The following is a 144,179-nucleotide window of genomic DNA, read 5'->3' as shown; positions in this document are numbered from 1 at the left end:
GAAAAAAAAAGTGCTTGCAGCCCCAGTCTTGCTGATGCTCTGCCTTACACCAGCCTTGTCCAGGTAAGCTGTTGTAATGCCGGGATTGGAAGGGTTGTTCCGCAGCTCTATCCTGCCACTAAGGATGAAAGAGAAATATCATTGAGCTCACATTTTAAAGGCAAACCTACTTAATTTGCACTTTCTTGGGGGGGGGGAGAAGATACAGCCAAGACACAGCCATCTTTCAGAAGCTACACTAATCTGAATTTTGCGATGCAGTCATCCAGGCAAGAACTGGGTACAAAAAATGCATATGCTTGGGATAAAGAGTGCATAAAAATGCACATGTTTCTGAAAATACCATGCAAAATGTGTGGGGGTTTTTTTGGGGTGTGTGTGTGTGTGCATATTCCTGTCCAGTAGAGAAAACCCAATCAAGAGTGTGTTAGACCAATGACATTTAGCAATAAACTAATTTGACCATCCTCTGTGACACCAGGCATGGGGCCAGTAGAGATGCAGGTGTTATTGCACAACCAGGAGCCTTAAAATGTCCTGCTGTTTGTTTGCTTATGTCACAGGAGGCAGATAAAATTGCTTTGCCTGCGAGTTGCCAATTGGTTAACCTTCTGATATTATCCTCCCTATTATCCATGGCAAAACCCTTCCAGGATCAGTCGAGTCTCCCCTCTGCCTCTATTAGAGTTGTGGGGTCAAGCTGAGGCCCACCCTCCTTTGCTCCATGAAAGGCTTTGCCTTATTTGCTCCTGGGCTCGAAGGCTTTGCTTCTCCCCTTCTTCAGAAAACAGCATAGCCCTTTAAATATTTAAAATGTCACTGCTCTTTATTTTCCAAACTTATAAGAAGGATCTATAATTAATGCTCTTTGTGTATGAACATTGAAAGGTTATTGTTTGAGGGACGTTATTAAGACTGCTGGGCCTAAAATTCATCCTCTACAGTTCTAATGCGTCCCCTTGAAACATTAAATTGTAATTGCATTATTCCTCAAGTAGGAAGATTCGGGGCTGTAAAAACCCTTGTCAAACCACGTCGCAAGCTAAAGTACTAGGTAGTGAAGAAGACATTAAGAGCTTATTTGGAGGCAGCATGCTTGTGTTGTATTATCTACTTCTGTTTACTGTATTTTTATCCCAATTTCCAGGCAATTGTTTCTCAAAGCAGCTCACATCAACCAAAAAAGGGAGGAGGGAGGCTGCATTCAGAAGTGGGGAATATTGCATTAGTCTTTCTGATCATAATGTGAGTGCTTCTGAACCATTTTCTGATATTTCTTTCACACTCCAGTACCTGATGAGTTATAGAACTGTGGCTTTTTAAAAAACCAATATACCAGCAAGTTGTGCTAAATTTCATTCACACCAGTGGGCGTCTCAGGGCAACTTGTATCATTCTAAACCGAGCTATGTAATCAAGATGCTTGATTTTGATGGGCCCTAAGCACCAGTTAAACAAGTGGAAAAATCTGTTCACAACTACGGGGCAAGATTAAAAAGAGCACAGAATTCTTCTGATAATCTTTTCCCCAATTCTAACTGGAAAACACGCAGGTGACTATATGGAACTAGTGTTCTTTTGGGGGCTTTGAGGTTATCTTTGCTGAGCTGTTGGCTGTCATTGTTTACAGCCGTCCAGAACACAGTGAAAACTGCTTTAAGTAACCCATGAGGGACCAACAAGATGTGTTGCTGAGCAGAGATGGCCTTTAGATAAAGGTCAAGGGAGCCCTTGGGGAGCTTTGCATGTGCAGTTGCTTAAGACAGCAAGTAGATGAGGGGCTCCGGGGTCCTTGGTGCAACTTCCACACTGTTCCATGCAAGTGAGAGTATGCTAGATCTTTTTTTTGCTGAGAAGTGGAGGGACATTGAGCTCTTCAGATTTATTCTGACAAGCACACAGAGAGACAGACTGCACTGTTGCTAGTTGAAAGTTTCAAAATAAAGAAGCCCTTGCTCACCAAGTCAGTGAACGGAGATACTTCTGGACTAACCTCTCCCCTGGCACATAGCTCTTTTCCAAATCCATCCTTGAAACTTTCCCTAGCTTCCTAGCTTATAGCCTCACATTCTGTATGCTGAGACCTATAATAATAATACTAATGCTAATGCTAATAATAATAATAATCATTTATTTATACCCAGCCCATCCAGCTGGGTTTCCCCAGCCACTCTGGGCATCTCCCAATAGAATATTAAAAACACAATAAAACATCAAACATTTAAAACTTCCCTAAACAGGGCTTCCTTCAGATGTCTTCTAAAATTCAGATAGTTGTTCATTTCCTTGACATATGATGACAGGGTGGGTGCCACTACTGAGAAGGCCTCTGCCTGGTTCCCTGTAACCTCACTTCTCGCAGTGAGGGAACCGCCAGAAGGCCCTCAGAGCTGAATGATGGGGGTGGAGATGCTCCTCTCTATCTGCCTTAGTCCTGCCCACCTTAAAGGCTTTTGGGGCACTGTCACTATTTTGGGATGACAGGTATACACATTCAGGTTGCACAATTGGGACATTTTGCAATAAGAGATGGGGAGACAGGAAACGTGGGGTAATTCATTTGATGCAATGTTTATCTAACTCAGGTGGCGCTGTGGTTAAACCACTGAGCCTAGGGCTTGCTGATCAGAAGGTCGGCGGTTCGAATCCCTGTGACGGGGTGAGCTCCCGTTGCTTGGTCCCAGCTCCTGCCAACCTAGCAGTTCGAAAGCACGTCAAAATGCAAGTAGATAAATAGGTACCGCTACAGCGGGAAGGTAAACGGCGTTTCCATGTGCTGCTCTGGTTTGCCAGAAGCGGCTTTGTCATGCTGGCCACATGACCTGGAAGCTATACGCCGGCTCCCTCAGCCAATAATGTGAGATGAGCGCGCAGCCCCAGAGTCGGTCACGACTGGACCTAATGGTCAGGGGTCCCTTTACCTTACCTTATCTAACTCAGGCTTCCTCAACCTCAGCCCTCCAGATGTTTTTGGCCTACAACTCCCATGATCCCTAGCTAGCAGGACCAGTGGTCGGGGATGATGGGAATTGTAGTCTCAAAACATCTGGAGGGTCGAGGTTGAGGAAGCCTGATCTAACTCAATGTATGCTCAATAAATAGCTGGCATACAGCCCCTTCAGAAAGGCTTTGTTGTTGTTCTAGTTGCATGGGTCCTTACAACCATCACTGATAAACAATAGCTTGAAACTAGAGCTATAAACATAGGAATTATCTGCAAATCATCCGACCTCTAAGTGCAGCAGACATATCTGCAGTTGCACATGACTTTGAAAATATTAATAAATATGAATGGAACAAGAGAACTGTTGAAGCCCCTTGCCCTCTCTTCCCAGAAAGAAGATGTGCGATGGAAGGCAAAAGTCCCCCTCCCACATCATTTTCATAATTACGTACATTTCCCCTGTTGCCATAAGAGTCAATGGAGTCAAATTTGCTGGAGCAATTTGTGCAAAGAAAGGTAAGAGTCTGCGAATGAAGAGTACCACCAAGAAAGGCTGCTTTGCATGCTCTATGGACACTGCTCACGGTCAGTCTGCAAATGGCCTTAGAGATGCTTGTCATGTTTACAGTTTAAAGATACAAGTTGGTACTCTTCCAAGTCACAAACGTACCTCTATAGCCATGACAACATTTTCCTGAATAATGCATGGGATCTTTTCCCACTCTGACTAGTGAATTGTAAACAAGATTCCAGAGCAGTAGAGTTCACAGGCCTGCGGGGAGGTTGGGCAAAAGCATCACTTGTTCATATATGATGCATGCTTTATGCAAGCATTGCTTCAATCTGCAGGGGCCATTTGGGGACTGGGGGGCGGGAATAGAGTGAAATGCATATTGTGGCATCGTCACAGAACCAAATATGGACACTGGCTTGGTGTGTGTGATGCTCTTCCGGATCTTTGATGCTATCAACTTTGGGGGGAGTTCTGTTTTACCCTCTAATTCAAAAATCTATACAGTACTTTTAATCTGCAGTTAAAGAAGTAATTGCTCTAATCAATTCCTGTTGTCAGTATGAATGCCAAAAGACAGATGTGCTGTGTTACCCCATATGCCTCCCAGTCCCCACTGATGTATATGCATAGTTTTAAGAAATCCAGTTAGAGGCGAGGCAGGAATGGGGAACATGTAGCCCTCCAAGTGTTTCAGGACTCCAGATCCCATCAGCCCCAACCAGCATGGCCAACGGCAAGTGATGATGGGAGATGTAGTCCAATATCTGGTGGCCTAAAGGTTTTCCCATATCTGCTGTAAGAGTTAGACATCTCCCATCAGATGTCAAAGAGAAAAACAGCTACCAGGTTTTTAGAAGACATCTGAAGTCAGCAGCCCTGTTTAGGGAGGCTTTTAATCTTTAATCGATTATTTTATTCTTCTGTTGGAAGCTGCCCAGAGTCCCAGCCAGGTGGGCGGGGTATAAATAAATAAATAAATAATAATAATAATAATAATAATAATAATAATAATAATAATAATATTACTACTACTGCAATCCTTGTTAGCTGGGAGCAAGCTTCATTAAATGCAGGATGCTTCAACTGTATCACAGAGGCACACTTGATATTACCAATTGTGTGGGGTTATTTCCTCAAAGTCTATATCCAGGGACTGGTTAAGGAGAAATTTAAGGGGTGGGATTCATTCCCCTTGGTAGAGTGTTTACTCCCATTTGCTCATTGGGATGAGTTTCCAAGACCAAGAAATCTTCAATTTTAAGTTGCCTTGCCATCTTGCAGTCTCTAGCCCAACTTTCACCAACCTGATGCCGTATGGATGTTTTGGACTACAAGTCCCATCAGTCCCAGCCAGTACTGATTGGATTTGTAGTCCCAAACTTTCAAAGGGCACCAAGTTGCTTAAGGCTGTGCTAGTCTCTCCTTTCCATCAAAACATTCTCAATCATATTTTTAAATCGGCCACCTGGGCCCGGCAGAGCAATTAGTTGAAGCAGCCTTATTTTACAGAATGATTTCCTGCCTCTTCAGCCCAACACTCCTTTTCCCTCCCTTCTGAAAACTGATACTTGACAGGGGGGAAAAATCCAAAACTGGAATAAAGGAAGGTTTTGTAGGGAGAAATATAGAGGGGGGGAGGGGAAGATAGTTTAGGAATTGGCAAATTTGGATCAAGGCACACATAGTATATTCTCGAATATACAGGAAGCGGCAGGCTCCTGCAGCCTCATCAAACTACCATGTAAAGTGATTTATATCAAAGATAGGGTTGCATTCAGTAATGTTCACACAGGGACTGCTTATTTTGGTAAAAGGGGGAAATTAAAATCTACAACTCATACTCGTTCTCCCATTGAAATAAAATAAAATAAAATGTATGAAAAGCCGGCTGGTTTCTTGAGTTGATATATGAGGCTGAACACAGCGCTCTTATTTGCTGCCCAGTGAAAAAAGGGCATTCATCCCTGTCCCAGAAGCCCCTCTGTCTCTGAGCTGGTACAGAGCAATGGGAACAGGCATTCCTTGCTTCCCTTTCCTGGAATCCTCCCTTCCCACCACAAACTTCAGTACTTCCCACACAAACAGCCCACTTTATGATCCATAGAATTGTCTCAAGTGCAATTGGCACGAAATGAAGCCTTGGCAGGAGTGGGCCAGGAATGTTGCTTTGATAGGCACGGTCGTGTTTGTGGACCACAAGCATTCAGCTCTCCTTCTGTATGTTCAGAGGGCACGGGAAGGAATCAGTAATGTTTCAGCTTCACTTGATTCTTCAGAAATGCAGGCCAGGCTCCCCTCTCCCAAAATAATGCCTCACTCTGAAGTCTTACATTTCAGAATAAAGGCTTCTACCACGCAATCCTACATGTGTCTTCTTCGCTGAATTTACTTTTAAATTAAGCTGAATTTAATGGGACTTACTTTCAGCAGGAAAGGTGTCTGTAGGATTGCAGTCCATGTGAAATTGGAAAATCTAGTAGCTCATACTTTCTAGGCGCACATAAAATCATGCAACTATATTCTTTAGAGGCAAACTCTGTTCCTTTGCATTGCAGGTAAATACTCTATGGATTTCGCTCTAGTTTTACAGTTTGCCTGACAGTTTCATTTGCCTGATAAATATTGTCTGTCCTACTCAATAACCTGGTCTCCTAAATTTATATTTTGAAATTCTGAAGGAGTGGAAGTATGGTACAGTGGTTAGAATGTAAGAGGAGAACTGGGGAGACTCAGGGACAAATTCCCCATTCAGTCATGAAACTCATAGCGGGATCTTGAGCCATTCACTGTCCTTCGGTCTTCTTTTATCTGCCCCTTTATTTGATGCTTCTTCTTGTGCAATTGGCACAGAACATTACAGTATTCTTAAACAAACTCCACAGATGGTAATGTTATTTATTTATAAACATATTTATATACTGCTATTCCTTTAAAAAAAATCAAAGTGGTTTGCAACCATTATACAGAATGCCATACAATGAAAACCATATAAGAATGTTGTAACCGGAAATTAGCTAGCTGTTATGGAAATATGTACTTTAATAATTGCCTGCATAAGCCTGATGAAATAGAAGTTTTCAGCAGGTGTTTGAAACAGAAGGAACATTATGTCGATTTCTTACAGTTCAAGCACATCAGAATTCAGAAATTGTTTTCTTCTCTTTCTTATGTATAAATTTACAGGCCATAAAGACAATGTGCAAATCGCATAGAAAGGGGATGAAAAAACATAACTCCCCCTGTTGCAGATCAGAGACTTTATACTAAAGGGGATGGAATGTAGTGAGACAGCAATGAATGGGGATTTTATCACAATCAGATACTTCTCCCTCCCTTTATTTTATTTTACTCCCATTTATAAAATCCAGTGAAATAGAACTTGGTAATTGCAAAGTTGATTGCTGGATTGTTTTGGTTGGGGGGGTGGGAAGAGGATACAATTATTCCTTCACTATCTCTCCACCACCCCAACCTCCTGCCAACACTCATTCATTGAATCCACTGAAAGATTTTAGGGAAAGCTCTTTCCTGGCTCCAGAGATAGTATATATAGATATATTGCTTTAATTTTTTAAAACAATTTTTGACATTTCCAGGGCCTGGGGGCAAAGTCCAATTATCTCCTTAAAAGAGATACCATCTCCAGATGACAAAAACCGGAGCTGAACATTTGGCCCAAACTGAGCACCCTTTGCCACAGCCCTGGTATCAGGAAAAGAAATCTCTGACTGCCGCACAGCAATGAAGCTGTATCGCTGGAGGGGCTGGTAATAGAAAACAGCATGTCTTACCTCCAGGTCACAAGTTCAAGGCCAGCCGCCAGTGATAGTAATTCAAAGTCATTTCTTGAGATGGACTTTAAGATATAGGCTGGTGGTCTCAGTTGGCTTAGGGTTGCCAGATGTCCCTAATTGGATGGGACATCCCTTCTTTTAAAGCAGGGGTAGCCAACATGGTACCTGGCAAATATGTTGGACAGCTCCTATCAGCCCCAGTCAGCCTCAGCTGTACAGGTGAAACTCGGAAAATTAGAATATCGTCGAAAAAGTGCATTTATTTCAGTAACACAACTTAAAAGGTGAAACCAATATATGAGACAGATGCAAAGCAAGATATGTCAAGTCTTTATTTGTTGTGGTTGTAATTATTTGTTGTTAGGTGGGTCAATTATAAATGGAATGTAATTAATGAAATGTAATAGCAATGTAATAGCAATGATATTCCAGCTGAACTATTTAAAATTTTAAAAGATGATGCTGTTAAGGTGCTACACCCAATATGCCAGCAAGTTTGGAAAACTCAGCAATGGCCAGAGGATTGGAGAAGATCAGTCTACATCCCAATTCTAAAGAAGGGCAGTGCCAAAGAATGCTCCAACTACCGCACAATTGCGCTCATTTCACACGCTAGCAAGGTTATGCTTAAAATTCTACAAGGCAGGCTTAGGCAGTATGTGGACCGAGAACTCCCAGAAGTGCAAGCTGGATTTCGAAAGGGCAGAGGAACCAGAGACCAAATAGCAAACATGCGCTGGATTATGGAGAAAGCTAGAGAGTTCCAGAAAAACGTCTACTTCTGCTTCATTGACTATGCAAAAGCCTTTGACTGTGTCGACCACAGCAAACTATGGCAAGTTCTTAAAGAAATGGGAGTGCCTGATCACCTCATCTGTCTCCTGAGAAATCTCTATGTGGGACAAGAAGCTACAGTCAGAACTGGATATGGAACAACTGATTGGTTCAAAATTGGGAAAGGAGTACGACAAGGTTGTATATTGTCTCCCTGCTTATTTAACTTATATGCAGAATTCATCATGCGAAAGGCTGGACTAGATGAATCCCAAGCCGGAATTAAGATTGCCGGAAGAAATATCAACAACCTCAGATATGCAGATGACACAACCTTGATGGCAGAAAGCGAGGAGGAATTAAAGAACCTTTTAATGAGGGTGAAAGAGGAGAGCGCAAAATATGGTCTGAGGCTCAACATCAAAAAAACCAAGATCATGGCCACTGGTCCCATCACCTCCTGGCAAATAGAAGGGGAAGAAATGGAGGCAGTGAGAGATTTTACTTTCTTGGGCTCCTTGATCACTGCAGATGGTGACAGCAGTCACGAAATTAAAAGACGCCTGCTTCTTGGGAGAAAAGCAATGACAAACCTAGACAGCATCTTAAAAAGCAGAGACATCACCTTGCCGACAAAGGTCCGTATAGTTAAAGCTATGGTTTTCCCAGTAGTGATGTATGGAAGTGAGAGCTGGACCATAAAGAAGGCTGATCGCCGAAGAATTGATGCTTTTGAATTATGGTGCTGGAGGAGACTCTTGAGAGTCCCATGGACTGCAAGAAGATCAAACCTATCCATTCTGAAGGAAATCAGCCCTGAGTGCTCCCTGGAAGGACAGATCATGAAGCTAAGGCTCCAATACTTTGGCCACCTCATGAGAAGAGAAGACTCCCTGGAAAAGACCCTGATGTTGGGAAAGATGGAGGGCACTAGGAGAAGGGGACGGCAGAGGACGAGATGGTTGGACAGTGTTCTCGAAGCTACGAACATGAGTTTGACCAAACTGCGGGAGGCAGTGCAAGACAGGAGTGCCTGGCGTGCTATGGTCCACGGGGTCACGAAGAGTCGGACACGACTAAACGACTAAACAACAACAACAACAATAGCAATGTTTATTTTTGTATTATTGTAACTATTTGTTTTATTACTGTGGAATTTCCAAAAGAAAGAAGTTTTAAAAATTAAAATAAAAAATAATAATAATAAGTTGCATTACTGAAATAAATGCGCTTTTCGACAATATTCTAATTTCCCAAGTTTCACCTGTAGTTCCCAGACGCTCATTCAAGGGCAGTTCCATTTACAATTCATTGTATAGTCTGGATGTTATGAGGGCATGGAGACTATGGCCTAGTCATTTGTTCTCTGTCCATGACCCAAGACAACTGATGGAGGAGCTCTTTAGCCAGGGAAAGCAAACTTGAGGTCCTCCAGATGTTGTTGGACTCCCATCAGCCTCACCAGCATCGTCAATGGGCAGGGGTAATAGGACCTGGAGTCCAACAACATCTGAAGAACACTGCATTGGCTACTCTTAAACTTAAGATAATTTCCAGTGTTAAATCTATGTTTGTCCATTGTATGGAAGAGAATCACACTTCTTTGACAATGATTACTTTGGATAAGATTGTTTCTCTTGTCTGAGGGTTTGAATTGACGGCTTGTGATGTTCTGGTTCTCCATGTTTCTATAGAACACATCCAGACATCTCCATCCTCCTCCACTATGTTGGAGGATGTTCCTCCTCCACTAACTAGATATCCCCAAAGGTGGAAGGGAGGGAAGATTATTTTTGGTGGTGCCCCTTCATTTTGCATTGCACCCCCAGGCCACCTTTTCACCTACTGGGGTGAGGGTGGTTAGGGGTTGAGGAGAAATTATTCCTCCCCTTCTATTCATGAGAGGATCCAGTTAGTGGAGCTGTGCTGAATACAGGTCTGGTTCCAATCCTATGTTATTATGTCTCACATAGCTTTCAGATATTCCCTTATTTGCCATGCCTAAGGGGTTGCTAATTTATTTAAAGTGCCTGCAGCCCAACCTTATTGGGTCAACCTTTCCCTTTGATGCAGAATATCTGCATTCAGGTGCTAATCAGCCTCCCTATTATATTGGGTGAATCACATATTAACTGTAGGGTGCAATGTAAGGCACATAATATTTGCATGATTTTTTTGCAATATTAATATAATCCATTTAGCTCATAAACAGTCAGGGGAGAGCTGAGGAGAATTTCCAGAGAAGTTAGATAAGTCTAGCTCATTTGCTCAGTTTGTTCCAAGTATTTGTATTAGTTGTAATTGTTGAGCATAATGCTCACACTCAGTGCCATAACTGCACCATCAGTGTGCAGAACTCCCCTTTTCGCAACTTACTGCTACTACAATTACATTTATGTGCATTTTTCTCCGCCACTCAGTAGCCCTCAAAGCGGCTTGCAAGCAATAAAGCCCAACCCTTCCCCACCACCACCAATCACATTATCTGTTAATAAAATTACATAACATGATTAATATCCATAATAAAATAGCAACCGGAGACAATAAAAATCAAATGGGGAATAATTAAAGAATAGAGTTTGCTACACAAGCATTAATGTCTCCAGGCAGAACAAAAATATAATACTAAGGGGTAAAATTGACAAAGCATGCATCTGTACAACCACATTTTGGCTGTAGATATACAGGCAGAACATTGAATCAGCCTTTGCGTCCCCCAGATTCTACTAAGATGGCAGGTGGGCACCATTGGCCCTCAATGGTGTTAGCAGAGCAATCCAAGCTATAGGAACACAGTACAATTTACGAGGGGGTAAATGATGCCATTGTAAAGGTAAAGGGGCCCCTGACCATCAGGTCCAGTCGTGTCCAACTCTGGGGTTGCGGCACTCATCTCGCTCTATAGGCCGAGGGAGCTGGCGTTTGTCCGCAGACAGCTTCCGGGTCATGTGGCCAGCAGGACAAAGCTGCTTCTGGCGAACCAGAGCAGCGCACAGAAACACCGTTTACCTTCCCGCCGGAGCGGTCCCTATTTATCGACTTGCACTTTGATGTGCTTTCGAACTGCTAGGTGGGCAGGAGCTGGGACCGAGCAACATTGTAACTTACTCCTATTCCAAACTCAGTTCAGTTCAGGAGTGAGGCTACTGCCATCTGAGGGAAAACAAGAGTATAAATCGAATTTGACTAACACCCCTATTTTTGTGAGTGTAACTTCCACTGGGTTGCTAGGTCACATGACTGAGATGAACAGAGTATGGAATAGGGGCAAATCCCCCCAACCATTCAGCTGTATTGCCCCCTTTAAGGGACTTAGTCTGGCCTTGGCTCAGCCAGCTTAGCCCTGACTGAGTTGGTTGAGCTAAGTTGGTTATGGCTAAATTGGGATGATTTACGCCAGCATATATGCAGCTGAGCTGGAAGGAAGGATTTCAGCCAGCTGAGTCCTTGCTGCTCTGCTCATTCTGACAAATCTCAGATTTTGGTTTCTTCTCTAGTTGTTGCCAGCATAGACTATTCCAGAATTCTCCGTCCTGTTGTTATCCAGATATTTTGGACTACAGCTCCCATCAGCCATAGCATGGTTGGCCAATGAGCAAGGTTGGTGGGAGTTGGAGGGCACTGAGTAGGGGAAGGCTGGTATATTGCTGATGTCATAAGAACATAAGACGAGCCTGCAGGATCAGACCAATGGCCCTTCTAGTCCAGCATCCTGTTCTCAAAGAGACCACCCAGATTTCTGGAGGAAGCTTGCAAGTTAGACATGAGAACAATAGCACTCTGTTCACCTGTGGTTTCCAGCAGTCGGCATTCAAAGGTATAATGAATGTGATGGTAGAACAAAGGCATTGTGGGAAGTAGCCATTGTTAGGCTTTGCCTCCATGAATTTGTCTCCATGTCAGCGCTGAAAACGACTTAACAAAATCTACCAATAGTAATAAAGATTCTTGTTGTTTAGTCGTTTAGTCATGGACCAGAGCACGCCAGGCACTCCTGTCTTCCCCTGCCTCCCGCAGTTTGGTCAGACTCATGTTGGTAGCTTCGAGAACACTATCCAACCATCTCGTCCCCTTGTGCCCTCCATCTTATCCAACATCGGGGTCTTTTCCAGGGAGTCTTATCTTCTCATGAGGTGGCCAAAGTATTGGAGCCTCAGCTTCAGGATCTGTCCTTCCAATTAGCACTCAGGGCTGATTTCCTTAAGAATGGATAGGTTTGATCTTCATGCAGTCCATGGGACTCTCAAGAGTCTCCTCCAGCTCCTCCAAAAAACAATCATCTTCCAAGCTCACTCTGAATTCTGGTTTGGGAAGAATTCAGTTGAAACTCTGAACCTGATACCAGATTGGCTGTGTTGAGGTATGCTGCTTTATAGCCAAGTAAAATATAATGTGTTCTGTCTAGTTTATTATGTGGTGTCAGATAGGTTGTATAGTCTCCTAGAAAGATGATATTATTAGTAGCTCATTTGGCAACAGGGTGAACATAGAGAAGCAGTAGTGGCTTCAGTAGTCTGACAAGGTGTTGTAGACTTTTTAAAAAAGATTTGTTGAGATGTAAATTGACTACTGATCTGATGAAAATTCTTCCCCATCAAAACTGTGAAGTTCAGTACAAAAATTAATGCCACAAATACACAGCGTAGCCTGACTTCAAATGCATTTTAGCTATTTGCATGATTTATTCATGATGATTTAGCTTTCCTTCTTGCTTTCTCATGGCAGTTGAAGTGCAATAAACCGGCCATTTGACTGTAAGTGCATTCTGTGCTAAAAACTATAGTGAGATCTTCTCTGGGGCATTCAATTAGGAAAAGGCTTAAAGTCATGAGGGCAGGACTGTGTGTTCCCTTAGCAAATGTGTAGTTCCCAAATATGTGTCCGTCAGGGGAAAAAAAGACAATGCAGAGAAGGCGGTGTTTTCAGAGAGGAATTAGTAAACAGCAGGTTTTAGACCTCTATACCACCAGCTGATCCCTCATGCAATAACTTTTAAAGGCCTGCTTAATTCTATAGTAGGTTTTGGAGGAGCCCAGAGCTAGCTGAGGAAAGACAGAAGACCCCTGGAAAACAGCCAGGGTGGGAGGAGAGTTTTTTGGGGAAGTTAGTTTAGTGGGGAAAGGGTTAAACAACCTTCCTGCTAATGCCCTCTGCCCTTACATTAGGATTATGTGGGAGACATGGGTTATCACCCAACATCTGCCTTGCAAGAGGCAAATAAGAACATAAGATATCTAGCTACTACTAGCCAAAGGCCAATCTAGTCCATCATCCTGTTCTCACTTTGGCCAACTGGATGCCTCAACACAAACCACCCTGCCCACTTGGGATTGCCAGGAACTAATATTCAGAGGCATACCACCTCTGACCATCTCCTTCATGGATAGCCACCACTAACATATTCATCCACCATGAAGTTGTCTAAACCCATTTTAAGGTCATTCCATTTGGTGACCATCACTATAGTTTGAACTGTAACATTCTAGCGTCCAGGGAAGGAAAGCTGACAGGACTAGGTCTGGCATAACAGAAAGCAAACACTGTGTCTCCGAGCCAATAGCTTAGATTTCTGGCAAGTTCTGTATGAGTGGCGATTGAAATAATGCTGTAGAAATGTATAGCATATATATATATATATATATATATATATATATATATATATATAGAGAGAGAGAGAGAGAGAGATCTGTTTCTCACTCAGTTAAGACATTATCTGTAATAAAACCATCATGTATTTTGGTTACATAATTTTTTTAACATATGTTCAGCACTAAAGACACTTTGCAAGTGATATTTGAGCCATAAGGTATGGAGGGATAATAGGCCTGATGTGTAGACAATGTGTGGGATCCTGAATTCAATGGCTTCTTTCTGCTTTGCTCCAGTTTCATTAAAGTTTCTGTTCTGTTTGCTTGGGGATGATTCCAGAAGCGAATCTCAAAGCCGCCTCTTTAGAATTCTCATTTTTTCTTCCTCCCCCCCCCCCCATTTTTGGCCCTCGTTATTAACAACGTTTTAACCCAGACAGCTGCTAAAAAGGTTCCCATAATAAAGTCTTAATGAGGACAAATCTAATATAGGTCTGGCCAATTACTGCGATAATTTTACAATGCGGAATGTTTGCAGCTGCTTTAAACAGAATTGGTGATATTAATGAACTATCATGGGGTGGGGTGGGGTGGGGGTGATGCCTTTTGAAATGCTTTAAATAAGAAAGTATCTCCAAATCTGTTGTGTTTCCAATGAAACTTTTGGGGGGAAAGGAACAAATCGGTGTTTGATTGCTTTTATAAAGAGTTACGTAAAACGACTCCCCTGGCATAAATGTAGGTGCAGCAAGAAAGTGATGCAATTCCCAGCATCTCACAGATAAAATAAGGACGCAGTAATGTAGGGGGTGGGGTGACATTTTCAGCCTGAGTGACACATAGCTTCATGGGCAACCTTACAGTGATGGATGTGGCCAGAGTGGGTGGAGCAACAGAACCAGCCCTTGCCTTTGAACACAAGACTATATTCAGAGGTTTCTACACATACCTCTCTTTTCATCCAGGAAGGTAAGATCAAATATGACAGTTCAAGGACATAGGTCGCGGGTTTGATCCCTGTTCGAGCCAGCTGCATATTCCTGTATTGCAGGGGGTTACGATCACAGAATCATAAAATTATAGAGTTGGAAGTCCAAGAGTCATCGAGTCCAACCCCTTGCAATGCAGGAATCTCAGCTAAAGCATCCATGGGGGATGGTCATCCAACCTCTGCTTTAAAAACCTCTAGAGAAGGAAATTCCACCACCTCCCGAGGGAGACCATTCCACTGTCGAACAGCTCTTAATGTCAGAAAGTTCTTCCTGGTGTTTAGTGGGAATCTCCCTTCGTGCAACTTAAAGTCATTGGTTCGAGTACTACCCTCCAGCGCAGCAGAAAACAAGCTTGTTCCCCCTTCCATGTGACAGCCCTTGAGATATTTGAAGATGGCTATCAAGATGCTCCTTGGGTTCCCTTCCAGCTCCTGCCAACCTAGCAGTTCGAAAGCATGTCAAAATGCAAGTAGATAAATAGGTACCTCTCTGGCGGGAAGGTAAACGGCGTTTCCGTGCACTGCTCTGGTTTCGCCAGAAGCGGCTTAGTCCTGCTGGCCACACGACCCGGAAAAATTGTCTGTGGACAAACGTCAGCTCCCTTGGCCAGTAAAGCGAGATGAGCACCGCAACCCCAGAGTCGTTCGCGACTGGACTTAACTGTCAGGGGTCCTTTACCTGTTTATAATGGTTCTAGCCAGGAGAGGACACTCAGAGAGGGGTTGGAGCAGGGCAAGGGAAGTGTGGCCTTGAGATGAATCCCAAGGGCTGGATAGAGAGGCCAGTGGTTTGGCCCCTGGGTCTGAGGTTCCCCATCCTTGCTGCAGTGCCATCAGGACAATACTTTGGCACTGAAGTCCAGGACCTTTTTCACAAGATCTCCCAAATGCAGGCCATTTAGCTTACCACAGGTTCAAGTAATAACATTGCCATTTAGCAGGTATCTTTTCTACTAACTTCAAAAGGTTTTGGTTTTTCTGAGAACTTCGGTGGCCCTTCAGCCCTGGTTCATTTCAGAAAATGCTTCTGCAAAACTCAGCATGGCCCAGATGAGTTGACTGGGATGGAATTGAGCGGCATCTTTAATGATAGTAGAAGTTATGATGGGACCTGTGTGGTGTAGTGTTCAGAATGCTAGACTAGGACTTGAGAAGCCAGGGTTCGAATCCCTGTTCAACTACGGTATGAAGCCCACTGGGTGACTTTGGGCCAGTCTCTCATTCTCAGCCTTGCCTGCCTCGCTGGGTGGTTGTGTGGATAAAATGGAGAGGGGGAGAAGCATATGCACCACCTTGACCTCCTTGGAGGAAAGGTGGAATACAAATGCAACAAATAAATAGTATGGGCAATCAATATGGAAATTGGGGGCTACAGTAACAGCCTTTACTGTCCTCAAGGTGTCAGTTTCTACATGCGCTTTGTTAGGTTGTTCCCATTATACCAAAAAAATAATTGTTAAAAAATGGTGTGACAAAGCTGGAGAAAGTTCTAGGCAGACTCCCTTTCAAAGGGATCTCACGGTCTTTTGGAGCTGTCAGATTAAAGAGACTGGAAACTGACTACACAATAATGCATACGGTTCAAAGACATTAAAGATTCTGTTTAATTAATTATCCAAGGGAGGCATCCTACTATTGTCTGCTACCCCTTTAATGTACAGCTGAGGATGTAGTGGAGCACAGCCTTTAACAATAACACATGATCCCATTACAGATGTCTCTCTTATTATGTTTGGCAAAGCAGTTGGCTTCCGGGCTTCTGTTCAGTAGGACTGGTCATATAAAATGCAATGGAAGGAAGAAACATTTCTATTAGAAAGCACTAATTGGGAGTGTGTGGTTTTTTTACAGTGTCTGATGGCAGAACAGCATGTGATGATAAACATGGGGCTTCTGCCAAAAACAGTAGCCGTGCATCAAGTTTTCCCTACTTAAGCAGCAAAAACTTGTACTTATCTGTCTGGCCGCTCCAACTATATAGTGTTGGAGAAGGGAAACAAATGGGTTCACATGGAGGAATGGGGAATAAATGTGGTCCGGTTTGGATTTTAATGGGAACATAGCTAAAATATGTGAACTGGAATACAGCTCTCCTTCCAAATGCACACTTCTTCAAATTTAGCAATCCACCACTCCAACCAAATAACACATAGAAATATGTGCACATTGTATTATGAAATGCATTGTATTATGGAAATTCACTTGCAAGCATTTGTATGGTGGGCAAGATAGCATACTAAAATGTGTCTACAAAAAAAAATGCACAAAAATGCTTGAGACAGTGATGGCTGACAACTTGGATAGCTTTTAAAGAGGATTTGACAAACTCAAGGAGGATAAAGCTACCAGTGGCTACTAGCCACAATGGCTATGCTCTACCTCCAGGCCCCCCAAGTGTGCCTATTTTCCAGGGACAGCCCCAGATTTACAAAAGCCATCCGGGTTTCTGATTTGATCCTGGAATGTCCCTCTTTTCCTTATGGAGAAAAATGTTGGAGAAATATTGGAGGGTATGGTGGAACATCCCTATTTTCACTGGAGAAATGTTGGAGGGTATGGAGTTATGCTACCCCCCGAGCCAATGAGATAAGTAACTTTTAGAACAACGTTTAGAAGGCACCTGAAAGTAGCCATGTATAGGAAATGTTTTTAAAAGTTTAATGTTTTATTATGTTTTTAGATATGTTGGAAGCCACCCAAAGTGGCTGGGGCAATAATAAAGTTGTTGTTGTTGTTGTTGTTGTTGTTGTTGTTGTTGTTGTGATGAAATAGGATGTCCTATTTTCATCAGAGAATTTTTGGAGGGTATGTACCTCTATTGTCAGAGGCATTGTGCCTCTATAGTAGCTGTGGATTGCAGGTGGCAAGAGGGTTGTTGGTTTAGGATACAGTATGAACAACGCAATCTTATGTGTTTTCCTAAGAAGTCAGTTCCACTTTGGTCATGTGGAAGTGTGCAGAGCAGGGGGCAGCAAGGTTTACCTCACCTGGGTCAGTTCACTCCAGTGGATATCCCTTCATGGGCCAGATCGCGGGCGCACATGAGCACACACACCCATGATTTCTGGCATCTGCGTCTGCGCAGATGTGATTTCTGGCGCCGCGAAAGCAAGGCACCATGATGCGCCGGTTTAGCGCAGCACACGGGGACTCGCCGAGCAGGTGGCTTGGTTCGGGGGCGGCTTGCCAACCCCTGGTGCAGAGGATTACAATTTAGGAAGGTTCTGCACACTATTGAGGATGCCCAGAAACAAAGAGCAAGGAACCATGAGAACCGCAGGGAAGAGTAAGTTTGTAAAACAAATTTGTCTACATTTTGTCTCTTGCTTTAACTCATTCCTTAGTGTGTGGTCATGATAATGCTCATGGTTTCCAAAGTGACAATCTTTTCCTATTTTCAAACTTACCAGACACAGAATATGTGGAGAATGTCTGAAGAATATGTAAATAGCTCACGAGGAGAACAAAGCACTTGACTGCAATTCAGATGTGTGCACTGAATGCAGGCTACTTAGGATTGCATCCATAGGAATAGCTTAACTGGGTACAATGTCAACACCTAGAAAAATAAGTCTAGTGTTATGCATATAGAGTGATCTGCACATTTGAATAAAGACACAGTAATATCATGAAAGTGGAATGATGGTGCAGTGTAAATATTTCGAAAAGAAGATTTTCTTCAGAGTTAATAGCTCATCATATGTGCACTGGAGTGCTCACTGGAAGGACAGATCCTGAAGCTGAGGCTCCAATACTTTGGCAACCTCATGAGAAGAGAAGACTCCCTGGAAAAGACCCTGATGCTGGGAAAGATTGAGGGCACTAGGAGAAGGGGACGACAGAGGACGAGATGGTTGGACAGTGTTCTTGAAGCTACCAACATGAGTGTGACCAAGCTGCGGGAGGCAGTGGAAGACAGGAAGACAGGCGTGCTATGGTCCATGGGGTCACGAAGAGTCGGACACAACTAAATGACTAAACAACAACAACATGTGCAAAAAAACACAGAAGATTTAAATAATCTGACCAGATAAACATAAAAGCATGAGAGTCCTGCTGGATTGAACCAAGGGTGCATCGAGTCTAGTGTTTCTCAACCTTGTGTGTTGTTGGACTACATCCTTCACCATTTAATGACTTCATCTAGTACACCATTGTGATCTCCCAGTAGCCAACCAGACGTGTGTGGGAAGTCAGATTTGAGAACACCAGCTCTCTCCCCTCGTGTGAGGCCTTTGGAGGTAGCATTCAGAGGCATACTACAACAGTGGAGGTGGAAAGTAGTCAGGGTCTAGTGGCTTAGCCCCAGAATCAGTTTCAAGCACCATTCAGCCAATTCATAATAAAGACCACAGAGTCTCTGAGCATGTGCGGACTGCATTTCACTTTCTTTCTTCTTTTTTTTTTTTAAAAAAAGAGCTATCTCCTGCCACATATCATGGACTGAAGAAATGGCTACAACTCAGGGTTCATGGTATTCATACTAAACCCTATAGATCCCTAATGGTAACCTGCCCATCCATGTATTGTAACCACAGATAAACATACTCCCAGGCCACACACCCCACTGGCAGCCCATTGGCCCGCCATGCGGGGGTAGGCCCATCCCCGCAGTTACCTGGTGGGTGGCACCCGGCCAGGTAGCTCTGCTCAGTGTCGCAAACTCCGCCCACCTCTTGGGAAAGGGTGAACGGGAATTGCAAAATGCATCAAGCACTGCAGAAAGTGTAAAAAGAGGTATACATGTTAATCTGTTTTGCTGGTCACTGTTTATTAAACTCCCCTATCCAACAAGCACTGAAAGCCTAACTACAAGCACAGAATTATATCTGTTGAAGTATTTAAGCCCTCAAACCTGGGAAACCTCTAACTGGCATCTCTAATCTGGATTTCTGGTCTGACTCTCCTGTTTAGCTTACTACTCTTTATTTTTGGTGACATGCAGAATACCACCAGTGAGAAACTAAGCATACTTTTGTTGATTCAGAGGCCACTTTTCTTTTTCTAATGTTCTCTGAAGTTCTGTTCAGATTTCCACTGATTATGCTACATTTGCCTGACATAATGGGAGAGGAAGTGGGTGAAGTGATTTGGTGGGGTGTAATATCCATTTTGGGCAAGAAAAGAAAGGTAATAAATGTGCACTTGAAACATACCTTTCATTTTGCTTGGTTGCACTTGGCCATAATAAATTAATAAACCCCTATTGTACTAAGATCTTAGGGGGGTTAAAAGTAACTTTGGTGGGGAAAGGTGACATTTACACATGCATAAGTTATGCATGCTTCCTTTCTCCGTGATTTGACTTGTACAGAGCTTATAGAGAATGGAAGTACTATGCCGTGCAGGAGGCTTTCAGAAATGACCTTTTTATTGACATAAAAAAATGTCATAGCTGTAAAGTCTGACATCTCCAAGCCTGCCTGTGCTGGGAATAGGGGCATGTTATATCACTGGGGGTGTGCAAATCTTTCACTTTCAATGTTCTAACACACTGGCTAAACTAAAAATTAAGTGCACAGAAGAAACTACCTGAGCAGTTTTGCATATTCCAAGTGTATGAGGCAAATGATCCAGATCCCCCCCCAAAAGCATTTCACTGGCAAGGAAGTTCACTCTGTGACTGCAATCAGATGATCGTAAAGTACCCCTGACAGTTAAGTCCAGTCACATATGACTCTGGGGTTGCAGCGCTCATCTCGCTTTACAGGCCAAGGGGTTGTTCGCAGACAGTTTTTCCAGGTCATGTGGCCAGCATGACTAAGCCGCTTCTCACAACGGAACACCGAAACCAGAGCAGCACACGGAAACACTGTTTACCTTCCTGCCAGAGCGGTACCTATTTATCTACTTGCACTTTGACGTGCTTTTGAACTGCTAGGTTGGCAGGAGCTGGGACCAAGCAACAGCAGGTCACCCCATCACGGGGATTCAAACCGCCAACCTTCTGATTGGCAAGCCCAAGAGGCTCAGTGGTTCAGACCACAGCGCCACCCACATCCCCAGATGATCATAGTTTGGCTAAATAACCCACCTACTCTCAGCAGCCAGAAGCATCATAGCCAGGCACTGGAGAAACTTGTCAGGAGTAAGCATGGACCAATGATACCAAATAGTATGGGAAATAGCCTTACTAGAAAAATTAACCAATAAACTAAAACTGACACGGGGACAAATAGAAGAAGACACCTTCACCCCGGTATGGCTCCCCTTCATCACATACACAGGCCAACAAGACAATGACAAAAATCCACCAACAGCATGCAAATCAATATGGCTAACCTGACCCAAAACACCCGCCCACCCCACTCACACATGAAAACAAAGATCACCACAGCCAATCACAAATGAACAACCACACCCTAGGCCAACCCCAACCTCTCTCACCACCAAAGGAACACAAGTGAATAGCAATGTACCTGTACAAGCAACGCTGACACAAAACCCCACATATATTAAGTAAAATAGAAACATCACCACCCCACCCCACCCCACCCCCTCACCTCTCCCCCCTCCACCTCTCTCCCCCTTTTCTTCCTAATGTCTCAACAAACAAAGCTGTTCTGTAAAAAAAAATGTTACTTGAAAGAGAGAGAGAGAGAGATTACACATACTTTTGTAAACCAAGAAAAACTATATATATATATATATATATATATATATATATATATATATATATATATAAAACAATACATTATATATATATATATATATATATATATATATATATATTATGTCAGGATAAGGCATTCAGGCATGCTTCAAATTCAAATCATGCCTGAAGACCCCTCTAGAGAGAGCTTAGCAGGTGGGGTCTCTATCAGCACCAATCTGCTGATTGGTGCTGACAGTGAGTCCCTTTGAAGTTGCTACTTGACATCATAAGGGCATCAGGTGACTGGCAGTTGGGCAACCCTTCCCACCTGTAAAAAGGGGCCAGAAGGGCATGGTAGAAGTCAGGATCTGGCCTGCCACCAAGATTCCATTCCCTATCCCTGAGATAGTGGTAAATTTTGAAGTGGATGAGGTCATTGCAACAAACCTCATTGGGATGTCTCCTAGGAGAGTCCTCAGACACACTCCGAAGGAAAGTCTGGCATATGGTGTTGCTGAAATGGATGCTTACCACTTTCCCCAGGTAGGCAGCTGTTACGGATCCTCGAGTGCGCACAGCACCCAAAGGCTCAGTTGCACCTCACCTTATTAACCTGACAAATGATCCTCAGAACACAGTGTGGTGTAGTGGTTAAGAGTCTTGTAATCTGGGGAACTGGGTTCGTGTCTCTGCTCCTCCACATGCAGCTGCTGGGTGACCTTGGGCTAGTCACACTTCTCAGAAGTCTCTCAGCTCCACTCACCTCACAGAGTGTTTGTTGTGGGGGAGGAAGGGAAAGGAGATTGTTAGCCACTTTGAGACTCCTTCGGGTAGTGATAAAGCGGGATATCAAATCCAAACTACTACTCTTCTTCTTCTTCTTCTTCTTCTTCTTCTTCTTCTTCTTCTTCTTCTTCTTCTTCTTCTTCTTCTTCTTCTTCTTCTTCTTCTTCTTCTTCTTCTTCCACTACCTGAAAGCTAACATTTGGTTTAACACTGTTACTGTTTACTTGATTGATCTCTTTTCTCTGGATTTATGAAAGAAGAGCTGACTGGTTTAATTATTATGATTATTTTATAGTTGCCTTACTAATGGCAACCCCTTTACATATGTAGTTTCTGTTTTGTTTTGCTTTGTTTATCACAATTGTGCACTGGATTGTGGAAAGGCAATTCTATATGTTTTAGAAATAAATAAGTAAAACTAGTACTGTATTGATTTCAGCATTCGGCGCGACTCGACTGCAATGGATTACGGCAGAAGCAACTTTGTTGCTTTATGCTCAGCCACTTGAAATTCTCTCATTAGGAATGCTAAAGTGAATTTTGGAGAATTAGATTGCAGGGCAAAAGGCATGTGATGGATTAAAACAAAAAAAACTACAAGTAAGCACATTGATTTGTGCAGCTTATCCCATGAGAATTATAGCCACCTATATAAGTGGCACCTGCTCGTTCAGTGGAAGCGCAGCTGCTGGGTTTATGAAAATGAAGATTACATTTGCATTTGGCATTCTAACATTCTCTTTAGGTATGCACAACTTTTAAAGAACACATAAGGTACGATCAGGCTAAAGTTCAGCAACATATGTTTCATAGGGCTTAAATATAAGCCATTGAGCTTTGCACAGCCCCCTGACTGCAACATGGCCTTAACCTAGGGGCCTGGAATCTGGTCCAACCTGAGTACCGCCTGCCCTGCCTTGGATGCGGTCCTAGACTAGTTTATAGGGGATTACGTTTAATTAGGGGTTTAAAATAAATAATCTCTAATGAAACATACAGCTATGATGATGTTCTCCTTTCCCTGCCCTGCTCCTGACTGAGAGCAGGGGGTCAATTCTGTGGGGTGCTGTTTTGTTTTCCTGAAGGCCAAATACATTTACACATAATGAAAGATGCCATGTTTTGTTAAACGGGCGTATATTCAAAATGCTGGGACCTTTCTGCATTTACCTTTCATAATGGCATAGCTGACATTTGACCCAATGTTTTTAAGAGTGACTTTGGAGTTGACTGTCTGCACCTTTGGTCACATGTTGTTGCTATTAGGAAGTGGGGTATGGTTTCCCCCCTCCACACCAACCATAGGTTGTGCCAGAATTGAGAGAATTTCCAGGGCTGTAGTCACATCCTTATAGCTGACTATGTCAGAAGGTACCCAGAACAGCAATCACAGCCAGCATCCCCAGCACCAGCCCTGCCATTAGACAGAGGGAACCACAGGCAAAAGGTACTGGAGTGGTAGTGAGGTGTTGGAGAGCAGAGTTGTGGGTGCCCCACCATCCCAGCCTACCCAGGGCGCCCTTAGAAAGCCTATTTTCCTCAGATGTGGTGGAAGGCACTGTCCCATTGCCAGTGTTGAAGTAACATCCAACTTCCAGTGCAATGAGCTACATGGAATTGGGGGTGGGGATGCCATATTTGCCTCAGGCAGCAAAATTTCTTGGTCCAGCTCTGAGCATCCCTGAGAGACAGCTTGACCATGCACAGTCAGTGTTGTTTGCACTTTAGTTTACCCAGGGTGATCTTAGAAATCTAGCCAATGAGGCTCATAAACTAAGTGTGAGCTCTAGAGAACATCTCAGAATAATAGGCAAGGCACATGACTCCATGACAAAGGATATGATTCTTCAGCAGGGGAGTCAGTGGAAAGGGTTTCCTGATGGCTGAAAGACTGAAATCCACCATTTTAAGGTATGAACAATCCCAAATCAATATTTGCCTCACAACCAGACCAATAGATCAACTTATCAAAGGCTATACAGCCAGCATGCCAGCAATGTTTTCCACACCAAACTATGGCAAACACATTGTGTAGTGTATCATGAATCTCTGAATGGAGGTTCATGGGTTTGTCTTGCAGTCCATGGTATGCTGAGGAACCACCTTCTCCTCTATAGACTGCCCAGATCACTAAAGCCTTCAGGTGGGTCCTTCCTCAGCTTGCAGGTGTCCATTGGGTGGGGATCCAGAGAAGGGCCTTTTCTATTGTGGTGCCCACAATATTGTAGAATACTCTCCCTTTGAAATCCTGTGGATAACATTGGTGGGTTATGTCCTCTATGAATTAAAAACTTGTCTGTTCACCAAAGCTTTACTGCTGGTGCCATTTCCTGTTCACTTTGGTTTCTGTGATGCCAAGACTCACATTATTGTTTTTATTGAACTTTGTGTGTTTTATAATGTGAACCACTTTGGTATTTTCTGTATAAGAAAAGTGGTATTAAAAATACTTAAACAAACAAACAAACAAACAAACATTCTCTATTGTTAACTTGGCAAGAAAAATGGGGTGGAAACAGATGACAAGCCTTCTGTAGCACATATAGAACTTAAGGAGGATATATTTGTCCCAAGGGACTTCTTTAATTTCTTCTCTGTGTTTTCATGCAGTCTGATTGGAAGTAGTGATAACAGAACTCCCAATCCTGCAAATTTAGACCCTGCATCAATTTAAACCCTGCATCAATCTTGATTTATCCTTGATGGAAGCCTTCAATGGAAGCTGTCCCACAATGCACCTACAGAATCGCATATTGGAAATCATTTGGCTAGGGAAGTCAGTCCTCAGAGTTTTTTGAGGATAACATTCGATGGCTTGCACTTTCCCCTTGCTCCCAAGAGAGCTCTGGAAGCTCATGTTTCCCTTAGGGTTATGTCTGAGACTTCAGATCCTATGGGGATTGTGGCATTTATGCTCTTATTATGCACCTTGGACAATTCTTGGTCCCACAGGGGGAGAACTAAAAAAAAAAAATCTGAAAGCTGCAATTGGAGTAATAGTATAGACCAGGCTTTTATCAAATTTGGAGCCTCAGACTAGGGAATGATGTTGTTGTCCTACAACATCTGGGGACTCAAGGCTGGCCTAGGCCCTCCCTATCCCAATGCAGGAAGGCTTGAACTTGTTCTCCAATTGAAATAGTTTATAGTACCTGACCTTAGAGATGCAACCAGAACATGTATTTCCAGTGCCTGGATATGAGTTTCAAGGGATTGTCATGCACAAGGCATGTATTCAGAGTCCAAATTATTTGATGGCTTGAATTTTAATCCAAGATGGTAAGAGTGCTATTACCCTCAGGTTCTGCTGGAGGGCTCCCCATAGACATCTGATTGGCCACCATGAAAAAGCAGTGATGGGCTTTGGCCTGATCTATCAGGAATTCGCTTATGCTTTTAAAATATTCTATGCAAGCTCCACTCCAGCTTCAATCTCTCTGAGGATGCTTGCCACCACTGGAGCACTACTGCTAGCCACCTAAGACAGATATGTGAGTTTAAAAACAAAAGAGGATGAGGACCCAAGATGAGTAGTGAGGAAGGTGGGTGGGAAGGCTGGTTGAATTTGGCTTGGCTTGGAAAGGGCATCTTCAGAAGATGGGATGAAGCCTGCATCTCACCTCTGTATCCACCAGCTCCACATATACCTTGGCCTTTATGCATTTGGCAACGGTCTGAAGAGAGTGCCTATGGGCCCAGGCACACCGAGTATTGACATGCACAGTGTATACATATGCCATGCTCGCTTCAGACATTACTCTGAGCACATGAAGGTCAGTGCACAGAGTCAGTGGGACACATTGATGTTGTGGACAGGGTCTTTAGGTGTCCCCACATTTACTAAATGCTTCAGGCTTTTTCCTGAAGAGAGCTTATATTATGAGGCATGCCAGCCACTATGGACAGGGGGCTGATCTGGAATTAAAACAGCTCTGAAACATCACATTCATGTGACTCCTGACTTGTGACAGCATTATGTCTTCAGTTCAGAAGATTTCACCCACGTTCTCTCCCCTCCTCCCACAACAATCAATTATTGAGAAAAGAAATTGCATTAAAAATTATCAAAGGGGGGGGGAATCAGTGAAATTATCATGGGTGGGGTGCAGCGGTTTTCCATGGTCAACTTGCTATTTTGGTGGCTGGGGATGTTTGTGAGACCTTTTCAGTCTTGAAATAACCAGATAGTTTCACTGTCTTCAGAAGCTCAGGGTGGTGATGGCACATGGAAGGGCATTCTCTGTGGAAGTCGTGGAATTCCCTCCTCACAGAGTTGCACCTGGCACCTTCACTATCCAGTTTTTGGTGAACTGGGCCATTGACACCAGGGCCATTGACACCTGAGATATATGGATCCACCCTACTTTTGTGATTGTAATGTGATTTTAATGTTTATTGTAAATTGTCATAACCTACCTTAGGGTGAAGAATGGGTAATAAATGAATGGAGTTATAGTAATAAGTCTCTGCAGCTTCCCTGAACATCTACACTTTTATTAAGGGGGGAATGTTGTGTCATAACGTTCCCATTTGGGCTTCTTTGATATTAGGATGCTGAATCAGCCAGGGAAGCTGCAAAGTGCTGGATAAATGTTTACTGGGAAGAAAGACACCTCACAGAAATAAGTTAAACTGAGAACTCCATACCTACTGAACTCCCAGAGACATTCTAAAGAAAGTCTATAGTGCCCTAATAATGTGGGTGGAAAAGGGAAGCCTCTTTCCCAGGAGAATAAAACTTTTGAGTAATTGGATTTCAGCACAGCACTAGTTTAGATTATGGATCCCTTTCTGCATGGCCTCCGAGATTATGTGGGCCTTGAAACAGCCTTCCTGTCTAGACACTTCACCTTAATACCAAAGGCTGAGCTTATCCATCACCATGACCACATTATTGATCTGTGAGAAGGAACAGCACATCCGCGGTTGAATTTTGTGTGTGCCTGCATTACTGAGCAACGAGGACTAACATGCAGCTGATATTTTCTACACTTAACTTTTCGTCTTTCAGCCATACATTTGAACATCAGCCACGTTTACCCTTTGTAGCCTTAAAAAAGAAAAAGAAAACTGGTTCCTAGACTATTCAGCCAGTAGCGCTGTGACACCTTTAGTGCCAACCAGTTCTCATTCATCTCTCTGCTGAAATGAAATCTATATATTAAATCGGGGTAGATTAAATGTAACCCCTGTTGAGCATGTTTGCAACAAGCACCAGTTGACTAAGCATCAGGAGGAACTTCCTGACAGTAAAAGCTTTGGAAGGTACTGGACTCTTCTTCCTTGGAGGTTTTAAAACAGAGGTTGGGTGGCCATCTATCATGGATGCCTTAGCTGAGATTCCTGCATTGCAGGGGGTTGGACTAGATGACCCTTGGGGTACCTTCAAACTCTAGAGTTCTATGATTCCTTATGCACACACACACATAAGTTACTTTTTCACTTTGGAGAGTCATACCGCTATTTATGTTTAAAAAGAATTTCCTTTTGTCAACAGCCAAACAGCTTATATAGCCAAAAGAAAAAGAAAACGCTTTGCATAAAGGTTTCTAGCTAAAATTACACCATTTCAAACCATACGGCAGCCTTTTATTTAGCAAAGGTTCAGTGACTTCACTATTACAGTAGCCACACAGGTTGCCTAAAATACCTGTTATAGCTGGAGAAAATAGCAAATATACAGAATATAGAATGGAAATCCAAAATGTGGTTATAAAAGGTGTTGGGTGGGAAAGGACAAAATTCCTCAGGAAGTGATTGTACTCTGCCTTCGTACGCCAAAGTGCTGATCAATCTCCTTGGAGTGGCGGGTGAAGATTGTCAAGGAACTGAAGAAGCTGTGTGCAGAATTCAGTTTTGTGATGAACAAGAGACTGAGTAGAGCAAGTACTAACTCCCCCCCTCAGCTCAACCCCTTAAGTAATTCCAGTTTCTCAAAAGTAATTGTGGTTAACTTTTCAATTAAAATGTATTTTAATTGAGAGGACAACTTGTGTCTGGTCTTTCTGATGTCAGGAGAAGGTTTTGATAAAAGCTCTACCTCCCCAATCAATATAAGTCAAGGAAAGCAAGTAATAGAATCATAGCTGCCAAGTTATCCCTTTTTTAAAGGGATTTTCCCTTATGCTGAATAGGCTTCCTCGCGAGAAAAGGGAAAACTTGGCAGCTATGAATAGAATTTGTTTTTATGATTTTTTTTGTGCTCTGATCTCACGTATTTTGGGATTATGTGGGTGTGTTCAAGCTTTAAAGGGAGGAGTGATTGGGTCACTTTCTTTTTCATTTTAATAGGGACTGTACAGCATACATTCCCAGGATGTCATTTGCAGAGGTACAACATTCTCAAAATAATATTGGTGGAAATCAGACAAAACTGGGAGTACTGCTGTAGCCTCAAGGACCAAACACGTTCTACCAAAGTGGGATTGTCAAAGGATGTGGAATGCATCTAAGGTGACATGCGCCTCACAAATCCTTTAAAACATATTTAACTGAATCTTTTTCTTGACACATTATCTTCTGCCCGGCTAAAACTGAACTTAGGCCTGATGATTTTATCTCTCTGGAGAACTTTGGAACACTCCACACTGAAGTGTTTATATGCTTTAAATGCCTCACAGGATTCACTTTCCTCCTCACGGAGCAGGCTAACTTCAGTGAGTGAAGTAAAAAAAAAAAAAGTTTGGTCTTTTAGAGCACAATCCGAACCATGTCTGCCCAGAATTAAGCCCCGTTGAGGTCAATGGGCCTTACTCCCAGGTACTGTACATGTATATCAGATTTCAGTCTGAGTTAGCCAGGGATAGATGTGAAGCTGAAAAATATCAACATGAATTCCTCTATTTTGTTAAGAGCGTTTTGGATTATACTTCTAGTGACAAGAATCGGCATTGCTTGCTGCTCTGGCCAATTAACCACATCTGTTTGGATTGCTGGAATGAATACTCTTCAATAAATTCAAGGCCAACTTTAGTTCTGGTCTTGGCCAGAACTAAATAAATGTGCTTTTTTGGGGTGGTGGTGGTGGAATAAGAATATAAAAATCTGAATGTAGACTAAAAGTTCTGACAAGACTGGTCAGGATTTTCTTTTTTTTAAAAAAAAATGTCCTGGTTTTTATGAGAACTCAAAAACAAAGATTTTGCCTTGAATATTTTCACATCAGCTTTTGTGAGGAGGGACAGATGCATTAAGAACATCCTGTGGGGGAAGAAAAGCTATCAACATAAACAATAGTGGAGATTCATAGTGTTTGATACCAAAAAGGCCCTAATTTCTTTTCTGGCTTTTTTTTGGGGGGGGGGTTAAAGTACAGAGGCAGGTAGTAGTGATGAACTAAGTTTAACATGAGTTACTCTGATTTTATGAACCAAAAGAGGAGGTTAATTTGTATTTCTCCTGTCATTTGCTCTACCTTAGACATTCCACATGATTCCTCATTTAATACAAACTTATCTCCTAAAACTACTGGAAAATGTACGAGCTGCTATCCCCCAAACAGCTCCAAGAAAGCAAAGTGGTTAATGTTTGAAGAATGAGGTGTTCTTTCCTTTGCCATGGCATTGGGTTCTTATTGTACAACCCTGTACAGTACTTCAGCAATATATTTTTCTTTTAAGATTTTAAAAAGCAAAGAGTTACAAAACTGTTTGCAATTAACTTGAAATAGAAAAGATAGCACTTTTTTTAAATCCCATTATATAGTACACCATATAAATTACAGATTATTCAAATGCACAAATGCATCTGTGTAACATTTATCAAATGTAATTTTTGTTTTGTTTTGTTTGTTTTGTGTGAGTCGGTTTGTTTTGTTTTCCTCCCTCTGAGTTTCTGCTCTCAGCATCAGGTGTCTCGCCACACAACCCCCTCAACTATCACGTGTGGCAGTGCTCCAGGTCTGAGACACTGCTGTTGCAATAGCGCATGTTGTTGGGGATGTGGCAGTCTGTGTAGTTAATGCCCCCATTTGGGGTATAAATGGGCTGCAGTCTGAAATCTCCTTTAAGGAGCTGATCATTATTTAAGGAGACAATCTGAAAGCTGGTTTCCGTCATCTCCAGGATGGAGTTGTCCTTCTTGGTCCCTGCTTCGCAGTAGTCGTCTTTCCGCCGGCCCCGGTTATATTTCCATTTCTGAGAGGTGTAGCGTCCCTTTTTGTGCATGTGCCAGCAGAAGATGCTGAGCAGGACCACCAGTACAAACACCACGGCCCCCCCGATCAAGCCTGCCAAGAGAAACGGGGACCCAATGTTATGAGAAGTGGTCTGTTCGTGGCTGGAAGCCGTGTTGCTTCCATTGCTCAGCAGGGAAGCCTTGGTAGTGCCTTCAGAGCAGACGGTGTCCTCGCCAACTCGGTAATTATTAAAATCATCCAAGGGGACCAAGCAAATCCGATACGTGGATTTGGGCTCTAGGCTCGCCAAGCTAATGTTCAGCCTCTTGTCACTAACTATCCGTTCCTGAATGATGCCGCCTTCCAGACTGTGGCCCATTTTAACCCAGGTCAGTTTGTAGGCCATCACGTTGAAAAGGGAATGCCAGCTGACTTGGATGCAAGTGTCATTCACAATGTGGATGAAAAGTTGGAACTGTTCAGTAATGGGAGGGGTCACTTTTTCTTCTTCGTCCCTCTCAGGCACAGTGGGGAGTGTGGCTACAGTGTGGGGAAGAGGAGTGTGTTTGTTACTTGGTGTAAAGACCGGTGATGAAGGGGTTACTGTGGTTGGCAGGGATGTAGAGGGAGCTTGGGTAACCTGCGTCAGATCAGGGGTGGTTGTGGGGCATGACAACATATTCATGTTGAGTTCCCTGACCGCCATGCCTCGGACGTGCTCCGGTCCCTGACACATGAACCCTCGCACGTTGATAGAGGAAGGGATTAACTTGAGCCATTCGGTGACCCACTTAATACTACAATCACATAGCCAGGGATTATTCCTTGCTGTGAGTTGTTTCAAGTTGCGAAGGTTGTCAAAGACACCTCTGGACAGCATCCGGAGCTGATTGTTGGAAATATCGAGTCTCTCTAGCTGGTGGAGGTTTGAAAAGGCTGAAAGTGGTATGTGTGAAATCTGGTTGTCCTGTAGAGAAAGCCTAAGCAGGTTTGTACCTGGGAGTTCAGGGGGAGGGTATGTTAGTGAATTCCGTACTATAGAGAATTCCTTGAGTTTGGATAGGTGGCTGAAGGTGCCATCTGCAATGCCTTTATTGTTAAGGAGGTTGCCATCTACTATGAGACGTTCCAAGCTTGTGAGATTCTGGAAGGCCATGTCTGATATGATGGCAATGCGGTTTTCGTCGACTCGTAGTTCTTGTAAGTCCACCGGAAGGCCAACAGGCACACTGCTTAAGTGGTTCTTGGACAAGAATAGAAGCTTGAGGCTAACAGCTTCCCGGAATGCCCCATCCTCAACCCCTACGGTAGAGATGGAATTGTCATCCAGGTGCAGCTCTTCCAGTTTCAAGAGCTGTGCTAGAGCAGCCCGAGAAATGGTCTGGATGTTGTTTTCCTGCAGGTGGAGAACCCTGACATTCTTGGGCAAATTCATGGGGAATTCATCCAGCTGGTTGCCATACAGGTAGACTGTGTGCACAGACTGGACATTGTGCAACTCTGCAGGAAATCCAGCATTGTTAATTTGGTTATTGTGGAGGTAGAGTACAGTTACACCCTCCGGTATCCCAAGAGGCACTGAGGTCAAACTTCGCTCATTACAATAGACAAAGTTCCGGTCACAGCGGCACACACTTGGACAGGCCAGAGCTTTGGAGAACTGCATGGAGAGGCCCAGAGAAAAGACAAGCCATGATTTAAAGAAAACAACCCTGTCCACGGGCCACATTCTAGTCCACGGGCCCATTTCTAAATGAAGAAACAAAATACTGGAAAAAGGGGGGGGAAATGCTAGCAAAAAGAAGTAAAAAAAAATGGAAAGAGATGCTGCGTTTCTATGCAGGTAAGAGGTAACGTCCCAGAGGCCAAATGCAAAATAATCCGTTTAGAATTGGATGGCCTTTCACTTGGAAAGTCGCTGTCCTGCTAGCCAGGCTTACACATGTTGTTGCCTCTCTCCATGTATGCTGAATGCCAAGGTAACTGCGTCCCGTACAGGTAACCCAGAGCAAGGTGCCAAACGTCAACCAGAGACGGACAGGACGGCTGGATTAGTACTTCTGTTCACTGCGGTGACAGGGTCCTCAGCTTCCTTCAGTCGGCAAGGCGTTCATTTTAGCTTGAGGCTGGATTTGAGAAATCTGTTAAGAAAGGGAGAGAAGGGAAAATAAATAATGTGGCATTGTTAACTGACAAACATCCTGTGCACAGAAATTCATTAACTTTGTGAAATGGTAACATAAATAATCAAGGCGGCTTCTCTCCCTCTCCTCCGGCTTCTAAAGCCAAGTGGAAAAATCATCTGGGGAAGCAAGAAGGATAATTGGTTCCCAGGCTAATAACCTAGCAGGGGGCAACAAGCTCAGGTTAGAGTTTTAGGCTGCACAGAGTTCCTGGTAGGATTTTGGGGGCAGCAGTGACTGTGGCACATCTCAGAGTTAGGTACTGCTTGCTACCCCTATACAACCAAGGTGCATAATAAAGCCATGCATTGTGTGGAGAAAATGGAGTGGTGTTTTTCTTCTCCTCTCAAAACGCCAGAAAGTGGAGTCATCTAATGAGGTTGAATGTTTGGGAGATTCAGGACAAACATCCCCCAACCGCCCCATCCAATACATAGCAAACAGTTCTATAGCAGGTCAGAATAATGGTCCATCTAGCGCAGTATTGTTAACACTGACTGGCACTGGTTCTCCAGGGTTTCTGACAGGGTTTCTGACTGAGAGTCTTCTCTCAGTCCTGCCTGAAAAGGATGGAGCGGAGGATGGAACCTTCTGTGTACAAAGCTTTTCCAGTGAGCAAAGTAATTCTTCACATCACACATGCAAGGCTGGCTCAAGACTATTTGCCACCTGAAGCAGAGGACAAGATGGCACCTCCCCATTCTGCATGCAAGAAGCCGATTGGATCTTACTTTAATACTAGCAATAGGATAGCATCCTCCACTGACCTGGAGAGCAGCAGGCTAATTTAGAGGGTGCATGAATGTTTTAAAGTATGGTTGTGAATTTTTCTTTATTTTAATGTAAACTGCTTTAAAGTTTTGTACAATCAAGCATTGTATAAATGTTATGCAATACGTACAGTGCACCTACCTACCTACCTACCTACCTACCTACCTACCTACCTACCTACCGTGACAGGCTCTGTAGCACACACAGCTCTGATATCACGCAAAGAGAAATGGTCGGGGCTGCCCCTGCTGATCCCTGGCAACTGCTCCCTGAGGCAGCTTCCTTACTTTGCCTAATGGTAGCACCAGCTCTGAGAATATTGTTCCCATAGAACAATGTAACTGTGGAACTTCTTTCCACATTATGTAGGGATGTAGGGATGGCCGCCAACTTGACTGGCTTTACAAGTGGTTCAGACCAATTCATGGAGGACAAAACTATCAACAGCTAGTAGTTACAATGACAATACTACCTCTAGTATCTTTGATGACCTGATGCTGGGGATGATAAGTGAGAGAGTGTTCTGTTCCTTTTGGAAAGGTTTTGCCATGTAGTTCAGACACTAATGTTCAAAGCAGTCCTAATTTTGCTTTCTCCCTCTGGCATTATTCATTATTTAAATTTAAAGCTGAAATATTTAGTTCCTTAAAGCATGCTGGGATAATGCTGGTTATGAAAGATCTCACGCTTGATGATTAATTTGTATTTTCTAATAAGGGGGCAAGGCTTCCATTACTTACATTTCAATACATTTGTTTGAACTGATGGCATTAGTTGATCTTACAGTAACTTATTTAATAGAGTTAAAATACAGAGAGAAGTATGGCACACATTAAGCTCCCACTGTTAATTGAATTGTAGGTAATTAACAGCTGCCAGGATTTTACCCAAACTGTATCAAATGTGTGTGTGCGCGCGCACGCGCATGGAGGGGGGAGATGCCGACATTAGCTAGCTAAATAAACTGATCCTTTAAAATATCTACTCTATTTTGTTTTTCACAGCACAATCCAAAGCATAGCCTCACACCTGGTTAAGGCAGAACATTCAGTTTTTGCCTCACTGGTGTGCCCTGTGCTCCTGTGGAAATGGACAGATTGCCTAATGCACTGTTCGAGGCTTTGATCTCTTACAAGCCGCCTCTGTCATAGAGGACCAGTTCCTTTTCAATTATGTAAGATGCTGTGATACTGCAGAGGCATTTTTAACAGGATTACATTCTAACGCACATCTTCTGTGACAGTTTATCATTCTTTAAAGTGCCTGGGCTCCCTTCTAAATCATACCAACCAGACTGGTCATCATGACCCCCCCTCTCTAAAAACACACACAAATAAATAAACTAAAGGAAGGTTTTCAGAGTCTTCAGATTACAGCCTCGTAAACCCCACTTTTGCAGCAATGCTCCTGCTGGATCACCACAACCTTACATTTGTGCGTGCAACAACACATCTCCCAATTGCCTTCTCCCTTAAAAAAGCAAACCCAATTAAACTATGTTCATTTTCACCCCACCCTCCCTCCAAGGATCACGGAGCGGCATACATAGTTACCTCACAGCCTCATTTTACTCCCTCAAAAGCCATGTGAGGTTGGTTATGTTAAGAGATAGCGATGGGCCCAAGGTCACCTTGTGAGCTTCCTTTCAGAATGGGGCCATGAGCTCAGGTTTCCCAGACTGATAATCTACCCACATCACACTGGTCTATCCATTTTCCTTCCGTTCAATCATTCCAAATAAAATGAGAATCCCCTCAGAGAGGCACATGCTACTTTAAGAAAGCTAGGAGTCAAGTCCAGCTAATAATACAAACAGGCACCGAGTAAATCAGGGTAAAACCTCGCTGTCTAAACATGTTTTATCATGTTTTTAATATTCTATTGGGAGCCACCCAGATGGGCGGGGTATAAATTATTATTATTATTATTATTATTATTATTATTATTATTATTATTACCACCCTTTCAATTCATGCACACCTGTTTTCTGAAGCCCGTGAACTTCATGGTCAAAGAATAAGAAGTTTTGGATCTTTCTGATATTATTTTCTCTATGCAAAATCAAATCAAATCAGTAGTCTGTTAAGGAATGGGCATGAAAAGAAACTAAGAGGGTGGTGGAAAGCAGCAGATGAAATACGAGGAAAGCTCTATTAGGAATTTAGCCCAGGTTAAAAGTGGACTGGGTCCCATTTAAAATCCCCCACCCCATTCAACTAGTTTCTCTTGCACAACTTTAACCCTCTCACTTGAAATGCTTCCACCATCTATAGTGTTTTAAATACTTTATAATACTTTTCACCATATTTTTCAACGCTTGTGATTCTCCCTCTTCGTTTCCCCCCCCCTTTTCTACACTATATATGCTACTCTGCTCTGAACTGTTTTCAAATACCTGGTGACCTAGCTTGAAACGAATACTGTTCTTTTTCTTATTGATGTCTTTCCTCTATTGTTACTCCTTTTTCAGGGTGAAATGTCAAAACACTTTAATGCTTTTTAAATGCCTCTGGTTTTCTTCCAGTTACTTATACAATTCCTCCTCTCACTGAGTTTATTCTATTAACTTTGTAACTTTGCTTGGTGCTCATTTCATGGAGCATATGGATGGCTGTCATTCATTTTCATATATTCCCCTTTCCAAACTGTTATAATGCCTCCATTTCTCCCATTTTCTACACTTCTTCCATTATTTATTTTAGCATTTTCTATTTACTTTCTAATTTATTGTTTCTCCTGTGTACTCCTATCCCTCCCCCGTCACAGGGTTTCTATACTTTTATTGTTACTGAAGCTCATACAATGTACTTTGAAGCACTTATTGCTTGCTGCTCTTCTAACATACACTCCTTATCCAAGTCTTTCTGTCTACCAGGACCTTATTTCTCTTGATTTTCCATTTTCTCTAGATGGAAAAATGCTCCAACTTCCTCATTATTAACAATTGTGCATTATACCCCCCCCCCCCATGAACATGATTCCCCTTCCCCATTCTTATGGTTATGGTTATTCCTTATGGATTGTTGCCTGTCCTATGAATGTCACTTTTCTCCTTTCAGTCTCTGATATTTGTTTTTGCTTCATTCTATGGCTATCCTTTCTCTCACAAATTTGACACTTCTATTTTTCCTGACAGGCAGAGACTAATATATATCTATTTTGGATCTCTATGGTTCAAAGGCATTTATACTTTTAAATGGATCCAAATATACCCCCCCCAAAAATGCAGTTTTATGTGCTATGTCATACACAGTACATTCCACATTCTTAAAGTAGCAAAGTAAGTCTGAGTAGAAATCCAGTATTTCACATATTTCATTCTCCCCCCCAAAAAAGGTTTCTCCCGAACAACAAAGCTTTTCAAGAAATATTATGTCTCTAGCTAAAGTCTGGGTTAGCTTCACCCACATTTTAGTACATTAATAGGAAACTACCCTATAAAGCCTGTTCAGCAGAATATTGCATTCTCCTTGTTCATATCCCTCTTGACACAAGTTTAATTACACCTGCCTTTCTGCCTCATTACTAATGGAATTTAGAATTAGAAAGGGAACAGGCCAAAGCCACAGGCATGAGGCAGAGAAGACAAACGTGATGAATGAGGACGGGAAGAGGAGGGGTGAATGCAGGACGAAGTGTGTGGAGTGGAAATGGAACCAATAACCAGCGCATATGGCTTCAATGTGCATGTGTCCACTGTCAGCCTGATCGATGCTGCTTTGTTTCCCTCTGCAATTACCTTTGTGAACTGTACATTCCTCAGGGCAGAAGCTGTATCGCCCACTATGTTTATAAAGCAAGCCGCTAGCAGCAGAGAGATGCAGTTATTCAACACGGGTTGTGTGTGTGGGGGGGGGGAGAGAGTGCTGGGAGAAAAGTAGCTTGAAAGTAATGATACCTGAGGGCTTTTTTTTTACCATGACTTAACCCGCAGTCATGGGACGCGGGTGGTGCTGTGGGTTAAACCACTGGGCTTGCTGATCAGAAGATCGGCGGTTCGAATCCCCACGACGGGATGAGCTCCCATTGCTCGGTCCCAGCTCCTGCCAATCTAGCAGTTTGAAAGCACATCAAAGTGCAAGTAGATCAATAGGTACCGCTACAGCTCTGGTTCGCCAGAAGTGGCTTTGTCATGCTGGCCACATGCAAGATGAGCACCGCAACCCCAGAGTCGGTCACTACTGGACCTAATGGTCAGGGGTCCCTTTAACCTTTACCTTTAACCCGCAGTAGCAATCCTTTGCACATCAGCTCAGAAATAAGCTACGCCGGATCCAAAGGGATTTACTCCCAGTGCTACAAGCCAGGAAAATAACTGGCAGTGCAGTCAGGCCAGGATCGGTGTTATATGCTCAAATTGTCTTGTCCCAGTGAGCAACCTGGCTGCCAAATTCTGTACCCGCTGAAGTTTCTGAACCGTCATCAGAGGCAGCCCCACGTATAACACATTGCAGTAATCTATGCTAGAGCATAGACAACAGAAGTATCCCCAAGCTACGTTCCGAGGAAGTGTAGAGCCGGCTACCTCCCATACATCCAGTCTACAATGGACTTACATCCACTTACAATGTGTCAGGCTTTTCTGGATTGAGCTTCAGTTAATTGGCTCTAATCCAGTCTATGCAACAGTCCAACACATCCACTGCCACACCTGCAGATGTAAAGGAGAAGTAGAGCTGTGTGTCATCAGCATATTGCTGCCAGTGTACTCCAAAACTCTGGATGACCCCACTCAGTGGTTTCATGTAGATGTTGAACAGCGTGGGAGATAAAGACGAATCCTGAGGAATCCCACAATGAAGGCTCCACAAAGCTGATTAGCACTTCCCAAGCATCACCCTCTGGAAATGACCATCCAAGTAGGATTGGAAGCCGTGCCACCACCACCCCCCCCCAACTTGGACAGCTGCTTCAGAAATATGCCATAGTCAAAAGCCGCTGAAAGGTCAAGTAGAATTAACAGGGACGCATTTCCTTGTCTCTCTCCAGACAGAGGTCACCATACAGAGTGACTAGAGCAGTTTCTGTGCCCAAACTGTGCCTAAATCTCAATTGAAATGGATCTATAAAACCTGGTCTGCAACCATCCGTTCAAGAACCTTGCCCAAGAAGGGGCGATTGGAAGCTATACAATCCAAGGAAAGCTTCTTAAGGAGTGGTCTTACCACTTCCTCCTTCAAGCAGACAGGGACAACCCCCTCTCACAAGGAGTCATTAACCACCTCCCTGGCCCAGCCAGTTGTCCCCTGCCTGCTAGTTTTTATCAACCAAGAAGCGCAAAGGTCCAGAGAGCAAGCAGTCACCCTGACTGATCCAAGCACCTTTTCCACGATCTCCAGCTTTACTAATTGAAACTCAACCAACTCAACAGGACTAGACAGTGCTCTAGACACCCCTTGAGATTCATATGCTGTAACAGCAGGATGAAGGTTGTGCCGGATGCAAGCAATGTTATCTTCAAAATGCTTTGCAAACAAGTCACAGTGAGCTATTGTTTCTGCTACCTCCTTTGGGCCAGGCTGTGAAAGGCCTCATACTACCAGGAAAAGCTCTGCCAAATAGTATAATGAGGATGCAATGGAGGCAGCAAACTTTGCCTTCTTGTTTAGGGCTGCAACTCAAGTTATGTAGCAAAACAACCCATCAAATCCTACAGGATCGATCAAAAGCCGATCTGTACTTCTGACTCTGTGTGAAACCTTAAGACGCAAATCTATTCCAGTGTGCCAAAACATTGTACAGATGTATATTTTAAATAAATTTGTTCCATTTAATAGTGGAGACAGGATCATCATTCAACTGTATCCTTTTTCCAGTCTTTCAAAGCCTTGATTGCTTTTCTGTGTCACAATGTATTGTAAACTATGTACAAGGCACTGCTTAAGGAAGCTGCTTCCATGTACTGATTTAATTGATTCATTCAGTCATTTGAATCAAAACTAAAAACTGACTTATTTACATCACACATAATCTTCACCAGGGTTCTCTTCTTGAAGCTTACATTAAAACCATTAATCAAAAATAGGGGGGGGGGGTGTTGGAGCTTCCCCTGATATATGTGAGTAATGGTTTTGCAGGAAAGCTGATGGGCCAAAGGGCTGGAGTCACTATTTACCGGTAGATGTTTAAAGAACATGTTGAGGGGGAGCAAAGTGCTGCCTCTAACATGCTGCCAAGCCCCTGCCGGCTTCATTTCTGATCTTCCGGGGGGATTCTGAGCATGATGTTCACTGAATGCACTTAGAACACTTCTTGGGATTGGGAGCCCTGGTGGTACAAAGCCCCTGATGCCATAACCGGCATAGTGGTAGAAACGTAAAAGGTGCTGTATACAAAGTCAGACCATCCGTCCTTCTAATTCAGTACTGTCTACACTGACAGGCTGTAGCTCTTCAGAGTTTCCCTCCTAGCCCTACCTGGGGATGTTGGGGAGAGAACCTGGGACCTTTTGCATGCAAACCATGTGCTCTGCTGAATCCTTTCCCTTCTTCACACCGAAGCATCAGCATGAGGGCCCTGGCTGCAGAGCAGGAAGAGTTTTCTGTCTAGTTTTTTATGTTGAAATGTGCCTTGCCTGATGCCTAGGAACTAAGCTCTGTTTGCATTGCTTTGATTCATTTAGTGTCTTATAACAGACTGTGAATCCCACTGTCCTGGGTGCAGCCAATGCATAGGTACCAACTCCCAGAATGAAAAATCCGGGATCGGCTGTGGCGCGGCAGCCACGCTGCGGCCATTTTGGAACTGGGCAGAGCAGCACTGGAAGTTGCTTCTACGCATGCTCTGCCCATTTCCAAAATGGCCGCAGTGCCAGAAATCGCTTCTGCACATGTCCAGAGACTCCAGACATGCACAGAAAGAGCCTCCCCAGTCCAGTAAGAATCTGGGGGATTTACGGTTTTTTTTTAAAAAAAATCTGGGCTGCCAGCGGGAAACGGCTGGAAAAACGGGGGTTTCCCAGGGAATACGGGAGACTTGGCAGCTATGAGCCAATGAGAGTTGGAGTTGAGCAACATCCAGAGCGCCACAGATTCCCTATCTACTGACCTATCACTCTCCTATTGACTCAAGGTGCAGAAGAGGGAAGGAAAGCGAGGCTTCCTTTAATTTCTCACAGGCTTAGCATATAACTGTTTAATTGTAGAGAAGGATTAGCTTTGAAAATAGTCATCCCCCTGAGACTGTTTAAAATGTGTTTTGGCTTTTCGAAGTGATTAGCACAATCTTTATGTAATCAAGAGCAGGGAGGTGGGGGGGGGGAGTATTGTATAAAAGTGTTCTTGGCTGCTAGCACGTCTTTGCAGATGTGAGAAGAAAGTTAGATTTACCCTGTAAAATTGAGCCGCAAACTGCTTAGCTCCATTTTAAATGACCGACAGTAAACACATACAAGGGGATGTCTTGCTTTGTGTTAGAAGAACCAACCAACCTGGGCTTCCACAGTACAGAATGCAGTGCAAACACATGTAAAAGTAAAAGGAGCAGGGCTGGGGAAATGAGGCCTTGTGCACTGTTGCTTTTACTCTTGTGGGCTTTGCATGCCAAAATTTGGTTTGGATATTATTTTCTCTGGGAACGTCCCATTTTGCAGGTGGGATTCAGGCTGCCTACATAGCATACATTTAAAGCACCCCCCCCAAAAAAGAGAGAATTCTGTTAAGGGTCCTGGGAAATGTTGCTCAGTGGGGGTGGGGGTGGGGATGTGAACTATTGTTCCAGGATTCTTTTGGGTGGAAAATGTGCTTTCAATATACACATGTATGCACACATCCTCACTCTCATATTGGCAAATTCAGGTTTCACTATTAAAATGGATTTGGTGCTCTTGTGGAACAATTCTGCCCTTTCCCCACCCAAAAGAAAATGGAAATCAGACTTTCTGGTAAGAAAAGTGACAATAAAGTGCACAAGGAAATTGTGGGATAACAATTGCTTGACATAATGTCATAGAACCTCCCCACAAACAAATCAGATGAATGTTCAGTAAATAGCTGATACTGCGTGTACATTCACACAATGAAAGCACTGTGAAAGCACTTGAAAATAATAGTCCCCCCCCCACAAATTCTGGGAGCTGGGAGCTGCCTGTTCCCTCCCAGAATTGCCATTTCTAGTGTTCCCTGTGGAGAGGGCCTGATTGTTAAACCACTTGGGAACTGTAGCTCTGGGAGGGGGGGGGGAATAGGGGCCTCCTGATAACTCTAAACATCCATAATAAACTACAGTTTCCATAATTCTTTGTGAGAAGCTGTGACCATTTGTAGTGGCATCATAGTGCTTTAAATATACACTGTGATTGTGGCCAGTATAACATCCCCAACAAACGGACGAATGCTCAATAAACAGGTCATCTGGAAGCAACCTCAGATTTCAGACTAAATACCTCCTCATTCTCACAAGCTGATAATAGATTACGGTAATTACATTAATAAGGCTGAGAAGTCTCTCCCTCCCATCATTAAGTTTAATAATAAATATCCAGGGTGCCTGTGAGCAAACAAAGAAGAATTATATCGTATCTTTGCTTACTTTTCTGCCCACTGTGGCAACAATGTTTTTGCCATGCTGCTCTTTTGCTGCAAATTGCTTAAATCTCTCATACATAGAAGTTTAGAGCTAGGTAATTATAGTCATGAAAAGGTGCAATCATTTTCTCTTCCTTTACCGGTCAAAAGCTGTTTCCCCTGCACTGGGGTTCCTTTTCTAAAGGCAGTTGTTATTATGTCAGATTCTTTGAGTCCAAGTTAAATCCACTCCTGCTCCTTTTATTGCACGATTTCAAACTGTTTTGCTATCATATAATCTTATTTTACTAAAAGTATGCTGCAAGAATGAACAAACTTTCCTGTCTTATTCTTTTTAAAATGTATTTAAAGGGTTTGTTTTATGCCATGTATAGCTAACTTTGCAGGATAGGTTCTCCTGCAGATACATTAAAATGTGGACCGAGCCGTTAGTATGGTTGGTTTTCTCCTCTGGAACTCCTTATTACATATCAGACAGGTCCTCTGTTGTCTTTTTGGCACCTACTGAAGAATTTCCTTTTTCAATAATCCTTTAAAGTGGAGATATTTACACACAGAGAGATGTTTTAATTGTTTGCAAATATGGACATTTTAATATGGAATTGTTTTGCATTGTTTTTATTGTTGATATCAAACCACATCAAGATATTTTATGGGAAGTGGTTAAAAAATGGAAGTAATTTTTTTTTATAAAAAAAATGTTAAGGGAGGGGAGCTTTCACTTTCATAAGCTTCCTTTAATATTATCTCCTGTTGGTAACTGAGAAACCTTTTAATTGTATTTCCCCCTTATGATTCAGAATAGCCATGGAATCATAAAACTGGAACAAACTTATGAACCAACACTAAAACTTTAAAGCTTAAAACAATCTCAGTCTTTTTGCACATTTCTACCTCTTGTTTGGTTGGATGGGCAAGTAGATGGAGGTAATTTTAAAGCAAGCATTTTTCATATCACTTTTCAGATCTTCTGTAAATATGTGGGGATCACATCTGCTTAACCCCACTTAGAACTCATTGCATGTTTATCTGATTTTCCAAAGATGATCTACATGTGCTGGATGTTTGAGTGCACATGAGATCTCTCCTTATGTTCTGTATCCGACAAGTGAAAATGTAGGAGAGTATGACATCACAGTAAGATTAATTTGCTTTTAACCAGGCTTTCTAATTAAAGCTTCGGAGAGTGAAAATAGGCTACACACTGCATGAGGAAACTATGTACGGAACTGCATAACAAAAGGACAAAAAAAGAGGTTCCTATAATTAATTTCACTTAAATTCTTCCATCTTAATCATGACAGCCACTTGTACACAAGGGCTCCCAAGCTCAGCTGTCTGTCTGTCCGATAATGAGGGATAATTCTGGAACAAAATAAGGCATTTTTGAATACCTGCTTTAGAGCATTACGCTACATTGCTGGCATAGCTTATTTGTCTCAAACCTGACTAGCTCAGGGACTCTGAATTCAGCTCTCAAGTACCAGAGTGGATAGATTTTGGGGAAACCAAGATTCAAATCCTGGACATCCCAATGTCTTTTCACAAGCAACCATTGCAGTAGGGAGCATCTAGATTTATATGCCTATCCCGTACATCATATTTAATAGCGGTGCATTAATCTGGTGGGTTTTTTTTTCATTTCTCAATCCCATACGTTCCCATTATTAAAGATCTCAGATGCATTGTTAATCAAATCATTCATTAAAATCATATTAGACTGATTATTCATTCATTATACTCACATTGGTTTCTCAACCACAGTGAGTTGTATTCAACTAACTTTTCCTTGGAGAAGGCAAACTGAAACGAATGGGTCTGAGTTAGCCATGGGCTCCATCTACACTATACATTTGAAGCAGAATCCGTTCCCAGAGTGGTTTAACCATTGACCACTCTTTCCAGGGAATTCTGGGAATTGTAGCATGCTGTCTGAGACATGCTAGAAAGGAGGACTGCCGGAAGAGCATTGAAGCCAACCGTTATTTCTCCTGTTAGAGCACAGGTGCTGTCCCTTTGCTTGCTCTGCAGTCTCATTCTTCTCATTTTCAGCTCAGCTTCAACCATGCAAAACTGAGAAACATTTGCTGGAATGATGCAAACTACCGAAAACTTGTGCATAACACAACACCCGCTAACTGAAACCTATTTACAGCACCTTCAGATTTTGAAAGAAAAGCCACCTTGATGCCTTGAATTCACCATCCAAGAGGAGCCCACAAGAGTTTGTTTCTGACCAGCAGTAGGGGGAGCTCTCATACAGCTGCAAATGTCTCCTTTCCCCCCTTTTGTTACTCCTTCAAAACCCATGTTTCCAGCATTGCTACAGTATTTGGTGAGATAAACAACAAAGTCATCTATTGCTCCTATTTCCCCAGATCTGCAATAGTGGCCCACGAATATTGATAGCCCAATGCTGGAAAGAGGAAAAAAATGCCCTCAAAAAAGATTGGCAAATTAAGTTAATGGAATATGCAGAGATGGCCAAACTAACTGGTAGACTTAGAAATCAGGATGATAACAAATTTAAAAATGAATGGGAAGCTTTTATTGCATATATGACAAAGCATTGTATACAAGTAAAAACATCAGCTGGGTTCTTAAAAAACACTTGCAATAAAAATAGATATGAATGGATGGAAATATGATTTGGACACGAACGATTTAACAATGAAATATTGGAACCATGGAGGGGGTAGAGGGAAGTCGGGGGATTGGAGAAATTCCATATTTCGGTACTGTATTGAATGTACAAACATTATGCAAAAGGATACAGTTGTTCAAATTTTTATTTTTTTATTTCTTAATGTTATGTTTGTTATAATGAAAACCAATAAAATATTATAAAAAAACAAAAACAAAATGTTTGCCTCTGCTATTTATCAAATGCTATTGAATAAGTGACAATTGTCAGCTGAGTCATTTGAATAACGTTGATGGAGTCCAGGGAGAAAATGAGTGGATAATATTTTGCAAGATAAACTCTACAAAAACATAATATAATATGTAGAGAAATAAACAGAGAGCTTCTGCCTTTCTTAACTTAGGCCTCATCTATAGTAGGAATAAAAAGGTAAAGGGACCCCTGACCATTAGGTCCAGTCATAACCGACTCTGGGGTCGGCATGACTAAGCCGCTTCTGGTGAACCAGAGCAGCGCACAGAAATGCCGTTTACCTTCCCGCTATTTATCTATTCATCTACTTGCACTTTGATGTGCTTTCAAACTGCTAGGTTGGCAGGAATAGTAGGAATAGTTAACCACTAAACATATAGGGGAAAACTCCCTCAGAACAGAACAGCAAATCAGGGCATGAATTATTACCTCAGCAAGTAATTGCTCACACCATTTTGACTGGTTGCTAAGGGCGCATCTCTACCATGTAAAGGATTTGAGACACCAATTCACAGAAATGTACAGATTGCCTCTGGCAGATTAAGACATTAGATCCACTTTGCAGTGGACCCAGTTGCCTTGTAAGCAATCTAAAAAATAAAATAAAAGAGGGCAATAAGGTGCAAGATATAGTGTAGCCCAAAAGACATAGGAGCACAGAACTAGGACTCATGTTCCTGGGCTCCACCTCCTAACAATGCTCCCCCACTTAAAACTTCTTTAAAAAAATATTCAGTTTTTAGTGGACCAGATTCCACTTCAGGCTCTGCCTTTTCTTTTTACTGCATTTCTTTGTACCATTTAATATGGTACAAAGTCAGTGAAAAATATTGTGCATTGCTAATAAGTACAGCTCCTTTTATAAATAGAAAGACAAAAAAAAGTACTGATAGATGTTCCATAAGAACATAAGAATAATCTGCTGGATTGGGCCAGTGGCCCATCTTGTGGCTTATTCTATTCTTATAGAAGCCCACAAGCAGATCTATCTCCCACAGAGGAGTTAGAATATACTTCTTGTGGCTAAAAGCCAGTGATAGACAAAATTCATGGAGGATAAAGCTAATACTCCATTAAAGCCACCCAACTTGGTGGCCATCGCTGCCTCTTGTGAGACCAATTCCATAGTTTAACTAAGAAGTTCTTTCTTTTGACCTGAATCTTCCAGCATTCATCTTCAGTGGATAGCCCTAGGCTCTAGCTTTATGAGAGAGAGATAAAAAGTTTCTCTATCGAATTTCTCCACACCATGAATAATTTTATACACCTCAATCACCTTTATTTGGTATTTCATTAACCCCCCCCCCCACAAATTTATTTCTTTTATTAAATTGATATCCCATCCTTCATTGCAAATGACACCTAATTCAACACATTGTGTCATAAACTTGTACTGTGCAAACTAAAGAAGTCAAGCATCAAGACTGGGTCAAACAAGATGTTCCTAAAGGTATAGTCATTTTTGCCAGTGGGTCACTTTATTTCACAACACTTGCACACACCACACAGAACACACTATTATTTCACAACACTTGCACAAACCAACAAGTTAAGGCTCAGGCCACTTCTCAACTTGGCCTATGCAGTGACCTTGAATGTGGACTGAATTAGCTCATGCAATCTCATTTTCAAAACTGCAAGTGATACGGCATTGAGCACAGACTGCAACGGGCTCCTCATTTTCGAAATAAAGCAAATACTTCTGACTACATTCAGAAGCAGATGGCAGAGCAGGGCAGCATGCGAAACACAGGTGTAATTTGCTCAGTGCCGCTAAGCAAATGTGTTCCAGCGTCCTGCTTGAGCTTGACGCTTTAGAGAGTTCTCTGGTGTCAACCCTGAGTCCGTAATGATGAAGTGTTCACCTGTGAATGAGTGGACCTCGGCTTCCTCTAATATAGAAAACTGTGAGCGCTGCTATTCCAGATAAACTCCCTCCAGATGGTCACCACTATGCCATTTTCACTCCACTGGGCTGAAAGGAACAGATGATCAGCTCCAGGACTGATATTAAACTGTGCTCCCTCTCGAAGAGGAGACTGCTACGGAACAGAGCAGTTGGTGTCTTGATTCACCTTCCCTCAAGGCCACATTTCTCAAGGTGGTTTCAGTTTAAACCTTGTAAAATTGAAACTTTTTTTAATGGTGTGGGCTAAGGAGACAAGTATGACAACTCATTTCTCAAGAAAGTGTGCTGCATGTAGTACCTGTTACAAACAGAACTGGTATTATTTCCCAGCTCAAGAGATACGGATCCGTCAGGTGTGCCTTGCCACCAACCAGTGCTAATAGGCAAAAAGAAATACGTGGAGAATTTCTATTTACAAGAAGCCCAGAAATCAGGCTACAGAACAGAAGGAGAGAAAGGAAACCAAGTGATTCCATTGTCTCTGCTGAGAGAACTACTGTCTGTGCATCTTCCTTAACTGTCACCTAGCAGTGGCTACCTAAATCAGGGGTCAGCAACCTTTTTCAGCCGTGGGCCAATCCACCATCCCTCAGACCATGTGGTGGGCCGGACTATATGGGGGGAGGGGTGAACGAATTCCTATGCCCCACAAACAACCCAGAGATGCACTTTAAATAAAAGAACACATTCTATTCTTGTTAAAATACCAGGCAGGCCCTACAAATAACCCAGAGACACATTTTAAATAAAAGGACACATTCTACTCATGTAAAAACACGCCGATTCCTGGACTGTCCGTGGGCCACATTAAGAAGGCGATTGGGCCGTATCCGGCCCACGGGTCTTAGGTTGCCTACCCCTGACCTAAATGGTTTTTATTGCAGGGTAAAATGGAGGGGGGAGAACTAAATAAACAAATAAATAAATAATAATCAGTTGGAACTAGTACCTGAGTTTGCTTTTGTTTTCCCCTTCTCCCTCCCCAATCTTTTTTTCTTTTGTGCCATGTCTTTTAGGCTGTATGTCTGAAGTCAGGAGCTATCTTGTTTGCAATGATCTGTGTAAGCTGCTCTGGGGTGAAAAATATGTACCGTATGTATTTACTGTATGTAAAACAAATTCATAAGAAATAAACATACAAGAGCACATTTTTGCAGAAGCATCAGCTGTAGCTCTATACAGAGATCAGTTAACACTTCACACAGAAAAAAAGGTGTAAAGGACTCCTCGACAAGACTTAGGCTACATCCCTATACCCATGTGCCTGGGAGTAAGGTAAAGGTAAATGTAAAGAGACCCCTGACCATTAGGTCCAGTTGCGGAAGACTCTGGGGTTGCAGCGCTCAACTTGCTTTACTGGCTGAGGGAGCCGCATACAGTGTCATGTGGCCAGCACGACTAAGCCGCTTCTGGTGAACCAGAGCAGCACACAGAAATGCCATTTACCTTCCCACTGGAGCGGTACCTTATCTACTTGCACTTCGTGCTTTCAAACTGCTAGGTTGGCAGGAGCTGGGACTGAGCAACGGGAGCTCACCCCATCCCCGTCGCGGGGATTCGAACCACCAAACTTCTGATCAGCAAGCCCTAGGCTCAGTGGTTTAGACCACAGTGCCACCAGCGTCCCTGGGAGTAAGGTAAAAAAGGTAAAAGACCCCTGGACGGTTAAGTCCAGTCAAAGGTGACTATGGGGTGCAGTGTTCATCTCGCTTCAGGCCAAGGGAGCTGGCATTTGTCCAGAGGCAGCTTTCCGGGTCATGTGGCCAGCATGACTAAACTACTTCTGGCGCAACAGAACACCATGAATGGGATCCAGAGCACACAGGGAAAGCATGCTTTGAAAGAGTCACACTCTCTATCCAACTTGAACACAGGTAAAACATTGGTGAAAATTTGGGAAGGAATAAGACCAGTATGGTATTTACCCCTTTATGATTATTATTAGAAACATCTTTTAGAATTATTTTATTGGATTTCTTAGCCACCCTTCAAAATAAGCTCACGGGATGGGTTGCAAAAATATAAAAAATGCAATATTGAAATCAGTTAAGACATACATCTGTGGGATGGGATTTTCACAATTTAGGGGCTGAAAGAGAGAAAACCCTCTCCCAAGCCATCATTCCCCACACTTCTGAGGGTGGCAGAACTCCCAAGAGGTCTCATCTGTCAGTCTTCACACAAACTGGGAAGGAGGTGGTATTCTGGTTATTTTCAGCCTAAGCTATTAAGGGCATTAAACACCAATGTGAGCACCTTGAATTGAGCCCAGTAATGAACTGGAAAGGAGTCCAGTTCTTTCAAATTTGGGGATATATGAGCTCTCCTGAATGGAATCCTGGCCAGCAGGCCAGCTGCTGGGTTTTGGACCAGTGAAAGTGTAAGAGTCCTTTTCAAGGGCAGCCCCATGTACAGTACACCTCATTGCAATAAACCATTCTGGGAGTTGCCAGAGCATAGAATAAAGCCGCCAAGTCATTTCTGTCCAAAAGGGGCTACAGATTGTGACACAGCTGGAACTGGAAACAGGCAATGCTAGCCAGGGAGGCCACCTGCGCCTCCATTGACAATGTTGGAACCACAAGTACCTTTAGTACCATGAACTCATGGCTACATACCTCTGCACTGTGTCAACAGAAGTCAATGTTGCAGAAGGAAATAATTCTACAAGATCTGACAATAAAAAGGAGAGATTCCGTTTCTGTTTATTCCTTTATGAGTTTTTTCTATGTGATTAAAAAAAAATGTGGTCCTGTCTATGTGGTAATAGGGCCAAAGTAAATTGCAAGGGATGCCTCTTTTTTTAACCTAAATTATCCATTTCACATGTGGCACAAATGCATCTTGTTTTGAAAAAAGGGGAGGGGGGAGAGAGGGAGCAGCCCTTTGAGTCTTTGCAAGCAAATTGGCCTCTACCTATAAATTATTCTACCCTGTTTGCTTTTTATCTAGAGTGAGGCAGGCAGCCTAGCAAAAATGTCTGGAGATAATTTGAAAAAGCTGCTTTCACTGGCCTAAGCAACTCAACTTTGCATCTGCCGAGACATAATCTTGACACTTGTGTATCATGTCGCGTGGCGCTGCATTCCTAATGGGGGTGCAGTGGCAAGACACAGGCTGCTCAGCTGGGGAGCAAAGGCTTTGCGCCCCCCAGCTGAAGGAGTCTAATGGAGCCACCAGCTCGTGTTTTCAGAAGATTTCACAGCGATCTTCCTTTCACCCTCCAACACTCTAGCTTGGAACATGAGTGAGCTCTGCTGGTGGGGATGTTTTCTTTAATCATAACTTTGGGAGGAAGGAGAGGATTGAGCTTTTTCTCTTTTTCTCTTTTGAGCTTTGGATGGCTTCCTTTGGCACTTCTCGAGCTTCCGTCTGAGATGCTTAGCTTACTAAAAATGACAAGTGTTACACACTGCATGCCGAAAGCTTTTCCACCTCAGCCGTATAAAGACCATGACTTTTCCAGTGTTCCTTCACAAGGATCTAATTTCAGGTAGGTAGCCGTGTGGGTCTGCCGTAGTCAGTACAAGAAAAAAAGCCTTCCAGTAGCACCTTAGAGACCAACTAAGTTTGTCATTGGTATGAGCTTTCGTGTTCATGCACACTTCTTCAGAGCTAATTTGTGGGTTTTGAGCATCACTTGATTAAATGCTCCTCCTGTGCAGTGTTTATTCTTAAAATTATTCTTGATAGAGTACTCTTGTGAGATTATATTTGCATTCCCACTGACACTACTTGAGGCTACTGAAAAGAGACCACTACTGGTTCCTTAGGTTTTCCTCAGAGAAACTCTTAATCAGCAGCAGGCAAACTTTTTTTCCCCTTTTCTGTCAAGGGATAATCTGTCAGGGATCACATACAATTTTTTTTTTCTGGTGGGCAATAGGGGAGGTGCCATATACAAAATTGTTCTGTGTTAACTAATTCAATATGAAGGCTACTCTAATTCAATGTTCAACATGGCTGCCTCAGATATGAATCCCCAACCCTATGCAAGTCTATTCAGAAGTAAGTCCCACTAGGTTTGATGCAGTTACTCTAAAATTAGTACACCAAGGATTTATGTTTTTTAAAAGTATAAGAGACCAATCTAGCGACTCTTCTGGAAGTTATTCCTTTCTGAGGGTGTGTGTGTGTGTGTGTGTGTGTGTGTGAGAGAGAGAGAGAGAGAGAGAGAGAGAGAGAGAGAGAGAGAGAGAGAGAGAGAGAGAGAGAGAGGTGGCAATTTGTGCACAGGCAGTTGGAGATAATGTCTTTTCCCAAAGTGATACAACCATTTTGGTAAACTTTTTCACTGAGTAAAGTACTGCCCTTTTCCAGTTGTTTGACAACACCACAGGAAAAAAGGGAAGGAATGAACAAGAGGAAGGAAGGATATGTGACAGAATGGAAGAATAGCACAGTTTCAGGAGCCAGTGAGGGCTGCAGAATAGGCAGCCTTTGGGTCATATATGCTCTATATATTAGCTTTTGTGATATGACTCAACTGACCCAGGGACTGAAGTAACAATGCATGTTTGACACTACAGGGAAAAAAGGAAAAAGAAACTGACTTTAAGAATAAGAATAATATCTTGATTTGATAATCAGCAGGGATGTTTTGGAACAAAAAGGAGACTATTGAAATACATACGTATGTATGGTATTTTAACCTTCTTAATAACTGAGATATCACCTGCACTCATAGTAGCTCTTGATGGGATTGAGAGGAGGGGGCCAATCACCTTCACAGCAGGGCTGCAATAATTCTGGCTGGAAACATTGTCCAGAGCAAGCCTAATTTGTGGCATGATTTACTGCTGACTATCTGCAGCTTTTCCCTATAGGCCACATTTCTTCTTGTGGACACACCTGTTGGAACTCCTGTGGACTATCTGTGGGAGGCAGAATCACAAAATGAGGAAAATTAAATGCCTGCGGGCCCAAACAGAAAGGCTGCCACTTTCCAATGACTGCTGCATGTCCTTAACGCCCACACATATCCAGCTTCAAGGCTGATGTTCCTGGCACTAATAACTACTGCTCTTCTGCTGTACACTACAAACAGAATTGCATACAGCTTCCCACACAATCGAGGATATTTTTGCATATTCCTCCTATTAAGTTCTCTCCAATCATCTAAGTGGTACCACTTAGAGAAAAATCAAAGTGACCTTTAAATAAATGATTTGTTTAGTTCTAACTGCTTATTCCGTTAAGTGGGATTGCCTGTTGCGACCCAGGAAATGTCCACAAACCCACAGTGTCTAACATTTATTGTGGAATGAAAGTATTTAATTGGTGGGGGAAGAAACTTGTTAAAATGCTGGTGGTGAGAAAGGATTCCCCTCCCTTGAAAACAACAATTCACAGTAACAGTGTTTGGCTCATTTATACATATAGAAAATGGTTTTTAACAGTTGGAAAAGTTTAAATAAATAAAAATGGGGTGACAGAACGTTGCCCTCCACAAAGGTTATAGTGAATGTATGCTAGAGCACAGAGATAGCCCAGCCATTAGTCAGGATGAGGCCACTTCCTCAGGTGGCAGAAGCCTCCGAGGCGGCACACCTATGGGTGCACCGCTGCCATCAGCACTGATTTGGGGCAAGATGGCGTCCATTTTGGGTGAGATTTTACCCGAAATCATGTGAGATCTTGTGGCACATGCAAACTCTCACACAATTTTGGATGAGATCTTGCACCCAAATTGGCGTGATCTTGCATGATATTGGCGCCATGGGCAGCGCTGCTTCTCTGCTGCCATGCAGATGTGGCAAGGTGTGCAGCAGTGGCAGAACAGGCCATGGTGGCGGGTAGGGGTGGCAGCAGCAGCATCAGGGCAAAGCGGCAGTTCCCGTATTACCTCAAGTGGTGAAAGGGGACACGCGACACCTGCTGAGGTGCAATAGGTTTTACCTGCCTGATCAATCACTACCCACATCAAAAACCATACCACTTAAAATAAAGATGTGTCAGAGATTAGCATATTCCAGCATCTTATTTGTAAATTTGTTTTGCAGAACAACTGAGTTAGAGATATGGAACTAAGATATATACCTACCGAGTGTAACTCTTCAGGACATGCCAAACACTTTCACCCATATGGTATGCTATGACTGCAACCCCTTTCCCGCATCTTACCCCCTATTTTGCAATATCTGAACCGCATTAGTCATTCATTTTCATTTCCTTACGAGCCATCCTCTTATCATCATGGGGCGGTTATTAATTATCTCTTGGCTTTTCCTAACATCACGAAGAGTTAGAGAAATTGCAGCAGGAGAGAATGTTATTAGTCACCACACAAAAAACAAAATATTGCCAGGTAAGGAGATGAATATAATATAATCCATTATGATAAAATAATACACACTCTTATTCCTGTTGCTGCCATTTCTCAGTTACAATGCTTTTTCAACTGCCATTCCAAACTAAAAAATGAAATAAAATGTACTTTCTGGTATTTGGGGTTTTAAGTCTTATATAGTTCAGCACATGTTTTATTGCTCTTAATCAGTGAGCCCTTGTGACCACACTGAGATTTACTACCTCATTCTCTTCTTTACAGATATGTGTGGTACATTGTGGTATGAATGCCCTTGTGGCATTCAACAGTTAAAGTACTAGTAGTTTTTCACTGTCTTGAAAAGCTGGCTGTTAAAATTTTGAATTTTATGAAGCCCAGCATCATCATCATCATCATCATCATCATCATTCTGACCCACATCAACACTGTGTATTTTATCACTTTGTTCATTCTCTCCCTCTCTCTATCTCCATTGGTCCCTCCAGATGTCTGTTTTTACTGTTGATTTGTGTTGATTTACACGATGATTTGTGCTCATGATGGTATCAAGCTGATTATACACAATCCTGCTTTCACTCCTGTTCATACCTGAAAAGGTTTTGGGGCAGATAATTTGCTTCACTTCCTGTCTCATAACAACTTCCTGTCCCATAACAACTCCCAACGTCGTTGTAATGAAATAACCCTCGGATGATATATTTGGTCACAGCCTGGATGTATAAGGGTTAATGCATCTCTTACCCTGAATTACATCACATGCTTGTGGGGGCGGGGTTATGAACATTCTATGAGGAGAAAAGAGCGGTTATGACAGTTGGGAGAGAGAGGGAGATGAAGCAGGGGAGTGTGAGCTTGGGTGATGATAAAATAGGTTTATAGAGTAGTGTTAGGTGAGGAATTGGTGAGGTTTGAAGTTATATGTTTAACAAGAACAATTCCATTGAAACCGCATGCTTGTACACATGAACCTTGAATGCAACCGTTAAGTTCATAAGACATTAAACAGGGCCGGCTCTAGGTAGACCCCTGGTGGTGCGGTGCGCCGGGCCGGTAGGCAGGGCGTCGGGCGGCAAAGCCGCACGGAAACCATGCTGCGCCCTGCGAGGGCAGGGGCGCCGGAGCGATCTCCGCCCCTCAGCGCCAGGGCGGCCAACCTGCTCGAGACTGCCCTGACATTAAATGTTAAATTTAAAGTTCCATCCGTACCATTGTCTGTGTGATCTTTCCAGCAGAGGTATCTATTGCTCATCTGGTGGGGATACTCATTAAAAGGACAAAAACCCTTATCTAAGGCAGGAAGGATAGGTTGTTGTCCCTTGAGTGCACCGAGAGGAGGAGGAAGAGGGAGACTGGCATAGTTGCCAAGTTATCCCTTTTTTAAAGGGATTTTCCCTTATGCTGAATAGGCTTCCTCGCGAGAAAAGGGAAAACTTGGCAGCTATGGAGACTGGTTCGAGGGTGACAGGTGGGAGGAAAGCTTCAAGTGGGGGAAAGCTCGAGTGAGGAGAACCCCTTACTGTTGTGTACATTATGAATAGTCTCATATTCCCCTCAGAGCTTAAAAAGATACCGGGCCATGTTTTGGGCTAGAAGAGTACTCTCATTTTATCTTTAAACCCCAAGCGTTATAAGGGGATTTATAAGGAGAATAACTGGGATAGTGGGAGGTGAACTTTACCTCAGGACATCCCTATTAACTCCTTTCATAATCTGAGAAGTAGGTTGTGCAATAAAGACAGAAAGTAGAGGACTTTCGTCACAGTCATCAACAAACTATGGAGTAGCATGTGAGTAGGCTGGTCACTGCATTCTGGACTAGTTGCAGCTTCTGGACCAGATAAAAAGTCAGAGGCCTACACAAAGCATGGCTCTATATTGCTTTAAATGCCCCCTTCTTTGATTGAGGTTGATTTTGTGTGTTGTTACCAAGGTGAAGTACCTAGTACAGAGATTGCATCTAAATAATAAATCAAATCAAAAAGAAGTCGTCACCAAACTGGGTGTGTATGACTGCCCAGTGTACAATTTTTCCTCTACCTGGAATTACTGAATCAATGCAAGTTTGTTTTTAGACTTCAGTAGAGCCAAAGTGTCATGTTCACTTTATAGCATATTTGGCAGGACATAGACAGAGCCCAGCCAGGAACTGAATCGGCGATAAGACAGCAAATGCCTAACCTCTCCCGTAAGAATTCTGGTTTATATACACTGGCAAAATTAAGTCCCTTATTCATGCATGTTCACCAGCAAAGCCAACTTCTACAGATATAGGCTATTAAATTGCCATTCTGTTCATTTAGTTCAAGTTCTGCAATTCTCTTGCACTCAAATCCAAGGTCTTTGTACTGAACCAAACTGTCAGGCTCACAAAGAAACAGGGGGGGGGGAGGAAAGAACTTGACAACCCTCCCCCTTAAATTTCCCTCTCTCTTTCCAGGTCTCCGATGCTGTAATAATGTGATTTGCTGCCTGGCCTACCACCAAGACCTGCGTTCTATTGGGAAGGCCAGAGTTATCCATATACAATCACGCCACGAAGAATGGGGTAACAGGAGTTTTGACATATGTGCTGTGTTTCCTTAACCCCAAGAGGCCACCCACTATGAACAAGCACAATGGTTTCTCCTAAATATGCCTTAGGTGTCCACATAATAAAGGCATAAAACCTTTCTATTGCTACCATTATATCCCATGGTTGATTCAACCCACCTCCTTCAAGAATAGAGAAAACAGCAAAAAAAAAATGCCCTACCTATTCTATGCATGCGGCTAAAAAGACAGAAATTTTAGACCTTATACAAACTGAAGGACATGAAAGAATCGAGTTTGCTTCATTCCTCCAGCTCAAAAACTTATTGCACACCATTTACCCACAATGTCTCTGTGCTGCCACAATTTAAGTTTACTTTGTTGACCTTCATCTGGCCCATTACTGCCTCTAGTCACCAGTTCAGCATCTTCACAGGCTCACCTGACACAGGTGGAAGTAGAACACTAGTTAAGCAGAGAGGCAAAGGGTACTTGAGACTGAATCTGGTATTTCCTACCCCACCCCAAATAATTAACATGCTCTTTTTCCACGCTTTTGTTTAAATAGTGAACTTAAGTAAGAAAAAGGTAGATTATCAGCACTCTGATAGTGTTGATGTGTTTAGCTGGGCGGAGCCCTCTTCCCACCAGAGTTATCAGCTATCATGCAACTCTGCCAGGTTAAACTGAAGCCTAGGAAACAAACTGTTACAACTTTAGATATTTCAAGTCCAGCAGGGTCAGAGCACAGAGCCTTTTCTCTTTTACCACCCATAGGACATTGCCACTTCAGCCCAGTTGCACTAGTGTAGAAAGCTCATTGATGAGGGCCTAAAGAGCCATGGAGCCAAGTTAGCATTTCCACCCCAACTTCTGAAGCTTGTTGTGGTCAATCCAGCACCAGGCAAGTGTGTGGAATCACCCAGCTACTTCCACAGTATAACACTTGCACGTTTTTTGTTTTTGTTTTAAACACAAGTGGCTTAAATACAACAAATGAATTTTAAAAAGACAATGCTCAAACTTCCTGCCTCAAGCCATCCTCAGTCAGTCCTGTCTAGTGCATGATGGGGGGAGGTAGGGGGTCTGCATGCATACATACACTTTTCTTTTGCAAGCTGGAATAAAAACAAATCTTATTTCCTTGTTCTGTGCTTCCTCAGAGAGACTAGCACATGGTCTGTTCCACATGGAAGCAAATGCCAGTACATGCCCCCATCCCATGGTGACCTTTTGGACACCTGGAGAAGTGCTGCAAAAACAAAACAAAACAAAAACAAAACAAAACCACACCAACCCTCTTGTATACAAGAGGGGGAGAAAGAAATTCCCAGTCAATGCTATGGATATATCCAACCTATGGATATTGCTTGAATCCACTACTGGAGAGATCCCACAGGTTAAATCAATGTTTAAATCAATGTTGACTTAACAGTCTGGGGGTGTTATTATACATAATCAAGTAGTTTCTGTTAGAAACAGATGAATGCTGGAAAATAGTTTTCCTAATAATGATAATACAGTGGTACCTCAGTTTACAAACACAATTGGTTCCGGAAGTCTGTACTTAACCTGAAGCATACTTAACCTGAAGCGAACTTTCCCATTGAAAGTAATGGAAAGTGGATTAATCTGTTCCAGACGGGTCTGCAGAGTACTTAAACTGAAAATACTCAAACCGAGGCGTACTTAAACCAAGGTATGACTGTAGTTATTATAGTAGGTGCAAATGATTGCTGGAAAATAATAATAATAATAATAATAATAATAATAATAATAATAATAATAATAATAATCTCCTCCCCACCGCCTGCCCAGAAATTAATCCTGACAATGCACTGCTTGGCATTCCCTTTCCATTTCTGTTATATCTCATGTCAATTGCTCTGTCAGCTTGAGCTGTCCCATTTTCCTGATGACATTAATCTTTTGAGAAAGTGAATTTCAAAGTTGCACATTCACATACCGTGAAAAGCAAATATTACACTTGCAAACAAAATATTCCCATCAAAGATACTTGTGCAGCCTTTGTTTGGCAGCAGACAGATCACAATGTGCCTTACCAGACAAAGCACCTTTCACGGATAGGCTGTGCATGATTCTCTGCTATACCAGAGGACTGCTGAGTGTCCATCCAGGGTTAAACAATCTATTTTTGTGGGACAGAATAATGCTGAGTGGTCAAACATTTAGGGCTTGATAATTTACCTGCAGGGACCCAGGTGGTGCTGTGTGTTAAACCACAGAGTCTAGGGCTTGATCAGAAGGTTGGCGGTTCGAATCCCTGCAATGGGGTGAGTTCCTGTTGCTCGGTCCCAGCTCCTGCCCACCTAGCAGTTCGAAAGCACATCAAAGTGCAAGTAGATAAATAGGGACCACTCCGGCGGGAAGGTAAACAGTGTTTCCGTGCACTGCTCTGGTTCACCAGAAGCAGCTTTGTCATGCTGGCCACATGACCCAGAAGCTGTCTGTGGACAAACGCTGGTTTCCTCGGCCTATAGAGCGAGATGAGCGCCGCAACCCCAGAGTCGGACACAACTGGACCTGATGGTCAAGGGCCCCTTTACATTTACCTTTAATTTACCTGCTAATCTTACCCAACTTCAACATTATATTCTAACTGGTACCATTTGAACAACACGGCAACACATCTCTCTGTTACCATTCCTTCTCTCCCATTCCCATTAACGCCTCATATTTTCTTTGCTACTCTACCTACTTGCTACCATATATATATAGCCTATTGATATATAGCCTATTGATTTATATAATTGCTACCACATGTGCACATAGTGCACTAGATTGTTTGTTTTTTTGCCTATTTTATCTAGGCTGAAGCTCAATAAGAGCATAAGCTTTGAAAAACAGTGTCACGAGAAAAGCCAAAGGACAGAAGATACCCTAAGAAGACACCAGTGAAAAACAGGGAAGGGGGGGGGGGCAACCAGCAGCTGAGAGCTTCTGTTGCTGAAGGTAAGCATTAAGTAAATATGACTGATCATCAATCCAACTGCCCCACTTGGCCCTCCAGTGAAATATTTACGGTAACACGATCCCACCCACTCCCTGGACAACAGAAGGTAAAATGAAGCTAAACAGCATCCTCCATTAAACTACGCGGCCAGCCTGTCCCAGATATCTTACTGCAAGAGTAATGAAAGCAAACATGATAGAGTATCCTTTGCTGGCTTGTGTTCAATGAGGCATAGCCCAAGACTGAAAGGGAATGTGCTTAGCAACACTCTTGCAATACAGGATTTTGTCACCATAATCTAAAGAGGGCTTCAGTAGTATATCTACTTATTCTCTCTCTATCTGGACTGATTTATTTATTTAAAATAATAATCATTTGTTTAAAGCAGAACCTAAGTAGAAAGCCCTCATATTTGCATACAAACCCTGCCACATTTCATTTTTCAAGTGGCCACGTTTTAGTGTATCAATATCAGATTTGCCTAAGTAAATACAGTATCCATTTGCATGGGCGGGTTTGGGATTTGTGCATGGCAAATTTTGCCTGCAGCATGCTGTCTAACGAGACAACTGTCACCGGAGAAACTGGCTAATTTTCTGGTTCCTTTGAGATCCCATCACTAGCTGGATGGGTAAAGGGATTTCTACCCACAATAAAATGAAACTGCCACCTCATGTCTCATGGAACCCTGCTCTGCTGCCAGGCAGGGCTTCTAACCAATCCTCAGAACATCATTCTCAGACAGGTAATGTTTAATTACCACTGTAGAACAGCGTTTGAAGACAACACAGAGACAGGGTAGCTCTCCCATATGCTTTATGGCCACAGATAATACATATAAATTTGTCCAATGTGTGTTCCTTGATTTGCTATTGTGCCAGAATTGTGTGCTGCAATCCTCCAACTACAAAAACCTCAATGTATAAAAATGTGTGTGTTGTGGCATATTTCTCAAAGATTACATACATATATGCATTATATTAGGTGAGATTGCTTGCAAGAATCTGTATATTCAGCAAAATGGCCTACAAAATGCTTTTAAAATAAAGAAATTTATCACAACTGATGTGGAAATGTGGCAAACTGAATTTAAGATTGTGAGGAGGGATTGAAACCAAAATAAACTGAAGTTGGCTGGTTTGTCTATCCCTACCTGTGTTTTGAAACAAACTGGCAGCCAGTCTGGTTGCTCCCTAGAACTGGCCCCAGTCAACAGCATGTCATCCTTACTGGGCCCAGAAAGGGCCCTTTCACCCAGCTTTTCATGCTTCTGGGAGATAAAACAATTCCTACTGTTCCTTCGGATGCCTCACACAGCCAAATTCAGCAGGAGCATAGCTTTATGGAAAATGAACCACCACCACCCTGAGATAAGAGGAGCTTTGTGCTATGAGGAATTTTGTCAGGGTGATGACAAAGGAGAAATATTAGCCTCACCCCTTTCCCTATCTACCATGATTTCAATCCTGCTACCACCCCACCCTGTTACTTTTCATTTTTTTACATATATATATAAAAAACCCATGCATGCAATTGTTCACATACAATTAACTGAACACAGCTAATTAGAATTATGATACAGATCTCTTCCCCAAAACAGACGCTGGTTAGGCCTGTTATAATAGGCAATGAGATGAGCTCTAATCCTCCTTGAGGAGGCTTCTCTTGGCATCTGCCTGAACACTTGTCTTCAGCTTCCAAAGAGCCTCTTAAATTTTACTTGCCTTCAAATTATTTTGTGCACGGAAACGGGGCGTAGGCAGGAAGGCTACTACTATTTCTGTAACGGAAGTGGTAACTTTTCTCCTTGCTTCTCTTGGAGTCTCTACCAAAATAAATAAAAAATAAAAAAGGAAAGTGTCTGCCAGAGGAAAGAGAGACAGGCTCAGGAAGAAACATGCATCTGTAACACAGATTCTAAAGTTATAAGTTCATGTCTCTGTGCCCCCCCTATGCTTCAACCACTAAGCAACACTTCTTTTCAGGCTTAGAAATCTACACTTAGAAAAACTTGGCCCTTAATGCTTGTAGCTCAGCTGCATTCCTGCTCTTTCTTCAGCCTCTTGTACCAACTTCACGGCAATTCAATGCAAATGGAAGGCAGGGAATTGGGAGTCCCAGTGGGGAATGCGCTGTTATGAAAGCCCTGGCCAAAGTTCCTCTGTTTACTGGAAGGGTGCAAATGGGCAGTGTGATTTAGAAGGTCACAATTAAATGAATGTACGGTTGTCCCCGATGCTGTTTGTAAGGCAGCTGGGGAACAGCAATGCTGGGGAACAGCAATGGGAATCAATTCATGCAATTCAAGAAGGGGAGCCCCACAATCTTTGCTGCTGCCAATTATTAATTATTGTTTATTTGATTCATTTCACTGATTTGAAAGGCAGGTAAAGCAATGCACAGCCTGCCTGGCACCAGTCCATTAGCCTGGCACGAAAGTTTTGTGCTGCTGCTGCTGCTGGTGATAGTAATAATAAATATATACTTACTATACCCCACCTATCTGACTGGATTCTCCCAGTCACTCTGGGAAGCAAGCAGAAGGTCCCACTTCACTGATTCAATTGGTGAAACTGGATCTGTTACGGGTGCCACTTTGGAACTCCCTGCCTATTGATCTCAGGCAGGCAGGTGCTTTTGCTGTACTCTTTTTTAGCACCTGCCAAGAACATTTTTGTTTAGGCAAGCCTGCCCAAATGTTTGGAAAGTTGACGCAAGTTTTAATCTGTTTTTAGTTCATTGTTATTTTAACTTTCTGAAAGCCTTAAGCTGTTGTTGTCGATTTTCCTTATTGATAACTTTATTGCTTTGTCCTTTTTGTAAACCACTTTGAGGGTTGTTTCTAAAATCAGGTGATGTATAAATAAAATAAAATAAAATAATCACACACTGCCCCAGAATGATGCTACAGATGATGAGACAAAGCAGATGAAACAAAATGGTGTCCGGATTGTCGGCATAGTTGCTTCTGTAACCTGCTGCAGTGGCCGCATAAAAACGAAAAGGAAGAGGTGGAAAAGAAAGAAGCTTTGGGATTGTCACTGCTAACAGGGAGAAGATGGAGAAAGTCAGTGAACTAGTGCATGTGTTCTTTCCCTGCTCAAAAATAGGGTGGAGAATTTCAAGAAACCGTCCACACACAGTCCTATGTTCAGCATATAATGCATCTCATATGGCGCCTGAGCTTGCAACACTGTAAAGCTAAAAGAAATGTTGAGAGTAGCTGGGGTTGCCATAAACAACTGCAAGATACATGCATTTTTATTCCAGTAAGAACATGCCTCAGGTAGATGGTGAATTTACAAGTATTGCTAAGCTAGTGCCTGCAGGCAAGAATTTGGGTTCTGTTCATATAATTACCCAATATTCAGCTTAGCCTGCTCCAAAATTTAGGTAAGCTTGCTCTGTACTTGGCGGGAGGTCTTGCAACAAGACGAGCCATTTCCTTATAGGGCAGTTTCTGGCACCTCCCTAATTATTACAACTACTATTACAATTGATTTATTACTTGCCTTCTAAACCACCATCTCAAGGTGATCCGCACGAGATAATTTAAAACGACACATACAGTGCCTGTAAAACAAGACTAAAAACCACTGCAAGTGGGCACTTGTGGTAAAGACCCATTTATCCAACTGGGAAAGTCTGTTGTAACATGAATGTCTTCAACCGTTTCTGGAAATTGCAGACAAATTGTTAAATTATGAATAATTATAATTATATTAAACTATTATTAATTCCCATAAATGTGCCAGGTTCTCTGGCCATAAAGGCTGAGTAACAAATAAACTCGCCCATTCCCCCTTTTCTCCCTTTCTGTCTTCTTTTCATATTTTCTACAATGTCTTGGATCATGGGGTGGCAATCTTATTAAACCTGGGGGCCATATGCGTCCACATCCAGCTGATTTATTTGTCAACTCTGCAAAGAACAACTGCTGTAGCTCTTCAAATCAGAGCTAAGGTCTCAGAAAGAGAAAGGAAAACTTTCCTTTAACAGCCAGTCTTGGGGAAAAGATTTTGCTTCCCTTGCCTCTTCTTCTCATCCGTCTGCTGTTTGTCCTATTGTTGATTGTTAATTGTACGCTTCATGGGATATAAACCTCTTCTTTTTTTGCTATTGAAAACACTTTAAAGCACCATGGTGCAGTAATGGTTAAGTAGTACTGCTGCTGCTGCTGCTGCTGCTGCTACCGATTAGACTACCATCACCAACAGATTAGAAGCATTTCTAGTCTTGAGTATATATTCCAAAAGTTCAAGAAAATGTCATTTAACTATCTGAGAGAGCCTGAAATGTGCATCCTGCAAGTTTCTTCAGAAGCCAGTCATGCAAATGTGTCTGGGCAGTAAAGATAAAAGGGGTTTGGATACATCTGAAGGGATTTTATGTAGGGTTTATGTACGGAATTCAAGGAATATTTGCCACAGTTCTTTTATGGCACCTTGCAATTTCTACTCTGAGGGCCAAATTCCTTGAAGGAATGCTCTGTGCAATTGACTCAGAGAGTCTGAATTACAAAGGTTGGCATTACCAATTAAAATTTATGGCTGTGCTCCAGAATTTAAGAAGCAGAGCTTAGATGACATGTGTGTGTGTGTGTGTGTGTGTGTTTTATTATATCCTGGCTTAGGAAACAAGTGTGTTTGTGGGTGGGGGTAACGATATGCTTTTCAAAGCCCCCCTTCCCACTAAAGGATAATTAGTTTCAGATTTTATGCAAAGAGGAGGATTGTTTATCATTTCCAAAGCACTTACAAATTATAACCTTTCCACTTCTAAGGAGTGAGGATGAAATGTAAAGAACAGATTCAGATCTCAGTTGCAGAGGTGTACAGTAACAACAGAATAATTCAGATCAAAATCTGGTCCAAAGTGCTTCCTGAATCAAAAGAACTTTTAAGTAACTTTTAAAGTGCATGCCTTGGGCTCAAGGAGATATTTGCTGTATAATTACAAGTAAAAGCTAAATTGTTTCTATAGGACCTGTTTTTCTCACTATCACAAGACAGCAATCACTGAATGCACAAGAACCACGGTGTCCAATGAGATTTCTCCCAGATGTTGTTGGACTCCAACTCCCATCAGTCCTAGCCAGCATGGCCGGTGGTCAGGGATGATGGGACTTGCAGTCGTCCAACAACTCCTAGAGAGCATCACATTGGCTCCCTCTCCACTAGAACTTCTGATTTGTTTTCTCATCCAAGGGATGAATCAGAGGTTGAAATGGGATGAAAGGCAGTCTGTAAAGCCCGACAAGTTCAACGAATCACAGCTCACCTTTTTTGGATCCTGGGAATAGTGATCATAAGCATAATAAGTGGCTTCTTGATTCCCATGGCTTACACAGTATAGAATTCCATGGATCTAAAAATCATCTTCAAAGGAGCAGGGCCACAATACTCTGGAGTTCCTCGCTAATGCAAGCAGACTTTGAGAGCTGGCAAAGCATTGTGCCTGAGATCATGAGCTATAAGCCAGGTAAATTCCCTATTCAGATCTCACCTTTCCCTCAAAGTTTCCCGGTAGTCATAGGCGGGATGTGTCCCATGCCAACACCTGATCTGAAACGTGGTGATAGTAATCCTGATCTACGTTTACATGATTGTTGTAAGGATTATTGAGATAATGTACGTGAAGCGCTTTGAATAACTGAAGGTGCAACATAATTCCTCGGTATTATCATCATCATTATCATCTCATCATTACCATCCTAAAATGGCAACCTTGAGTCTGCTAATAAGCTTCTGGTAATTTACCCTTATAATCTCCCCTGTGTGATGGCTAGCATACAGAGTGCTTCACAAAAGGTACAACAGCCAGGAACTTATTGAATGAGCCGCCCAACTAAATGAGAGCTTCTAGCTCACAGCTTCAGTTTGCTTTGATTGCGCAGGGAGAATCTAACACAGGATGTGTATTCAAGTAATTTTACAGAGAGAGATCTGAAATACTATAGACCAACACAGTAGGATGATTAGTGTAGTGCTAACTCTAACGTTATGGAAAAAAACCAAAAGCATCATATTCCCTCTGTCCCCTATGCCAAATAGCCATTGATTTACCCATCAGCCACACATGGGTATGGCATACACATATTTCCACAGCAGGGGAAGAACACATCGGAAAATATTTCTTTTATTCCTTTCAATGCGCAACTCTCTTGCTGGCAAAGAAAAGTTCCCTATGCCCGTGGTCTACATTGTTTCTCTTCTTGTACATTGCTTATATATCTCTTCCTTCCTTTTATAAGTAAGCTGCAGGGTTAGCACCTTCTAGCAACTTTTTCCTGTCCTGGAAATGTGTACACCTTCTCATCACTTTTGTTACCTTCCTCTGTTCCCTTCACAGAGAGAGGTTAAATCTGACAAAGGCAGGAACCACAAAAACATCACTCTCAACACAGCCTCGGCAGCCATTCATTTCAAAGACTTGCTGAGTCACAATCAGGTAATTCTTTTCAAGATACCAACTGATCTCTTACCACAACAATTTGCCACCCCAAAATCTGTAATCTGATACATTTTTGTGCAGGTTGCCATGGACTTCTAGACTATCCATCTAGATTCTCACTTTGCATTCAAGCTTTTGCTTCACTTTATTTCTCTTGCCTCTGTTCACAACAAAACCCAACAGCCCTCATTAGTGTTAAATTGCATCAATGCCAGTGTAGCCAATCACATCACGTTATCTCCTGAGTCCATTCTACAATTCATATCATATAATTACAATCTTGATGGTTAAAAATGGCTTGGTTCATAAATTTCCTCAGTCAGTACAATAAAAGAAATATGAAACTGCAACAGAACCCATATTAAACATTGGAGAGGAGAGGAATGAAACAATCACCTCTTCCTTTCTTGGGACCGTTTTGAACACTATGTGTAATAGGCTTGAAAACATATTTTGATGAAAACATCTAAAACTTGCTTCCAAAACCCAGATAATTTTGGAAGGCAATTATGGCTGCATCAAGATATTCTTTAAAGACCTGAATAACAAAACAAAGGTAATGGGTTCAGCCTCTTCTAAAGGATGCTTAAGTAGTTAATTCGCTGTTCAAAATGAACATTTAGGCTGAAGATTCAACTAGTGATGCAATGCACCATCAAACACACTATAAAATCTAACAGCCCTCTTTTGATTTCAATTTGATGAAAGGATAAAATATGACTATATGTTGGGAAGGAGCTTCTCACGAGGCTGGTTGGCAGAAATCTCTGCCTGACATTTCTTCTGTCCTTTCATTGTTTTAGAAAGTCAGTGGTTTGTTTATTTATTTAAATTATCATCTGCACCATGCCTCAGAGAAGTTTTATTGCTTTTTCTCCTCAGGGGAGAGGGAAAAAATTGTTCTAAGGTGTCCTTGGAGACAAGGTCCTCAGTTTGAGTTTGTAAAAGACCCCGTTTTAACTTGGACAAACTATAGAATTGCTAAGTTTCTCAATTCATTACCTGCAAGACATGAGCAATGTCGACTTAAAATATCCATTAGAATTGCAAAATATGTTAAGCGATTAGGAGGTGTTGAAAGGCTTGTTCCCTCTGATGACACAGAAAGCCAGGAGGATCCAGGCAGTAATGAAAGCAGGATGGTAAACCCTTAAGATAAACAGTCTTTTGAAAGGGTTCCCATCAATTGCTCAACTGCTGTTCTCTCCTCTTGGCTCTAGATATGGGGCTTGGATACTCCAAGTATCTGAACATTTACTAGTTCATATGATGCACTAGAGTACGAGGAAGCAACAGTGCTCAAAGCTGTTAAGCAATGGCCCTGTGTTAAGTTGGAACCTCTGGTTTGTGGTCCTTTCCCCCAATTCACAGTGCAGTAGTACAGTGCAAAACTAGAAAAAGCCTTTGGTTTGAGATTAATTGTGCCCAAAGCCACTGTGCTTTCCTCGCCTGTGACTAGCACAAATCAAAGTTGCACCCTGCGTCTCTGAGAGAAACACATTCATGATGTGTCATCTGGAAATGGAGTATCCCTTTGATTCATAATGGTTCAGAACAGCACTTCTAAGTATTTTTCTTTCCCTTGAACATTAAAGCAAGCAACTTTAGTCAGGTCCCCTTAGATTTCGAAACTGAGCCAACGTTTTGTGTTGTCTTTAATATATGGCTATTTTGCCAAGATGGTATCAAAGGAACAGCACTGAGAAAACAGTCGCCCACCCATCCTTTCCCACCCCATCCCTCCAGAAGATCCTCTGAACTAAAAGGAGGGCAGCCAGCCTCTCCCTGCTTAAGATAATAGTAGCATTTATCACCCACGGTACATCGGGCATCTTTGCAAACATTAGCCATGGAGTTGATAGCCCGGGTAGGGAAACAAGCAACGGATAATTAAAACAAGAGCAAAACTAAGAAAATACATAAAAACAGCTGTAGGCTGACATTCATCTTGGATGCTGCTCCACTGAAATATTTAGGATTTGTGTCTCCTGACACCAGTAGCTTGAGACAGCAGTAGAGATTAGCGTGTGGAGTCCAGCGGGAATTATATGTTATATTTGGCAGTCAGGACTATAGCACATAGAGCAACTCCCATAATGAGTTTGGCTTTATGTAGGGATGGGGAACCTATGGCCTTCCAGTTTCGGTTACAACCTGGACTTAGTTTTCTGCCAGAACTCACTGGAACTCAGTAGAGTGGTACCTTGGTTTATGAACTTAATCCGTACCACTCTTAAACCAAGCGTTCTTAAACCAAGGCGTGCTTTCACCATAGCAGCGGGGGACTCAAGTTACAAATGGAACACACTCAACAGGAAGCGGAACATGTTCTGCTTCCAAGGCAAAGTTGACAAACCAAAACACCTACTTCCGGGTTTGCAGCGTTCTTAATCCAAATTGTTCATGAACTAAGCTGTTCTTAAACCAAGCTGCACCTATCAGGTAGGCACCATTGCCATTCTAAGAGAATGCAAGAGGTAAGTTCTAGCACCTCTTTTTCTAGAAAATTGGCACTGGTTACAATTCCCATCATTCCTGACCTTTGGCCATCGTACCGGGACCTGATGAGAGTTGGCATTTCATGTTATTGTGAATGGTACAACAGGCACTAACACCAACTCCAGGGTCCCCGAGTGCCTGGGCACCCACAAAATTTTCACTGTGAGTGCCTGGGCTCCACTGCCTGGTGCCTTACCTCTGACTTTCTGGTGCTGCCGCCGCCACACGACCAGGGCCTCTGCATGTGCCACAAGTCCTCTATTGGGGCCCGCTGTGGCTATGGATGTGCTTCTGGGGTGCGTCTGCAACCATGTCAGGCCCCAACAGAGACAGCGGAAGCAGAGACTCTGTCCTGCCATGGCGGCAGAGAGTGGTGGCCAAGAATCCTATTGTTCGGTTATGTAAAGAAATAGTTGAAAGAGACAAAGGGCATGATTGTGGTAAGATGGGGGAATCTGTGGCTCTTCGGATGCTGATAGACTACAGTGACTTCCACTGACCATGATGTTTGGGGGTGCTGAGAGTTGATGCAGAACATCACCTGGAGGTTCAGAGTTTCTTTATCCATGGGAAAGTTCTGCATCAAAATAATGCTGAAATATGGTTTCAAAGGACAAGGCCCCCCCTTTGCCATTGAAAATTTTTAATAAGAGCTTTATAAAAGGTCAGATAACTATATCTGTGACTAAGGGAATCAAATGTTACGGAGTATTTGAGTGAATGCCAAAGTATCTGTGCTGCCTTCTGAAAATTAGCAAACTGAAACAGGAAAGTCAAGTCTTACTTCTACAAATGCAAAGTATATACCTCTTTCTCAGTAGTCTAGCGATGAAATAGTCTAGCCATGCAGTAAGAGTTGTAAAATGTTGCTTGTTCTTTAATATATATATACTTAAGCCAAAAATTAAGTTCTACACATCACCTAAAAATGAAGCAGATCAGCAGTGTGATTTCTAGTACCACCATGGGAAGCTCACATTTTCTAACCTGGAAGCTTCCATATATTTTTGACTACAACTCTCATCAGCCCAGACCATTGGCCATGCTGGCTGGGACTGATGGGAGTTGTAGTCCAACACATCTGGAAGGCTTCAGATTGGAGAAGGCTGGTCTAGCTACTTACAAAATTAAGCCTTAAAATGAAAGTGTGTGAAACCCTTCATGAACAAAAACAGCAAAGAATTTGCAGGACCCTGAGCCCAACATTTCTATAACATTTCTCTATCATTTAGGCTGCATTCACATGGCAGCTTATTCTGGTTTTGTTTTGTTTTGTTGCCATTTTCCTGTCAATTTTTACATTATATTTGAGCATTCACATGACATATAAGCCTCTTCCAGAAATATAGTGGAATATAGCACAAGTTTAGTGCTCATTCCCCTGTTATTTGTAAGCAAAGTATTTTCTAGAAGCAAATGATACAGAAACAAACGCTAAGCTTATGATATATCCCTCCATATTTCTAGAAGGGGGCTATGCTGTTCAAAAGGGCATATACAATGTGGAAATTAACAGTTAGGGAAACGTCAGGAAAACAGAATAAACTGCTATTTGAATGCAGCCTTGGACTGTATAACAAAGTAGATTCTGCTGCCCAACCACCCAGAGCCTACCATTATGACTAGCAATAAATTGACACGGTATTTTTGAGCTTTACTCTTTATCAAGAGCCAGTTCATATGCTACACAGAAAGAAGTCCAGGTTTCCCACTGAGAGCACACCCAATGGGGAGGTTCTGTCAAGTCCATCTTTTTGATGAGGACATCTAGTCAAAGCTTTCCAGCCAACTTGTTGGTCACACTCATTCCTGAAGTGTTTAGGAATGCACCTCGAAACCGAATAAACATAACAATGTAAGAAGAGTCCTGCTGGTTCAGACCAAAAGTTCAATTTAGTCCAGCATCCTGTTCTCACAGTGGCAAACCTGATGCCCGTGGGAAGCCCTTAAGCAGAACCTGAGCACATCAGCACTCTTCCCACCCATGCTCTCCAGGAACTGGCATTCAGTGGAATACTGCCTCAAGTGCACAGTTATAGGAACATAGGAAACCTTCTCTAGGGCCATCTAGCACAGGACTGTCAACAATGACTAGCAGTGCATCTCCAGGATTCCAGACATTGGGTGGAATTCAATGTCCCACTATTAGATGTTCCATCTGCTCAGGCATATCAGGCTGTCAAAAAACACAATCCTCTGCCCCTCCCTCTGTACACTATTCTGGGGGTTCTCCTGGCATATACACCCTGCACCAATTGCAGGAGAGCAGATGTGCAGTTGGGAAGGTGCAGAGGAAGAAAAGGCCAGATATGGAAGCCCTTGAGCAGGGCTTGTGCTGACATGGTTAATCAGGAAGGTTTTGTTTTTGTGTGTGGGGGGGGGGGTTGCATCTCTACCTGGAGATGCTGGGGATTGAACCTCAGACCTTCTGCATGCAAAGCAATGCTTTGCCACTGAGCCATGTCCCTTTTCCATCACAACTACTCGTCCCTGATAGGCTTATCCTGCATGAAATTGTTTCAGCCCCCTTTTAAAGTTGTCCAGGTTGGTGACCATCACTATCCTCGTGGGAGCAAATTCCATAGCTTAACTCTCTGCTGTGTGAAATACTTCCTTTTGTGTGTGTTTGTGTGTGTGCCCTGAGTCTCCCAACTTGTATGAAAAAGGCCTCAGATGAAAAATCCACTCTCAAATCATGAATGAAATAATCCAGCTGCCTAGATTTGATTGTAAAGTTTGCATTTGTTCAAAAACTGTTGACCTTTATATTCATTGGAGATTTTTAATGCAACCTTTTTAAAAGCAGCTACCACTTAGGAGTCTGTTCTTGGGTTCATTTTAATACACTGGAAATAAATAAAACAGCTTCTTTCTGATCAGCTATTGTGTGTGGGGAGGGGTGCTGTTCTTTGATACATTTTATAGCTGCTGGATCCCCCTTGTTCCTTCCATTTCTGCTGCCCTCTGTGTAGTTTATAAGCCTCAGATGTGCTGAATCAGCATACCTGCCACAGAAAAAATTATACCACATGGACATGGGCAGCATCTTACTCTTTTGCATTTCTGGAGCCTGAAACAAACATTCTGCAGCCAGCCAGCCAACATCTTATAAGATACGGAGGCTTCTGCTTCTCCACTGCTTCTGCTCCCACTTGGGCATGTCCTTTAACCTCCTAAAACTTCAAATATGGACTGGCTTCACCTTATCTGCATCCACCATTTCCAGTTGTTATCATACTGAGTGAAAAAGTGAGGGACAATGAATGAAAAGCATTCAACTTCTCAACTGATTTTACATCAAATGATCTAATACCAGCCTCTTCTACCAAGCCTCACATTCGCTTCCACATCACTGTCTAAAACAGAATTTCTGACCTGGGAACAATGGGTGGAATTCAACATTGAGTTCATCCAATCATTCTGTCTATGCAAGAATTTCAGCTTTATAGGCAGAACAATCCCTCCTCCCCCCCACAAGCTGTTCTGGGGGGTCTCCTGACCCCCCCAGCAAATATTGGGGTGCACATGAGCACATAGAGGGGAGGAGGAAAGCCTCATTGCACAAGTGGAAGTTCTTGCACAGGACTTCAACTGTTGGGGTTTTTATTAATTTTTAAAATTAATTTATATCCCACCCTTCCTCCCAAAGAAGTCCAGGGCAGCGATATCGCATATACTACCAGGATGTTAGAATAAGAAAACATTAAGTGATTGGATGGCTCAAATGATTGGTACAGAGGCTTAAGGAACCTTCAGATTCAGAGTACTGCCTGTAATGTAGTTTAGGTTTATAATCACCATCTAGATATTGTGATGTTTTGACAACAGCTCAATGCCTTCTGTGAGATGAGTAGGTGTGAAATCTCATTGCAGTTCTTACACCATTGGCTGAGTAACAGAAGACAATCACCTATTGTGAATGAAAGACGTAATCATTGTAATTCTAAGGTGATGATAAAGTTTGTGAACACTAACAACTGCAGCTGAAACTACATCCACTCTTCCACTCTTCTTCCCACAGTACCTGAGTTTTGTTAAACAATGACTACAATATTGCAACATGAGAAGAAAATCCTGGGTGGTTAGCTCCAATGAAACATTATCTCACAGTACAAAGAGGCGGAGGAAAGTTGGATGTTCCCCCGAAGGACTGCAGCCATCAACACAGAAAGAATGCTGGCTCCGGGTTGTGGACAAGATGTCCTTACATGAGGCACCTTCATTAGAGCATCCTTCCCTCTTTGCAACTGCTGTAGTTGTTCCTCTGTGCCACTGTTGCCTAATCACTTGCCAGGAAGATATTTTGGCTGAGCAGGTGAGATGGTGATGGCACATCCGTCTGTCTGTCTCTCAACCCCCCCCCCCAAATAAAAGTAAAGCATGTGTTGTGTGAGCACGTGACAATGGTGAGGAAGAAGGGCAGGAATTATGCAAGCCGATGACATCAGCTCTGGCCACAAGCCTCATATCTGCTTCTATTCCCTCCCCCATAAAAACAATGAGATGGTATCAGCCAGTGCAGCGTAGAGGCCAAGTGTTGCACTAGGACCTGGGAGGAGACTAGGGTTCAGATGTCTACTGACCTAAAGCTCTCTGTGACCTGGGGTCCAGCCGCAGTCTCTCAGGCTAACCTGCACCACATGGTTATGGCCAGGATTAAAAAGGGGTGGGGTGGGGGCACCAGAAGCGTATACAATATAAGTAGATAAGAAGGGTCTTCTGGCTCATCGAGTGCAGCAACCTGTTCTCAGAAAATCAGGTGACTTTGGGAAACCTGCAAGCAGGATCTGAGCGCATAAGCACTCTCCCCTCCTGTGGCTTCTAGCAACTGTCATTCCAAACCATTATTGCCTCCCAACTATGGAGGCAGAGCACAGTCATCAAGGCTAGTAGCCACCGATAACCTTGTCCAATTTGAACTTGTCTAATCCTCTTTCAAAGCCATCTAAGTTGGTAGCCATCACTGGCTCCTGCAGAAGTGAGTTCCAGTTCATGCACTGCATGAAGAAGTACTTTTATCTTTTATCTGTCCCAAATCTTCTAGCATTCAGCTTCACTGGATGTCCATGACATCTTGTGTTCTGCAAGAGGGAGAAAAGGTTTTCTCCATTCCCTTCCTTTATGTCAATCCTAATTTTACACATTTCTAACTAACACATTGCTGCAAACTTTCCACATTGAGGAGTTGCTCCATTCTCACGATTATTTCCTGAACCTTTTCCAACCTCTACAATATCCTTTTTGATACCGAGTTTCTTTGAGGAAAGGTGGAATATAAATGTAGAAATAATGAGCACTCACACTTTACATTGTGGGTGCTATCTTGCATGGTGCTACAGTTCCCAGGGAACTTACTGGCAAACAGGGCCTGGCTTGCCTCTCAGTGTTAAATTTTGGAGGTTCACGCCCACACTCAGTAGTCAAGTTTCTTGCTGGGAGGTGGGGCCAGCCCCATTTATAAATAGGGGGTGAGGCCAACAATAGCCAGGCAGTCGGCGCTGGAGATTCACCCTCCCTACCCTCCCTTTGTTTAATGTTTCTTGTTTGCAGGTTAACTTTTTCTTCCTGTTTAGCGGGCGCTGCTACAGTCTTTGACTGGTTGCTGTTGAAGGACCGGCAAGAAAATTCCTGCACTGGCAGGTTTCGTCTTCCCCATAGCAATTCGTCTCAACTTTGGCGGTTATGGCCTTGGGTGGAATCCTTTAGTCTTTTCATCCCTATATGGGGGGACAGGTTTGAAGTGGTGACTCACCCCCCTGCAGCGGCAATTCCAGGTTCCCCCTCTTAAAGGGGTTATATATATGGGTATCACTGGTCATACACTGAAAGGTCGCCAGTGAAAGGTCGCCAGTGAACTACCCTGTGGGGGGGGGGATATCTTGATTTCAGCAAGGCCTTTGACAAGGTGCCCCATGATATTCTTGTAAAGAAGCTGGTAAAATGTGGGCTAGACAATGCTACCATTCAGTGGATTTGTAACTGGCTTACTGACCGAACCCAAAGGGTGCTCATCAATGGCTCCTCCTCATCCTGGAGAGTAGTGACTAGTGGGGTGCCACAGGGTTCTGTCTTGGGCCCAGTCTTGTTCAACATCTTTATCAATGACTTGGATGATGGGCTTGAGGGCATCCTGAGCAAGTTTGCAGATGACACCAAATTGGGAGGGGTGGCTAACACCCCAGAGGACAGGATCACACTTCAGAATGACCTTAACAGATTAGACAACTGGGCCAAAGCAAACAAGATGAATTTTAACAAGGAGAAATGTAAAGTACTACACTTGGGCAAAAAAAATGAAAGGCACAAATACAGGATGGGAGACACCTGGCTTGAGAGCAGTACATGTGAAAAGGATCTAGGAGTCTTGGTAGACCACAAACTTGACATGAGTCAGCAGTGTGATGCAGCAGCTAAAAAAGCCAATGCAATTCTGGGCTGCATCAATAGGAGTATAGCATCTAGATCAAGGGAAGTAATAGTACCACTGTATTCTGCTCTGGTCAGACCTCACCTGGAGTACTGTGTCCAGTTCTGGGCACCACAGTTCAAGAAGGATACTGATAAGCTGGAACGTGTCCAGAAGAGGGCAACCAAAATGGTCAAAGGCCTGGAAACGATGCCTTATGAGGAACGGCTTAGGGAGCTGGGTATGTTTAGCCTGGAGAAGAGAAGGTTAAGGGGTGATATGATAACCATGTTCAAATATATAAAAGGATGTCATATAGAGGAGGGAGAAAGGTTGTTTTCTGCTGCTCCAGAGAAGCGGACACGGAGCAACGGATTCAAACTACAAGAAAGAAAATTCCACCTAAACATTAGGAAGAACTTCCTGACAGTAAGAGCTGTTCGGCAGTGGAATTTGCTGCCAAGGAGTGTGGTGGAGTCTCCTTCTTTGGAGGTCTTTAAGCAGAGGCTTGACAGCCATCTGTCAGGAATGCTTTGATGGTGTTTCCTGCTTGGCAGGGGGTTGGACTGGATGGCCCTTGTGGTCTCTTCCAACTCTATGATTCTATGATTCTATGATTCTATGATTCTATGATTCTATGATTCTATGATATGGGCTTGGCTGCCTGCTACACTTAGGTCTTGCAGAGCATCCCCATATCCCATTTACTCTGATGAGCCCCAGTTCCCCCGAGCTGGGGGGCTTGGAGCCAAGGTCTTTCTACATTCCTAGGTCTTTCTACATTCAGAAGTTTGATAAAGTTGTGGCCTAGTTTTAATTCCATGTAACGTTGTCAGAGTCTTTATTCCTTCCTTATGATCTCTGGGGGCTGGGGCTGTCGCCGCCTGGTCACACAAATGAATGAACACATAAAATCAAGGGATAGTCAGTGTATGATGTCACACCATCATGCTTGGAGTTTCCTCATTTCTGATTGCAATGATGATGTCGCTTCATCTGCTTGACTATTCACTGATACAACAGGGGGGGGGGGAATAATTGCCATTTCTGATGCAGACCATTGTTGGCCCACCAATATGTGACTCTGTAGGCATCTGTGCTAAGGTGGAACGTAATACAGAGCAGCGTGTTTGGCTGCCAGAATGAGTTAAAAAGGGATAGTGTCAGTGAAATAAAGCAAAACTCCATTTGCCCTCAGAAATCCTTGATGCTGATTTGTAGAATAGGTTCCAGATCAAGCACCGTGCAAATATCACCCTGAAACAAAGATGGTGTGATAGCATAGTCCGGTGACAAAGCACTGCTACATCACGTCCTCGCATGACTGAATAACAAAAAGGTTTCATGATTCGCAGCACTGACTTTATCCTTAACTGCCTCTTTCCGAGCAAAAGAAAAAGGACACATTAACTATATAAATGTATGCATTTTCATGACTATCTTGAATATCAGGGGAGGGAGAACCTCGTACACTTGTTTTCATTTCTGACGAACAAGATAAGAAGCAGCACGACCGGTATGGAAAAGACAAGGCTGGATTGCAGCTTGCTGTACATTAAGTGGGATTTGACTGAGCAATCATTGCTCAGGTGTTGTTGTTTTTTAACATCTCCTTTATTTTACCTGCTGAATTCCTTTCCCTTCAGTAAATGGGCTGTTAAAAAGAAAATGGAACCAATTCAGCGGCAAAGCAGCTCTTCAGCAGCCTGAGCCATTTAAAATTTCCTTCTGAACCCTGCCACCTTAATTCAACAGCTTCATGCTCTCCGTGTCAAAACGGCCTGACTGGCTGTATCCAGACAAGTTCGACAAGGCAGCAGGAGATTATTTTCAAGGAGGGATACAGAAAACTGCCAGGATTTGCCCGGCAGCTTCAAGAGTGAAGATCTTTGCCAGCTACAATACGGGCCTTGGTGCCATACGTTTGGTGGGAGAGGCAGTCCGACATCCTTTTCAGCCGTGAAAGTCACTTGAACACGTGCATTGAAAGATCATGTGCCTCCACCCTCCAAACATTTATGATGAGATTTGAAAGAGCCCCCAGATGCACAACTGCGGGTGTGGAGGACTCTCTACACACCATCTGGAATGCCGCTTCTTCAGAACCCCAGTTAGGGATGCTTAAGGAAAGCAATCTTTGCAAAGTCATACACAATGTGACCTGATCTGAACCTCTCACTCTAATGTGGGGATCAGAACTCAACTATCCATTGGGAGTTTACAATGCTCTGAATGTTGTACCACATTTCTCAGCATGTATCAAAATATGTATTTAAATATGTACCTTGAGAGAAAGTACATGTTAAAATATGTATGTGAGAAGATTTTTTTTTCTTTAAAAAATCACTGATTGAGGTAAACACTGAATTTATGGGGCAGATTCACACCATACAATTCCAGCACATTTGCTGCACATTTCTTTGCTCAAATAAACCTGAGAAGAGCTACCCTTCACTGAGTTTCAATTTTCAGCACCCTTAGCAAACTAGAGTTCCCGGGATTGTTTGGGAGAGATAATGTGGTTTAAATGTGTCTTAAATATATGGTGCGGGTCTGTCCTTTGAGCGCCCAGCTTGGGCACTGAAATCCTGGCTTGTTAAACAAAAAGCACTGTTTTAATCTGATGCCCAGTTCAGCAAGACTTAAGCATACTTTTTTTTCCTGGGTCATTTCTATAGCCTGTGATGCAGCAGCTAAAAAAAAGTCAATGCAATTCAGGGCTGCATCAATAGGAGTATAGCATCTAGATCAGGCATCTCCAAACTTCGGCCCTCCAGATGTTTTGGACTACAATTCCCATCATCCCTGACCACTGGTCCTGTTAGCTAGGGATCATGGGAGTTGTAGGCCATAACATCTGGAGGGCCGCAGTTTGGGGACGCCTGATCTAGATCAAGGGAAGTAATAGTGCCACTGTATTCTGCTCTGGTCAGACCTCACCTGGAGTACTGTGTCCAGTTCTGGGCACCACAGTTCAAAAAGGATACTGACAAGCTGGAACGTGTCCAGAAGAGGGCAACCAAAATGGTCAAAGGCCTGGAAACGATGCCTTATGAGGAACAGCTTAGGGAGCTGGGTATGTTTAGATAGCCATGTCCAAATATATAAAAGGATGCCATATAGAGGAGGGAGAAAGGTTGTTTTCTGCTGCTCCAGAGAAGCGGACACGGAGCAATGGATTCAAACTACAAGAAAGAAGATTCCACCTGAACATTAGGAAGAACTTCCTGACAGTAAGAGCTGTTTGGCAGTGGAATTTGCTGCCAAGGAGTTTGGTGGAATCTCCTTCTTTGGAGGTCTTTAAGCGGATGGTGTTTCCTGCTTGGCAGGGGGTTGAACTGGATGGCCCTTGTGGTCTCTTCCAACTCTATGATTCTATGATCACACACACACACACACACACGGGAGGGAGGGAGGGAGGAAGTAAAGAAAGAAGGAAGCGTTGAAACAAATAAAAGAATAGCAGTTGACTGGAGGGTGCATAGCACAGCAAGGCTGCATCACGATGCCTCTTCAGGGCATTCAAGAACTAGGAAAAGCAATACATTAGGGTAGAACTATGTGAATAAGCTTGCTCCACCCTGTATTCCCAGTCTCATTCCCATGGCTCTCCATAAGTTGGACAGTGACTGTTTGAAGGGGGGCACTTCCGTAGGCTCCCCATGTGATGTAGAACCCTGGTTTTCCAGGCATCTATACCATGTGAAATTCTCCATGAATATAGGCACCTTCCTTACTTGGCACAGCGCCTTTCAACGCACAGACATTGAGTGTGCCCCCGCCCTTCCCCATGTTCCCCCAGTTCCTGAACCTCATAGTATAGCATGAACCCAGATATTTGGGCAACTTGGTTATGTAGAATGAGTAGTGGCTTTTATTTTTGCATAGTTGTATCTTCCATTTTTTTTTGTATAATTGTATTTTTTATTTTTTTAAAAAAATATTTTTCCAAGGTGCTCTCCCCACCCCCAATCTTATCCCCACAACAACCCTGTGAAGTAGGCTAGGCTGCAAGAGAGGAACTGTACAATGAGGTTCATAGCTGAGGCGGGGTTTGAATCTGGGGTATCTCTCTCCTAACCCATCCCTTTAACTGCAGCTCACCCCCCCCCCATCTTACATATTATGATGTACATTGTAATTTCTTAATGAGCTAAAACACAATCTAAAGTTATTTAAACTGTTGACGTCCCTAATTACTACATAGTTTCCATTTATTTCAGGGATGGGATTCTAATGTCATGGCATTAAAATGTTTAATGCTAAATCCTAGCTCCTCTTTCACAGAGCTGAAGTATTCAAAAATGTAGTGCCATTGTCAACACTTCAGCATGAATATTAAAGGCACCATCACAAAGGAATTTCCCCCACCCCTTAGTATGTATTAATGTTTTTTTCTTCCGTCTCAAAACTATCTTACGTCTTGTCTAGAAGTCTGTTACTAAGGATTGAAGTCTCCCGATGCTTTAATACTTGCTGTAAGGATTAGTGATCACATGCTGTCAGTATTTATTTATGGTCATTACAAGTCTCCCGATCCAGTAACTAAGCATTGGAGCTTATTGAAGACAGGTGGACCTTTCTAGTTTATGAATGAAGTTGCAGCGACTTTGTGAATGGAGATCCAGGAGAGCTGTCTGGCGAAGAGGGCAATGAGGTCAAGCTGCTTAGTGACCCTCTAAGAGCATTATGGCAGCAAAGGCAGCTGCCGTAGTCAGGGTTAGAGGGATTTTCTATGGGGGAAAGCAGAGCTAACACTTCATGAGCCTGTATATGTTGTTAGGCGTTGCTCAGCTCAGATTGCTGAGAGAAGAAATTTATCAATTGGAGCATCTGCCTGGTGGGGAATCTACGTTTTAAAGCAGGTTCACATGTGACACCAGAAGTACTTTTTGCAGTTCTGGTGCCTTTATTTTGGATTCCAAACCAGCATTGTATTTTTGTATATGTCACCTTGAATGCATCTGCCAAAACCTATTTTACTTTACTTTATTTTTTTAGAGTATTTTTTTTTTAATTCTTGCTCTTCAACCAAAAGAAAAGCTCCCTCCTTGCCATCAGGCTTATGCTCTAAAAAGATACAGCATTGATAAGTGTTTGGCTTCCACAGGAGGATGCATCCCTGGGATGCAAGGGAGGCCACTTTCTAAGTACAACATTCAGTCTTGGCTTCTATGGCAAAACACAACACACACACACCCAATTGCTTTACACCACCATTATATCCAAGGCCTGTCCACCAATTCCTGAAAAGAAAGTGGGGGGGGGAGGAACATTACACCCCATCTTTGCCTGAGAATTTGACACATAGGCAACTTTTCAAAGGAGTTAAGGAAATAATATTAACATCACAGCCTGTTTATGACAGCAATTTTCAAAACCACGGCAGCTTCCAATGCCAGAAGCGATGGCACAGGGGAGAGTGTTATTATAACAGCGTGATTCTCTGTGAAAGCCTGTCACCTTCTGTTCTTGAGCCTTGCTAATGTACAAAGGCGAGATGCCCAGTTTAGGAAAGGGATGTTTCCCCCACTGTTACATGGTGGCTGCTAATGCGACTACTAATGGACCATAATTCCCCTGCCCATCTTCACTGCAACAGGTACAGGAAGTGCTGGAACTCAGAGGCCATGAGGCATAAGTCCTAAGGCAGGTCCCACTCCAAAGGAACTGCAATGTACTTTATGCGGGAGTTCAGTTCCAAGGGTTCTGCGTATACACAGAAACATGTATATTCAAACCCTGGGAACTATGATGTATGCACTTCCCTAGCCTTCCAGAAGCAGAGTGCTGCCTGGACCTTGCCCAGTAAGGTTAGCCTCTTTGCCTTGTTTTGGGGGCAAGGCCTGCTCAATGCACCAGCTCTGGGATCCACTCACAAGATCTGAAGAAGTGTGCATGCACACGAAAGCTCATACCAAAATAAAAACTTAGTTGATCTTTAAGGTGCTACTGAAGGAATTTTTTTTAATTTTACTTCGACCCAGACCAACACGGCTACCTACCTGTAACAAGATCTCACAGGGTCATCCAAGTTCCCACAAGATCTCAAGCAATCCTCCCCAGTCTTCTGAAACCAGCATGCCAAGAGGGCTTTGCCCAGGAAGCAAGGCAAAGAGCTTAAAAACTCTCTTCACACCAGGGAAAACTTGCCAAGCATTTAATTTAACTGGCCAGACTTCAAGGTTGAAATTGGACAAGTTGAATACGCGTAAGGAATGGCCGTACTTTAACTGCAGCAGCTTTGACTTTCCACCGACAAGCAGGGAGTCAAAGCAAGATCCGGTTTTGCTGTCCAGCTTTCATGACTGACAGTGGCAGCAGGAGGAAATGTGTACGCTAGGAAATTATGGCCTAGGTGCAGTCCAGCGTGGAACAGTAGAAGCCTAATTTGCATCGCATTCCACAAACATCTTTGCCCGAGGCAACTGTGCTTAATACAAAGAAGCAGCTCAAATAAAGGAGCTTTAATCAGCACTAAACCTGGTTAAGTAGATGCTGGGCGGGGAGAGGGGGAGCGGCTCCATGATACTAGACCAAAAGGAGAGGATTAGTGCTAAAAATAACAGAGGAAGTTAATATGAAAAGTTTAAAAGCCTGCAGCTGCACCCTACAAGTTTCAACTGTGCAATGTTTATCGAGATTCCAATGTTGTTATAAGTGCAGAGGAACAATTCTGTCCCAGGCATGCCGATGTTCTGAGAGTAGTGGAGGCTCACGAGAGACGCTTTTATGAATTTGGCCACCAAGCTGCAACCGAGCTGATATTATATAAGAAACGTTCACTGGGGAAATCTCTTCTTAAGTTGATGCCCTGGGCAACCATCTAAAGACTTGAGACAGGGACATGGCACAAGCAATGCATGTCAAAGGTCCCTAATTCAATCCATTGAGTTTCTTGGTAGGTCTGGAAAAGACCTCTGTCTGAGAAGCTCGGAAAGTTTCATTCCACCTAAAAAATGGAATGAATATGTTCATTTCAGTTTCTCTCGTTTTCTCATTTTCTCAGATCTTAAATTTACTTCCAAAACTTTCCATAGCTGCTTGCAGTTTTCTTTCAATGTCTTAAAAACTCGCCAGCATTCTAGTGCCAGTTTTACCTGATCTTTACATTTTTGTGTGCAATGTTGCCTAATTAGATGTGGTTTTGCATGTGATTTTCAAAGATAAATGCATTTGCATGCCCACTTTACTTGGGGATAAGCACTGTTGTACACATCCCTTGGTGGGAGAACTACATTGCAAAATTCGGAAACAAGCGAATTTCAAAGGACAGTTGTGCTTCGGTTGGTGTATTATTGCAGGAACTGTGAAGTAGGTAAGATTGCATTAATATGTGAACTGAAACAAATTTCTCCCCCCATCCTAGATACTGCCAAACAAAGTATATGGAACTGGGCTAAAGGAGCCAATGGTATGACACAGTATAAGTCAGCTTCCTACATTTCCTATGGCTTTGTGTTTATTCATTTGTTAAATTTCTATCCCACTCTTACCCCCAAGAAACCCAGGGTGGCATAGCACAATAAGACAATTAAAACATCTAAAAACAGTTTCAGTCCAAATATAGACTGGCAGCTGTAGGTATTTTCTTAGGGTCAAACTACATTTTTCATTAGTTGCGCAGCTGTGCTGTTTTTATTGTAATTATTTGTATGTTTTAAAACAGATTTTATACATGTTTATAGCTTCAATTCTATTAATGTTTAATTGTTTTTTAATGACTGGGGTTTCACCCCCCCCCCCATATTTTTGGTGATTCTTGTTTTTATCTGTAAGCTGCCTTGAGTCCCATCAGGGGGAAAGGTGCTACAGTGGAACCTCGGTTTTCGAACGTAATACGTTTTGGAAGACCGTTTGACTTCCAAAATGTTTGAAAACCAAAAACTGAAAGCAGAAGCCTCAATACAAAGGGAAACTCAAAACAAAAGCTGCGTAGCACGTTTGGCTTCTGAAAATCGTCCAGAAACCGGAGCAGTTACTTCCAGGTTTTTGGCGTTCGAATGCCAAAACGTTCGACTACAGAGGTGTTGTTGTTGTTGTTGTTGTTGTTGTTGTTGTTGTTGTTGTTGTTTGCTATCAAGCAACAATGACTGCATTTAAAACAACCTTAATATGAGGGGTGGGGAGTCCTAATTTTAATCATGATCACATGACATCCGGAAAGGAGGTTTAACCTTAATTCCCCCAGATGCTGTCCTGATGCAGATCACCTTCTTGAACTCAATTCTATTAATCTGAAGGGCAGAGGAGAAGGTGGGGAACCTCTTGTCTTTGCCCTCACATTAAACTTCCATGGGCTGGTATTTCCCCACTTAAAACTATGTTCTATTTTGGTGATTTTGAAGGCAATGCTTGCTTCTGGATTATGGAAAGAACTTAAATGGAACGTACTATTTACATATGATCTGGTGGGTGGCTTTTTCCGCTGGGGGCTTGGGAGGTTTGAATTACACACTGAATGCCCTGTGACAGCTCAGTTCCTAAAACAGAAATCATACTGATCCACGTGCACATCTCCCCCCACCCCAAAGAGTGTGAAGGCCCTTGATGCGGTTCTACTGCTGAAACTAAACAGATCTGATCCCATAAACTGCCAGGAAGGGAAACCAACTAGAAACCCTTTTGCAAATTGAAGGTTTGAGCTCCCTTGAAGAAGAACAGGCTATATGTGTAATAATTAAAAATAAGTTAAAAAAAAGATAAGTTGAGCCAAAGTCCATTCTGCTTACTGGTGTGGTTGGGCTGCACCTCTAGCACACAAAGGTGTGAACTGTTAACATCACACTTGACTATTATAAGGCTTCCATAACCAATGGATAAGATACACAAGTGCTGCTTGATAAATGTAAGATGGCTGCCAACACAGACTTCGGTGACATTATTTGCTCAGTTACTCAAATATTATGTATTTTCTTTGGGTTTGAGTGGCTCCCAACAGGCTTCCTTGCAGGGTTTCATTGGTGCAAAGATGTCAAGAATGTTGGATCAGCCTCAGCCAGCTGAAGCGAATTTCACACAAGTGGGACTGGCCAAGTGCTATTTGAGCAAACATCTCAAACATCTCAAAAACCAAATAAGTAGATCATTGTCCACAATTCAGGCAACATTGATTGCCCTGGGGCCTTAGGGTCAAGGACGGGTCATAATCAGATGATAATGATAATAATAAATAATTTAGCCCAAGTAGACTCATTGTGGAAAATTGGACTGAAGAGATCAGTGCAACTCAGATAAATCTTGAAATGCACAGGCCCATTTGACAGGAAGCGTGTTTGCGTCATCGCTTTTGTTGTCATCTAGATTCAAGCCGCTCAGAAATAACTGCAAATGTCGACTTTGAAGTATGAAACTCCATCTCTGAAAATGCCAAACAAAAACTTTGAATCTCACCAGTGAAATGCACCCTTTCTAATATCCACAAACCAATTATTTTAAATTTGTATGCTGTGAAAATCAAAGGTCCATTTTTATTTTGGACATTTGCTTCATCTCTAACTTGAATGTGCATGAACAAACGTCATACTTACTAAGCTTAGGATTAGTTCTCACAATTAAAAGGTGATGTGGCAAACCTCTGTCTCCACTGCACCAACAAGGGCTCCCACCTGCAGTGGGAAATGATATAGTCAATAGACCAGTTTATCACTCCTCTATTATTTGGGGGGGCTTAAGTAGCAGTAAAAGGTCCAAACGGGGCAAGAATTTGGAAAGGGCTCAAGTTTAGGAGTGGGCATGGTCTACAGAAACCCTGTGGTTCACTTAAAAGTTTCAAATTTATAAAGCAAGATTGCATGTGCAAAGTATATACAGTGGTACCTCTAGTTGCGGACTTAATCCATTTCGGGGTGCTGTTTGCACCCCGAAAAGTCCACAACTAGAGTGCCTCTTACGTGTATGTGCACGGTGCAATCGAGCACTTCTGCGCATGCGTGGAGCATGCAGGTCGCTTTTGCGCCTGCGCCTGTAGCGAACCTGGAAGTAAACACTTCCGGGTTTGCCGCGTTCATAAGCTGAAAGTCTGTAACAAGAGCGGAACACAACTAGAGGTACCACTGTATTAGTAGTTAAGGCCTGAATCAATTTCCTTTAAGTGAATCTGCATTATTGTGTAAGAACAAACTATGTGCTTTGCTTAATCCAAAGATGACCGCTTCCCAACACCACTGGAAAAGGAAGGGAGGTACAATGGCCTGAAACTTGCTGTGGCTTGACCTCTTGATGCTAAACTTCGGTTTAGCATTTCATGCTAGCCCTCTTTTTTCCTCCTCCTCTGCCTGTGGGAGGACAATCCCTTTAATTAGAGCCTTTGGAATCTGGCACTTTAAAATTCTTCATGATACCGCTGTAGATTTTTATGTATTCTGTTGTGATTTCTCAGAGACGCTCATCCCCCATTACTGCAACATTAACTTAGGTCAGCAGCACAATTTAACATTTTGCCAGAGGATCATAATCCTTCAGATGGTTTTCAGCTTCATTTTAGCTTAATGGAGGGAATGCAACACATAACAGCCAAAAAACAAAAGAGGATCAAAGACAGCTATAAATAAAAAAATGTGCATGCCAAGCCAAAACACTTTCCTCTTTTTTTGCACCAAATAGCATGGAGATAATGTACCGCATTGGCATACGTGACCCAGAAGCAGCTTCGACAACTTTTTGTTTGCTTTGTAAGGGATTCACACTAATATACGATGCTAACATATTCTGCCCTACATTCCAGCAAATTGTAAAACAAACAAGAGACACTATGAAGTTGGCAGAGTTCTGTTCAATCCCCATAAACTGAGATAATCAGGAAATATAAATCTTCTTTGAGGCATCAAGGAAAGGTTCTTTAAACTGGGGGTTTTTTTAACAGCATGTTTTCTCAGAAGTAAGTCCCAATGAGTTCAATGAGACCCGCTCCCAAAGAAGAAGAGGAGGAGGAGGAGGAGTTTGGATTTGATCTCCCGCTTTATCACTACGGTACTCTAAGGAGTCTCAAAGCGGCTAACATTCTCCTTTCCCTTCCTCCCCCACAACAAACACTCTGTGAGGTGAGTGGGGCTGAGAGACTTCAAAGAAGTGTGATTAGCCCAAGGTCACCCAGCAGCTACATGTGGAGGAGCCAAGACGCGAACTTGGTTCACCAAATTACGAGACTACCGCTCTTAACCACTACACCACAGTGGCTTTGCTCCTGCAATTTCCAGCAACTGGCATTAAGAAACATAACATCTCTGATCATGGAGGCAAAACATACCGTAGCAATCAGTAACTATTGATAGTCTTATCCTCCATGAGTCTATCTAATCCCAATTTTAAAGTCATCCAAGTCACTGGCTGTCATGGCCTCTTGTGGGAGCAAATTCCATAATTAATTCCATAATTTAACTATGTGCTGTGTGAAGAAGTACTTAAGTGCTATGAGGTGATGGAGTCAGTAGAGCATGAGACTTAATCTCAGTGTTCTGGGTTCGAGCCCCACCTTGGACAAAATATTTCTGCATTGCAAGGGGCTGGACTAAATAAACCTTGTGGTCCCTTCCAACTCTACAATTCTATGATTCTCTTATTCTTTTGTCTGTCCTGAATCAAAAGCTTCAGTGGGTGTCTGGGAATTCTAGTGTTATGGACTATGGCAACCTTCATACACATATTGGATTGAAGGAAACTTTTGAGAATTTGTGTAATGTTGGCTACATCATTAGGAAGAGTGAGGTAACCTGCCTCAGGTTACCAATACTGATCTCCCTTTTAAAAAAAAAAAACCAGCAGCATATACTATAGTTGATGGCTGTGTTTTTTTACTATGGGTGGGTAAAGGTAAAGGTAAAGGGACCCCTGACCATTAGGTCCAGTCGTGACCGACTCTGGGGTTGCAGCGCTCATCTCGCGTTAAGGGAGCTGGTGTACAGCTTCCAGGTCATGTGGCCAGCATGACGAAGCCGCTTCTGGTGAACCAGAGCAGCACACGGAAACGCCGTTTACCTTCCCACTGCAGCGGTACCTATTTATCTACTGGCACTTCGATGTACTTTCGAACTGCTAGGTTGGCAGGAGCTGGGACCGAGCAACGGGAGCTCACCCCATTGCGGGGATTCGAACCGCCGACCTTCTGATTGGCAAGCCCTAGGCTCTGTAGTTTAACCCACAGCGCCACCCGCTGTCCCAGGGTGGGTAGGTAGGTACTATTTGTCTTTTCCATCTCAAGACTCAGAATGTCTCAGTCCATCTCTATGTTCCTCACAAGATACCCTCCATGGTAGCAATTTTACATAATCAAAGGTGCATGAAGTTTGAATGCTACCTTTTCCCCAGGGACCAGATCCATTAAGATCTGTACTCAAACTCTCTGTGACCCCTACAGTTTATATTTCTGTAAGAGGAGCACTATTTTGCAGACAGCGAAAAACCTGAAAGATACATTAATAAGTGCCTTCACCTTGATAATAGATTGCCAATATTATTAAATGCTGCTGTCTTTGAATAGTTGGCTTTTTAGTGCATTACTTGAGTTATGCAAAGAGTGACAAGATTATGGTTAAAATCAGATGAATAATTAAAGTAATAGAGTAATTGGAGTTGTACAATTTTCACAGCTGAGAGGAATTGGAGAGGGGATATGCTTCTTGGTTTATAGTTCTTCGTAGAAGCCATTGCCAAGCATACCATTCCCAGGAGATCAGAATAAAGATAATCAGGATTTTAAACACACACACACACACACACACACACACACACACACACGAATAACAGGTTTTGTTGTTTTCTCTAGCTTAGCAGAAACTGCAGAGTAGGAATGCATTAGGCATCTGGAAGGATGAACATTTCACCTCTTCAAAGTGACCAGACTTATAACCATATCCTACCAAAAGCCCACACAAAACAAAACTCAGAGCTGCAGACCACATACCTAACTGGGAGCTATTATCCCTGCCTTAGAAACTCTGTTCCTAAGGAGACATGCAGAAGGCTGACAGCAATGACACAGCAGAGAGAAAATATGTCCTTACTATCACTCTGTTCTGTAGCTAGCTTGCCTGGGGTGAGAAAATATAACCTCAATTGATGTTCAATGTAAGATTCTTACTTCACTGAAGGTTACACCTCAGAAGGTGGGGGGGGGAGGTTTGCGGACATGTCTATCTCCTTCAAACTTTGTGTACTTATTCTTGCAAATACCAGTATATGCACAAGATCGTGAAAAGTGATGTTAAAAGAGTAAGATGCTACCACCTCAGCTAGGCCAAATACCACCTCAGCTAGGCCAGCTAGACCTAGAGTTTCCCCTTTAGCTGCAGTCTGTTCCACAAATATTTATTTATTTTAAAGGTATTTATGTGCTGCTTTTCAAGCGAGCCTCACAAAGCAGGTTGCATAATACTGTTGAAAACAATAAGCGTAAGTTAAAACTGTGTAATGAAACAGCAAAGGCAATTTATGGAGAGGGAAGACATTTTGAAAACCAGATCTCTGCTCCTCCGTGGGGCACGTGCTTCTTGAGTAGCCCTGTGGTGGCATTTGAGGAGGGAGAGGCCGCCTGAGCCAGAACACTAGGAATGAGATACTGGGTGGCACTCCAAGCTGTTCTGTTCTCTTTCTGTTTTAAAGAAAGGACATGAACAGAGATCACTGCGCTGCAATATAAGATCCATTAAGGCCCTAGGATTGGGCAGGGAATGATGACTACCCAGATGTTGTTTGACTTCCATCAACCCCAGCCAGCTTCAACAGAAGGCGGAGAGTCTTTTCAATATCTGCCACACAACTCTGTTTTCCTGAAACCAAACCATGACTACCCTCAGGCCTGAGGGCTCAGCCATACTGTCGTTTCATGTGGATAGTAAGCTTCACTGCCCAAAGGATGTTCTCCTCCAAATCAATGCCTTCCATACTCCCCCCTCCCTCAATCCATATTTTCTCACACCAGGGATTCTCCAAAAAGAAGGGGAAATGTAGTAAGGTGGTGATTTGGAGAAGAATATCAGGTGGAGAATTCATAGAAGTGCAGGAAACTTACTGTTCACATTAAACAGCACTATGGATGAGCCTGAAGTTTCTTTCAAAACCAAAAATGACTTTCCTAGCTTACTGTATTATCTTGATATATATATATATATATATATATATATATATATATATATATATATATATATATATATCTTACACACACAAAAACCACTTATAGTGCCAGTTTAAATACATATTACACCAGTCTTCCCCAACCTGGTGCTCTCCAGATGTTCCAAAGTGCACTTCTCATCGTCTCAGGACGCTGCCCATGCGAGCAGTACACCAAACTATGGTTATGCATCCCTCAATCCTCCCCCAGCAATTTCTTAACTTACTTCGGAGTTCATAGCAAACCATGGTTTGCAGTTTTGTTAGAACCAGCAAAACTATGATTTGTTCAAACCATCCTTCTCATACAAACCAAGATTAAACTCAACGCAGAAGGGGAGGAGATATACATGAGCCTAAGGACTGGATCTGTACGTGTACAGAATTTCAAAGCAGGGGTTGGCATTAGCTATGAAGCAGCTCATGCCCCTACGCATTTGTTTGAAATTACATTTCAGAAAAAGCTGAGCTGCAACCTAGACTGTTTGTCATTCTCATGTCCACATTCCACCTCTCTTTTCAAATGGAAAGATAGGTACACCCACAACAGAAAGAACAGGGATCCTCTGTTGTGAGTCCACGGGGGTCTCAAAAGATTGCAATATTTCCATGCCAGAGGTATAAAAAAAAATACTGACTTTGAAGGTGACTACTGATCTTGCAATCCCATCTCCTTTGAAATTGTTTCTTAAGGCGACCCAGCATGTCAGATGCTGCAAGGATCACTAAAGAAGATGAAACATATCCCTGATTTAAAAGGATATCAGGTGGCCCAAAACCTTCCGATGAACACTTCAGGAAATTGTCTTAAGTCCTCCTCTAATCCTGTGATCTGCCTCCACTCTGCTGGTTGGGGCAGAGGAAGGGGGAGAGAGAGAGAGCAGTGTTGTAATTAAAGCTTCAAACTAGATATCTACAACTATGTGCACACACAATGAATTGATCAAAAAAGCAAAGGCATCGACATCTGCTTTGAAAAGGCATTTCAATTCCTTCCATGTCCTCAGAAGGAAAACGCATCTAGCAATCCATATTTTAAACACTGTTTCATTTAATAATGCATATTGACATTTATCCGGAGAGATCAGCCTGTGCCTGGATTCTTATTGTAGACCCGCAAGCCTCTTGTCCATTCCTATGACTTTTTATTATACAGTAAGGCACTGTGAATTTGTGGGCGGTGACAGCAACGCCACTCCAAATAAAAGGTGTGGTTGACCATTCTCACGACAAATATTTGGCTTGTCTCTCAAGGCCACGTTCCTTTAGAGGTGGTGGGAGATGAGTGTTTTGCCTTTAAAAATTCATACAGTGACTTTCACCCATTCCATTCTTTGTCAAAAGCCCCCCCCCAAAGGATCCTGGGAACTGTAGTATGTGAAGCGTGCTGAGAATTGTAGCTCTGTGAGAGCTTAACCACATCCCCCAGGATTCATGTCCTTTAAATGTTTGGTGTGGGTGTGGCAAATGAACCAAGGCCTGATTCAGTCTATTAAGGAAAATATATGTGAGAATGCTAGCTTTTCACCCCTTGGCAACCACAGATTGCCACTTCCCCTATTGCATCTAAGCAGATTTTATAACATGAAGCTTTAAAGTTCTAGTGTTCTATTTATATGCTCGAAGGTACTCCCAGCAGTTTGAAAAGCTGCTGCTGAGTGAAGGTTGTTCTGGGTGTTAGTCCCAAGGGAGCCACCTGAATCTATTTTCATTCCTACACCTTAGCAGCTGTCCTCGGTGACCCCTCTGCCTGCACTGGGACCTGAAGTCTCTCTGGATTTCAATTATACCGCAAGAATGATTCCCATCTGTGTCAGGCAGGCATTATTAGATAACGAGCAAGGTGCTTAATCCACATCCCTGTGTAGAGTGTATTTCAAGTGCATATTACAAAAAGAACAGCCCTTTTTACTGTTGCAGCAAACAACTGTGTGACGCATAATCATTTTACATTATACGCATGCAAAAACCCACATGCATGCACAGTTAAATATACACCTGGTCTCTGAAAGTACAAAGAATTTAGCTGTAAAGGAAAGTACACATATAAAAGCAATTTGCATCCTGTGCAACTCTCTGCGTTGGCCAAATCCTGGGACAGAGAGAGAGAGAGAGAAATCAACAGGCTGGGTACTTTGTTTGTAAAGGTAATGGGGCCCCTGACAGTTAAGTCCAGTTGTGAACGACTGGGGTTGTGGTACTCATCTTGCTTTATGGGCCGAGGAAGCCAGCGTTTGTCCACTCCACAGACAGTTTTTCCGGGTCATGTGGCCAGCATGACTAAGCCACTTCTGGCGCAACGGAACACTGACACCAGAGCAGCGCACAGAAAAACCGTTTACCTTCCCACCAGACCTATTAATCTACTTGCACTTTTTGGCCTGCTTTCGAACTGCTAGGTTGGCAGGAGCTGGGACCGAGCAACGGGAACTCACCCCATCGCGGGGATTCGAACCGCTGACCTTTTGATCGGCAAGCCCAAGGCTCAGTGGTTTAGACCACAGCGCCACCCACGTCCTATATTTTTTTGTAGTATTCAGCAAAAGAATAGGGTTGCCAGACTCAATAGAGGACAGGACTTCTGTGCCTTTAATCCTGCTCTCTTTTGAATCTGGAAACCTTAAAGAGAAACCAGCAGACCCTTTGCTTGGAAATTAAACAAAGGGTCTGCTGGTTTCTCTTTAAGGTTTCCAGACTCAAAAGAGAGCAGGACAATTAAAGGCACAGAAGTCCTGTCCTCTATTGAGTCTGGCAAGAAATAAGGGATGCCCAGTTCTGTTGATGTACTATGAGGAGAGCAAACTATGATCACTCTATAGAATTATGATACCTAATACAGATCAGCAAAATGCATCCCAAAGACTACATTGGCACTGAACAGCCACTTGTTTTAATGAGAGTTCTATATTGCTTTTAAATGTTATTTTTGTAAGTTGCTGTAAACCTCCCTGTTGTCTTGTGAGAGGGAGGTATATAAATACTTTATCACCTAGACATCTGATAGGAGGGCATTCCACAGGGTGGGTGCCACTACTGAGAAGGCCCTCTGCCTAGTTACTATCAACATAGAGTAAAAAGCTTATTGGATCAGGTTAAGACTTAGTATAAGATGACTCCTGAGATAACTTTACTAGAGGGAAATGACTCCTGAGATAACTTTACTAGAGGGAGTTTGCAACAATCCATCTTGAGTTCTTAGATCTGAGATTTTGAGTCCCACTACACTATGGCCACATTTACACCAAACACATAAAGCTCTGTGATATCACTTTTAACAATTATGGCTTCCCCCAAAGAATTCTGGGAGCTCCAGTTTGATAAAGTTGCTGTGAGTTGCTGCTAGACTTCTGTTTCTCTCCCAGAGCTACAATTCCCAGAGCTCCTTGAGAAGAGGAATTGATTGTTAAATCATCCTGGGAATTAAAGCTTCTGATATGATAGCTCCATAAAGACTTTGTTTGTGTGTGAAGGTTTAATATATTCTGATAACAGAACTACTACAGCATACGTACTCTCCATTACTGGATTCTCTCTACCGCAACAAAAGCAAATTGTTTAGCCCTGCTGCTGCATTAGACAAACACCTCAAAGGGACTGCAATGGAATCGCGGAGAAGACTCAGCTACCGTTTCACCTTCTGAGCACTGTGGCATGTGCCTCTTGCAGAAGAAAGTATTTAAATCGGTAAAACCCATCACTTGAAATTTAATGCAGAGTGCCAAATGTCTACAGCAGCATCCATAAAAGCCATTACACCTGCAATATTCTGACACAAACAGATGAAGGTTAGCCTGGTAATTTTTTCAGAGCCTTATTACATGTCCATGATGATCAAATGTGTTTGAGGAGCAGCTGGAAAAGGTCACAGAATGTACCTTGGTTGCCAAGTTTCTTGAGGTTGATTAGGAAGGGGAGGATCACAAGAGAAACTTGAGTTAAATAGACACCCCTCTTTGTTGAATAATTCAGCTACTTATAGCACATTTATCTATTTCACTTATATCTATGGAATTCAAGGGAGCATATCCAGGCACTCTACAATCCACGCCCTGGCAACGCTCAGGTTTTACTTAGCTCCAGCAAAGCAGCTGCATCATGTGCCTTCAGACAGTGAACACACAACACAAAAGAATGCTATGAAAGCACAAAGCAAGTGACATTGCCTTGCCATGTGTATCTGTGCTCTGGCAAAATGCTGGTTGGACTACTGCAATGTGTTGGATGTGGAAGACAGGAGTGCCTGGAGTGCTCTGGTCCATGAGGTCACGAAGAGTCGGACATGACTAAACGACTAAACAACAATGTGTTGGATATGAGGCTGCCCTGGAAGACTGTTTGGAAACTTTGATGAATTCAGTATATTGTATCCAGGCTGTTAACTGGGACTTAAAGGTAAAGGTAAAGGGACCCCTGGCCATTAGGTCCAGTCGTGACCAACTCTGGGGTTGCGATGCTAATCTCGCGTTATTGGCCGAGGGAGCCGGTGTACAGCTTCCAGGTCATGTGGCCAGCATGACAAAGCCACTTCTGGCGAACCAGAGGAGCACACAGAAACGCCGTTTACCTTCCTGCTGTAGAGGTACCTATTTATCTACTTGCACTTGACGTGCTTTCGAACTGCTAGGTTGGCAGGAGCTGGGACTGAGCAACAGGAGCTCACCCCGTCACGGGGATTTGAACCACTGACCTTCTGATCGGCAAGCCCTAGGCTCAGTGGTTTAACCCACAGTGCCACCCGCGTCCCTAACTGGGACTGGGGCAACCCGGTAAGATGTGTGGGGTATAAATAGTAAAATATCATTATGGAATGGGGCATCCCTATTTACCCCAGAGAAGTGTTGGAGGGTATGCTCTAGGTGACCAAATATTTGGGAGTTAGGCAGGTGTTGACTAGGGCCAGGCTAAAACTCTCTCTGCAATGGTCCTCAGGTATTGAATTTCCTGCCCAGAGACATTCCACTGGAACCTGGTTTATTACCTTTTAGGCTTCAAAAGACCATTTTCTTCCCCTAGGCATTGGTGATTGATTTGTTTATACCTCTGCCTGCAGCATATGGTTGCTTGAGCTTTATTGCCATTTTAAAGGGTTTTTTAATGCATAGTTTAAAATACGTTGTAAGCCGCCTCAAAGCCATTTTAGGTACAGATGCAGAAGAGTAAAAATGATTTCAACAGCAAATGAACAAAACTGAATAAAATAAAGTTTAAAAGGACAGCTAAGCAAAGAACAATACAACTACAGAGCCAGCCATACCATTGGCATAAGATCTGCTCAGTCAGCAGGTTTGGGGTGACCATAAAAGGGCAGCAGATAATCATGAACTGTAGCATCTGAGGGGCATCATATATGCCTCAGTAACCAAAGTGTCTTGAACAATCTGTGGACAGAGTGGCAATATGAGTGATGCTCTGAGTGACAGCTTTGTGAACAGGACAGTTTACTGCTGCCAGGGTCATGCCAGGCTGCCAGGACCTGGAATCTCAGGGCTTCAACCTCTTTCTCAGAGTGGTCTCTAGGGGAAAGTGTTAAATCTCAAGAGTGGGGACATTTGAAGCCTTTTCTCCTTTCAAACATGTTTGTCTTGTCTTCATACACTTCTTTCCCTTGCTACAGGCAACAGCAACCAAGAGGTGTGTACCATTGCAAGCATAATCAAGCGGTTGCCGAACAGCTCGGTAGGTTTCTGAATGAAACATCGGCTTTAGATCCATTCGAGTCCGGCTTTCGTCCCGGCCACGGGACCGAGACAGCACTGGTCGCCCTAACAGATGACCTCCGTAAACAGCTGGATCAAGGCGGGTCGGGGCTGCTGATTCTTCTAGATCTGTCAGCCGCCTTCGACATGGTCGATTATGAGCTTTTAGACCACCGCCTTGCTGACGTGGGGATTCAGGGCACAGTCCAACAATGGCTGCGTTCCTTTATCTCAGGTCGGGGACAGAGGGTGGCGCTAGGGAGGGGGTTGTCACCGCGGCACTCCTTGGTGTGTGGAGTCCCGCAAGGTGCAATCCTTTCCCCAATGCTTTTTAATATCTTCATGCGCCCCCTTGCCCAGATTGTCCGGAGTTTTGGGCTGGGTTGTCATCAATATGCTGATGACACCCAGATTTATCTGTTGATGGATGACCGTCCTGCCTCGGCCCCGGACACATTGACCAAGTGCCTGGAAGCTGTTGCTGGATGGCTACGTGGGAGTCGGCTGAAGCTAAATCCTTCGAAGACAGAGGTCCTCTGGCTGGGTTGGGATGACATGGGGCGGCGGGGGGGGGGCAACTTCCATCTTTCGCTGGGGCCCAATTAGTGTCAGCCCCTTCTGTCAAGAGCTTGGGGGTAACCTTGGATGCCTCCCTTTCCATGGAGGCACAGGTTGCAACCACAGCCAAGGTGGCATTTTTCCATCTCCACCGCATTAAGCAGTTGGTCCCCTATCTCTCTCAACCTGATCTAGCCACAGTGATCCATGCGATGGTCACCTCTAGGCTTGATTATTGTAACTCGCTCTACGCGGGGCTGCCCTTGAAACTGACCCAGAAACTCCAGCGGGTGCAGAATGCCGCGGCGAGGCTCCTTATGGGGTCCCGGCCGCGGGATCATATTCATCCAGTGCTTTACCAACTGCACTGGCTCCCGGTGGAGTACAGGATCAGGTTCAAGGTGCTGGTTTTGACCTTTAAAGCCTTATGCGGCTTAGGACCCTCATACATACGGGACCGCCTCTCCCGGTATGACCCACAGAGGACATTACGGTCCACAAATAATAGCATATTGGAGATCCCGAGTCACAAGGTGGCTAGGCTGGCCTCAACCAGGACCAGGGCCTTCTCAGTACTGGCCCCGACCTGGTGGAACGCTCTGTCTCAGGAGACTAGGGCCCTGCGGGATTTGTCATCATTTCGTAGGGCCTGCAAGACAGAGCTGTTTCGTTTGGCCTTCGGACTGACGCAGTCTGACCCCACGGTTACCCTCCCCTAAGGTTTTATTTATAATGGTTTTATCTTATTCGTAGATTTTTAATTTTAAAATTGAATTTTAACATTGTATTATTCTGTTGTTTTAACTGAATTGTTTCTTTTATATTTGTGTTGATATTATTTGTTGTTAGCCGCCCTGAGCCCGGTCTTGACTGGGAAGGGCGGGGTATAAATAAAAATTATTATTATTGTTGTTGTTATTATTATTATTATTATTATTATTATTATTATTATTATTATTATTTTGAAAACAACTGGCAAACAGAATAACAATTCTAGGCTGGAGATTAGGTTGGAAGGGAAGGGAAGTGGTAGAGCATCTGCTTTGCATGCAAAAGGTCTCAAGTTCAATGCCCAGCATCTCCAGTTAGGGCTTGGGGGGGGGGATATTGCCTGTAAACTCTAGAGAGCTGCTGCTAGTCAGTGTAGACAATACTGAGCTAGATGGTGCACTTGTAGGCAGTTTCCTAACACTTTAAGAAAATCACTACATGCCTTCAGTCTCCACTCCGTACAGCTTCCACCCCAGACAAAGGTCTGGACAAAGGTCAAGACAGACTGGAGAGTTTTAAGTATCATTCTTCACACAGGATAGAAGCAAACTCATTCTTCACTCCACACCGCTCTTTGTCTGGCCTATAAACTCGGATGGACTAACTCAAACAAATCTGGATTAGTAACTAGTGTATCAGGGAACAAGGCCATTGTAAAATAAAACAGGATATTTAATGCTCCCACACCTGCACAATTAAATGTAATTTGTAATGACAGGCAGCCTTCAGGTTAGAGCATGCAAGTGGAATGGAGGAGATTTGAATCCATCATTACCTGGGTCTGCCACAGAGGCACTGCATTATCTTGGGTGTGTGATGCTGCCGCAGAGTCTAGATCTGATTCCCTAATGACAAAATGAAAACAAAACAAAAAATCTTTTCATCTTTTGTGGGATTGCTTAGAAAAGCATGGGCTGCCAACCACAAGCAAATATTTGAACATGTCGTCATGCGGCTCCAGCAAAGCAGATGCTCTCAGCTAAGCCTTTCAGTAGCAAAGTGTACCCATGCAAGCGAGTCTTGTTGGAACATGGGCCTCTGGCTGCCGAGAATTCCCTTCTCAACTTGTGAGATTTGACAAGAGACTCCTTTGCTGGATCTTTGATGAGAACAAGCAACACCCCTTTCTTTTTCTTTTTCTTCTTCTGTTTTGCACACCACAAGCACCCTTTAAACAAAAAATGAATAAAGAAATCCTGTCCTTCCACAAGGAAAGCAGGTATGTTCCCCTAATGCTCACAACAAGGCCTCAAGCCCACCCATGGATGAGCAACGATTTAAGCCCTGGCCTCCCCAGTAGAAGGCCATACTGTCTCCTGAGGGAACAGCCAGCAACTGCAAGTGCCCAGAAAAAGAAAAAGAAAACCCTTTTTAGTGCATCGAATATGGTATGTGGATTACGAATCATCTCTGCCTTCTCCTTATCACCTCCTTCAGAAGCTGACATGGCTCTCTACATGGGGAACGTGTCAATCCTTACCTGGAAACTGAGCCAAATCATATGCAAAATAAGCAACTCCATATATGGAATTTGGAGAGCTACTCCAGAAACCTGTTCTGTGCTTTGTTTCATTTCTTCAGGATTTCCTTCACATTTGTGAGCAGAAGCGGATTTAGGGTAGCGTGACCTGTTTGGCCGCACTGGGCGCCACACTGCAGTGATTGGGGGAGCACAATAATGCTATAGAATGCAGAGCCAGAGGAAAGGGGTGCTTAAATTCAGCATAAGGGCTCCACTGAAATTTGAAAGTCTGCCATTGTTCTGATACCTGCTTTTTATCTCTAAAATGGAAAAAGTTGCCCGAAATGGCTGGGTCAGCTTTTGTGCTTCTCCTGGCCATCCTTTCCCCAGATGAAGGAAAGATGGCACCTTGATTTATGTACAATTATTTCACCAATAAGCACTCTAAAAAATCTCTCTCTTTCTGCTAGAGTGGCATTAGCTCCTAAAGGTGAAGAAAGAAGATTAAAAACAAATACAAAAGAAGTTGTTGCATGACAGAGCATTGCCAAGCAACAGAGGTGACCTTGAGCATTTTTGTCCCTCTCCTTTTTGTGTTGCGTGTGAAAATAAATGGATAAAGATATCCATATCTGCATGCACTGATTTTTTTAAAAAAAATAAAATCCAAATATGTTCGGAGTGTTGAGGTTGGGGAAAATGCATTACTCATCATGGCACAACCACAGACATAAACAAGTTCTAGTCTTACAATTCTTTTGTCTGAGACGGGACTTCCTAGTTCCTTTTGACATCATGTTGCATTCCAATCAGAGAAGTGAAAGTGGCAGCTGCTCGTAAGAGGCGGTGGTGAAAGGCAAGACAGGAGCATAGCTGTGCTTCTGGAGCAGGGTGTCATCGTGCCACTTCCCCACCTCCCTGCCACCAAGGGGGAAGAAGTAGAGGCAAAAACAGGAGTTGGCACAAGTTCAAACACAGGTCTTACTGTGTTTGGGGATGGCAGGTGATGAGAGCAGTTCCTATTTTTGTGTGTGGAGGAAAAAGCTCTTTATATGACAATATCAAATATGTATATTGTCCCCATGTTGCAGGAAGGAGAGCTACATCTGTGAGTGGCTTAAGAATGCAATTTTAAGTTTCCCCATGTTGCAGGTTAAGAGGGGCAAAAGGCAGTTACAACTAGTCTGCAAAACATTCTTATAAGCCAGGGGAGAAGTAGGGATGCGCAAATCCATCAATTTCTATGGGCAAATCTGTCAATTTTGGTTTCTCCCACTTTCTCGTTTTTTAACCCAATCTTGAATTCTGCTCTCTACGTTCCCTCACCACTTTGTGATTTTTTATTTTTCAAAAAGTCCTCATGAAGTTTCACCAGCAATTTAGTGCAAATGTCTTCTAAAGCACTTTTGTAGGCAATTTTTGCAAAGCATGTTTTCCCTAATATTTGTATGTTCCTAATGCAATCCTTTAGATGAGTTATTTTTACTAGTATATGCATTTTGTAATGCACACTCCACCTTGGCACAGTATACGGCCTCAGTGGACAAATTCGTGGAAGAATAAGTTAGATGTATACCTGAAGGAGCGTCTCCACCCCCATCGTTTAGCCTGGACACTGAGATCCAGCGCTGAGGGCCTTCTGGCGGTTCCCTCACTGCGAGAAGCAAAGCTACAGGGAACCAGGCAGAGGGCCTTCTCGGTAGTGGCGCCCGCCCTGTGGAACGCCCTCCCATCGGAGGTCAAGGAGATAAACAACTACCTGACATTTAGAAAACACCTAAATGCAGCCCTGTTTAGGGAAGTTTGTAATCTGTGATATTTTAATGTATTTGGGTATTTGTTGGAAGCCGCCCAGGGTGGTGGGGGAAACCCAGCCAGATGGGCGGGGTATAAATAATAAATAATAATAATAATATACACATTTTATATGTGTCACTTGATTGGAGAAATGCACTGCAAAATTCAGAGACGTGTAAATTTCTAAGAGTGGGTGTGATTCAGTTTGCACAGTGTTTCAGAAAGTGCAAATTATTTAGATTTGCCTTGAATTTGAACTGAATCTAATTGCTCCCCTGTCCTTAAGAAGGAATCCAAAGCCTACCGGTATATAATGGTCTCCACATATCAGACTGAAAACTGAGACTGAGGTAGTAACTTACAGCAACTTTCAAGTAAAGGCTTTTTTTGAGAATTGTCACTTTCTCTCCCTTTCACATTGAATTATAGCATCGCAGATACAGCTGTTCCATGTGAAACCGCACAACACACCCCTGTTTCCAAGATGGAGACAGACTGTATATCAATTCCATAATGGGATATGCAAATGCTTCAAATGAATTCGTTTCTCTCACTGTGAGTTTCAATCACCGAAAAATGTTTGTACAATCATGTAGAACACAAGCAGTACAGCAAAATAATGCTTCTCCTCCCACTGTCACAAAAATAGTATAGTGTTGTTTAACGCTTAGCATGTTGGACTATGACTGGAGAAGCACCGGTTCAAATCACTCGGCAACAAAGCTTTCTGGATGGCTTTTGACCATTGCTGTCTAACTCAACCTTGGGTTCCTAGATGTCGTTAGACTACAACTCCCATCATTCCTGGCCAGCGGCCAGGGATGATGGGAGTTGGGTCCCCAGGTGTTCTTGAACTACAAGGTTGAGAAAGCCTAGTCTAACCTATACAATTCTTGTAAGGATCAATGGAATGGGGGGAGAACCACAACGTTGCCTTGAGTGATTCACAGCAATTGCAGAAGAACATTTTCTTAAAAAGTTGTGCAATGCCATGGATAAATTTGATGGTTGCAGACAATCCCTGTCAACCTCAAGGCCATAATTTTCCTGCATGCCATGTAAGAATACAATACACTGAATATCCCCCCACACCAAGGAAAGTCTGAAGACATCCAAGTGGATCATACAGAGTGAGAATGCCATAAGACCAGCCAAAGGGTTAGATCTACCATGACAGCACATATATGCTCATGAATACTAGAGAATTCTAGAGAAGTGTTTAACAGCACCATCACCAGGATGATTAACTTCCTTTAAAAAATCACTTTAAAAAAAGAAAGCAATCATTACAGATTACAAAGTCATTTCCATTATGAGTCCCCCTTGCAAAATATCTTCCTGTCTTGGTGGAAATCTCCATTATGTCACATAAAAGACACAACGCTATGAAGGGCTGCAGACAGCCATCCTGGATACTCAGAAACTTGTACAAAACGTATTCTTAGAGCAAAAACACCCAGACCAAGTGATAGCCCTTCCCACATGTTGCTGGACTACAAGCCCCATTCATCCCTGGCCATTGACTGCTGGCTTGGAGAGATTGGAGTTGGAGTCCAACAACATAGTTGCTAGTTCCTATATTGTAGCTCTGTGGGTTAAACCACAGAGTCTAGGGCTTGCTGATCAGAAGGTCGGCGGTTCGAATCCCTGCAACGGGGTGAGCTCCCGTTGCTCGGTCCCAGCTCCTGCCCACCTAGCAGTTCGAAAGCACATCAAAGTGCAAGTAGATAAATAGGGACCGCTCCGGCGGGAAGGTAAACGGTGTTTCCGCGCGCTGCTCTGGTTCACCAGAAGCAGCTTTGTCATGCTGGCCACATGACCCGGAAGCTGTCTGCTGACAAACGCCGGCTCCCTCGGCCTATAGAGCGAGATGAGCGCCGCAACCCCAGAGTCGGACACGACTGGACCTGATGGTCAGGGGCCCCTTTACCTTTACCTTTATATTGTAGCAGACATCCTCTGGCCCTCCATATGTTTTGGACTACAATTCCCATCATCCCTGACCACTGGTCCTGTTAGCTAGGGATCATGGGAGTTGTAGGCTAAAACATCTGGAGGGCCGCAGTTTGGGGATGCCTGTTGTAGAGGGTTGGAGCAGATGACCCACAGGGTCCCTTCCAACCCTACAATTCCACGATTCTATGAACATCTGGAGGGTACCAGATTGGCTACTTCTACTCGGTAATGGTCTGAGTGAAGATGTGGGAACTGCATCTCTTTAATACAGGATATATTTTCGCACTGTATGCACCTGTGGTTAATAGGTACAGAACGTGCACTCCCTATTTAGGCTGGCTTGCTTAATTGGTATCAGTTTTGATATCAAAGTAGCCTGCCATACTCTGATTGACTTCAGATCTTAACATTTCTGTTGTTTGTATTAAATATCAGGACCTTGAATATTTTGGGTTGCCAGAGTAAGATGTTGTGGGACAACAAAAATGTGTAAATTTATGACATCTAAACATGAACATAATTCTTTTTATGGGCTGTCAGGAAAAATGCTTTAGAAGTGAATGTTTCAAAAATTCTTTGGCAGCAGATTCCAGTGGCCCACACAAAGTATCTGGCTCATTTATCTTAAATCATTGCCATGAACCCTTGGTGCACTTGTTTACAAGTGAAACTTGTAAATCCAATATTGGTGTGGGATTATTACTTCTTAAATCTTTTTTTAAAGAAAATAAAAGAAAAAATATCTCTGCATATTTATTTTCAGTTTAGATTTACACTAAAAGGTCTCACACTTTTCACCTCCTTTAAAAGAGTAGTGGACAATTTCGTGGAAGAATAAGTTAGATGTATACCTGAAGGAGCATCTCCACCCCCAGCATTTAGCCCAGACACTGAGGTCCAGCTCCGAGGGCCTTCTGGTGGATCCCTCACTGCGAGAAGTCAAGCTACAGGGAACCAGGTGGAGGGCCTTCTTCGTAGTGGCACCTACCCTGTGGAACACCCTCCCATTGGATATCAGGGAAATAAACAACTATCTGACTTTTAGAAGACATCTGAAGGCAACCCTGAAGGCAACCCAGCCAGAGTGGCTGGGGAAACTCAGCCAGATTTGGGGGGGGGGTTAATAAATATGTTGTTGTTGTTGTTGTTATATATTCTTGGCCAGAGCCTCATTAACTCACTCCCTCTCTGGATGGACCAGTGGTGACTACCAGGAGTTGAGTCTTTCTACCTTCACCTCTCAGGATGCTCTATATTTATTTGGCCCTTGGCCACAGATATACCTCTGTGGTAGAGCAGATAGATGCTTTGCATGCAAAGTTCCAAGTTCAATCATTGGTATCTCCAGGAGGGCAAGGAAGTTCCAAAACCCTAGAGAGCCAGTTCTAGTCAGTGTAGATCAGGGGTGGCCAACTCCCAAGAGACTGCAATCTACTTACAGAATTAAAAACTGGCACTGATCTACCCCTGTTTTTTTGGGGGGGGGGGTTTCAGGTCAAAGTTGTTGACCCTTTTTTAGGGAGGACAGCCCAGATTTTTCTTCTTGTTACTTTGAAACCATTGCTTCGAATCCTAGAGCAGGAGAAAACAAGCTTGTTCCATCTTCCATGTGACAGTTCAAGTCCTACCCTCCATAACAGGGGGGGGGGGGAAATGTTTCATGCTTCTTTAATCTAGATAATAAAGTTTTCTTTGCTTGGTCAATCTACCTGTACTGGAAAGGTGAATTCTCCTACAGCTACACATTGGTAGTTTCCTGAATGGTAGTTGGTAGCAAGGTGCTTAGAGAAGAACTATAAATTAGGATCTGCTATCTTCCATCCTGAACAAAGACTAGATTCAGCAATAACCCTTGACCACTGGCTGGGCTTGATGGGAGTTTTAGTCCAACAACATATGGAAGGCCACAGGTTAGCCATCTCTGACAATATGCATATACCCTATGAAATGGCAAAGTACATCACATGTTATCTTTTTTAAAAAAAGTTGCTGTATATTGAATGATGATATCAATGTTCAAGTAACTTTGTGACAATTCAGCAGTGTTTCCAAAGGGCTGCTTATTTTCTTTCCATCTCCCCCTCCCTGTTAAGGAGGACGATGACACTACCATTTTCAATTCCTTCTGATTTCACTTCAATCACTGAAAGTGAGGAATATGATCCCTCTGCTGTGATTTGGTTAAGGCCTTGTCCTAGTCAGCACACATCTGCCTAAACTATCTTCCCGAAGCTTGTAAAATATGATTGTTTACGAGATATTGATGGCTGGAGGGGAACACTAAAGAGTAGAGAGTCATAATTAGAATTCCAATGCATTTGATCCAATAAAGATTCCATCAATGTCACAGAGAGATGAGTGGCTGTGAATCTTGGAGTCATCATGGCCCATACAAACTGATTTATACACTTACAACGCTGGACAAATGAAGGGCAAAGAATCCATGCCAAACAATTCCAGCAAGACAACTCCTTACTTATCCTTCGGCTGCCTGCCGAAAATGCACAGACGCTCTGCACTCAGCTGTTTCACATCGTAACACTCGGCCAAATAACTGGTCCAATCCATCTACATTTAGTCAAACTATTCCCTTATCGGTAGATCCACAATTGCATCATGTAGGATGCGTGTGCATCTGCTGATAAGAAATTTCTGCAAGAAAAACAGAATCTGGGCAGATCAACAGACTTTTCTCTCTCTCTTTTTTCCCCTCTTCCCATCCCCCTTGCCAGGGCTGCTGGCAGCAATTCTAAACACCTCATTTATTCCGGATTTATAAAGGTCCTCTGTGCAGAGTGTAGAGCTTAGCTTTTGACATTTATATATTCCTTCTCTGGAGATGCTATTGTATACACAGAATTATTTTGGTTAGAGGGTTGCAGGGATGTGGCAATTAAAATCAACAGTGTTGTCTGCGGCTTCACTGCAAATGCTAACTGAGAAAAGTATCTGAAAATGGTGTGGGGGATCTATTCTAGCAAGCCTGCTCCAAGGCATTTAGGGTGTTATTTTTAAGAAGAGAGATGTCCTCTGTGTCCTTTTATTGCTTAGCTATTTTCCAAGCAGTAATAGTAGACACTTTTCACCCTGAGCAAAGACTGTTATTGTGTTTTACGCGACTTCTTCAAGACGAAGTTACTGAAATTAATTTCATCAAATGGCGAAAGTAATTTCTCAAATAAAAACAGACTATTACGAGCAAAGAGATGTCTTAACAGTTTACTGGGGACCTGCAGACCAACCTTAAGAAACTGAAAGGAGTGAATTGAAAAGAAGAGGGCAGACTTGCACTGAGCACTCTGGCAACAGATACTGCAAGAAGTATCAGTGGGCACAGGCTGATCTGATGCAAACAATTTAGCAATTCACTGTGCATATCTATCCTGTTATCTGCCACTAGAAAACAATCTGTTTCAAGATACCCTTTGCAGCTTTCATTGGGAGGCAATGGCAAAATGTCACAGTTCAAAACAAGCACACTGTTGTATTGCACAAAAAGGAAATTGCTGGACACAAGAGAAATCCCTCTCCAAAAGTCTCACACAAAATCAGGATTCTAAGCCTGGAAATCCTCCAAACAGCTAATGCTGCAATCCGAATCCCACTTACCTGGCAGTAAGTCCCACTGAATTCAATAGGACGGACTTCAGAGTAAGCATGGTAAGGATTGTCCTTCAAAATATCTCTGTACGGTATGTTAGAGGGATATACCCCATGACCCGCTCACTGGAAGGACAGATTGTGAAGCTGAGGCTCCAATACTTTGGCCACCTCATAAGAAGAGAAGACTCCCTGGAAAAGACCCTGATGTTGGGAAAGATTGAGGGCACAAGGAGAAGGGGACGACAGAGGACGAGATGGTTGGACAGTGTTCTCGAAGCTACCAACATGAGTTTGACCAAACTGCAGGAGGCAGTGGAAGACAGGAGTGCCTGGCGTGCTATGGTCCATGGGGTCAGGAAGAATCGGACACGACTAAACGACTAAACAACAACAACAACACCCCATGACCCTAAAGAGGAGGGCATGGACTGCATTGCCTGGGAGGTCCCTTCCATCTCTGCATACTCTGACTCAATAAATAATACAGTGGAAGTGCACTACTAAATTGGAGCATTAATATATTTGCTTGGCTCCTTGCAAGTGTGTGATCAAGAAAAATCATTTCAGATGGCCAAACAGTAATGCTTTATATGTTTTTTTTTCATTCATCACCCTAATCATTTAATAGAAATCAGACATTAACTCCAACATGGATTACATCCCAGGAAAGGCTTTCAGGCTGATAAGAGCTTATAAACTGGGAGGCATTAAAAGACCAAGATAAGGGGATATGTCCAATGTTTATCATAGGGCGGATACTGATCATCAGACAATACTTTTCAACAGAGTGAAACAAAAGTGCTACAAAGGCCAGTTCCATGTAGTCAATTTGTCAAGGATCCATGCATTCCTCACACCCTTATTGCAAACAGTGGAGTCTTGTGATTTGATAGCTTTCTTGTGATGTTAACATCTCTGCCTTTGCGTAGGGACACACAATTTTCAATTCAGTGGGATGTGTGGTGTGTGTGTGTGTGTGTGTGTGAGAGAGAGAGAGAGAGAGAGAGAGAGAGAGAGATATTTCCATGCCTCTAACAGAGTGGAAACATGTTCTGGAAAGCAGAGCTGTTCCAGGAACCCCCTCACAGTTCCACTATCACCCTCAGGCCAAAGTCAATGTCCATCTTTGCATTATATCCCTAAAAGAGAGTAGCTAAGTTTATGTGTTGCAAAGAAACTCGCAAAGAGAATGTGGAAGTGACTCGCATTTCTTGCCTATAGACTCGCATCTATAGTAGCTCAGTGCATTTCACTGCCCAAAACGATGTGCCAGTCACCATCACAGATATTTACACCAGAAGTGTGAAAGTAGGGTGCACAGCTCTCTCTCTCTCTCTCTCTCTCTCTCTCTCTCTCTCTCTCTCTCTCTCTCTCTCTCTTGCTGTGTTCTTACTCTTTCCTTATAATGCCCAGAAATGCTCAGATTTCAGCTGCTCAGGCTAAGACTACAAAAAAAAAAAAAAAACCCCACACCTTGCACTTCCAGTTCTGGAGGTTGCCGCTTCACTTCCCAAGAGCCTGCCAAACAGAGAGATGTTATTACAGAAAATTGGAAGCGTTTTTTTTGTTGTTGTTGCCTTTTGTTTTTACATGACTGTATTCCTTTTGTTTTAGGCAGGAAAGGCCACTTCACAGGCCTCTAATTATTCTGGAAAATATATGGGAAGTAGTGAAAAAACAATTGAAATAGCTTTTCAAAAAGAAGAGCCACCAACTTTCTCTGCTTCTAACTTTTAAAGGAAATGAAACATCAAAGTACTGTATGTCATCCCTTTCCATATAATTTTTTTAATATTATTGTTTGATAAAATTGTGGACCATCAACCGCATCTCCCAGTTGTTAAATGTTCTCAGTTTCCTCCTCATTCTCAGGAGCATCAAGGGATTTGACTGGGTTTTCTTCACATGCATCATATACGCCAAGTCAAAAGAGGTTGCATTTCAGCTAACTTGGGACTTGGGGAAAAGGAGTTACCTTCACTGAAGCACGTGGACTGACTTGATTCCTTCAGTCTTTTGGATATATTTACTCTCCAAATATCTCGTATCTGTTTGTGTTAACTCTCATCTGAATTTCAAAGACAGATCCCTGAAAGCCTGGTAAGAAAAAGGCCCTGCCATTGGAAAAGAAGAATCCAACCTTGGTGAGTACCGGTATCATTCCATTATTAAACTGCATTCCAATTAAATATATTTTAATGTCTTGGCTAGAAGAAAAGAGCCAGCAGCCTACACTTCCCAGATGCCATTATGCAAAACAGAATGAGCTTTAGGTTGCCAGCCTCTGGGTTTTTTTTTTAAATTCAATGTCTTGAAATAGATTCACATCACATGCTCTACAATTACCCATAATTGTATATACTGAGTTGTATCCAAACTTAAGAGTAGACTTAATGGATATGACTAACTTAGGCCCGTTAATTTGAATGGGTCTGCTTCTATTTGAGTAGGACTTAGTTGGCGAAAATGCACTGAGTGTCAATGCACATACCCAGTGATCAGGAATCCTGTAGGTACCATGACACAACAGACACACATGCCCTCCCCTGTGCGTGCTTCTTGCACTTTGTGGTGCGGGTACGACACCCAATTCACAGAAACTTTCCCCCTATAGTGTGTGTACCAGAGGAGCAGCACAAATGAATGTGCCCCATTACACAGAGGATTCCTCATCAACGTATCCTCCAACATTTCTCCAATGAAAATAGTGATGTCATATTGTTGTTTTATTCTTGTTGTTATTATTATTTACCTCGCCCATCTGACTGGGTTGCCCCAGTCACTCTGGGTGGCTTCCAACATATACAAAAACCTAGTAAAACATTAAACATTTTTTTAAAATCCCTATGCAGAGGTGCCTGCAGATGTCTTCTAAAGGTTTTATAGTTGCTTAACTCCTTGGCTGGGGGGGGGGGTCACATAACTCCATACCCTCCAGCATTTCTCTGATGAAAATAGGGACATCCTGAGGAAAAGCAGGACATTCCAGGATCAAATCAGAAATTGGGATGACTTCTATAAATCCAGGACTGTCCCTGGAAAATAGGACACTTAGAGGGTCTGCATTAATGTTTATATGTGGGTGAACCAGGCCGTTGCGCTGGGTTACTTTCTAATGCGAAACAAAAGCGCAAACACTTTAACTTTTAATTAAAGAACTGTAACTGTAGCACACTGTAAACGCCTACAATTAAGAAAATGGAAGCAAGAGTTCAGCAGCATCTGTGCTATACTGAGAGAGATATCGTCAACATGTGTATTATTGGTCACTGTCCTGTTAATGGAAATGCTTTCCCATCCCATGTAAGTCCAAAATACACAGTGCGTACAAACCCTTCCAATGCTACAGTTAAGGAATGGAACATTTCCTTCCCTGCAAACTACCATTGCCCATTTGTTTCTGCTTCTGAGAATGACATGCACCACCAGCTGCTGTTGGGAGTGTAACTCCTGGCAGCATTAACCCATTTCTCTCCCAATAAGGTCCTGGATTTAGTTTCCATTCTGGGCTCTGACCTTTTTCATCAGTGTATCATGTAATAGCCAGTGGACAGTTTGCAGCTACTTTCAGAGGCATGCCTAGGATCCCACTATACAGAAATATTTGAAGGGCTAAAATCTCCAGGGACACAGGCATGATATGTCTATTAGCAGCCACTCCTGGTGCTACTCCTAAGCTTCCCTGTCAAGAAGAAAGAACATCGTCTGTGGACCTCATCTCTTCCAGCCACATTCCTTCTACAAGAGGCTGTGACGGCCACCATAATGGATGGCTTTAGAAAGGCGATTAGACAAATTTGTAGCTGTGAATGGCTACTAACCATTAACAGTCACTTTGAGCCTTCTTTTTGTAAAATAAAAGTGATTAAATTGTAAAAACAAAAAACAAACAAACCCAACAAAAACCCTCCTCCTGCTTATGCTCTACCTCCACTGTTGGAGACAGTTTGCTGGGAATATGTTGCTGGATAGCACAAGAGAGGACAGAACATTTGTACTCGGGTCCTGTTGGTGGGCTTTATTTTATCTATCTATCTATCTATCATCTATCTATCTATCTATCTATCTATCTATCTATCTATCAGGGACCCAGGTGGCGCTGTGGTTAAACCACTGAGCCTAGGGCTTGCTGATCAGAAGGCCGGCGGTTCGAATCCCTGTGACGGGGTGAGCTCCCGTTGCTTGGTCCCAGCTCCTGCCAACCTGGCAATTCGAAAGCACCTCAAAATGCAAGTAGATAAATAGGAACCGCTACAGCGGGAAGGTAAATGGTGTTTCCATGTGCTGCTCTGGTTTGCCAGAAGCGGCTTTGTCATGCTGGCCACATGACCTGGAAGCTATATGCCGGCTCCCTCGGCCAATAATGTGAGATGAGCGCTGCAACCCGACTGGACCTGATGGTCAGTGGCCCCTTTATCTATCTATCTATCTATCTATCTATCTATCTATCTATCTATCTAATCTATTAAATTCGTATACCACCCTATACCACAGGTCTCAGGGCAGTTACAACATAAAATCACAATACAAAAACAACCCAATAGCCCCCCTCCTCCCCAACATAGTTTAAAAGGACATTGGATGCCACTTGGCCAAAGGACTGGTTAAAGCGGAACATTTTTGCCTGGCGCCTAAAGGTGTATAGCAAACTTCTCGGGAAAGAACATTCCACAAAGAAGGAGCCACTGCAGAAAAGGCCCGTTCTTGTATTGCCACCCTCTGGACCTCTCATGAAGGAGGCACACAAAGAAGGGTCTCAGAAGATGATCTCAGGGTCCAGGTAGGTTCATATGGAAAGAGGCAGTCTTATGGAGGTATTGCGGTCCTGAGCCATTTAAGCAGGGCCGGCTCTAAAGGCAAGGCTGCGTGGTGCCAGGCGCCAGGGGGGCGCCGTGCTGCATGCAGTGCCCGCCACACAGCCGCACTGGGAAACGGAGCGGGGGGGGGGCGCCGGAGGGATCTTCACACCACGGTGCCAGATATGCTTAAGACTGTCCTGCGTTTAAGCCTCAATGGAGGCAAAGGGCCAGGGAGTTTAGGACAAAGAGTCAAGGGGCTCTTGCTATTTGGTCCACAACCATGGGCTTTTTGACATGGTTGCCTTACTTTAACTAATGACAGGGCTGGCTCTGACCATGGGGACAGAGGGCAACAGAAATTGAGGGGTATGAAATAAGTCTTTCAGGCAAGCACAAAAGGATTTAAAGAGGCCTTTGATGCAATTCCTGCAAGGCTAGAATTCTCAGCCTTCGGAAGTCAGGAGGAGTATATGGCCCAATGCAACAGGAAATTCTTTTTCTGTGCCCCAATGAAAAATGTGCTTTCATGGTTCAGCAAGACTCACACACTAGCTTCCAAATAACCTGGGTCTTTTGTCATTAAATTTAAAGGATTGTTTCAGCTTTCAGATTCAGGAAAGAATGATAAACAAATACAAAAAATAAGCATTAAATTTCACTCCTTCCAAACTGATAAAATATAAGAGGGGAAATCAGATACAGCCTATTTAAATTTTCATGGGCAGAACTTTGAAGGGATCAAAAATGAAACACCCCAACACTTAAAACCTTTTTTCACCGACTCTGGTTCCACGTGAGTGAGAGCTTACTGGGATCTGACATGTTGATTATTATCATGACTATTTAAAGGTTATCACCCCCAATAAGTTTGCAAATCATTTTCCTTTATGTTAATTTCTATGACTGTGGTCCTTTGCCCATAAACTGTCACAGTGAATTACTCTGTTAATTTATCAGTTGACTAGCTGCCCAGTGATTAATAATTATGAAGGACTCAAAAAGCCATGTCGGAATTTTTGTTGTGACCTTTGGGGGGGTTGATCTAAGGGGAGAACTGATCCTGTGAGGTGCCGAGTATCTCCCACCCCTTTCAAAGCATGATCAAAGTGTGCTGATAGGTACTCAGGAATTATGGAAGTACAGGCCTTGGCCAATGACATTATTCTGGCAACTTGCAAGACTGAGATCTTTAGGATCATCCCCATCATGAAACCCCATTGGATTTGATAGGAAAGGAGATGGGTCCTTCAGCCCCTGAAGACATGAGCACAGAAAAAGTTTTCGAAATTCTGTAGTTCAAATGCTGCAGTCCACACATTGTTGGAATAATCTCATTAAGGCTACCTATGAGTTAACAATTTGGGAGCTGACACCTAAATCTCAGTGGCTGGTTTACCTAAGTGTATGATGCATTTTTCTATAACTCTACCTTCACCCATTTATATACAGAAGAAGAAGAAATATTCCCATTAAACCGGATCAGAAGGAGCCATTTTTTAAAATAAACAAGCCACATGTATCAGGGCTGTTAGCAAAGTAGACAAGGGACCTTTAAGAAGCAGATCAGAAAGCACAGAATGTTTTTTAAAAAAAGATTAAAGATGTTTTACAGATTTCTTTATGGATCATTAAGTTTTCTGGAATCCTGAATGTAACATGACAGATTTGTTTTAAGACCTCGCTAGCACTGAGTTCCTATTCAATTCAAAGGGCCATGTCAGGAGAAGGAATCAAAGAGAAATAAAGGCTGCTAGTTGAGTAAATCACCAGTAAAACACCAAAGAACAGGAAGATCGCAACAGTCTGGGCCACTGGCTGAATATAACTAAGTTCATTGTACTAGCTAAGCATTTTCATAGAGGACTAAACTGGAAGAGATTCAGAAAAGACTGGACTCTGGCTCCCACAAAAGTATTTGCCTTTGGTAAGCCATCAGTTTTTTAATGGGTTTCTTTTTAACTGCTGCTTCTTTTAAAAAAAAAAAAAACCTCCAAAGATGTAATAATTATTGGGTCACGTATTTCTTTATTTGTTCTTTAAAAGCAAGCTCACAGATGTATCTATAGGTCATACACTGCTTTAGGGAATTCAGCTTGATGCCATCAGCATGAAGCTGACAGTCTTCCTTCACATAATGTGTGTTGGTGGCTATTTTGGAATCGTTAAATTGGCTCTTGCTTTTATGTTAATATCTGGATTTTGTAATTGGGTTCAATTTGTGGGTTTTGGTGGTTAGCCATCTTGATTTCCTTGGAACAATTGGGCAGGTTGTATGTTTTTAAAATAAAATAAGAACAGTCACTTTGTGAGGTTTCCTTCTTCTTTTTTTCTTGAAAGAGCACAATTTGCTTCCAAAAGAAAAAAAGAAAAAAAAGTTTGGATTATGTCACTGAACAACAGCAACAACATCTCCAAACAATTACTTCTGGGCAAAGACTTGCCAAAAGGAAATAAGGAATCATTAAGCATCTAATGCCACCATGTTACCCCAGCACTAAATGCATCAAATATCATCTGGAAAATGTCAAACCAAACTATTCCCCCTCATCAAAGCAATGCTGTTGTTGGAGTCCTCGATTCACAATTCACAATAATTAACTAAAACATGAAATATGGATCTGGATACAAGCAAGAGACAAATTGATATTTGAAAGCTGGGTTTAATAATCCCCAAAAAGGGACCATCTGTTAATAACAATCTTTTCCCTTGATCTCATGATGGGTATTCAAAATACAGACACAGATGGAATTTTATTTCCTTTTTTATTACAAAGATAATCTTGCTACTATATTTAAATGCTGGTCACAGTACATCTTTGCTAAGTATGCATTTATTTATTTTTTACTTTCAACTATGGCGTGATAAAAGACCCAATCAACAGAACTTCTGGAGCAAACATGAACTATTGGACATACCAAATTGCATTTTGTCTCTTGATTTTGTTAAGTCGGCTGACTTATGATCGCCAGCAAAATAAGAGAACCCTGTCCAAATGCCTGGTGTTCTTCACATTAGTGGCAAATGGGTCTGAGTTACCTTATATTCATTTGAATATTGTTCTGCTATAGAACAACAGACATGAGAAGCGCTAGGAGTGAACACCGTCTTTTAATCCAATGAGCAAATTGAGTAATTTAAGATATCCAAAACCCAAGCAAGTCAGATGTTGCATTCCCCCCCCTTCCCTGCTGCCACAATATACTTTGCAGAAGAAAAGGAGCAAGATAGAGAGTGAGAGTGGAGAGAGACCATGCATGCATTGATTGCATACTTCTCACAGATAGAGGTCACTAATGGACTGAATTTGAATCACTGTGGCAGAAACCACAAAGTTATATGAAAGTAATCTAGTGAAAAATGAACTCATAGAGGGTGCAGGGGTGACTAAGAAGCTGTCCTTCTTGGAAACAAACAGTTTTCTCTTAAGAGGGGCTATTCCCTCACCTATAAAGCACAGCAGAATAAAAGCCACAGCCCTTAATGTGCTTGATCTCCTACTTGTTTTCAAACAAGGAAGCCTACATTTTCTTATGCCAGGGAATGGAGAGGAAAATCAAATCATCAGGGCTCTACATACTTGAGAGTTGCCTTTCTAACCACTTACAGACATGTTTGCATTGCTGATTCTCGCCTGAAACCACAGCCCATGTAAGACATTTTTTGAAATGGGTGGAGATGGGTTGTTTTCGGCAGATAAGCCTAACTCTGTATCAGGCTCTCCAGCAGACCAGGATATAATCATGACTTATAGCAATGGCTCAAATTAAATCCAGAGACCGAAAATCATATGCAGATAAAAATCACATATACATATGAACAAGTCAATCCTTAGCTTAGCTTGTTTGCATTCCATCAATTTATCTTTTGTCCAAGTCCTAGACTTCTGCAAACCGTGTCCAACATTCTGATCAGAGGCCAGTTTGCAAACAGAACATTATCACCATGCCAAGGAGGTCCAATTTTCAGTGGTGCTTGGCTGGCATCTCATAGAATAATAGAATTGGAAAGCTGGAAGAACCAACACCCCCATCATTTAGTCCAACCATCCTCTTTTGTTTTCTTTTTAACCATTGCAATGCCACCTGCAACTAACCGAGCCTGTTTTAAATCCAAGTTGAAATCCCAGTTGTATAGGACCAGAACATCCTCTCAAAAAGTACCACTTATTGGGACTCCTGGGAAGTTTTGGGTAAGGAGTTTGTGAGCTCAGAGCAGTGTAAAAAGTATTGAGGCTGCCTAATGTTCCAAGTGCAATATGTTGATGGGTCAACTTAATGCAGGGGAAACTGACACGAGTAGAAGGGAATGGAGAAAATTATTTTTGAAAGGTATGGAGTAGGAGCGGGTGGTGGTGGTTTTTGTTTGCTGAAATATAAGCATAGTGGGGTGTGGGGATTACGACGATCTTAAAGTAATTTAGGCAAAAAGAATTAGAAGAAACAGCCCCATCATTTCTAAAAAGAAAGGGGTAGTTCCACAACAGTTGCAAAACATTTTCCTGCCTTTATTCTGTGTTCTTTTCAATAGATCAGATAGGTTACTGCAATTTTGAAGGAAAATGAATCAACGTTATCTCAGAAGGCCTACTGCCCAGCTTTGTCCCTCCTGCGCTTGCAGGAGTCACTGACTCCTAGGATAGCAAAACATAGAAACAAAATAAGCATGCCAGCATAGTATCCTTTCTGTTAATATCAGGATGCTGCAGTCTTTGGTCAAAAAATGCCACTTTCAGTGCATTTCTGTGACACAGACCGTGATGGGTTGGCCTGACTGTCCTTTTGTCCCTCTTGAATCCAGGATGGATTTGCCAGTCCCACTGGAGCAGGAATTCCCTAGTACATGCTAAGTAAATGAATCCATGAATGAACTCCACGGGAGTTTTGACTCAGTGAGGACTGCAGGATTCAGCTGCCTGGAGAAGATTACATTCCAGATCCCAATTGGCATGATTGGTTTGTAAGCACTAAGAGACGGTAAATAAGCTTGGGTGTAAAAGGATAGGCTTTGCCTACACTAAGCAAATGCTCTCTCTTTCTATCTCTCTTTCTCTCCTAAACCAAAGATAAAAAATAAAAAAATCCCGCAAAGGCAAAAATCTAATCAGCACTTTCTATACACAAGTCCAGGCTTCTGCATGGATTTCTGCCTTGGACTTTATTAGCTTATTGTAAGCCTTAAAACAGATTTCCTCCATTAAAATTAATTAAAAGCTCCTGTTGACTGATTCTCCATTCCAGAGAGGAAGGTTGATTGCTTCTCCCTCAGTTTTCAGGCTGCTTCCCCCCCCCCAACCCACTCCTCTCTTTTCTCTCTGGCTTGCCAGTAACCCTCAGACCAGCTACATGAAATAAGGCTGCTGTCCACTTGATGGACTTGAAATGCCATTTCTGCCTCCTCCTACCTCCCCCAAGCCATCAGATCCGCCTTTATGTAGCTATTGATGGGAATCTGATGAATACTGATGCAATTTACCGCTGCCTCCCCGCACCCCTCCATTTGAATTTCATAATGCTTGTCAGCACTGACTTAACCTGATCTTTGCCAGCTTGGCTTTCATCTGCTCAACTTCTCCATTCCATAACACACACCAAAATGGAAATCTCTTCCCTTCTTTCTTCCAAAATATAAACCTCACTTGCTTCCAGAATGTCAAGTAGTAGCTCTTTGCTGGATGGTGTGAGAATACTGATGGGAGGAGGGGACAGAGGTGGGTCTTCCCTTTCAAGGCTAGGAAATGGCCATTTGGAACAGTCAAGAGTCAGGTGGGGGATGAAGGAGAGAAAGGAAAAAGCTGCCCTCTACGTTCATCTGGATTCTCACCCTCTCTCTCTCACACACAGGCTGAAATACAAAAGCTGCCGCACGGCGATCGCATCTTTCCCTTTCCACTTGTCACATACAGCCATTGATAAATTTCCCTGTGGGGATGCCTGCGCGTGTGTGTCCCTGTCAGTCGCGCACCACCCCTCTAGTCTAAGCAGACGGCTGGCCATTTGCCCTTCATCCCTTCCACACCTGGATCCCAGGCCACGAACTTTTTGCATTTGGCACTATGGTGGCGATGGTTGTTATGGCAAGGTGGCTTCCCTCCTTCGGGGGGGGGGGGTATTAGAGGGAGGAATCCTGAAAGACAGAGGGACGCAAGCCCGACTGTACCTGCAGGCTCCGATCCTGAAGCGTCGTCCTCGGGTGCGCATAATCCCCGGGGAGCCTCTGCTCTCCCCCTCCAGCGAAGACCACCCAAACTTTGGCGGCCGCCGCCACAGCAGCAGCAGCAGTAACGTTGCTCTCCGAGGCGCTGGGAGAGCAGCAAAGGTGGGATCGCCCCCTCGCCGCGGTGGGGTCGTCGTCGTCCTCCGCCTCCTGCTGCTGCCCTCTCCCGCAGGTTGCGGGCGGCGCTTGCCTCCGGGGCCGCCGCCTGCTGCTGCTTTTGCTCTGCGGAGCGAGCGCGGCACTTTCTTCCGTCTTCCCCGCTTACGAGGCAGCGGCAACATCCTCCTCCTTTCGCCTCCAACGCGCAGCCCGGGGCTTCAGCATCCCCGAGAAGGCAAGCGCAAAGACGCACACCTCTTCCCCTCTCTCTCCTCGGTCCCCACCTCTCAATGAGAAAGAGAGAGAGAACACACCAGGCAGAGAGGGACGCCAACAACTCGAAATCAACAGAGACGTCCGGAAGAGAGAAGCGAGCTCTAATCCGCCTGCAGAGAACAGTTTGGTGTGGTTGTTTTCCCCTGGCCTTTCTCCCCTCGGTCCTCAGAGCTCAGGAGAGAGGAGATCCCATGAGGAGGAAGCGCAGACGAGCAGCACCCCAGAAACCTCCTGGGGCGCCGGGCGCATGCAGACGTGAGCGCTTGCGCGCTCGAGCGCCTTTTTCGCCTCTGGGCTCGGAAAGTCCAGCCGCGCTGGCAGGTTGATCCTGGGCGTCAGGAGATCTCCGATCGGACTCTAATGGCAGCCGAGCCCTTCTCTCTCTTCCCCCACCTTCCCTCTCCTCCCTCTCCCTTTTGCTCGCCTGACACCCCAAGGAGATGTTTACAGTAATGAATTCGGTTTGATAGCCATCTCTCTCTCTCTCTCCCGGAGTTCCTCCCACATGGCGAGTTTAAAGAATGCTTGGAAGGCAGGGCTGCAACCTGAAAGCTTTCCAAGAGGCAAACTCGGGCTCGGGTTCCCCCCCCCCGCCTCCTTAATTATTTAACCCACCCTTCACCGTCAAGTTCTTTAGCCAAAGAGGCGCTTCTGCCTCGATTCTTATTAGGAGTCTCTCCCCCTCCTCCCCTTTCTTCGCGCAGCTATCAGATAGAATACGGGAAACAGCACCAAGCGGCGTATTAGGCGCTCAGCCTGATCTACTTCTCGGCTCGGCTCTGGACTTGCGGGCGCGCGCGCCTGTCATTAGCTGCTTTAATTGCCCCAATAGAGGCTCCCCGACAAAAACATCAGCAGGGCTTCCATGGCAGGCAGGATAAGATTTGAGTTTTTTCTGGCTCTCTCTCTTTTTTTTCCCTGAGGATCCCGACTATTAAGAATAAAAAGCCACTTGGTTTATCCTGCTCTGAGCTTTCAGGGAAAGGAAGGAACTCCCTTTGCTGGGATAAAATGAATTAATTGTAGTCATTAGGAAAGGGGAAGGGAGGAAAGAGGCAGAATGTTCACCATAGCGGTGCTGTTTCACATGCCTGCAGCCTACGGTGGGATCCCCACCACCACCTCCTTTTAACTTTTACCTGTCAAAATAAAATCAATAAATACATCAGCCGATCCCCGGAGAAGGAAGAGATCTGTTTTGTGTTATCTTGACTTTTCTAAAGGACTGAAGAAATCTAGGCGTCTCTTCCTCATAACTGGAAAAATAACCTCCAACCCCAAATGCTACATTTGCGAGGGAGGCAGCCAGTAAACCCCTTTTATTTAAATTTTCGGCTACTGCACGGAGGGCGCATTTTCACCAGACTAAAATGGAGCTGAGGGAGAGAAAAAAGGCGACTGTACCTGCAAGATTTTGCTGGTAATAATGAATATATATTATCGGGTTGCATGTCTGACATTAATTTTGAGCACCAGGGAGGGAGGGAACTCGGTGAAGTTTGTCAATTTCAGGGATCCTACAGATTCTTCTTTTGGAAGAGGGGGTAGTTTTTTTTATTAAAAAAGCGTTTGAAACCACTCCTGATTTTGTTTTGTTTTTCCATGCTAACTTGTTTTTCCCTCCTCCGAGCATCTGGACTCGAGGTTCTAGAGCTAAAGAGCCGAGTGGATTGACACTAGTGTCGCGAACTCGTTCCTGGTTCATTTGCAGGGACAGGGAGGGTTTCATACCTGCCTTCTCATGACTGCCACGCAAAAGGGTGCCTTGAACGTGTGAGTGGAGTGGGCCACCACAGACCCAACGCCACGAAGAGAAAGCCCACATGGCCTCAAGCGCGAGGCTTTTCCACGGAGCTAGTTCACACCCTCCGCAGACAGCCATCAAGTGTAAGCTAAATAAACCCAAGTGCAGACGCTGGAGTGAAGCAGGCCTCGACTCTAACTACTGAGAATTCCCTTGAGCGAAACGTCCTATTGACTCCAAGAGCCGGTTAGAGGTATTTCCGTTTCCCCCGTACAAGCCACACGCTCGCTGTCCTTGCCTCAGCCACCCATTCCCAGCAATGTGTTGGCGGGGCATACAGACGCGTTGGGCGTTTTGGACACGGCCTAAACTACCTCCGAAGGCACATCCCCAAACGGAGGAAAATGGCAAGGGACGGTAGCACGCATGACTGTTCCAAAGCAGAGGGCTATGATATTGCCCAGTTTACACGGAGAAATGGAATCAGCTCAAGGAGGGAAGGGCTGTGGCTCAGTAGCAGAGCGCCCGCTTTGCGCGCAGATCTCAAGTTCAATCCCCGGCATCTCAAGGCAGGGCTGGAGGAGACTGAAACCCTACCGGTAATACCCTGGAGATTTGGTGCCAGTCATTGTAGACGCTACTGAACTAAGGCAACTTCCTGTGTTCCTGATGAGACACAGTGTTATCAACGCCTGGGCACAGACCAAAAAGTATGTCCCTCTCTCTCTCTCTCTCTCTGTCTCTCTCTCTCTCTCACAGCCCATCTGTGAGCTTGGGGATCATGGCACGTTCATTCCTGGCATGGCTTTCGCGGGGTTCACAGCCTGCAATCTATGTACTTTTCCAAGACGGAGGAACTGCTAAACCCGCTGAAGGGGTCCAGCCCCGCCCCCTTCGAAAAATGAAAATGCTGGTGCGCAGACCCCGGAGAAGAAAGTCAGAGGGATCATCTAGCCAGGCTCTGAAACGGAACGGCTGACGAGAGCAGGGCACACTGTTATCACAAAAGCAGGATCGCCGCTGGAGAGGAAAGCGGGAGGGGGGGGGGGGAGAGTCTCGGCGAAATCAAGACGGTGCGGGAGAGTATCACGGTAACTCGGAATGAATGAGGGTCCGGACCATAGCTGCCAAGTTATCCCTTTTTTAAAGGGATTTTCCCTTATGCTGAATAGGCTTCCTCGCGAGAAAAGGGAAAACTTGGCAGCTATGGTCCGGACTCGAAGGAGTTAACTCAGCCCTAACGCTCCCGCACCCGTCTTCTGCGGAGGCGAAAAGGGGGTGGTGGAGGAAAGACATTTGCCAGACAGTGATTGACTGATGGGGGAAGAAAGGAGGTTTGTTTCCGTCAGCAGTAGATTTGGATTAAAATGGGGAGGGGAGCTAAAAGGAAGGAGTGCAGGCAGCACGGGGTGGGGGTGGGGTGGGGATAAGCCACTCAGAGCTCTCCAATCGATTGATTCTGGATCCTTATTTTTGCACGGGGAGGGGGAGAGAGAAGGGAGGACGCTGCTTTTCTCAAAGCCTTGCCCATCACTCTTGCAGCCCGATCTGGTGCAGATTTGTCAGGGACGTAAAGTCCCGTTGAACTCGCCTGTGCTTCCTTGCGCGTAAAGGCGCACAGGTTCCGGACGCAAAAGACGAACCGGCGGAGCAGAGGCACCGTTTTGAAACGTTACACACACACACACACACACACACACACACACACACACACACACACACACACACACGATTGTCACTACCTCAAGGCTTGAGAACTTGAACTTGAAGGCACGGAACGGCCTGATTTACAGAAGCTATCAGAATCCACCCACGTGGACCTTTTTGCGCGAGAGTCGGGGGCACTGGAAAGGAGACCCCGTCATTAATTCACCCAGAAAATGTGTTTGTGTGTGTACTTGAACTGGCACCACCAAACTTAATCTGCCATGCAGAAACCGAACTGTCATTGGTTTGTTTGAAGGGGACTACTCTGGAGTAGGTACTTTCAGGATCGCAGATATATTATCATTATCATTATTATGCCCCCCCCCATGCATACACAACTCCTCCTGCCTATGGAGAGAGAATCCACATCCTCCACCTCTCTCTATCTCGCGCTCTCCGGAGTCACAACGAATCTAACCTTGCACACCTCTCTGGTTCCCCCCCGAATGAAACTTGGAACCCTGGGCGAATGAAATGGCCCGAGTTCTTTCTCCCCATCCATCCATCCAGCCATCTCAGATGGTGGCGCCTGCAGCACGAAGGCAGCGAGGAAAAAGAATTCGCTTTACCTGACGAGAGTGCGCCGCGTTTCTCCTCTCGCTGGAGCTCACCCAAACCCCACTGGGTCAGGAAGGTGGCGAGGGCAGCCGCTCGATTCCTGCATTGTACTGATTTAAGGATCACCGCCAAGGTCTGGCTTTGTTCCATAGCTGGCAAGAGCCACGCTCGCCGTCCTCATAATCTCCGGCTTCCACCGCGGCCGCCGAAGAGAGGTTTCTCTCGCCGAAGAGCACCCAGCGGAGGGATCTTCTGGAGCCGCTGTCCAGCCGGTCATTCAACCCAGAGCGCCAAGATGCAAAAGACAGCCGAGCATGACCAAATGCCTCGTTCTTCTCCGCCTCCGGCCAGCAAATCTCTCTCCCTCTTTCTTTCCCCCCTCTTTCCCCAAAGCAGATCCTCGATGCAGCAGATGGGTGCCCCCCGTCTTCCCAAAGCGAGCCTGCCTGGCGGGTTTCACAAGCGGGTGGCTGCAAGAGCAGCGGCAACAGCAGCGCGCAGCGACGCCTGCCTCAAACAGCGCCTTCCTCGAAACTCAGCCGTCTAGCAAAGAGCGGCAGGCAGCGGCCGCTTAACCCTTTGAGGGCGGGACGCTGAAAGAAGAGCCGAGCCTGAGAGAGCGAAAGGGAGAGAGAGAGAGGTTGCTCTGTTGTGGCTGGCCCAGCACAGAGTGTCTGGAGAGAGAAAGTGAGAGGCTTGCATGCCTGGGGAAACTCACACACACACACACGAGAGAGAGAGAGAGAGAGAGAGAGAGAGAGAGAGAGAGAGAGAGAGAGAGAGAGAGAGAGAGAGAGAGAGAGAGAGAGAGAGAGAGAGAGAGAGAGAGAGAGAGAGATCCTTCGGGAGATCCTTCGGGAGATCAGCTGCGTGCCTCTTTTGCAAACGTGCCGCCTCGTCTCGTCTCAGGGAGTGGGTTTGGAAAAGAAAGAAAAAGCATAAGCCGCCACTGGACTCGAGAGGAAAGGGTGGGGTGTGTTTCTACTTTGGATCTTTATTTTCTGCACTTACAGATCTTTAAAAAAATATTTCCCGCGAACAATATGTGGATTTAGGAGCCACTTCGGAGGGATTTCGCCTCTGATCCTTGGATTTCGTGCGTGTTGTATGACTTTAACCTGTAGTTATTTAGTTCTTCCCTAACCCCCGGTACACCTCAACCTCCTCGCCTTCGGGGCTCCGCAAGCAGAAACAGAATGTGCGTTAACAGCGTGCACGTGTGTACGCTTCTACATGTGGAAAGGTATTCTATTGAGGCACGGGGGTGGGGAAGGCATATAAAGATAACCTCCTCCCTCCCTACAAGCCTCCTTCATCTTTCATCTGGCGTTGGGACTTTAGTGAAGAGGTGGAAGAGAGAACCAGTTCTGCTCCAGATGTACTCCGAATGCGGATTAGGCCTTGGGTCTCATTCTCTTCCTGGCACAATAGTTCATAGCATCATAGAACTGTAGAGTTGAAAGGCACCCCAAGGGTCATCTAGTCCAACCCCCTGCAATGCAGAAATAACTTATCAGAGCTGCATACGCACCATATATTTAAAGCACCCCCCTCCAAAGAACCATGGGAACCGTAGTTTACCTCTGGGGCTACACAATTCCCAGCACCCTTTATCAAATTACAGTTCCCGGGATTGTTGGAGGCAAGGGAAATGCGCTTTTAATGTGTTTGTACTGGTTCTGCTACGGTGGAGCAACGGAGAGTTCATAGGGAACATCACTGATAGCCACATCACTAAAGAGATACGTGAACTCGTGCCTAAAAGCTTCCCTGCTCTCAAACGCCGAATAAAAAAGAGTTTAAAAAGGTATTGTGTGAGAGAGAAAGGGAGAACGAGAGATCCAAGCGGTAAACTCCTCCGCGCAGGTTGCAGCTCCCGATTTCTTCCTCCAGCCTTCCCGAAGTGGCGCACGCAGAGCGTTAACTCGAAGGGAAGGCAGGAGAGGGAGGGCTCGGTTTTTCTCTCTCTCTCTTTCTCCACCCCGCCCCGGCGTATCTCAAAAGTATGGCAGAGATATATTGGGGATGGGGGGGGGCACTGAGGCGTGCAAATAACTCACTTTCTTCCGTGGAAGCACCAGGAGCTACAATGAAGCTGCGCCGAAGTAAAACGGTTTGTTGGATGGCGTGCTGCTACGACCTGGTGCGCCTCGGCCCATTTCAATTCCGATTGCACAAAGCGATCTGCTAAAGAGCTCCATAATAAAACCCTGTTGGGACTTGGGACGGAGCGGAGAGGTGTTGTCCCGTCCCTGACATGCTCTCATCTCTGCTTCCTTGATTTCAAAGCAGAGATCTCGGGCAGATCGCCTGAGAATATTCGGATCATAGTTGTAAGGGCTGTGGAAATTTTCTATTTAACTACCTATCGCTATGCGAGATGAAGTGCAGGAGGCGAGCGGCGCCCGTAACGTGCTTTGCACAGTTGCCGTGCAAATCCCCGCGTTTAGACAAGGTGGCAGTATAGCACAGGCGAAGCTCGGCGCATCTTGCAGCGCTGAACAGGAAAGCTGGCAAGCCCGGGCGCGCCAGCGTTTAACCACCTACCCAAAACTCCCGCCCCTCTCCTTTCGTTTAGGTTGATTTATTTCCCCCCTCCTCTGAAATATTAATCTTGGGTATCGTTTGATTGCTTAGCCCTTAAACGCCGCCTTTAAGAGAAAGAGAGCAGCGTAGAATGTTTTCATAATATTTTTGTTTTTCTATTGCAAGCATGAATGGGGAACACAGAAATGCAGGCAGTCTGTGGTGTAGTGGAGCAGGAATGATGATGCCTTTTCTTGGGGTGTTATTTGCCAGCCAAATAAACAAGCACACACACCCCAATAAAAAAGCAGCACCCTGGAAAAATAAGCTACCGGTAAGCAGAGGATGTGGTAGGTTGCAGTAGCAGGCATGGCTAAGAGTTAGAGTGTCGTTTTTATTTTGAACAAATGCCAAGGCTGCCTTAGGATGTTACGACCCACCAAAAAGTTTCAAAAGTCTCATTGGACTGAATCAAAGGTCACATCAACCACCAAGCATTTAAAGCCCCTTTATATCACATTCCCCCGAGGAATCCTGGGAACTGTAGTTTATTATGGGAGCTGGGAACTGTAGCTCTGAGATGGATCTTCTAGTCTATGATTGTGAACCATTCAGAAAGCAATTGTGTATATGCAAAAAAAACAACAAACAAACCACAAAACAGTATATATCTATGCCAGAGGTGGTGAACTCACAGCCAATGCTGGCCCATGAAGCCATTTTTAATGGCCTGCCACCCTCTTCCAAAATCACATGTGCATCCTACATTTCAAAAGTGCCACTTCTCCCTCTGACATAGAAAGTGTTGCTAGAAGGACTGAGAGAGGATCAGAAAAGCAGGAAGGAGTCCTTCTCTGTTTCGTTCGTATTACACTGCTGATGTTGGAGCATTTCTTCCAAGATCAGCACTGTAATAGGGATGAAAAATACTGTATTTTCCCTCCCTCCCTATTGCAGCACTGCAGTAAGTGGCTCCCTAATTCTATCCAAGGAAACACAGAAGGCAAAATAAGAAATAAATATATGCATAGCTTATAGTGCCTAAATGAGCAACTTTGCCAGTGCCAACCATCTCAGACTCTATGGTGAGACCTTGTTGGTGGTCCAACACCAGGGGCTGCCCTGTTGGTGGTTACCCATGACAGGGCCTTTTCAGTGGTGGTTCCCGGGTTGTGGAATTCTCTCCCTAGTGTGGTGTGCCTGTCTCCCTCATTATTAACTTTCAGAAGGAATTTGAAAACATGCCTGTTCACCCAGGCATTTGGTGGATGAAGAACACAGTTCCTGGGATCATTGGATGGAAGTAGATTTTTAATTGCAATTGCATTTGCAATATTTTTTTAACTGACTTTTAAATGTTTTTAATTGTAATTGTTTTTAGAATGCTTTAATCTTTAAAACATGTTTGCTTTATTGCCGTTTTTGATGTGTGTGTGTGTGTGTGTGTGTGTGTGTGTGTGTGTGTGTGTTTGCTGTCCTGGGCTCTTCGTGGAGCAAGGGCAGGATATAAACCTGGTAAATAAATGGAAGGATCAGGGGCGGAAACAGTGGCCTGTGAATCACAAATGGATAAGGGCTGCATTTCTATTGCACCAAAATGGAGAGACTGAAATAAGATAACATGAGTGGAGAACAGAGACGCCTGCCACCCAAACTGGACCAAATGCAGTAGTGATATTTCTGCCTTAACAAGCAGCAAAGTGTAAGAAGAAATAATGGTATTTCTCTTGAGGCTGCAAATAATGATATCGTGAAGTCAATGAGTCTTTGCACTTACTTGAATGGATGTCAAATTAATTATAACAATAGTAATAATTCATGCAGAGTTTTTAAGCATGCTGCACAAGAACACTGTAACATTTAGGTCTCATATTCCTCACTACACTTTTGCTGCTATTGTCATCGTCGTCATCACTGCTCATATACTGCAGTCAGTCCTATGCAGTTTTACCTGGGAGTAAGGTCCACTGGGCAAAATGGGACTGGCCTTTAGGCTTTTAGATTGAGGACCTGTGAGATATACTTGCTATTAAAGAAACATGCATAGGACTAGGTCATAAATTAAGTGCTTTGCTCTGGTTAAACTTCAGAGAAGCAAAGTTTCCCTATTCCGTTTTTTTAGATGGATTCTTCATTAGGCAAATTCCTCATGCCGTTTTGGTAAATGAAATAAAATGTGTGTGCATTGCAGAAAAAGTACATACTGTATTTATAAATTACTGGTGCTGGAATTAAAGGAGGAAAAACTGTTGAGAGAGCATAAAGAGTGTGTGTGTGTGTGACAGCAAAAGAAGAAAACCCAGAGCCAATAGATACAATATTTTTTCTTTATATTTCTAGTTGCATTTCAAACATCCTTGTTTATCTTACACCCTCAAATTTATACCACTTTTTCCAGAAAGTGATTTTTCTCCTATGGGATTAAAAAAAATAAAATCAAGTGGCATAGTGCACGGTACAGCTAGCAGCCACCAGACAGTCCTTGCAATATATGGGATATCTCATATCGATTTTCCTTGAAAGACCTTTCCTTTTGCTTTTCTGTTTTTTATTGCCTGGTATGTTTTTAACTGGAGAGTTACCAAGATATCACCCAATAACAGTCCACTCCATGCCTTCAGGTGCTGCAATTTATTTCACTTGACAGACTCTTCCTTCTTTCCTTCATTTTTTTTTTTTTTATAAATAGCTTTTGATAGAATTATGGCCAGTCATACGTTTGGCAATTTCTCAGTGTCTGTTCTCAAGGGATGCAACAGACATCGTGGGAGTCTCACCAATTTCCTTTCATCTTCAAAACCTCAAGAGTGCGTGCCAATGATTTTTCAGCTTCCAGCTTCCACTTGCCCCTTGTTGTTCTTTGCAAGCTGGGCCCTTCCAATAAAATGATGACATGAAATGGGGAGAGCAACTTTGAGGTCAACATGTCCTGCAGATGTGTAGGTGTGTTTGCTCCTGTGCACCACCTGGGGGACACTGTGTCAGTGTGTATCGAAACCAAGTTACTAGAGGCATGTCAATAGCAGTTGGAGTGAGCAGCAAGAAAGGGAGGTTTCAATGCTGGCCTGTGCAGAGGGATCAGCAAATATGTCCATTTCCGTTTCTCTCCATTTCTCTTTTTGCCAATCTTAACTTCAGTTTTCCATTCTTCCACACCAGTTTGCAATTTATTAGTGTTGTGTTTTTTTTTAAAAAAAAGGTCTGCATGAACATTCACCAGAATTTTTGTGTGAACTTCTAATACGAACATTTTTGCAAAGCAATTTTCCTACTATAAAACTTTTTGGGGCAGTATGATTTTTCACTAATATATGCATTTTTAGGCACGCTTTACCGTAGCATATGCATATTTGTACATGTGATACTACATGGCTGGAGAACTGCATTGCAAAATTTGGAGAAGTGCAAATTTTGAACAATGGCTGTGTTTCAGTTCATCTGTTGTTTTGAAAAGCATCAATTAGGTAACTCCACCTTTAAATGCAAACAGAATTTAATTCCTCCTCCCACATCCCCCTGGTGAGGTGCAGGGTGACAAAAGGAAGGCCAATGCAAAAGACGCTCCTTCTTTGGAGTAACTGATTATTTGATGTTTTTGTATGCAGAATGTTCTTGATCCAGCTAAGCAGTTTTAAGGTGGAGAGCTTTTAGTTCAGCATGGCAATGTTAATTTATATTTGTTTTTAATGATATTTTTTCCCCACATGACACCAAAAGTTCTTTTCACCAGCTGCAACATTAATGCAAAACCTATAATGGTTCCAGTACATTTAATTAAACAACAACAACAACACCCGGATCTCTCCCACTTTCTATCCTGTATTAACAATATTCACACATGCCCACAAATAGCACAAGAGAGGCTCAAAGGCATTTTGCATGTCATGTGCGAAAATGCCTTTATTTTTGAAAGGCTTTAAAATAGAAATAACTGCTCTTCTAAGGCAGATGGGCAAACAAGAAAATCAAGCCAAGCTGCTGTTTCTCAAAGGAGATGCAAAGGAAAGGAAGGCTGCAATCCTATATTCATCTACCTGGGAATAAGTCCCATTGAATTATTTCTGAGTTTACTTCTGAGTGGACATATCAAATTATGGTCTTAGGGAGATATTCAAGAGCAGTCAAACCCAGAGCAGACACACTGAAATCAATAATTTTAACTTAAGTCTAATGATTTATGTGCGTCTCACACATTGATTCCTATTAATCCAGACTAAGATTTTGACAGTTAAGAGTTGGATCTAGAGTGTCCCATCCACAAATGGAAGGGAGAGTGATCCAGTGTATATTTGCATAGCTCAGTTGGCGAGAGCATGGTGCTGATAACACCAAGGTCGCAGGTTAGATCCCTATATGGGACAGCTGCATATTCCTGCATTGCAGGGGGTTGGACTAGATGATCCTCAGGGTCCCTTCCAACTTTGTAGTTCTATGATTATTTTAGGATAAAACCCTAAACACACTTGCCAGGGAACACTGTGCATCCATTGGGCACAGTGGAACTTGTTTGTTTCATAAAACAGTCACAGGATTGTGCTGCTAAACTTTTGCTGTATCATCATGCACAACACAAATCTTTTCTTGAAAGGTCAATGAAACGTACAATAAAAACAAAAACAAGCAACATTGCCTCAACAGATGGTACCTACAGTATGCTGCATATGGATAAATTGCTGCAACAATTTTGGGACATCAGGAGAATTTTGTGCTTATGAAACGTTTGGAACTATTTCAGTGTTGCCTACGAATTCACAAAAAAAAAAAACTGGTTTCAATTCTACCAAATCCAGATTACGTGTAAGAAAACCTAGTCTGTGGGCTCAGCAATTAATTTTTGAAAGCTGATTTTTTTAAAAAAAATTAAGAGAGCAAGTCTTCATTTTAGATGAAAACTTCAAAGCCAATGTGGTGTAGCAGTTAGTATGTTGGACTGAGAACTAGAAGACCAGGATTCCAGTTCCCACTTGACTATGAAGCTCACCAGGTGACCTGGGGCCTGTCCCTGTCTCTCAGTCTAACCTACCTCACAGGGTTGTTGTGAGGATAAAATTGAGTGCGGGAGAACTATGCACACCACATTGAGTTCTTTGAGGGAAAGGTGGGATATAGGTATCATAAATAAAGTTTGTGTTATAAGCTTACTTTTATCGCAATTTTGCAAATGTCAGAACTGAGATTTCACATTATCACATTATTTAGTGTCACATAAGTGGAGTTTCCATAAACGGCATTTCCATGTGCTGCTCTGGTTTGCCAGAAGCGGCTTTGTCATGCTGGCCACATGACCTGGAAGCTATACGCCGGCTCCCACGGCCAATAATGCGAGATGAGCGTGCAACCCCAGAGTCGGTCACGACTGGACCTAATGGTCAGGGGTCCCTTTCCCTTTACCTTTTTAAGTGGAGACTGTATATAAGGTTGCCAAATTTTTTTTTTAACTATCCTCTGCTACTGTGCCTTTAACAGGATCCTGTTTCCCTGGCATGCTCAGATGTTAATCTTCTTATCCAAAATGCCACAAAAAGGTTCATTTGCTAATTGCTGAAAGTTAGGAGAGAGGTCATTTTTCCTGGTTAGTTGGTAAACCTAGTTTTGTAAGAATTGTGTGCAATGAAAGGTAGAATGAAGAGATTAACACAGATAAAACTTTTCTAATTAGTTGGAGGAAAATGGGCTCAGCTAGTCCATTGTTTTAATTTTCCTGTAGGCTTAATTCGTATAAAGCAGAGCCTGTGATTTCTTTCTCTCCAGGGAGAGGTTTTGGTGTTGGAAAACTATGTCCAGATATGCTGAGTCACTGAAACATTCATCATCCATTCAAGAAACTTATCTCTGATGGCAGAAAGATGGGAAAGAGTTAGTTTAATGAAGTGTGAGCTCTAAAAAAACATTTGAAAGGTATGAGGCTAGTTTTCATGTTGATGTTGTATAGAGATTACATTGACATTGATAGGAGTCACCTTTTTCATATCATTGTACTCATTCTTTACAAGCATTGTGAAAGACTCTGGATTTTATTAGTCTTTCAGCATAGTGAGAAGACCCATCTGATGTGTATATAAGCACACTTGCAAAATCTTCCCAAAGGATGTGCAATCTTAAGAGCGAGCTTCAGCAAGGATTGATGAGAGCAAATGAGATTTCATTCCCACTGCCCCTTTTGTCCAGACTTTGCTGTTCTTGGCTCAAGAACGTGTGTCAGGTAAGCAGCTCATTGCAACAGAAAGATTTATTCTATACTTTTCTGCTGTTCTGGATAGCTGCATTAAATGGGTTGTTCAGAACAGTGCTGTCCATCTAGGTTTTCCAAAGCCACACCCCTTCCTGAATCACCTGAACCAATGAAAGGCAGGATCCATAGGCACCAACTCCTAGGGGCCGCCCGCCAAAGAGGGTGGAGAAGGTGAATGTGGAGCTGGGCGCAGTATGGCTTTGGTTGCCAGCAGCTCCTTCTCATCTCACTACATGGGGGAGGAATAGCAGAAGCAGGCAATACTGGAGCTGAGTGGGGCATGGCATGGCTCAATGGTTGGCAGCTCCTCCTCCTCCTCCTCCTCCTCCTCCTCCTCCTCCTCCTCCTCCAGTGACTGGCTAGGGGCAGCTTCCCTGTCTTTCCCTTGCATGACAGGGGGAGGGGGAGGATGGGGGCCACCAGCCAATGGGACCATCCTGCCCCTTTGTTCAGCTCCACCCCCTGGCTCCTTGCTACACCACACATGTGGCATCAGAATTCTGCATTGGGCCCTCTTAATCTTTTCAGAAGCTGGTGGCTTTGCCAGGATCCATTTCAGATCAACATCTCCAGGGTTTGCTGATCACTTAAGTTCCTATTTGTTTTCAATTTGTAGTACCTGTCTTCCAGATGGGAACCCTTGAAGCTCTTAGCTGTGGATTTATTTAGAAGGATACACACACACACACACACACACACACACACACACACACACACACACAGACACTGTAGTCCCAAGCTGATTGGCCATCAAGATCTGTCACTTATCCCTAGGACAGTTGCACCTTTTTGTATAAATCACGAATGCCTCTTTCCTTCTTATGCCTCAGGCAGAAAGACAGTGAAGAGGTTTTAACTGCACTTTTTCTTTGGGGGTTTGAAAGAATCTGTCAAGTCCTCCCTGAAGAGATACAAGGATTCTGAGCATTTAATATGTGTCTTTGAGTCAGGCTACAATCATGAGAGAGAAAGGAAGAATCCCTCCCCCCTTTTCCTTTAGAATTGACTCACACATTTAACAGTTTGAATCATGTGGATGGTGGCAACACTTATTCAACCCAGGGATGGGCTGCTAGCTAGGCCTGTTGCAAAATAGGCTTTTTAGCTACAAAACCCACATGGAGTTCATTTCACGCTGCCTTCGGGCACAGAGGGATGTGCACTGCTGTCCAACTCAACTGACTCATGAGCGTCTTCTGTTCCTCAGTCCTCTTGGGTGATGTTGTGCCTAGGTTTGGACTATGAACTTTTGTCTGTAGGCACACAGGATAAACCAGCAGGATTAGCGCTGTATCCCTGATAACTCTAATGGGTACGCCTGCAATGTGTTGGATGCATGATGGCTTTCAAGAGCCAGGCAATTTGCAAATCCACAAACTGTTATTCTTGGATATCATTATTCTCCCAAACCCTGATGTGATATATCCTATGTGTTGATATCTCACATCCATCTGCAACACATTCCAAATCTGCTACTTTTTGGGAAATGAGTTGTTCATTTGTTCCCAACAGGTTGAGCCACCACTTGAGTTATCATCACCAAACTTGGCATAAGGGTTCCTGAGGTGCAGGTGTCAGTATTCATTGCTATTAGGAAGCCGGATGTCATTTGGCAGTTCCAAACGTGACTTTGCCCAATATTTGTCATGATGGGTACAAATTGTGCAGATTACAAACTTGGCATGAGGTGTGGGAAGCAGTTTCCATCAACGGAGGGATGCCAGCTGCCATTTTGAATCAAGATGGTGGACTGAAACATGACTTCAGTGTGACTTTGCCTTGTTTTTCATGTTATAGTTCCAACCTGTGTCAATTTAGATGCCTCTGAAGATTCCATTGCCCAACATGACATGAGCATTCCCAAAGGGCAGGCATGGATCTTTTTCTTTGTTTGGATGCTGGTTGCCATTCTGAATCAGAATGGTGGACCAAAGCACGACTTTGGCATGACTTGCCCAATTTGGCATTATGGATCCAAATTGGATTGAAGATATTGTCAGTGACATGACTTTGTCAAATCTTTCTTGCAACTTGAATCCATTGGTTCGAGTCCTACCCTCCAGAGTGGGAGAAAACAAGCTTGCTCCATCTTCCATGTGGCAGCCCTTTAGATATTTGAAAATGTCTATCATATCTCCTCTCAGTCTCTTCTTTTCCAGGCCAAACATACTCTTTCAACCATTATTCATAAGTTTTGGTCACCCTCCTCTGCACACATTTCAGCTTGTCAATATCCTTCTTAAATTGTGGTCCCCAGAAGTGGACACAGTACTCCAGATATGGTCTGACCAAGGCAGAATAGAGCAGGGCTGTTACTTCCCTTGATCTGGATACAATACTTCTGTTGATGCAGCCCAGAATAGTACTAGATTCTTTTGCTGCTGCATCACACTGATGACTCATGTTAAGCCCTAGATCCTTTTCACTTGTAAGCCAGGTGTCCTCCATCTTATATTTGTGCAACAGGTTCTTTTGTCCTAAGTGTAGAACCCTACTGAAATTCATTTTGTTAACTTAGGCCCAGATCTCGAATCTGTTAACATTATCTTCAATCCTGATTCTGTCTTCTGCTTCATTAGCTAACCCTCCCATCATGGGGGACTTTGTCAAATGCCTTACAGAAATTGAGATACACTACATCCACAGCATTCCCCTGATCCACCAAGCTTGAAACTCTATCCAAAAAAGAGGGGGAAATAATATTCAACAGACAAGACTTGTTTTTGAGAAACTCGTGCTGGGTCTATGTTATCACAACAACCTTTTCTAATTACTCACAGGCTGTCTGTTTTATGACCTTTCCTGGTATCAATATCAAGCTGACTAGCCAATCGTTACTGGGGTCTTCTCCCCCTCCTTTTTTGAAGATGGGGGACAGCATTTGCCCTGCATGGACCACACTTCTTCTCCAGTAATTCTTAAAGATTCTAGACATAGGCTCTGAGATTAACTCCAAAAGCTCCTTTAGAACCCTTAGGTTAGGGTTACCAGACGTCCCCGGTTCCCGACGACAGTCCCTGGATTTGCAAATCTGTCCCCGGACAAATTCCGTTCCTGGAATGTTCCCAGATTTGAAAATCTGTCCCCGGAAAATGTGGCAGCGGCAGCCTCAGTAGCCCAGAGCCAGCCTGGTAGCACAGTTGGCTCTGGCTGGCTTCAGGAGCTGCTTGCTGCCACCACCACTGCTGAAGGGAACCGGGGACGTCCGGCGGTACAGACCTCCTGCCCCCTTCCTCCTTTGTTTTGACAGATCGGGGGAGGCTCGGGCAGGCGGGCATTGCCCAGTTTTTTTTTTAAAAAAAAACACTCTGTGCATTTATGTTTCACAGGTTGCGAAAGAAGGGCTTTGCACCTTTATACAATATGCATGTGTGCTTGGGCCCAGGGTTTTTTGCCTCACCCTCCCCACTACTGACTCCCTGTTGCTACTCAGCTTAAAAAAAAAAAAAGTGTCCTCAGATTCAAAAATCTGGTAACCATAACTTACGTGCAGCTCCTCATGCTCTGGATATTTGAATTCATTTAAAGTAGCTTACTCTCCTTGTCACCCAATCACACTTCTCTATCTTCTCCACATAGAGGACCTACTATTTTCTAGTTCTTCTCGTTTCAAACATAGCAAAGAAACCTTTATTATTATTTTTAACCTGCCTTGCAAGCCTGAGCTCATTCCGAGCTCTGGCCTGCCTGACCTTCTCCCTGCAATTGTTGTGTATACTCTTCCTTTGTGATTTTTCCTTTCTTCCATTTCTTATACATGCCCTTCCTAATGTGAAGCTTGACACGTGTGTGTGTGTGTGTGTGTGTGTGTGTGTGTGTGTGTGTGTGTGTGTTGTTGTTGTTGTTGTTTAAAAAGTGGTAGAAGATTCTCTTTTGATGGCCTTCCTTTTGAGGAGATTTTTAAAATGAAAAAAAGAACAAAAAAGTTGGGGGATTTCCTTTCTGAAACATAGCTATTCAGAGTTAATGACTTACAAGGTATGGTAAAATCTGAATAAAATTGGTCTGGTTTGAACGGAAAGTGCATACCATCATTTCTCAAACATACAAAAATGCAAAGAATGAAAAGCAGAAGCTCTGTTTTGTGTAAGGATGCTTTTACTACAGAAACCAACCAATAACCTACAAATTTGAACTCTGCAATTTCTGGTTGTGGCTAACAACTAGGCAAACATGAGTTTAAAAAGCAAAATAAATCTCCAGCTTAAGAACTCTCTTTTCTTTCACACCGAAGTCTCAACACCCATATTTTGTGAAGCATACAACCCAGTACAACTGACCTATTGTTAAATGTACTGATTTGCCTTTAAAAAGAGAGAGAAAAAGTTAAATGCACTCATTAGTCTTCTTGTTAAAAACAAATTCTTCCCCCTGCTATTCACATCATTCATTAATGGTACAGAATGGCTTGCCTCCTGACTTTTCGGGGGGAGGGGACCCAATTTCTTTACTTATCATATTTTATCAGGAACAAAGAGGAGTCTTGTGCCATAAAAGCTTGTCAAAGTCGTAATTACAATTCATTTGTCGGCATTCAGCTGTCTGTCATCTGTTAGCATTTTGAATGCTCTCTGTACATCTTTCTGCATTTGTCGGAATTCGCTTTAATTATTTACCCCTCCTCGATCATCCATTACTGATTGCTAACTGCTTTCGTGCCTCTCTGCCGCTGGTTTTTCTGGCCTTGTATCAACATTGCTCGTAACCTTCAAGCCGTTCCAGGCAAGAAATGTTGATGACGCTTATTAACATTTTCATTCTGCAAATTTATGAAAATGCCCTTGTTTACACAAGGAACGAGAATGTTTATCTGCACAACCAATCTGCTTGCACAGCCTGCCAAAACACAGGAGGAAGTTTGGTCAAGCCACAAGAATGGGATTGGGGAACTAAGGGGTTTTGTGCAACAGTAATGGTGTTCTACTGAGTCGGTGCTTAGATTTGAAATGTAAGAGGTCATGTGGCCAGCATGACAAAGCTGCTTCTGGTGAACCAAAGCAGCACACGGAAACACCGTTTACCTTCCCACTGCTTTCGAACTGCTAGGTGGGCAGGAGCTGGGACCGAGCAACGGGAGCTCACCCCGTTGCAGGGATCTGAACCGCCGACCTTCTGATCAGCAAGCCCTAGACTCTGTGGTTTAACCCACAGCGCCACCTGGGTCTTAGCTTACCAGGCCCTATAAAGCCCTAACTTTAAAGCTTCCTCTTCATATATCACAGAATTGCCACAGTATCCCAGTTAAGGTTCCCTGATAAGCATTAAACTCTCCAGCCACAAATACTGAAACATTCAGACAAGAGATGTAACATTCAGCCTGGATCCAGCACTATAGGACTAACGGGCAGAGGAAGTGCAACCAATAACACTCGAGGGGATGTCTAAGGTAAATAATGGCAGCAACCGTCAGAAGACCTACATTACGTTGGAGTCCGAATTATACCTAACTTAATATTCTAACCACCAAATCTCATTATGCCTTTACCTGCTATATTTTAAGGGGCTCCTGAATGCAAACACCTTTCTCCCCATGTTCAAGGCCACGTAGCCTGCTTTTTGATAAGAAAAGTAGGCAAGGCTATTTAACACTGGCTGAGTTTTAGATAATACTAACATATATTTAATTCCGTGCTATGGTATGTGATTGCTCTCCTCCCCCTCCCCCACTGCAACTTTTGAAAAACCTTGTTGGCTACCAATAAATTGTCAACTACTACAGTATTTCAAACACCCCCACACCTCAGCTGCTGCCTAGTACCCTGCCACCTACCCAAAGAGGAACAACCGGAGGGATTTAAATGCTGTTGCAACCCACCCAACATATGACTGTGGTGCCGTAAAGTTCTTATATTTAAGTGCTTTGCGGTTCTGTGATTTTTAAAGCCAAGCTGGAATGGCTCTGGTTATACAGTACAGCTGTGGAGTGTAGCCTTTCACCAGGGCTATAAATGAGATCCAGGAATAGGCACAATTATACATCCAGGAATTAGAAATACCTGCTTTGAAGGAGGAACTCCGGTGGCATTGTCAGGTGCTGGTTATGACCTATCAAGCCCTACACAGCTTAGGCCAAGCTATCTGAAAGGCAGTAGTTCTCCATATGAACCTGTTTGGGCTTTGAGATCTTCAGGAGAGGCCTTTCTCTTGGTCCTGCCACCCTTGCAGGCACACTTGAGGGACATGGGATGGGATGCAGGAGAGAACCAGCAGGTAGCACTGAACATTTGGGTTGTTCTGCTAGTGTACAACCTGTGAGATACCCCAGAATGTACCTCTGCCTCTAGGATGGAAGAGGCACATTACTCAGTTTGGCTGCCTTCACTCCATCTCCCTCTGTGGGGTTTGAGAATTAGAGCAGGTGGCGCTGTGGTTAAACTACAGAGCCTAGGGCTTGCTGATCAGAAGGTCGGCGGTTCGAATCCCTGTGACGGGGTGAGCTCCCGTTGCTTGGTCCCAGCTCCTGCCAACCTAGCAGTTCGAAAGCACGTCAAAATGCAAGTAGATAAATAGGAACCGCTACAGCGGGAAGGTAAACGGCGTTCCCATGTGCTGCTCTGGTTTGCCAGAAGTGGCTTCGTCATGCTGGCCACATGACCTGGAAGCTATACGCCGGCTCCCTCGGCCAATAATGCGAGATGAGCGCGCAACCCCAGAGTCGGTCACGACTGGACCTAATGGTCAGGGGTCCCTTTACCTTTACCTTTATGTTCATTTCTCTCGTACACATTGTCCGAAGGACCTCTGGACAGTTAAGTTCAGTCAAAGGTTGCGGTGCTCATCTCACTTTCAGGCCACAGCGGTACCTTTCACCGCAGCGGGACCTTCTTATCTCCTTGCACAGGTGTGCTTTTGAACTGCTAGGTTGGCAGAAGCTGGGACAGAGCAGTGGGAGCTCACTCTGTCTCGGGGATTCAAACTGCTGACCTTCTGATCAGCAAGCCGAAGAGGCTCAGTGGTTTAGACCACAGCGCCACCCACATCCCTTGTGTGGAGTACAAGTAACTTAGCAGGACAGGCTCTAAGGATGTGTGAATGGCTATAGTTGGTGCTGATGCGATTTAATATTGTATGTAACTTCTCCAACAATGCAGATGGGCTTACAGCAGCTCAAGACATGACAATAAGAAAACATTAGAAGATAACATTTAAATAACATTTCCATCAATGTAACAATTTGCAGAAACAAATCAGGAAAGAAAGGGGGTAAACCATTAATGAAGTTCAACACAAACTTATACAAAATCATTCAAAGTATGGGAGGCATGTGCTAGTTTTTCATTTTGAACAATGCCATTGAGCCAGGTGGTGGTGGTGGTGGTAGACTAGTTCAACTCAAAGACACCTTTCAAACCATGAACACAAACCCATAAAGCAAATGGTGATCTATGAAACCAATCCAAGTGCATCCAAGGGGAGGCAGCTTCTTCCACTTAAGAGCTGCCCTCATGGTGGAACGAATTGTACCTTTGTCATTCCATCCCCACAAAACACAGCAAAGACTGAGACATGTTCTTCAGACCCTTGTACACTCCACCTCTAATGGCCAAGGCCCAAGGGCACTTGTTTCTGCCCTTTGTCAAATGTAGGAAATCTAGGAGTTCCACAATCAGAAGTTATCACCCACTCAATAAAACAAGCAAACTGACAAACCCTACCATGGAACGATTATTTGGTAACTCCACCAATAAAAACTCATGATCTCTTGAGCTTCCTCTGTTGGAACACCCCATCAAGATATGTTATCTAAAGATCCCGTAATAAACTTCTCAGCCTGTTGAAACCTCAAAAAATCCCCACTCTCCTGGGCTCTTCTGAGACACCAGATCATAAAATGACATCACTGTGTGATAACTGGCTTGTCTTTTCTCCTTCTATTTGGTCCCCACACTACAAATTGCACAGACAGGCAGCATTGTAATGATTAGCGATGTTCAATCACTTTGGAAGCTACAGAATGTATGATAAAGCTTGTCAAATCTCAAAGAGTTGATCATTTTTAGAGATGCCAGGAAAGTCTGCTGGACTCAAGCCCAGGTATGAGGGTCGGGGCTTCATAATGCATTTCTTAAAGCAGAGATGATTATTTAAATCTGAAGTACATAATAATTCCTGGCTCATCTATCCACCTACTTACCAAACTCTCCCACCCACCAAACCCTCCCTCACCAACCTCCCACTTCCCTTTTAAATTTCATTATGACTCATCACTGTTCTGAAAATCTGTTCTGTGTCTCACCCCTAGTGCAATGGATGTGGTGCAGCCTATATACAATAAACTTCTTCATATCATTTCCCAACATAGCCAAAATATTTTACCCATCTTCTGAGCCACAATGCTTGTTCTTATATCAACCACCTCTGGGGCCATTTTATACATTATACCGTACTTTTGGACTGACAGTTAGAATCGCAAAGTGAGAATGTGGATCAACCAAAGGCACAATTGAGGCAAGGTTAAATATTTTTCATTCCTATTGATTTCAGTGGCAGAGATCTAAGCATGTGCTTAGCACCTCCATTGAAATCAATGGGATCTTGCATGCTTAACTTTGGCAAGTATTTGAAAACACATATATCGCACAGTTACATTCACCATGGAGTCACGCTTATCTATAGCTCCCTGTTGAGAGTGTACTTGCTGGCAAACCTGTGTTTACCTTTGCGTAATATGTGAAATAACTTACAGTGGACAACTTGAGTTTCAGGAATGTAACCAGTCCAGTAAAAGTAGCACATAAAGTAAAGAGAATATATCCTTGTTGTCCAAGAACAGGCCAATATATTTGCAATGACGTTGTTTTTCTTATCCCGGTTATTATGCCAAACAGGCAGACCAGAAAAATAAAACAAAGCACAAATGTTGGCGTTTTGTGTCGTAAAAATCACTGAAGTGGAAATTTTGTCTCCTCATCTGTTCAATTGCATTAGTCCTGCCACTCTTGACACACATTGCTTTTTCAGCATCATACATGTTTTTTTTTTTGCTAGTGGACGCATCTTGCCCATATTAGAAAATAAATGGGATTTAAATAAATCAAATGAGAAATTGTTTTAAGAGGCTAACAAGAGAGACAAAAGAGAACCTGACAGAGTCAAAACAGAAATAGCAACAAGGAAGCTTGTCTTCCTCATCTGAGATGATTTTTTTCTAAAATTAAACAACTTCTCTCTACAGCTCAAGAGCAAGTGAATATTTATGACGAAGATTGCTGAAATACATTTCCTGCGCCTGTTCACTTGGCCCAGTCACTCAGTTCCTCAGGACTTCAGAGTGATTGTGGTCTGATCTCCTAAAACAGGGTCATCTTCAAATACCATGAGGAAGACACAGAAGGGCTAGGAAGCCATAAACAACGATGACCCCATTTGCCTTCTGTTCAGTAGTTTATTTAATTAAAGATAAATTAATATAGTTTTCACTCACCATCAGATGGTGTGTTCCAAGAAGTCCAAGGAGAAAGGGGACACAGGCAACTCTTTTGTATTATAGGAAATCCTGAGATGAGCGTCCCGGGGCAGCAGGGTCAAGCTGTCACAACTTGGCTTTGCTGAGAGCAGCCTATTTCTTCTGGGGAAATTGTGTTTGTGGTGATGGGTGGGAGCAGGCTAAGTACTCATCCCATGTCACAATCCAGGTTGGCTTGCCTCATGATAGGCTGTGAGAGGATGCTCCACTCCGAGGGAACTCAGCTCCACCTATTCTGCATTCCCCAGCAGCCTTGTAACCTAGTCTGAATCCAGGGAGACAAAGGCATGTTTCCTTCCACTGTCGATTAAGTTCTTCGCTGGGAAAGACACCAGAAAAAGGGAAGCAGATAGACTGACTGATACTTAGGCTTTCTTGAGAGGTATCATCATCCTCATTATCAGCTGTGCATGTACCAAGGAACTTTTGAAGCTCATGACTTCCCCCAAATAATCCTGGAAAGCAGGAAAAAATGGGCACTGAGAGACTTAGAAATTTCTCTTATGCGTGTGAGGCCCTGGAACTTAACCCCTGCCTAAGTGGGGTTAAGATACAAGCATAAAGCATCCACACAACTACCAATATAATAATAATAATAATAATAATAATAATAATAATAATAATAATAATAATTTATTATTTATACCCCACCCATCTGGCCGGGTTCCCCCAGCCACTCCAACAAATACTAAAATACAGAAATTCACCAAACATTAAAAGCTTCCCTAAACAGCCCTGCCTTGAGATGCCTTCTAAAGGTCTGGTAATTGTTGTTCTCTTTGACCTCTGGTGGGAGGGCATTCCCCAGGGCGGGTGCCACTACCGAGAATGCCCTCTGCCTGGTTCCCTGTAACTTGGCTTCTCGTAGCGAGGGAACCACCAGAAGGCCCTCGGTGCTGGATCTCAGTGTCCGAGCTGAACGGTGGGGGTGGAGACGCTCTTTCAGGTATACAGGACTGAGGCCGTTTAGGGCTTTAAAAGGTCAACGCCAACACTTTGAATTGTGCTCAGAAATGTACTGGGAGCCAGTGTAGATCTCTCAGGACCGGTGTTATGTGGTCCCGGCGGCCGCTCCCAGTCACCAGTCTAGCTGCCGCATTCTGGATTAATTGCAGTTTCCGGGTCACCTTCAAAGGTAGCCCCACGTAGAGTGCATTGCTGTAATCCAAGCGGGAGATAACCAGAGCATGCATCACTCTGGCGAGGCAGTCCCAGAGATGATCTAGCAATGAGTTCCAGAGCTGTGGGACCACCACAGAAAAGCCCCTCTCACTTTGTGCGACCGTCACAGAAAAGGCCTGCCAGTTGCATTTACCTAGGTGGCAGGCAGATGAGCAGGGTCCTAATGAGCAAGTAGGATGGATGCAGGTAGCCCTTCAGGTAACTTACCTTTTATGACTTGAAAGGTTAAAACCAGCACTTTAAACTGGGCTCAGAATGGGACTACATTTAGCATAATGACAATGTCACATATCTCTAGTTAGGTTCGCAGAGTCTATTACAATGTGCTTTTGTGCAGTGCCAGACTAGGACATAAGAGACCAGAGTTCTAGCCCCAACTTGACCATGAAGCTCATTGAGTGACCTTCGACCTGTCACAATCTCTCAGCCTAATTTACCTCACAGGGTTGCTGTAAGGAGAAAAGGAAGGAGTGGGGGAAGAACTATATAATCCACCTCAAACTCTCTGGAGGAAAGGTGGGATATAAATGAATCAAATTAATTACAGGTAAAGGTAAAGGACCGCTGGACGGTTAAGTCCAGTCAAAGGCGACTAGGGGGTTGCGGGGCTCATCTTGCTTTCAGGCCAAGGGAGTTGGCGCTTGTCCACAGATAGCTTTCCGGGTCATGTGGCCAGCATAACTAAACAACTTCTGGCACAACGGGACACCATGACGGAAAGCAGAGCACACGGAAACGCCGTTTACTTTCCCGCCACAGCAGTACCCATTTATCAACTTGTACTTGCATGCTTTCGAACTGCTAGGTTGGCAGGCCCAAGTGGCTCAGTGGTTTAGACCAAAGTGCCACCCACGTCTCAATTTTAATAAATAATTTTATTTTATAAATAATAATGAATAAAAACAAATAGTACAATTTGGGGTGGAGTCAGGTGGCTTTCTTTCTTTTCCTTTTATCATTTGATTGTAGTATGGCTCATCTCTGTCACTGTGGCATCCAGTCTTTATTGTCAGATGACACCATGAGCACTGAGCATTCTCTAGTTATCAGAAGACTAAGCTGCAGAAATAAATAAATAAAATCAACATGGACAGCTTTGCTGTCGTGCGACCTTGGGCAAGTACTTGAGTCTTTGTGTGCCTCATTTTCCCATCTGTTTAATGTTGGTAATAGCACCTTTCTATCTCGCAAGAGAGCTAAGTAAATAAACAAACAAACTCAAGGCCACAAGACACTCCTATTCCATAGTAATAGGCTACAAGTAGGAATTAGAAACTAAGATGCTGGTAGTTTACTCCACATCTTAACAAAGTTATCCAAGGTAACCTTGCACAGCAGCTTTGAACATTTCAATGCCATTTGACCAATTAGAATTAAGGGCTGTAATGTGTGCTGCATTCAATGTGGTGGATTTGATTCCTCAGTGTTTTATCTGACACATCATCTAGGGGTTGCAAAAGGAGACACTACAGCAGCCTCACCAACCTGGTGCCCTCTTGATATTTTGGATTATGGTTTCCATCAACACAGCATGATGGTTGGGGTTGGTGAAAATTGTAGTCCAAAACCCCTGTGATTATTTCAGCTAAATGGGCATTGAAACACATTTGTTTTTCATCATTTTGGTGTGAAAGGAACTTTTCTTTTTTATGGAGTTCCATCAAATTTACACAGCTATTTAATGAGAATAATTGACCTTAGGAGTAAGTCACCTGGCAGTAAAGTGGATTCTATTGTTTGGGAGCCGCTGTTTACTTGCTTCAAAGATCTATTCATAATCTGGAAGCCTTATACCATTAACCCCATCAACAATTTGCTTAACAGCATACAAAGCCCATTGTGTAATTGATGACCGTCATTTAGACAGGGAGCTTTCTACATAGCTCCCAAATCAGAAAATGATGGTTGTTGTTTAGAAACGCTTTGGTATGAACCAGGATGTTCAATGCAACCCATGCATACGATTATTAACAATTTTTAAGAAACTCATCTTAAATTATTACACAAGCAACTTACCACTTTCCCCCCTGGTAGCAGCATGATTACGTATAGAGAAAAAAAACAGGAAATAATTTGATCACCTACACATCACACAATAGAAACAGAATGTATGGACAAGTGCTGAGAAACTAAGAGAGTACATGATCTGGGTGATTGTGTTGAAATATGACACTCTTTTATAAAATACTCAAATGAACACCCTGATGACTGGCACCCACCAACTATGCATATAAGGGTTATAGTAAAATTTGACACATTAATCTTCTGTTCTGGGGGAAGAGATGGGAGGGGGGAAACCAGTTGTTTGGATAATGTTGATAATGTTTATGTTCATGTCTCTATTCCTGCTATTGAAAATTAATAAAATATATTAAAATAGAAACACTTTGGTGTGACAAACAGATAACTAATGGAGAGATTTGTAATAATGTGCACTTTTTTTTTTTTGCAGTCTGTCCCATTTTTCTAATTGCTCAGGAATGCATAGCAGGGGTTAGGCTCCTTCTCCCCTCTATGGAGTAGGAAGAAAGGTAGAACTGCACTGGATCTAGCAGCTTACTACGCCTCCAAGAGTTGACTGGCAATTACTTTTGTTGCTTCTTTCAGGGCTGGCCCGTCAGCGGGGGGCGCCTCACAGCTGCGCCCGCCCGTCGGCCGCTCTGCCTTGCAGCAGCGCCCTCGGCAGCAGCGCTGCGCGCTAAGCCCGCCCACCCGCCCGTCGCACAGCAGCGCCCTCAGCAGCCTCGTTGCGCGCTAAGCCTGCCCGCCCATCGCGCTGGAAAACGGGGTGCCGGAGGGCACCGGAGGGATCCGTCGCACCATGGTGCCAGGGCTCCAGAGGTGCTTAAGACAGCCCTGGCTTCTTTCAAGAGCTCCAGAAGAATCCCAGTCAATGAGACCACTAGCTATTTTAAACTGGTTGTGTACAGGACTGGTGAATAAGTCTTTACCCGGAGGCATCATAGAGGTGAGGGGGAGAGTAACAGCAGAAAATTTGAGTGTTAATTTTACCAAGAGGTCTGGCATGATACTACTAACTAATTGCCTCCCACCACAAATCGCCAACTAAGCTTTCCAGAATAATCTATCTGATCGTAACAGGAAAAAGTGCTGATGTCCAATTCACATGGATTAACATTCTCCCCTTTTTTTCTGAATGATTAGCCAAGTGCACCTAGGATACAGTGCTATACAAAGCAATGTGGCATTAAAGAATCTGGACAACGTACAGCTGATGATCCAGGCCATCTTCCCCTAAGAGCTCATGTGCTAGTTGTGCTCAGGGAATCACAGCACTTGGGAAATTGTATGCTCTCAAGTATGAAGAGCACAGGGTGACTTCCTAAATCCATCATGCTTATGCTCTGAAGATCTGAATGTAGGGCAAATGGTGCTTCATAAGCCACAAGGTTACATCCCTGACAAGGATGGTCCATAACACACCACTGCCTGAACCAAATAATCTTGTTTTGGGTTTATAATGTTATGAGAAGAATGTAAACTTTCACTTGCCCGTGTCGCTTTTCATCTTAACACCACATATTTGTCTAAGACATCCGCATGCCTGCATTTTCTGTTATATAAATCTCAACATGCAAATATGGAAAGTCTGACATTTGGGAAAGCAGCTCTGACAGCCAAAGGGAATTAAAAATAGAATGCAGAGGTATTTAATGTAGAGTAAAATCAGATATAAATGGTGCATGGATACATCAGTCAGCTACTCTGAATCATGAATAGTTTATCTCCTCTTAATCTTTGCATTAAACACAGTTATTGCTTGGTATTTATGATGGCATTAAAATGAGTGTGCACTGTCAAAAATTATTGACATCGGATGAGTCAGATTCTCTCTCTCTCTCTTCATTTAGATGGTATAAGATTTGAATCAACAGCTTCTTTGTAGAATTTCCTAAATAATTTGGCCTGTGTGACTCCAAGAATCATATGAGTGGTACCCAGAACTGGACACAGTATTCCAGGTGTGGTCTGACCAAGGCAGAATAGAGTGGTACTATTACTCCCCTTGATCTGGACACTATATTTCAGTTTTGCATAGTTGTCAATCGCTTTCGCTTTTCCAAAGCATTCCATAGATGTTCTTCCAATATAGTCATTAAAATATCTGGTGCATTGAAAAACAAACAAACCCCCAAAGCAACTTGCAATGAGAAGCATGAATGAGAGGTGTCAATCAAGTCTAGCACTGCATGTGCTATGGTAAAACAAAAGCAGCTGCACTGAACATGCAACCATAAAGCTCACAGTTGGAATGATCAGGAGAAATTACTGCTTTGTCCACAATAAAATTCATTGTCAGCTTTCGGCACAGTTTCTGTTATTCCAGTTCTGTGCAGAGAATTATTTTTAGTACTGATTTTTAGTTTTCTCACACAAACAGTAGAATAAACAAATAAATAAAAACACTGGATGGGTGACACCCTTCAAATTGCCATCTGTGTTAGTAGTACACATTTATCAGACATAACTTGAAACTCGGTGGTAGAAAAGACAAAGTGATGAATTGGGAGATTATAAACAAACATTTTTCTTCTTCATGATTGTACATTAAAGAAATAACCCAGTTCAGGTGACTGATATGGCTTCCCTCAGGTCCTCTCTTGCCCATTCGGTCTAGGGAACTACTTACTAACAGTGCATCGGTCTTAACTGGATTAAGCTTCCGTTTATTGGTTCTCATCCACTGCTGCACCTGCAAATGTGAAGGAGAAACGGAGCTGTGTATCATCAATATATTGCTGACAACACACTCCAGAACTTTGGATGACCAGTACTGAGGTTTCATGTAGATGTTAAGCAATTGGGTGTGGGTGTGTAAAAGTAGAACTCCACACTTAAGGCTGTATGGGCAGAACAGAACTCCCCAAGCACCAGCCTCTAAATATTGTCATCCAAGTAGAATGGGAACCACCAAGAATCAGTGCCACCCACTCCCAATTCAGACAGACTCTGAAGAAGAATACCATGGTTGAATGTATCAAAAGCCACTGAGAGATCAAGGAGGGACACTCTGACTGTCTCTCTTCCAGCAGAGGTCATTGTACAGTACAGATGAGCAAGGCAGCTTTCATTCCAAAACCAGTCTAAATCCCAGTCGAAAGGAATCTAGAAAATTGGTTTCACCCAAGAGAGCCTGGATCTGGCCCACAACCTTGCACTCAAGAAGGGAACATTAGCAACTATAATAATAATAATTTATTACTTATACCCCGCCCATCTGGTTGAGTTTCCCCAGCCACTCTGGGCGGCTCCGAATCGAGTGTTAAAAACAATACAGCATTAAATATTTAAAAATTCCCTAAACAGGGCTGCCTTCAGATGTCTTTTAAAAATAGGATAGCTGCTTATTTCCTTGACATCTGATGGGAGTGCATTCCACAGGGCGGGTGCCACTACCAAGAAGGCCTCTGTCTGATTCCCTGTAACCTCACTTCTCGAAATGAGGGTACCGCCAGAAGGCCCTTGGCGCTGGATCTTAGTGTCTGGGCTGAATGATGGTGGTGGAGACGCTCCTTCAGGTATACAGGACCAAGGCTGTTTAGGGCTTTAAAGGTCAGCACCAACACTTTGAATTGTGCTCAGAAATGTACTGGGAGCCAATGTAGATCTCTCAGTGTTATGTGGTCCCAGCAGTCACTCCCAGTCACCAGTCTAGCTGCCGCATTCTGGATTAATTGCAGTTTCTAGGTCACCTTCAAAGGTAGCCCCACATAGAGCGCATTGCAGTAGCACCACTCTGGCGAGACAGTCTGCGGGCAGGTAGGGTCTCAACCTGTGTACCAGATGGAGCTGGTAGACAGCCGCCCTGGACACAGAATTAATCTGCACCTCCATGGACAGCTGTGAGTCCAAAATGACTCCCAGGC

At 43.4% G+C, this 144,179-nt stretch overlaps 1 protein-coding gene across 9 annotated transcripts; it reads right to left on the bottom strand.

Annotated features, from left to right (window-relative positions):
- Positions 1-27,553: 27,553 nt before the first annotated feature.
- On the bottom strand, positions 27,554-122,818 carry FLRT2 (fibronectin leucine rich transmembrane protein 2). Of its 9 annotated transcripts, none has more exons than XM_035107727.3 (3): positions 118,897-119,688; positions 95,446-95,515; positions 27,554-32,243 (listed from the first exon to the last, which is right to left on the bottom strand). In XM_035107727.3, exon 3 carries the CDS (start codon positions 31,847-31,849, stop codon positions 29,864-29,866), a length of 1,986 nt encoding a protein of 661 aa, XP_034963618.3. In that variant the 5' UTR covers positions 31,850-32,243; positions 95,446-95,515; positions 118,897-119,688; the 3' UTR covers positions 27,554-29,863. The 9 variants fall into 9 exon arrangements, 5 of the variants coding, with proteins under 5 accessions (XP_034963618.3, XP_034963601.3, XP_034963626.3 ...); XM_035107710.3 differs by lacking the exon at positions 118,897-119,688 and adding an exon at positions 114,445-117,991; XR_015950700.1 differs by lacking the exon at positions 27,554-32,243 and adding an exon at positions 56,971-72,211 and having other exon boundaries at positions 118,897-119,710.
- Between the last annotated feature and the right edge of the window lie 21,361 nt (positions 122,819-144,179).

The sequence above is a fragment of the Zootoca vivipara genome, chromosome 1 (assembly GCF_965207765.1).
Source record: "Zootoca vivipara chromosome 1, rZooViv2.hap1.1, whole genome shotgun sequence".
NCBI lineage: Eukaryota > Metazoa > Chordata > Lepidosauria > Squamata > Lacertidae > Zootoca > Zootoca vivipara.
Note: the sequence above shows the minus strand (reverse complement) of the source record. Positions and strands in the feature narration are given on the sequence as shown.

Bases quoted from the DNA above. Each gene is read 5' to 3' on its own strand.
- FLRT2 (XM_035107735.3), bottom strand. From the start codon at position 31,849: ATGGGCCCGTGGACTAGAATGTGGCCCGTGGACAGGGTTGTTTTCTTT.